General features: G+C 50.5%; 4 protein-coding genes across 10 annotated transcripts; all 4 read right to left on the minus strand.

The window, feature by feature from the left end:
• Window positions 1–1,322: 1,322 nt before the first annotated feature.
• Window positions 1,323–35,227, minus strand: BTBD2 (BTB domain containing 2). Of its 4 annotated transcripts, none has more exons than XR_009934021.1 (11): window positions 35,196–35,227; window positions 25,948–28,126; window positions 19,285–19,404; window positions 15,684–15,840; window positions 11,916–12,021; window positions 10,912–11,109; window positions 7,155–7,347; window positions 5,555–5,642; window positions 4,456–4,602; window positions 3,134–3,976; window positions 1,323–2,982 (listed from the first exon to the last, which is right to left on the minus strand). XR_009934021.1 is itself a non-coding variant. In XM_062509875.1 (11 exons), the coding sequence occupies exons 3-11, from the start codon at window positions 26,985–26,987 to the stop codon at window positions 3,815–3,817; spliced, it is 2,211 nt and encodes a 736-aa protein (XP_062365859.1). In that variant the 5' UTR covers window positions 26,988–27,885; window positions 28,031–28,126; window positions 35,196–35,227; the 3' UTR covers window positions 1,323–3,814. The 4 variants fall into 4 exon arrangements, 3 of the variants coding, with proteins under 3 accessions (XP_062365859.1, XP_062365858.1, XP_062365860.1); XM_062509875.1 differs by having other exon boundaries at window positions 1,323–3,976; window positions 25,948–27,885; window positions 28,031–28,126; XM_062509874.1 differs by having other exon boundaries at window positions 1,323–3,976.
• MKNK2 (MAPK interacting serine/threonine kinase 2) lies at window positions 32,681–43,937 on the minus strand. Its single transcript, XM_062509878.1, has 14 exons — window positions 43,883–43,937; window positions 43,584–43,778; window positions 41,539–41,620; window positions 41,277–41,378; window positions 41,059–41,156; window positions 40,046–40,125; window positions 39,502–39,575; window positions 39,318–39,422; window positions 38,929–38,984; window positions 38,559–38,654; window positions 37,000–37,194; window positions 36,740–36,904; window positions 36,595–36,638; window positions 32,681–36,338 (listed from the first exon to the last, which is right to left on the minus strand). The coding sequence occupies exons 2-14, from the start codon at window positions 43,629–43,631 to the stop codon at window positions 36,071–36,073; spliced, it is 1,413 nt and encodes a 470-aa protein (XP_062365862.1). The 5' UTR covers window positions 43,632–43,778; window positions 43,883–43,937; the 3' UTR covers window positions 32,681–36,070.
• Window positions 43,938–53,845: 9,908 nt separating this feature from the next.
• Window positions 53,846–68,790, minus strand: MOB3A (MOB kinase activator 3A). Of its 2 annotated transcripts, XR_009934028.1 has the most exons (5): window positions 67,604–68,790; window positions 56,753–57,295; window positions 56,611–56,668; window positions 54,902–55,104; window positions 53,846–54,049 (listed from the first exon to the last, which is right to left on the minus strand). XR_009934028.1 is itself a non-coding variant. In XM_062510001.1 (4 exons), exons 2-4 carry the CDS (start codon window positions 57,168–57,170, stop codon window positions 54,020–54,022), a joined length of 651 nt encoding a protein of 216 aa, XP_062365985.1. In that variant the 5' UTR covers window positions 57,171–57,295; window positions 67,604–68,790; the 3' UTR covers window positions 53,846–54,019. The 2 variants fall into 2 exon arrangements, 1 of the variants encoding a protein (XP_062365985.1); XM_062510001.1 differs by lacking the exon at window positions 56,611–56,668.
• A 1,482-nt stretch (window positions 68,791–70,272) lies between these two features.
• AP3D1 (adaptor related protein complex 3 subunit delta 1) lies at window positions 70,273–112,978 on the minus strand. 3 transcript variants are annotated; one of them, XM_062510201.1, is made up of 32 exons: window positions 112,682–112,978; window positions 99,224–99,319; window positions 98,341–98,421; window positions 97,687–97,767; window positions 95,761–95,868; window positions 95,272–95,401; window positions 93,810–93,949; window positions 93,477–93,550; window positions 91,738–91,787; window positions 90,292–90,341; window positions 89,848–89,896; window positions 88,934–89,079; window positions 88,062–88,210; window positions 87,744–87,974; window positions 86,217–86,448; window positions 85,687–85,832; window positions 85,423–85,564; window positions 84,611–84,682; window positions 83,793–83,868; window positions 82,809–83,008; window positions 82,077–82,150; window positions 79,651–79,861; window positions 78,374–78,436; window positions 77,649–77,747; window positions 76,864–77,013; window positions 76,700–76,747; window positions 76,167–76,356; window positions 75,054–75,142; window positions 74,001–74,086; window positions 73,513–73,634; window positions 72,704–72,783; window positions 70,273–72,545 (listed from the first exon to the last, which is right to left on the minus strand). In XM_062510201.1, exons 1-32 carry the CDS (start codon window positions 112,775–112,777, stop codon window positions 72,450–72,452), a joined length of 3,657 nt encoding a protein of 1,218 aa, XP_062366185.1. In that variant the 5' UTR covers window positions 112,778–112,978; the 3' UTR covers window positions 70,273–72,449. The 3 variants fall into 3 exon arrangements, with proteins under 3 accessions (XP_062366185.1, XP_062366183.1, XP_062366186.1); XM_062510199.1 differs by lacking the exons at window positions 77,649–77,747; window positions 78,374–78,436 and having other exon boundaries at window positions 79,684–79,861; window positions 112,682–112,873; XM_062510202.1 differs by lacking the exons at window positions 70,273–72,545; window positions 72,704–72,783; window positions 73,513–73,634; window positions 75,054–75,142 and having other exon boundaries at window positions 74,021–74,086; window positions 112,682–112,870.
• Between the last annotated feature and the right edge of the window lie 219 nt (window positions 112,979–113,197).

Below are 113,197 nucleotides of genomic sequence, written 5' to 3' on the forward strand. Positions count from 1 at the left end.
CCGGGACTCTCTGTCCTTCCAGCGAGGAGTCCAAATACTGCGATTGTACGTGAGAGCGTTTGTTCCATTGCGAGTTTAGTTACTGCTTTAAAACCAAGTGTACAGAAATGGCATTTCAATTTCTCTGATGCTTCCTGGAAGCCATAGAATTTAGGGGCTTTTTTTTTTAATAAAAACGAAAAAATAATAAAAAAAAAATCTTTAAAACCCAACACATTCTTCTGTGCTTCACTGTGTAGCTCCCAAAGGTGAGGACATTGACCAGACACGCTCTTGTTGTTGGAGGCTCCCTCAGCAGTGGGTGGAAGCAGCTCCAGCCCCTCGCAGGGGCTCCCTGGCCAGCAACCTTTCCTGGAGCAGCAGCAGGAAAATCTCGGGGGGGTAGGTGAAGGAGACCGCAGCAAAGCCGATGGCTCTGGGCAGCCCTCCCCAGGCTCCCGGCTGATGCTCCTGCAAAGCCCGTGAGTGAAGAAGGTGGTGGTGCAGGAGGGCAAGTCCCAGCTGAGCCAAGTGCTCCAGCAGGGGTTGGAATGAGGGTACAGACTGGAACCACAGCCCAAAGCCGGGTACAGGAGCTGGGGGAGTCCTTGGCATCATGGCTGAAGAGGAAAAAGGCCAGGACATTGTGCTGAGCCCAGCAGGATCCAGCCGAGGCCCCAGGACTGTGCACCTCGCTGAGCACAGTGCAGGCAGGGTGAGAGCCAGGCTGGGCTGCGCTGCCCCAGCTCCCGGCACTGCTGGGCCCCGAGGCTGAGCTCCAGCACGGGCTGGATGGAGCACAGGGAACCAGTCCCTGGCCCAGGGGCTCACGTTCACCGTGGCCCCACTGCTCCCTCTGGGCAAAGGGCAGGGCCCTGGTGGCCCCACGGTGCTGAGTGACAGTGGGAGCTGTGCTGGGCACAGCTGCTGGGCGGGGCAGAGCCCAGCCTGCAGTCCCTGCTCCAGCAGCCCCTGCTCTCTGTGCTGGGAATCACAAGCCGGAGGATCTGCCTTTCCCCCCCAAGGCCCCTGCAAAGGCTGAGGCAGCTTTTAGTCCATTTAGTTGTCAAAAATCTCCAATTTGGGTTCAAGAAGTTCAGTCATAAAATGATAGGACCCAGACCAGAGTGTGCCCACCCTGTGCCATCCTGCTGCCCTCCTATCACTACCTCATACCCTGAGCATCTGCACTCCCCAGCAGTGATTGCTGGGCTTCAGGATTTCCAAGGATCCAACTCATCCCACACCCCACAGATAGGGGAGGTGGGCCAGGAGCCAGCTTGGCCCACATTTCCTCTCCCCCACTCCAGTAGCCATCATTCTCCCATCACAAAGAAACTTCATAAAGACAACCTCCATGTCTTTATTGTTTTCCTATTTACAAATCACAAAGCTGGCCAAAAAGCAGAGTGTGAACACGGGACGAGAGCATCGGATACATTCATCAAATAGCACAGGAGCTGGGCTGAGCCCGCTCTGCTGGAAGGTGACGTGGTACAACAGAATGGCTCATACTTCTGGGAACAGGCATGTCCAACAAGGAATTACATTCATCTATCTACAAAAGCCAGAATTGCATCAAATTGCAGAAAAGCCATAAAGAACAGAAGTTGCTCAGGTGTAGTTCAGAGTTTGACTCCTCTCCCTTCATGACAGGACAAGCTGCCAGACCTGCCCCACACAGGCAAGGCAGAAAGGTCGGATTTGGGAAGAGAATTTGTGTAACAAAATAATAATAATGAGAACAGAAATTCCAGGGAATAGCCAGTGGGAGACTCCTACTGCAGCTGGGCAGGGCCAGCCCAAGCCCTGCTCTTCCCAGAGCCAAGTGCACAGCTCTGCTTCCCTCAAATTCCAACTATTCCACTATTTCCACCTGTACTCAGTGCCCCGAGCTGCAGAACCCACATCAGAGCCCCTGGGGAAGGTGCAGGCCCCAGCATGGGCCCTGGCTGCCAGCAGTGACCTTCCCACCACCTTTGGGAGAGGGGTGGTGACAGGAGCAGGCATAGTCATGGACACTCCAAGGGACACAGAGCATGGGCTGCAAATCCATCTCACAACACTGCTTGCATTGCACAGTCAGGTTCAGTCACCAGGTCATGGACCCAGGATTGGGGATTTTTCTATTTTTTTAGTACTGGCCGTATTCGAACCGTCCCACCTGGATGCAGGCTGACAATACAGAGCTCACACCATCTCCCTGGAGCACAGAACACACTCTGGGCATCTCTGACAGCTACTGGTGAGGAGGTGCAGGGTATTCCCCGGCTGCTGCTGCACAGCTGAGAAGACTCCAGCCAGCACAGTCCCAGGATCCCGGCTGGGGCAGCAGAAGGAAAAGCTGTGCTCCAGCCAAGGACAGCCAGATTTCAACTTCCAGCAGTGAAATCCAGTGGCAGCAGTTGCCCAGATAGTGGCAGTGGCTCCATGTGCTGGAGGAGGAGGTCAGAGAAAGGATCCTGAGGCAGCACCCACCCACACAGACTTTGGCAGCTCCGGTCTTTCTGCCAGGCTGAGCATAATTCCAGCTTCCTCTGCAGAGGAGGGGAGGAAGAGTCCCATGGTCTTCACTCGTGGGCAGTGAGGGTGGGGCTGGTCAGGCAGCCCACGAGCAGCCACCCTCTCTGTTACAACCACAGGGAAAAGCAGCTGGCCCTGAACAGGTACAAGGGGTATCTTCAAGGTCACCGAGCTCCACAGCTCAACAGGTGATGTTTGTGATGTCCCTCTTGTGCCTGGCCAACAGGCAGTGTGCAAACACACACCAGCAAGAATATTCCATGTTTTCCTGAACCATTTGGTAAATCCTTGTCCATCTGCTGCATTATAGGGAACAGGCAGGTGCACATCCAGCCTCTCTTCCTGCTTCCATCGGGGCAGCAGGGGCGGGGCAGCAATGCACACAGAGGGGAATGCATGGAAACATGCATGGAAACTGCAGGAATGCCTGTAACAGGTGAGGCAGGTGCCCTTCTGCTTCAACTGACAAACGCTGGCACTCTGCAAAGGACAACAACCAGTAACAGAGCTGGGGCTGCTCAGGGGTGAGCTGCGCATCACCCAGCTCCTGGGACATGCCAGGAGTTTGGAAGCAGCACCGCTGGGACTCAGAATGCAGGAGGGCCTGCCTGGCCAGGCTGCTGCCCCTTACCACTCTGCAGGGAGGTCACCTCGCTGCCACCAACTGCACGAGGTGGAGATTGTCACAGGTCGGTGAGAAGAGCAGGAAAATGCCATGGTCCCTCAGAGGAGCTCAGGTTTGAGTAGTGCTGGAACAGCAAAGCCTCAGGGAAAAGGCCACGTTCCATGACTTTTGAAGGTGGCTCTGTGTGCTGAGGCTGCTGGGAGGGAGGGAAGGTGCTGGACACAGGCTGGCCAAGCCCTGCAGTCTGGCCTGAACTGCTGAGCTGAAGCAGAGCAGAGGCCACCCAGCCCTGACTGAATCTGTCTGCAGGATCATCTCCTCATAGCAAGGGAAACCACAACCAGAGCCACTCGTTGCCTTGCTTCTGACCGGTGGAAAAGCATCTACATTCATTACAGTCCAAAAAACGCACGCTGTTAGATAGGGTTAATCAGGAGGTGAAAAACAACAAGCCACAGACAACCTACGAATGGTACTGGGACACCAGCTGGCCTGCACTGGGACACCAGCTCACCTGGCACCTGAGAGCAGCAGCAGCACTAGCACAAGGCAGAACATGAGCTTTGAAATGATTTCACTGAGACCTTTGGCTAGTGTGGCTCCAATTGGTGTGGTCGAACTCAGCCAGAGATTTAGTTTGGGAGGTGATGGGGAAGAGTCAAGTCCAGGGCAGGCTGGGCTGTGCCACTATGTGTAGAAGATGATCTCTGGGATTTGTCCATCCTCCACGGAGGTGCCATTGTTGTTCCCAGCTGCGTAACAGAACGTAAAGCAGGTTTTGGCTCCCGTTGTTGGTGATTCATGGATCACTTTGCGCAGTCCTTTGGTTCCATAGTGGGAATCTGGACCCTGCAGGGGTCACAGAAGACAAGAACAGGTCAGGACCCTGCTGCTGCTCAGGCTCTCTGGTGGGTTTGGAGCTGTGGAGATCTCAGTTCCTCACTTTTCCTCCTGAATTTGCACCTCACGTACTCTGAGCTTAATCTCATCTCTATCAGAACTTAACACCAATTTAACCAGGTCTCAACAGCTAAATATGAACTTTTTGAGACCACTGCAGGAGACTCTAGCTTACACACCTGCAGGACCCACAGCTCAACTGTATACACCAAAAACATCACCCCATCCCCTCCTCAGTGAAATACCTGTTCAGTGCTGTGAGACAAGTCAAAAACCAGCTCTAAATACTCATGGCAGCAGCAGGTTCCACAGAGACCTTGTAGATTGTACCACTGGCCTCCAAGGACACAGAGCAAGGCCCAGGTCACATTGAAGACTTACAGCAGGTGCCCTCACCTGCCTGCACCTCACCCCACCCATTGTGGTACCTTTAGAGTAGCACAGGCTGTGTAGTTGACGTTGGGTAAGATCTCCACAGGCTCCTTGAACATGACCCTGAAGGTGTTGGATGATCCATCACAGCTGAAGCCGGTGTCGTTCTGCCCCAGGACCGTGTTGCTGTCCGTGTGGATGATCTGCAACACAGGGTCAGCCTTTCATCTGCAGGGTTGGACACTGCCAGCCCTGCCCACGTGAGTGTCCCTGAGCTGGGCTGAGCTCCAGGCACTCCCAGATTGACCAGTCCTGTGATGACTGAATTGTCCATTACTCTTGTCCCTCATCAATGCTATGATCACAGAACCACAGAATGCCACAACTGGGTTGGAAGGGACCTTAAGGATCTCCAACCCCCCGCTCCTGCCAGGGGCAGGGATGCCACCCACTATCCCAGGTTGCTCCAAGCCACATCCTGGACCTGAACTATCAGGGATGGGGCAGTCACAGCTGCTCTGGGCCCCTCTGAGCTCACCACAGAGCTGTGGGCTCAGGTCCCAGATAGCCCAGGACACCCCTTCCTCCTCAACCCCAGGCTAGCAGAGCAATGATGTGCTTAGACCCTTCTCCTTCAAGACCTCAGGGCAGCAGGATGAGCCCTGACAATCAAGGAAGAAATGCTGACAGCCTGTGTTCATCACACCCGCCCTGTGCGCTGGAGTAACTCTCATAGGGACAGTCCTTCTCCAGTGACCCACACTGGGGTGGCACATGTGCACCCAGAACAGGCACACAGCATCCACGGGATCCACCTGGTCTTTGGACAAGATCATGATGGACTTGAGACAACTGAGCCTCCCTCCAGCCTGCTCAGGGTGGGAAATCATGCACAGCTGCTTCCCAAACTGCCTCCCAACTGCCCCAAAGCTGGGAGCAGACCTGGGGAGATGCTGCAGTGACGTATGCAATAGCATCAAGAGCAATAATCCTCCCAATCCCCAGTGCCCCATCTGGCCCTTGCTACATGTGCCAGCCCCACTCCCCAGGGACATACACAGTCCCTCTGAACCTCAGGTTTTGTTAGAGATTCACTAAAATGTGCTTGCCAGCTCGTAGAACAGCCAGGATTTTTAAGGTAGCAGAGAGAATTACCTGTATATTTACTTGATAATCCGTTGGCCCGTGTATGGATCCGTATAATCCAAACCCAACTACAAATATCCTTTTGTTTACTGAGAACCTGCAGGAACAGAGCAGGAATGTCAGCCCAAACTTGCTACTCCTGTATTGCTATTGCTCCAGTACAAAGCCAATGCACAAATGTCTCCATTTGTGCTGATTTTACATCTATGATTTAATCAAACCTACACAGATTTAAGTGCAGCCCTTACTAAGGGGTGAAACTCTGCAAAGAAACCATCAGCTGCACACTCACACCATTGATTGGCCCAGTGGGCTTGTGTGAAACACAAAGCTGCACAATGTCATCACCAAATTTCAGGGCCCAGGGTCAGGAGGTGTTTCCAAGTTATGGCAAAACATCAGCACCCTTAAACACTCACCAGGCCCAGGCAGGGCAGCCTGGAAGTGTGGAACAGTGCCCACCTCACAGTGCTCTGTCCAGAAAACACCACTGGATATTTCACTGCTGAGCCTTGGGGAATTGTTCATGTGCTGCTGGGTATTTGCTGGATTCCAAATTTACCAAGAGCAGACATAAGGATTCAGTCACTCCTGAGTGTAGGAATCCCTGGAAGGAATCTCCAAGGAAGAAGGGGAAGGGTATTTACCCTACTACAGCTCCAGTGCCTGCCAAGCTGACAACAGTATTTCTTCATTTATTCACCTACTCTTTTAGCCCTGTTGTATTTCCAGAACAAACACCTGGGGCAGGCTGGAAACCTCTGCTCTGCAGCCAGCATGGAACATTCAGTGTTGGAACTGCCCCAGATGCTGCAGAAGCTGAACCTGAAGCCAAGCCCAAGCTCCAAAAGGTCTGTGAGTGTTAGATGTGGGAGCAGGAAGTGTTTGGAGGTGGCAGCAGCTCCCAGTGCTGAATGGACCAGAGGATCTCACCAACAGCTCCAGGGTAACAGAACCACCTTAAAAATTGTGAAGAGCTTCACTGCTCTGAGTCCCCCTCCACCCAACATAAACACAAATCATGAAAGAACCAAGGTTTCCCGATTCTCTCCTGTCTTGCTCTCACTCCCTGGCCACACAAGCCTTGCAAAGCACCATTTTCCAGCCACACCTGTCAGTCTCTGTCATTGTAACTGGGTTCTCCCTAAGATCGGGTCTGAGCAAATTGGGTGTCAGCAGAACTTAATCCCAACCCCTCCCTCCAACAGGAGAGGTTAAGAGGCTTCAACAAGACACACTGCCACCTGGAGCAGGGAATCAACCTGATGGAGCACTGGTTACCCCATGAAGCATGGCAAGGGGACAACTGGTGACAAGTTATTTATATGTCCCTAAGCTGCAGGAAGCCTTTGGGGGGTTATTTCACTCCCTTTCCAGGGGCCTATGCTGGGAGCTGTGTTTCCTGGAAATCTTTGCCAACAGAGATGCAAAGTGGCAGCAACATGCATGTGAGTGCATCAGGGGATGGTTCTGCCCAGCAAACACCTTCCCTTTTGGATTCACACGGTGGGAAGTCGGGGTGTAGCACAGAACCTCGAGTGTTTAGAGGTAAAGCAGTGGAAAGCTCAGGAACACGAGCCCAGGGGTGGGAATGGGCACGAGAGCTGACCTGATCCTGTCACTCGTCCCACTGTACCCCCAGCGGCTCTCCACCTGCTGGAAGCGGCTGATGCTGCACTCCTTGCCCCGCAGGCAGCACCGGGGCCGGTCGATAAACTCCACCCGCGGCTTCGGGTTCACCGTGAAGTGCAGGAACAGGCTCACCACCTCCCGGTCCGTCAGGATCCCCGACTGGGCAGGCCCTGCAGAGGGGAGGGAAGTGGCAATGCCGTCAGCCTGATGGAACCACAGAGTCCTGGGATATCCTAGGGCAGGAGGGACCCACAAGGATCACCCAGCCCAGCCCCTGTCCCTGCCCAGACACCCCAACAATCCCACCCTGAGCATCCCTGAGAGCGGTGTCCAAACGCTCCTGGAGCTCTGGCAGCCTTGGGGCCGGGACCATTTCCTGGGGAGCCTGGGCAGTGCCCAGCACCCTCGGGGGAAAGAAGAACCTTTCCCTGAGCTCCAGCCCAAGCCCTGACACAGCTCCAGCCCTTGCTGGGCTCCTGTCCCTGTCCCAGAGCAGAGCTCAGCCCCAGCCCCTCTGCCTCCCCTCGGGAGGAGCTGCAGCCCCCGAGGAGTCTCCCCTCAGTCTCCTCTGCTCCAGCTGAACGAGCCAAGTGCCCTCAGCTGCTCCTCAGACCCTTCCCCAGCTCCGTGTCCCTCCTTCGGACACTCTCCAGTAGCTCTGGCTCCTTCTGATCTTGTGGGCCCCAGAACTGCATAAGCAGAAATAATCCCTCTGGGATTTTCATGGGGAAGCAAGCCTGACTTGCAGCTGGGAGCAGGCTAAACCCCCATTGCAGATGGGATCCCAGTGGTGCATCAGGATATTAAATCCCAGACAAAGGTGCTGTCCATTACCCACAGGGCAGTCATGGGCTCCAGAGCCTTCATGGAATATGGAACTGTGATCAAGTGCCCAGCTTTGTGGGGCCCAAATGCACTGGGCTACCAAAAAAACCCAAAAGCATACAGCTGATCCTTGACCCAATCCTTCTGGAAATGATAACATTGGTAAGGGACAGGGATTTCCATACAGCCACACCAGCAGTTCAGACATGATGGAAGACCGTGACAAGGAGGGAGAGAAACTGCCATGCAGTTACCATCAACTCAAAACTTTGAAGAGTATTTTTACTCAAGACTAAGGTGGTTCAGCTCATTCCTTCAGGCATTAAATCCACATTGTGAATTTTAATACCTTTATTGTAGAACCTTGGGAAAAATGCTAATGATTTTAGCAAAAGCTGGAGCATGTTCTCATCTCTTCTCCAGTAACAAGACATTTTTCCAGAGTGATCACAGAATCACAGAGCAGTCTGGGTTGGAAGGGACCTTAAAGCTCATCCAATTCCACACCCTGCCCTGGGCAGGGACACCTTGCACTGTCCCAGGGTGCTCCAAGCCCTGTCCAACCTGGCCTGGGACACTTTCAGGAACGCAGGGGCAGCCACAGCTGCTCTGGGCAACCAACTCACGATGCTAAACTCAATCTTTGCAAACTACTTCAAATACTTTCAAAAGTGAAACTGGATAAAAATTAGTCTGTCAGCCTAACACTCAAAAGCCTCTCTACAGCTGTTTGCACAAGGCTTTGGACAGAAACAAGACCCCTGAGTACTGGGGAAACAACAGCAGTTAAATGCTCTTCAGTGGTGAGCAAATGCCCAGCTACTTGTAGGTCCAAAACTACTTGCAACTGGTTAAATTCAGCACGTTACCCAGACATAAACTGGTCCAATTATGCAATTGGGAGAGACTCAAGAATTCAAGGAAGTCGACACCTCAAAGGTAAATGAGCTTTTGGATACTTTGTTCAGGAAAAATCAGCCGCACTGATCGTGTCTGAACTTATCCCACCTTGCGGCATCTCACTCCTGCAGTGTTTCAAATTACCTGCTCTAAGGGGAGGGAGGGACACGTTTGCCAGTTAAAACATCTTCATGCAAAACCCCACGTTTGATAGCAGATTATACAATAAACTGATGAAACCACTGCTGTAAAATTCCCTCTTTATTTGGCTTTTGGGAGAGAGGGATGTGGAGGGGAAAGGCTTCCCTCTCCTGTGTCTACTGTGATCACCACAGAAATCAGTCACTCAGAAACCCAGAAAAAGGACAAAGCTGAAAGAATTCCAAGTTAATTCCTTGTTTAAGGCACAGCTGACCATTGCAGTCCCCCAGGTTTGGGTCTTTGTTCATCTTTTAGGTTAAAGTGGATGGAGAAAACTTGAGACTTTCTCTTAAAGCACGAAGGTCCAAGTGGGACAGGCAGTTTGTGACAGCATGGGGAGGGGCACTGGCACTCCCAGCTCAAAGCCTTCAATCCAAACATGCCAAAAATCAACACTTTCCTTCCAGTGACAGAATGATGCAAGGTGGCAAGGAAGGGTTGAAATGGGATCTGCAGAAAAAATGCAAAGGCTTCTGCTTCACTAAGCAAGCTCCTTCTGAAGAAATCCACATCCCTAGGGCCACATCACAGCTGTGACAGGCCAAGCAGAGAGTGGGGACCAAGTCTGAAGCACAGATTTTTCTCCTTACTAACAGCCCGCCTGACATGGGAACAGGGACATGAAGGAGTGATCAGCTGACACCAGCACTGCCCTGAGAAGTGACCTGCAAAGGAAGGGGGTCAGTGCCCCTGCTCCCTTCTGTGTACACAGCACTGCAGCCTGAAACAAGTTACAGTCTGGAAAATGGCTCCACTGCGTCTTTTTAACATGAAAACTACTTAAGCCATTTGCCAGCTTCCAATCCCTGAGGAATCACCAGAAGATGAAGTGAAAGAGAACAAGAAATGGAAACAAAACAAGGCAATCTATAGTCCAAGCTGTGAAATGAGTTAGACATCTCTGTGGATCAAGAGCTTAACATAAACTTGAAAAATGCCTTGAGACACAGACTAAACAACATCAAGCCTTCAGCTCAAAGAACATTTTCAAAGTTTTTTGGATACGGGGCTCTGCTCTGAACAGGACTGGCAAGACAGGGCCAACACCACCACAAGCACAGGATGGAGAGAAACATCCCCATTTCTCTTTGGGAGCAAGCTATGATCAACATCATTTTTGTTATTTGCAACTCCATTAGCTTTGTGTAGTTTAAATGCTCAGGATGGCTGGAAAGTGGAGCAGGTGAAGCCCAGTTTGGATCTTTGCTCTCAGCTGAATGGGACAGTAACCATCCAACCATGCTCTGAAAGCAAACACAGCTGTCATCTCCCTGCTCCTCCCAGGGCAGTGCCACAGGCTTTAAAATGAGTGAATGGGCATGGATGAAAATGGCATTCAGACAGTAGATCCTGCAATCACAGAATCACAGAAGAGTGTTGGAAGGGACCTTAAAGCTCATCAAATTCCACCCCTTGCCATAGGCAGGGACACTTTCCACTATCCAAGAGTACTCCAAGTCCCGTCCAGCCTGGCCATGGACACTTCCATGGATGGGGCAGCCACAGTTTCTCTGGGCACCCTGTACCTTACACTACAGACTTTCCTTCTGATAACCTGCCGTCCTTCAGGCCATTTCCCCTTTTGCTACCACTTTAGGCCCTTATGAAATGTCCCTTTCCAGCCTTCTAGTAAATCCTTTTTAGGTTGAGAATGGGATAGAATGAGGGAAAATGGGGAGGAACAGGGGGTAATCTCAAATCACTACAAGATACACAGAGAAAACCCTATTTCATTTGACTGATTTGACTCTCTGTAGCTGAGGAAAAGCAAAGACCAGGATTGCCCAGAAACACCTTTGTTGAGTTACCTGCTGCAAACTCCTCAATAGTCATCAGTGGGAAGCGGATAAGGGAGAGAGCTTTGCCCAGAACCTTCCGCTTGTTCTCTGGAATCACCTGGAGCTGCTGCCGCTGACACTCTGCCTCCGACCAGCGCACCACGGCATTGAACAGGCGAACCTCCCGGATCCCCAGGGTGTCCCTCTCCAGCACTGCCACCAGGGTATCTGCAGGGCAGGACAACAGGTACAGCTTCAGGCTCTAACCCCAAATCAGCCCCTTTCACCTCACCAGGAGTACACCATGCACAGCCAAGGTAAAAGAGGAAGCGGCTGAACCAACAGCATCTCCCAAAAGTGCTGCCTGCAGCCTCTGAGGAAGATTTATCTGCATAGTCCATCAGCAAGGAACTCACTGGAGCAGCAAACAGAGCCCTTTTAATTGGCATGTTAAAGCAAGTGCAGGAGGATGAATTGCAACTTGCTTGACGTCAAATTTGGATCAAACAAGCAGCATGAAAGCCAGAAGGTGACCCGTGCCTTACCTCCACAGCCCATCTCATTAGACCAAGGTTAAAGCCTGAATTTTAACGTTCATTAACTGTGCCCAGCAAGTTTGGAAACTTCACACAGTAATTAAAATAGCCAGTCCTTGCTTCCAAAAACACAACACCTTTTTAACTCCAAAACCCGACTAAGACTTGGGGAACAAAGCCAACTCCACAAAAAAAGGCAAGTTTACACCCACCCAAAACCTGCCAACATCAACACAGGAAGCGGGCTTTGTGTCATGCCCAGAAAACTCAAGTTGCACCAAAGTAAGCAGACTACTAAAAACAGGGTATTTCTGCAGGCAAGGCAGCAAACTCTTTGGCAAATTCCCTGTCTCCAGCCACTTCGTGCCAGAGACTGTTCAACTGATTGCTCCAGAACAGCCAAGCCACAAGTGCCAAGCGTTATTAACCTGTAACAACTTTGGAGACAAGCTGGTTATGAAAGCAGGGAGAGAGAGGGAGGGGTGGAAAAGAGCTTACCCAGGTCAATGTCTGTAAACCCCTCTGCATTGATAGCATCTGAGGTGTTCTTGTCTATGTTCTCCAGGCACAGGCTGGCCAGCTGGGGCTCATCAAACAGCCGGGCCTAGGCAGGAAAGAGCATCATTAACAGAAAAGGTATTTTAAAGTTTACACTAAGAACCCCCCTTCCCCTGCCACAGCCCATCTTCATTAGCAATACCATGCCTGACTGCATCAGGAATCCACTGGGCCTTTCATAAGCAGTTAAGCATGACAAGGCAAACACTAGAAAATTCTGTGTTTGGCAGCAGCCCTGGTTCAGCTGTGCATGTCTTCAGGCACGTCTTTGTTCTAACACAGCCTGGGTGCAGGCACTGATCGTGCTTTCCAGCACCACACTGACCCTGTCAGCTGAGCACAGGCAATTTTTACATCATTCTTCTATTTACAAGAAAGGTTTGCCCACTGACTCCAGTCCTGCTGGCTCTAGGAATAATGCAGAGGCAGCTTATTCTGTAAGAACAGCCACACTGACCTCATGTATTAGCAAGAAAAAGCTGTAGCAGCAGTGCCTGTGTGTCCTGGGGAGCCCTACAGGGTACACAGCCTGCTTAGTGCATTTCCATGTTTTCCACAGAAACAGCTACTCTAATCCAGTTACCTTAAAGAATTTGTCCCAAAATAGGTTACTATTCCAAGCAAAGCCTGTACACAGCCTGGAGAGCTGCTCAGAATTTTTCCGCCCAGCTTAAGTGAAGTCCTGTAAGAATTTTGCCTCGCCACTTCAGATCACCCTGGATTGCCACGTGTTACCAGCCCTGCGCCCAGCATAAGAAGAAACGGATGGAACACACAAAAAACACTAAATGACCTCTTACTTCAGTGCTTTGGTTTTATTGTTTAAGAAGGAACTGCCTTGACATCACACCTAACAAGAACACACCAAGACTTGAACTCCTGCCACAAGTAAGGTTTAAAACTCATGTTTTGGGCTGGGAATTCCATCATTCAGGAGGCACCTTCAAGCATCTTCTGCTTCTCCCCTGTTTGTGGCATGCAGAGCTCAGCAAGACCAACCTTTGTGCTGAGACCTCAAGTGCAGGAAGCTGAAACAACGATTTCTCAGGGCACGGGGAAACTTTAGCAGTTGTCACCTGCTCCAGGAGCTGGAGGGCTGCCAGTGCCGTTACACTCTTGCAATCAAGAGCTGTGACTGACTCAGATTTTACTACTCCAGTGGCCCTTTGGACACGTGAAGACTTTGATTATGCTTGCAGAGCTCCCCCCACAGCAGCTCCAGGCAAGCTGCATCTCCTTGCTGTTCAAAGTGACATTTGGATATACATGTGGCATGAGAGAGGATCACGGTTCACTATGAGGCACAACCAATCAGGAAAGCTGTTTGCCTCTGATATTTCTGCCAGTGATCAGCAGTTGCTTGAGACAGTGACAGAACTGCTGGACCAGCAGATTGGGCAGACACACAGAAAGAGGTTTGGGGCTCTACCTGGGATCTCAGGTCCATGATCTTAAGACTACTGGGCAACGCCTTGTACAAGATATATCTTAGGTCTGTAATTTACTGAAGAGGTTGATGGTTCAGTGCAGTGGAAGCAGAAAACAGGCAGGTTTTCACACTACAGGATCAGAAACAAGACTGTTATGAAAAGAGATCCTTTCAGTGAGGTGCAGCCAGTCATCCAGATCAGGCATGTTTCTCAAGCAAGACCTGCCTCAAACATCTCAGACTTGATACAGAGAAATAGTGAACATAAAACTAGATGGGAATCACCACTGATGATTATACAGAATGAATAAGCCACAAACAAAAGGAATCAGGAAAGCCTATCCCCATCTGGCATTTCACGTGCTTCTGTGCCACAGAGAATGCCACGCAGTATTTTTGTTTTGGTACCTGAAACACAAAGATACTTTTCTCCTTTGCCAAAGAAGGACCTCTGTGACCTGTAAGAAAATCACCATACACCTAAATATTGCCTTGCCAAAGCTACAAACTCAAGTGCAGAGACACAGGGAGCCACAAAAAACATCTCTGCATAAGGAATACCAGCGAAAGCCAACATCTCTAACCCACCATGAGGCAACAGCTAACTTAAGATGCCTTCCCAAAACTTCAGCCTACACAAAAGATCTGTTGCTAGCTCCTGACTAACACCTTCAGATCTTTCAGATTTGCAGCTGCTGAACCCAAAGGAGTTGCAGAACCCAAGAGAGCTGCAGCCAAGGATCTGCAATTGTCCCACCATGAACCAGATGGGAGCACAGATTTGGCTGCCATCGCCCAATCAAGAGCCTTCAAGTCCTGAATCTGCCTCTGGGAAGGGCAGTGTGGATCCCCCTCAGTCTCAGGGGCTGCCTCATGTGCTCATGGCATGTGGAAAAGGGCTAGGTTAAAGAGGATGTTTAAAGAAGGCCATAGAGTGTTGCAGCAGTAGCTGAACCCAAGCAGCGACAAGTGTCTGCAACAGCAGTGTGACATGGAACTACTCTGAGAACTGATCCAAATATTTAAACTCAAAAAAATAAATCCCAGCCTAATCCCAAGCAAAGAGCTCAGCGGTGACTGCTTCAGGCCAGCACTGCTTCAGTATCTGCAGAACTGCTGGTGCAGCCACTGCCACCCACATGGTACCTACAGCCATAGCCTGAGAGACACCCATACTCTTGACAAGGGGGAGAAATCCAGCAGACAGGGTGCTGGGCAAGACAGGCAATCCCTCAGAGCCAGACCACCTTAGTGTGCTGGTTCACAACTTAGTGCAGTTGGGAAACTCCTCTGCAAGCTCTATTTAACATCAGACACGACAGCAACTTTCCTGAGCTGGCTGATGAGAAATATCCCTCCAGAGCCATTCCAGTCTGCCCATTCCCTAAAGGAAAGAAACTCACACACAACGCCTGTGTGTTTCTTATTCCTCTACAGCTCCTAGAACAGGGTGTCCCTGGCAGTGCCAGACTCCACCATACAGCTGACAGCACTGTGGATGTCACCAATATGGCATCAGCTGTCAGAGAGAGTGAAAGGGAGCAGAGAGAATATAGGGCTGGGAACGGGGACGATGGTGATGCTCATTTAATCAAGCTGGATGCAAAGTCTGATCTTTTCCAAACTAAGCAGAAGCTTTAAACACTGTCTCCTACTTTGCTGCTTCAAGAGTCAAATGGAAGGTGGAGGAGCCCAACCCTCAGAGACTGGAGTGGACCCAGGGCCAAGGAACAGCTGCTCTGACACCCTGGGTCTGTGAGCCTTCAGTGCAGGAGGCTGGGCTGGAACAGGCTGAGGAAAAGAACACCTTGCCCCTCTCCCAGGAAAATAAAGCAAAGCACTCATGAAAAAGTCTTTTCACCCCCACTTCAGGGAACATATTGCAGAGAAGTCCTTCAAGGAATGGTTCAGCAGCCAGACACAGCACTGAGAGAAAGCTCAGCATTACCAGTCCTGATTCTGTACCACACAGAAATCCTCTCATTCCACTTTTCTTCTTGGCAGATGAAATCTTTCCACCCTGTTAACTCCATCCCCAGCTCACACTCTGGAAGGAACCACCTGCCACAGTGAAACAGAAAGATCTGAAACAACAGCAACATTTGCTGTATTTTACTGTTCTTTGTAAGAACTTGCTCAGCAGTGCTGGACTCCTGGGAGGAAGAATTCAAAACAACCCAGAACTGCTCCACTTTGGATGATCAATTCTGCAACACCCAGAAAAATCACATTTTCTGCCTGTGCTCGACCTTGCTGAAGGCAGATGATCACAAACTCACCTGAGTTAACAGCATGAATGCATTGTCTGCTCGGAGGTTTTTTTTAAGAAACTCCACACAATGAGCTTCAAGGGCTGGAACTGCGTATTTCTTAGCTGTGTAAAGTGTTGTCATAACAGTCTCTGGTCCAATCTGAACTTCATCTGAGTAAAGAAATCTGAAAACATGAAAACAAACACTGCTGTGGTGAATTAAGATAACAGGGTAAACCCCCTGCAATTCACAGAAAACATGTTTGTGCCTCTGCCCGTCATCCTAGTCCATTTCCTCTACTGGAGAGACAGAAGGGTTTTCACATCCTTTCCACTGACTTGGTTTACCTTTTTTTTTTTTTTTTTTTTTTTTGTAACAGACATTTTCGACTAACTTTTAGCAGCTGGGATTTCCACTGAAGCAGCTCAAACTGCCTTGTACCCCACCACCAGTGAGCTCTTAGCTTGCCAGTTATACCAGACTAAAAGAGTCTCTGACCAAGTGCACCCCTTAAAATTAATCTTTGTGGCTGTTCAATTAGAATAAACAAGGACAAAGATTCAACCTTGTCGGCCTCCCCCAGAAGAAAAATTCCATTTTACACCAGTAATTCAGAAGTGCTGAGAAGCACTCAGACATATCCATCCATTGCACACAAAGTGCTTTACCCACACCCCCCTTTCTTATCACTTCACTTTATAGATTGAACTGTTTCATTTCATGACACAGATGTTTAAGTACAGCTCCTAATATAACTTCAACATAAAGCAAGAGGTAATTGCAGTGAAAAACAAGGACTGCCATGTTGCAGCAAAGCACCAGCCTTCACTGTTAGGCCAAAACAAGGAAGCACATTCATGATCTGAAAAACAAAGGAAACCTGACTGAACCCCCTCATACCTGAACTCACTGACCAGAGACAGCAGTAACTGAGAGGCTGAGCTCAGTAAAACCAGTGACACACTGGTATTAGTCCTTATCACAGAATCCCAGAATGGTTTGGCTTGGTAGGGACCTTAAAGTCTGTCTTGTTCCAGCCCCTGCCATGGGCAGGGACACCTTCCACAGGTTACTCCAAACTCCACCCAACCTGGCCTTGGACACTGCCAGGGATCCAGGGGCAGCCACAGCTGCTCTGGGCACCCTGTGCCAGGGCCTCACTACCCTCCCAGGGAACAATTCCTTCCCAATATCCCATCCAGCCCTGCCCTCCGCAGTGGCAGCCATTCCCTGTGTCCTGTCCCTCCATTCCTTGTCCCCAGTCCCTCTCCAGCTCTCTTGGAGTCCCTTTAGGCCCTGGAAAGGGCTTTAGGCTCTTCCCAGAGCCTTCTCTTCTCCAGGATGAACAGCCCATGCAGAGTTTTAGTTTGGTTTTTTTCTACTGTATTTCCTTTAACCAATAGAGCATTTGGCAGTCAGGATCTCAAAGGCACAAAGCACAGAATATTGTGTTAACTGTGCTTGGCATTCTTATTCCACAGGGTATTTTGGAAACTCCAGCAATTTCTTGCTCTGCATTCCTCTGAAGGGGACACAGCAGCAGGTTGTGTGGCTGTTACTCCTGGAAGCTTCATGCAGCAGCAGGACTTTTCCAGGGGGATGCAAGTTAGCATTCCCATCTGCAACAGAAGAGCTCCTGCTCCTCCAGCTAGAGGACCAGGATGCCATTCAGGGAAGCATCAACAGTGTGATCCACAGGCAGAGAAGCAAGCACTCTCAGTGCTGAAAGCAGGCCTTTGTGCTGCTCCAGGGCATTTGTCAATAGAAGCCTCAAGCCACAGGTTCATCAATGTATTTGCACACATCCCTTCCCAGCCCCATCTGCACTGAGCAATCCTTTCTACTGCAAGATTAAAAGAACACAGTGGCTCTAAAACCAATTATTTGTTTACTTCAGTGACCGTGTCAATGTTGCTGTTTACCACAGTCCAGTGTGTGCTAAGAGGAGCAAGAGAGGCTCAAACTGTAAAAAAGCCCAGTATCAATTTAAAAGAACAGTTAGACTGTAACCCCAGACAATCAGACACATTCTCATATTTGGGTTAAAGTGAAAATAATAATAATAATAATAATAATAATAATGAAAAATCATTTCTTACGCAACTACAGCAGACCTATTAAAGGTGACTTGCCCAAACTCCATCACAATCCAGCATCCAGACTGGACCTTCTGCTGAACATTCAGGATGGGCACTTTGTCCCTGGGTAAGCTCCTGATCCTACAGCATTAGATCATGGCTTGGACCAAGTCCAGAGACATATGTAAGGATCAGCTGCCATTCCACATCAGTGTTTGGAGGGACTGGTTTTACTCCAGGAACTCATACCACATACTTGGTCAGCTTCCTCCTGGAAGCAGCATCCGAACTTCCTCTGGCACATTTAAGCTCTGAGCATTTTAAAAGCTATTTAAAAACTCATTTCTACATTGAAGCACCCAAGATGTCACTGGACCATGGGCACAGCTCAGAGGGCGCTGAGATAATCCAACAACTTCTTCCATATAAAAATGTAAATATTTCTGTGAAAATCCATCTAAACTCACCACTTTGTCTTTTGAGATTATGGGTTTCTTCTGAAATGTCTCTGTTTAATCAAGTGTTGAACTCTCAGGACTGGCAGGGAAACAACAGGACTTTTGCCTATAATTCACTGGCTATTTGGGCCTCACTAAGATTTAAAGATAGTTACAAGCTCTGCACTCTGGAGAGATCCACATGGCTGACAGGCACACACCAATTAGAGGGATTCCCTATGTTCTGTTGTCTGCTTTAAAGGGGAAGGGGCTCGGGGCTCCCGATTATTTCTGACCTTTCATTCCAGACCAGATCAATTTTAAAATATTCCAAGATAGCACAGGCAAAACCAAAGCACTTTCAGAAGGTAAAGCAAAAAGTGTGCCAGAGCTATATATAGTGACTGCTCCCAGTAGGAAGTGAGTGGGGAACATGTCAAGAGCACAGGACTGGAAACCCCTGGAAGTAGGTTACAGAAATCCTATAGAAACAGGACAATGACTTTCCAGCATCCATTCAGGACTGCTGCTGGATGCTGTACAGCACCAGCCAAGCTTAAAGGAATTAGTGAATAGGGTGTTACAGCCCCTTCCTCCTCCTCCTCCAGCACACAAAACTTCCAACACTCACTGGAAATGTAAATTCAAGCCCAGCTCTCCAAAAGAGGAATAAAACCCACACAAAGGGTGATACAACATGGAATGGCTGACATTTATTACACACCCCTGCTTACCTGTTACAACTTGCTCATGACCTAAACAAGCTCTAATTTGTAACTTACAGAGCTTTCAAAAGATCACTTTTCCCCTCTTCTCTCAAAGCGCACTTGGATTAAACCAAACCAATTAATGAACAAGAAGCTATAACACAATGGCCAATATTATATATATTTTTACATAAATAATATCTATTTTTTAAATGCAGTAGCTACAGTAGACTTTTACCCAAGAAAACAGGGATTCAAATACCACTGAACAGATCAAAGAGGCATTTCATTTGTGAAGTTAACAATCTCCACTCTACAAATACTTCCCTGCTTTCATTAAAAACATTTTTTTTTTCTACACTAAATCTGTGCATCCCAGTTATCCTGTACTTCAGAAGCAGCTTACTTGAGCAGAGCTAGGAAGGCAGCAGGCTCCACGTCAGGCAGCTCAATCTCTGTAGAGGTTGTGGCCATCCCACCATTAAACATTGCATCGAAGACAGCGCTGCCCACGGCCAGCACGAACCTAATATGGAAAAAACAAAGATGCAAATAAAACCTTATGTTAAACCATATTTATATTCCAAAAGAATCCTAGGCTGGTTGCTAATCCCCAAAGCCACCCTCAGGGAAAGCAAATTGTTTGTGGAGTTAAAGCAAAAGTGTTTTGCAAGAGCAGGGAAGGTCAGGCCTGCTGCTCCTTAACTGCAAAGCACCAGAGCTGCAAGAACTTCCTTCTGAGCCCTGTCCTGGCATACTGCACAGTAATGGTTCCCCAAAGGTCAGATTTTGGGAATTATGGAATAGAATACATAAGGCTCCTTTGTAAAGTCCCTGTAGGAGCCTACATATCATCCCAAGGTTGAGAAGCAAAGAAAAAGCAAAGTTAAGGAGTTCAAGTGTTTCCAGTAAACAGAACCCAAGTCTTGCTGCAATTGCCCACAGTCACCTACTGGAAACACTTATGGAGAATTTGTCACTGCACACTATCCATCCTCTTCTGCAGGCCCAGGCACTTGTCTTTCGTGATGGCAGAGCAAGCTCCCAAAACACAAAATTACAGCAGCACCAGGAACTGCAGATCCCAAGCCCTGGCACAGGAGCTGCCCTCCCCAGGCATGTTGCCGAGTCCTTCCATGGATAACTGCTCTGGGCTCAGCCCAGAGGGAAGAACAAATCTCCCTCAGAGCAAGTCAGCACAGTGAGGTGCACACAAACCCTTCAGCACTGCTTGGAGCTTAGGTGGGAATTACTTGCATGGAGAAGGACATTACAGGCTCTAAAGAGACTGGAAGCAGGAACTTGCACAAAACAGGTTTGAGACCAAAAATTATGTCCCAGCACTCCCATGCAAACAAGATGATTCCCCCCTGACAGACAACATCTCCTGTTTTTCAAGGAGGCCCAGGCCTGGGCTGCTGAGGGCCCTGTGTACATTTAAGCTGCTGTACCTGCCTCAGGACTCAGAAAGCCATTTTGAGAACTTTCTTGCTCAAAAAAGCAGAGATGAGCTTTTTGCCATGAAGGATTCCTGTGTCTGCCACCTTGCAGCTCCCTGAAGTTAAACTGAAGGACACAGCTCAGCAGTGTGGGGAAGCAGAGCAGGCCAGGCTGCAGGAGATGACCACAACCACCTCTCTAATAACTAGGAAAAGGGAAAAGCTGGAATAAGCCAGGCTCTTGCTGCAGTGGTTTGATGCACACTTCCAGAGAAGCAGCAAGAAACGTAGGCAGAAATCCATACAAGACAGCAGGCATGGGGCAGAAGCCTCCAGCCCAAGGAAAATCCGGCACTAAAGGGGAATTTCAGTCAGATTTAATAGGAAATAGCCTTTCAAAATTAGGAAATTTCCATTTAAACAATGTTTTCATTTTCTCACTTTTCACTCCCATCGAGAGGAGACTTCCCAGGGATGCAGTGGAGTGAAGCTCCATGGATATGCCAGGCTCATTTGCTGTGACAGAGTTTGGCTGAACGAGCCAGTTTATTGTTCCTGATGGGCTCAGGGAGCTCGGGACAAACCACAGTGGTTACAAAAAAGTACACACATGCATATTTCTGTCAAACCATGCTCAAGAAAAATGTCAAGAACAAATAAAAACCTTCCTCACAATACCAGAATTGCCAGATGAAACAAAAATCCTTGTTCCTCCAAAAGCAGCGATGGTGGCAAAACAATAGCTGGCTTTGTCGGATACTAAAAATTAACATATATTAATTGCACTCTCAAATTTTCATTCTCACAGCCAGCCCAGTATAGGTCCTCAATGAGCAAGAGCTTTCAGAAGCTATTTGAAAAGGGCATTAATTTAAAAAAAACTCTCAAATGTTTGCTTCCATTTCAGACAGGGACAAATCAATCAGATTTTGCAAACTGCTGAGCCCTAATAGGACCCCAGGAGGTCCCATAGAAACACAGGACTCTATATTTAAAGTTCTCTTAAAACACTGAGAGAACATAATTAACATAAGAAAATCCCTCTCTCTCCAGTGTTTTCTTACTCTTCCTAAAATGAACATTTAAAGCTGCTCTAAAGACACTCCAGGAAAAGCAGGGATGCAACAAAGCCGCTTCAGGAAAAGCAGGGATGCACACCATTCCTCTTACATGATCTGCCAGCTTCCCCCAACCATGTAGGTCTGCAAGAGGAAGACATGGAGTTTGTTTCAGATGGGAAAATCCAACAGAGGGTTATTTTTAAACACTTTCATGGCCAAAACAGAATGGACTACCAAAAGGAGGCAGAGAAATAAGCAGAAGCAGAAGTAAAGAATTAAGAAAGCAACACCTGATTTCTCTTCATTCTCTTTGCACCAGGAAGAGCCAAAGTAAACTGACTGTCAGCAATAAGAGTCACAGGAACTTCCTAGACGTTCATTTGATTTGTCTTCAAAAGGATCCAAAGCTGACTCTACAGGCTATTGAAGGCCTACAAGAAAATCTTTCCTTCTGCTATTTTGCTTCCTACCACAACTTTCACTGCTTCACATTCACCTTGGCACCTCCACTTGTCACCTGTTTCATCTGCACACCCACCAGTGGTGGCTCCCTTTCTAGGCACTACAGCAACACCAATAAAAGAGACCACTCAAAACCCACAACTACCCCCCTGCTGCTGCATAGCTCCCTCCTCCATCTGCACCACTGCAGAGAAACCTTAAAATATCTATTCCAGAAGAGCTGGCATGGGAACAGAGCAACACATGACGTGCTGGAGCTCAGTGACACTGTAGGTGATGAGAAGCTGCTGCTGGTGTGCTGGCTGCAGAGGATGCAGACCCCAGGTGAAAGGAGCAGGAGGCAGGAGCAGCCCTGCATGGGAGCAGGAGCCTTGGGACACCTCAGCACATGATGCTGCAGGAACTATGAGTGAATACATGCCTGAGAAAAGACAGGATGGGCTCAGAAGAGACTCCTGGAAACAACAGCCAAAATCTTACTCAGGCTGTCCCCAAGCTATAGATCTCCCAGGCTGGAGCACGCAAAGGGTTGCATCCCCACATGCTTGCCCTGCTCACTCTTGGGCCCTGTTTTCTGGCCAATTAAGGAGTTTAATTATGACACCCATACAGCTCCTGGCTGATGAGGTTTAGACATTTCTAATCCCATTGATACTGTGCTCAGTGAAGCAGATCTAGAAAAAGACAGAAAACCCTTCCCTCTTACTGCTGAGTCTAATCAATGTGGTGACCTGGCCATGCTGACGCCATGAGGCTTCGAGGCAGCTGCTTGGCCCAGCTTGACATCGAAAAAAAATTAAGGCCATCTCTTCTTCTTCATGGCTGATTCAGCTGCAAGAGGGAAGGAGCTGAAGTCTCAGAGACAGAGCCTGCTCCAAGGCAGGCAAGGAACTTCCACAAGGTCTGGAGGCTCCCCCGGGTGTGAAACACCTCATCTTCTCAGGGCGGCAGATACTTGGACAGGTGACCCTTCAGTCAAACCCATTTACACCTTTTATCTACAAACTGGACTCTCACACAAAAATGAACATTGTGAAGTTTCTTTCGTCTGTCTCTGTGGCTTGATATGAATTGCTGAGCCACAGAATCACAGAGCAGTTTGGGTGAGAAAGAACCTAAAGCCCATCCAGTGCCACCCCTGCCATGGCAGGGACACCTTCCACTGTCCCAAGCTGCTCCAAGCCCCAATGTCCAGCCTGGCCTGGGACACTTTCAGGGATCCAGGGGCAGCCACAGCTGCTCTGGGCATCCTGTGTCAGGGCCTGCCCACCCTCCCAGGGAACAATTCCTTCCTGATAGCAAATCTAAATCTCCCCCTCCTTCAGATTAAGACCATTAACTGAATTTGCCAGGTACACTCAGAAACACACCTGAACCTACAGCTCAGTCAGAAACCTCTTCTTGGCACCAGCACCTGGGCACACCCCACTTCATTACCTCCACATTCCCTCAGCTCCATCCAGGAGAAGACTGACTGGGCATCACCATCACTTCCAGCTCCCACAGGACTGCATCTCTTGGATTATTTGTGCTTCCCAGTCTGCTGCCAAAGCCATTCCCAGCACACCATGAAGTTGTATCAAGGATGACAGACAGGATGCTGCAGACCACTCCTCAAGGCACCACAAGGAGCTGTCCAAGAGCCCTATTTAGGAGTTGTTCCTCCTGCAGCCATGCTCGGTACCTGACCTCGTCTGAAAATTTACACAATTTAACCAGACTGCTGAAGTATTTACCTGTGAGCTGTGCACTGTTGTGCCAGGGGACACTTAGATTGGATATTAGGGAAAATCTCTTAACAGAAAAAGTTGTAAAGCATTGGAATAGGCTGCCCAGAGCAGTGGTGGAGTTACCATCCCTGGAAGAGTTTAAAAAAACAGTGGATGTGGCACTTGGGGATATGGTCTGGAGGTGAATGCAATGGTGCTGGGCTGATGATTGGATTGATGATCTTAAAGGAGTTTTCCAACCTTAATGACTCTGTGAGTTTATGATTTCAGACATCTGACAAAACACCAACACCTGCCCTGGCTGCTGAAGCAAAACAGCACCTCTCCAACTGAACCCATGCTGCTTTGCAACTCAATTCCAACACAAAATATCTTCTGCTGTTGAGCTGCTGTGGGAGAACTGAGCACAGAAGGGGTCCTGGGTGGTTTTATTTTAGGCCCTCTTATTTCTGAAATAACCACAGTGCAAATCATGAATCACCAGGATATCCCAACTGTAACATGACACAGCCAAGTTTTACTAAAACCTCTAGAATCCTTAGGTGGGATGTCACACCATGACACACTCCATTCTATCTTTACCACCCAGAGCACGAGAAGAATTTCAGAGCAATTAAGCAGCATCTCTCTTTTGGGAGATTTTTTTTCCCAAAGCTTCATTTATTTTCCATTTATTTCTGGGCTGAACATCAACTGTCCCCACCCAACAAGCCTAGTTCTCAGGACAGGAGCAAGCTTACCCAAATACTAATTACATTTCAAATTATAAGAGAGCAAAGCTGACACCCTAAACACTCAAACCAGCCTAGAACAAGTGTGGTTTGTTCTAAAAGTGAGAGAAAAGGGGGGAAATCTGAAGGGGAAACTTCCAGGAATATGACCACTTAGGAGAAAAGCAATAGTCTGAAACTGCTTGGAGCAATACTCCCTTTGCCAAGCACCACTTCCAGGTACACCTCACCCAATTAAAGTTGGTTCCATCTCTGAGCTCTTCCTTGGGAGGCCCTTCCTGGGGTAGAGCAAAGAGGGTGGCACACATGGATTCACTGGAGCTCCCCTGAGGAACCAGCTGAATGTCAATCAGCCACATCACATCTGCATCATCCAGGTGGAGGCGACTCCCAGCTCCTCTGAGCTGCAAATTCTTAAATGGCAGCTCAGCCTTAAGCATTAACCTCCACGGGTTACTCAGGCCTAGGTGTCATTCTCAACACAGCTCTTCCAGCTCTTTATGGCACTGGATTAACCCCCAAAAGCACAAGGTTTTGGAAAAGATTCAATAAAAGTAATTTTAAAATTAAAATGTCATACCTGAAACTTGGGCTCTCAAATCGTTCTTTCATTTCCATCCCCAGTGCTCTCACTGATTTTGGTGATCCCTGTCAGCAGGGACCAGGCAGCCTGGGGGACTATTCCGCCTCTCCTCTGCTTCCCACCAAACCAAGCCTACTTCCAAGTGAGACCCACAGATTTGGGGTTTTCCCCAATGTGCCTGCCCCATTCATGCCATCCATCTAGGAAAAACACCCTTACCCAAATCCTGGACCCATCCTGGGCTGGTGATCATGAGGAGAGGCATGACACTGACCCAAGGGCTGGGAGAGACCTGGGGCAACACTGAGTGACCACAGTGGGGGTCCTGTGCTCAGGATCTGTCCCTGAGCAGGGGATGAAATGTGGGGTGCAGTTATGTGACCCCCTTTTTTCTCTTCACAGGGGAGGTGCAGCAGCCCAAACCCTGAACCTCTGTAGCCCACTCGATGGCACATCACCACCCGAGGCTGCAGGAGAGCCCAAAGCACTCCCAGAGCCATCTCTGAGGGGCAGTCTTGGGGATGAGGGGCAATACCTAATGGAGAGTAAAGGGATCATCCCTAAGGAACTGTTCTGAGAATAAGGAGACATTCCCTGAGGGGCCGTTTTGGGGGATAGGGGGCAATGCCCTGAGGAGAAACATGAGGGAACAAAGGGAGTAATCACCGAGAAACAGTTTTAGGGGATAAGGGTGTGATTTCCTGAGGACCAACAGAGAGGGGTGAAGAAAGCGGTATCTCATGGGAAGTGAGAAGGGTAAGGAGGCAATTCCCTCAGGGAATAACGTGAGGGACAAGACGAGCAATCCTCAAAGGGCAATTTGGGGGACGAGGGGGTGATGCCTGCCAGGAGAAGGAGCGACGCCTGAGGGGCAGTTCTGTCAAATGAATGGGCCATTCCCTTTATCAGTGTGGGGGGCGTGAGGGGACGCCCCCAGGGCCCTCCCGTAGGCCTGGCACCCGCGGCCAACCCGCAGAGCCATGGGGCTGGGTCCCCCCACACCCCTCATCCCTCCCGCACTCCCGGCTCCCCACGCGTGGGATCCCCGCGCCCCCCGCCCCACCTGTGCGCCGGGATGCGCTGGGAGCCGCGGCCCTTCCCCACCAGGAAGTGCACGTCGCTGAGCACCTCGTTGTTGAAGAGGAACGCGAACCGCTCCTGCACCGTCGGCTTCGTCGCCTGCCAGTTGTACACCGGCTCCCGCTGCAGCGCCCCGCCGGGACCGCCCGCCCCGCCGGCCGCCCCCGCCGCTCCCGCCGCCGCCGGGCCCCCCGCGCCTCCGCTGGCCGCCGGCGGGTTGGCGGCGCCGCTCTGGTTGTAGGTGAGGCCGGGCGGCGAGGCGGGCGCGCCGTTGGTGCAGGCGGCGGCCGCGGCCCCGTTGCCCGGCGGGGGCGGCGGCGGCTGCGGGCAGGAGGAGGAGAGGCCGCCGGGGCCGCCGCTCCCTCCGGCCGCCATCTTGTGCGGCGGGGCCGCGGGGGCGGGCGGCGTGGGGCGGCGCTGCAGCAGCACCAGCACCAGCAGCGGCGGGCGGGACACGGCGGCGGGCGGGCCGGGGACGGGGCCGAGGGCGGCGGAGATGTCGGCGGTGGCGTCGATGGCGGTGGCGTCGAAGGCGGTGCGGATGCAGAGCGCCGGGCAGCAGCGGCGCATGGGGCGGGCGCCGCCGCCGGCCGGGCACGGGGGGAGCGGCGGAGGCGGTGGCGGGGCGGGGAGAGGGCGTGGGGCGGCGGGCGGGGCCGGCACGGAGAGGGAGGATTGAGGGGGAATGCGAGGGGGAATGAGGGAGTGATCCCTAACGGGTGATTCCTGAGGGGGCGATCCTTGAGGAGGATGAGGGTCCATCCCTGAGGAGCACATTTGGAGATGAGGGGGCGATCCCTGAGGGGCTCTTCTGAGGGTAAGAGGGCATTTCCCTGACGAGAAACATAGGGAGCAATCCCTGAAGGGCACTTCTGGGGCAAGAGGGGATGAGACCCTGAGGAACCAATGTGGAGGACTGAGAGAGGCAATTTTGGTGGGCGATCCGTGGGGACAGTTTGGGGGATGAGGGGACGATCCCTTAGGGAGAGTAAGGGAATGATCCCTGAAAAGGATGGGGACCATCCCTGAGGGACAGTGTGGGGGACAAAGGGGACACCCTTGAGGAGGAGAGGGTCAGTCCCTGAGGAATGGTTTTGGGAATGAGGGGGTGATCCCTGAGGAGAATGAGAGCACATCCCTGGGGTGAAAGTGGCCATCTCTGGGGAGCAAGGAAAAGAGAGTGATTCCCCAAGGAGCAATGGGGGGGACAGGGGGTGAGGGAAGCAATCCCTGACAGGCAGTTTTGAGGGATAAGGTTCCCTGAGGAACAGTGTGGTGGAGTGACAGAAGCAATCCCTGAGAACCAGTTCAGGAGGTAATGGCGATTCCCCAAGGAGGACAAAGGGGAGCAATCCCTGAGGGGAAATTTTGAGGGATAAGGGGAGCGTCCTGTGAAAGGGGTTATTCTGAGGATGATGAGGGATGAGGGAGCCCAGAGAGCAGTTTATGAAAAAATGGGAAATGGGGTTGCAATCCACAGAGAAGAGGTTGGGAGTTAAAGGGCTGAAGAGGGTCAGTGCTGAGGGTGACGAGTCAGGGAGGTTTGGGCCTGTGGAGGTGAAGGGGGGTTTTCCCTTCATGATCGAACACACCAGCCATTCCTCTGCAGCAGACACAGGCCTCCAGCATCCCCAGACCCCTGCTTCATGCCCAGCAATTCCTCCCAATAATAAGCTCAGAGTTACTGGCTGCTGCTGCTGACACAGGCCTGGAGTACCACAGGACACCACATTACCAGACCTACCACAGGTGTTACCCCGCACAAACCCAGGAGCCACAGCACCCTGATCCCTCACCTGGTCATGCTCTGCTACTCCCACTGGACCTGCCCAGCCAGAAACCACTGGCCAGTGTTGTCCCCATCGATAGCATCTCCTTGCTAGGCAGCACGAGGTGGAGATGGCATGCGAGCAGGAGCCGGCTGCAAAGCAGAAGATTAATTAAGAGGCTGTGCCACTGCCTCGCTGTGATCTCAGTAACTGAACCGTTAAAGTGATTTATTCTTCACAGGGTAATTACATTCCCCCTCTCTCTGTTATCCATCCCCCAATCTGTGCTGCACTCACCCAGTCAGGAGCAGGCGTGTGGTCCATGAGTCGATGTGTCAGAGGGGAGATGGCTTGGCTGCCCCTTCTGCTTCCTGTGCCTTGGCATTACAGCTTCTGGAGCACATAGAGTCATGCTGTTTGTGTGGACTGTGTGCTGTTTGTATGGATTGTGTGCTGTTTGTGTGGATTCAATGCTTCCAGTCCCTTGCACAGCTCTGGGATCTCCCCATGAACCAATATGGCTGGACACAGCAGTGCTGCTACACCATTGATTTTGACTGAGGGCTTCTGACCTGGCTTTGTATTGTGTTATCAGTACCCATTTCTGCTGCATTATGTGCTGTCAGGTTTCTTGCTGCATTTTTAAAGCTGCATTTCACATGGACAAGTTTGGGAAACTCCTGTGCACAGCTCTTGTCCTAACAGTCCCAGTGCAGACAGGAATGAGTAGGAGCCTTGAGAATCAGAGAACCTCAGAACCATAGAATCATTAATACTGGAGGACGTTTTTAAGATCAAGTCCAAACTGTTACCCATCACCACCACCATGTTCACCCCTAAACCATGTCACCACACGTTTCTTGAGCACTTCCAGGGTTGGAAGCACTTACAGCATTTTAGAGTATCTATTTAGAGTATTAGAAATAGTATTTTTCAGAGGAACAGTCGTTTTTCCTGTGAAATCTTTACATTTTTAATAATAACCAGTCACTCCATACAGTCGTATTCTCTCTTAAAACGCAGCATCTTTTACTCTTTAACATCATTTGTTCGGCACATCACTCCCCCCTTCCTGGCCACGCATTTCAGCGTCACTCTTCTCCGGGGCCGTGCAGCCTGGCTGGCTGCCCGCTCCCTGCTCAGGCCTGTCCTGCTTGCGGATGCTCCTTTCGGGCCAGAAACGTTAGAGGGAGCTGGAGACTCGCTGTGCCCGGCTGGATGGTTGGACGTGTCCGATGGCTGGCAGGAATGGGCTGCAGGTGCGTCCCAAGTGGGGGGGGGGGGGGGGGGGGGGGCACTGGCTGTGTTGTGATCGCGCACTTCTCCAGCTCCAGGAGTGCTGCAGGGGTGCCCCTGAGGGCTTCCTGCCCTGCCTGGGAGGTGCAGGATCATCCAGCCCAGCCCATGCTGCTGCTGGAGGATGAAGCTTCTTCACCATAGCATTCCCTGCTCCAAAATCCCAGCAAATTCATCCTCAACAAATTGTGGTGCTTCAGGAGGGTAGGTGTGCCTGCCAGGGAGGACGGGAGCTTCTCGCTGGAGAGGGGAATCCGCACCCGTTCTATCCTGATCTTCCCAGCACCACCAGCCTGCTCTGTGCTGTGCTCACTGTGCCAGCCCTGCTGCCCTGCATCAGACTGGTCCTGGTTATTCAGCCCATGGTGAGCTAAATCAGGGTGATTTGTGTTGTGGCAGGAGCCAGAGGCTTAACTCGTGACCAGTGTAGGGAAATGCAGCCATGGATATAAGGGATAATGGCCCAGAGATTTCTGTGGGACACTCCCCAGGGTGCTGTGGGATGGGGTGAGGGTTTGCTGCAGCAACCGACACCACGGTGATCAGGAGTGTGTTAGACAAGACAAATAAAAAGATGAGTGTCATACAGAAGACTTAACAATCCCAAAATTAAACCTGGGAGCAAAGGCTCCCATAAAAGGCCCGGCATAATTATTTCTGGGTCTGGTAGCAGCCAGATTCCTTCAGAGATCAGGCACTGGGCAAAGGCAGTGCTGTTTTAGCTGTCTTTCACAGGGTGAACAAAAGCTCCACTCCAGCAGTAGTGCTGGGAAGGGAAATTGCTGGGGTTTATCTGGTGGGATGAAGGCTGACTCCATCCAGGGCTGGATGAAGGGTCTCACAAGGCTACAAACAGCTGGAATGAAACTAGTGGGACCGGAATGCTCAGAGCTGGATAGCAGATAACACGGGGCCTTTCTTCACCTTGTGGACACAGAAAAAAAACCATTTAGAATGTGTACTCCAAGCAAAATCTGGAAATGTGTGTTCCAAGCAAAAACCAGGCAGAGGCAGCTCTCCCCTGGTTGAGCAACTCACCTCAAAGGAGGCCTTTTAGGATGCAAGGAAGCTCCAAGGAAGACTGTGTGGCAAAGACAGGGACATCCTAGTGTGAGCCAGAGGAAGGCAAAGCGGCATCTGCCAAACTCTGTGCCTTAATACCAAGCCTTGATCTAAACCTTCAGCCAGGTGAGAAGGTGACTCACAAGGCCCAGGGCTGTTCCAGCCATGGGCACAGCTCTCTCAGGTTTTGGGAAAACCTGACCCTGCTCTGCTTCTGCTGACCACAGCACCCATTGCACATGCAATTCCACCCAGAGCTGGAATCCTGTGGGAAAGCCACACCTGCACCCCACAGCTCTCTAAAATTCACACTTCACCATCCAAAACCGCAAACAAGGCTGACCAAGCCCTTTTCCAGACTGTGGAGGAAACACAGGTGCCATGCTGTGCCAGTGCCACTGAGGCTCCTTGTGCAGAGGGAGCAGCCACAGGAAACACAGGCAGGGCCAGACCTGTGTGCTGGGCTCTGCTTGGGTGCACATCACTCACTCCCTGAGATAACTTCAGAGGGAGAACCAGCACACACCAATCAAAATCACACCAAAATGGCACATCCTCCCAAAAAAACACCCCAGACTGCTTTGTTTGGGTTGCCTGGATAGGATACATGATTCTCTGCAAAATGCACAGGAGTGCATCTCTGCCCCATCCTAGAAAACATTTTAAAAGTGCAAAAAGGAATTTTTTTTTTTTAATCCAAAACCGCTGTTTTGCATCAAAACACACTTCACATCTTCCACTCTGCATTGCCCATTGTGAGCTTGGGCTTCACTGATGGTTCAGGAGAGTGGTCTGGTCTGAGGGAATGCATGTTACTCACTCCAGTGTGCTTTTATGGGCAGCTGTTGAATCAAAATGTTGGCTAATGATGATCACCCAGATCATCTGTCACTAGCAGAGCTGGGTTCAGGCCCAAAGTACTGAGGACACTTCATCTTTTCTCCTGCCCAGCTGCCTCAGTGCCCTGGGCTGAAGCCAGATGTGACCCCACTGGCCACCCCAGCACTTCAACCACTCAGATCCAACCATGACCCGATGGCTCCTTTAAATCCCGAAGACAGGCAGACTGGCACAAGCCACCACATCACCCAAAGCCTGGGTGACCCCCTATGTCAGCCAGGCTGCCCCAGTGGCTCTGCAGTGCCCCCTTCCCTCTGGGCCAGCATGGGCAGCACCGGCGCTGCTCCTGCCACGGGGCTTTTCTCCCATGAAAATCCACACCAGGGTATTTATAGCACCCTTGCCCCAGTGAAGCCTATTTTGGGCTGATGCTCAGGCACCAGAGCAGCACAGCGTTATTTAGCAGCACAGGTTATTTTAACCCAGCGCCGGGTTATTTTCAGAGCTGCCCTTCTCTGCACGTGCTCAAGGATGGCTTCCAGTTACCAGGCACTTTCTGGGGTTGGGGAAACTGGGGAAGGGGGAGAAGAGGGACCATGCAAAGGAATTTCAGAGATTTAAAGTTAAACCAGCATCTGCTGCAAAGCTGCCTTTGACACACCTGTCTGGGGTCTACCTGAAATCTTGGAAGGAGGATTATCTGCAGGATAGCCCTTGAGCAAAAGGCAGGAGGGGAAAGACTTCTGGAGCACACAGCTGAGGGCCCAATGATGGTGAAACAAAATGCAAAAGAGGAAGAAAAACCAAGAACTGGATGCTCCTAAAATGTCCAGGATCACCAGCTGGTGGCCCCAGGCCAGAGCAATGGCTTTGTTCAACAGAGGCACGAACAGCACCATGGGATGGGAAATGCTCCTCATCCTCTGCATGCAGGGAATCCCAGCTCTGTTCTCACCACATGCCATCCTGGAACAGCCAGGGGAGACTTCCAGAGCCAACCTGTCCTGACCCAGATGCTGCAAGAAGCAGCTGCAGCATTTACCAAGCAGTGATCCAGGATTCTCAGCAGGGTTCTCTCAGCTCAGAGCTGGGTCCATGGCAAAGCCCACAGCCATTCCCCAAACCAGGAACCCCATGGATAGGGTTCTGCTAGAGCAGCAGCACCGTGGCAATAGCACCCACAGGGATCCAGCTCCATCCCCCAACACAGCAGCAGGGATGGAGAAGTTAGGATTTTTAATTTAATTCTACAAGGTCTTGTTTTGTCCATGTAAAAAAGCTCAGCAGGGCCTCTACACCCCTTTTCCCACACCCTGATCCCCAGCCTCCAATCCCTACTACCTTCCCTATCCCACCACTTTCCTCTTGCCTCAGTGTCCCACTGTGCCCCGTGCGCCATAGAGAGGTAGGGGGGATGTGCCAGGGCAGTCCCAAGGCCACTGGGTGCAGCTGGCATGGAGCACAGCCCTGCCCCTTGGCCTCCAGCTCCCATTGGGATGGAGAGGATCACACCATGCTGCTGGGAAAAGTGAGTCAGGGCCTGAGCCACTGCCAGCCCCTATTCCTGGCATCCCACCCCAGCTGCACTCCCAGCCCCCATGGGCCAGCAGCAGCCTGGGAAGGAACAAGTGAAGGTTGGGAGGGATTATTGGGGGAGGAGCCCCTGGATGAAGTGCCACCCACCTCCCCAAATTGCCCAATTCCCCCCCCGCAATTTACCCCACCTGCCACAGCCACCTGCCCACCATGTAGGTCTCAATGCATTTTTATTAAATTCTTACAAAACAGAATACAAAATTCTGGCATCAACAATTGTTATAAAGGAAAACTTCAATTCAGCTGTATCAGGTCACCTGGTACATACAGTAAAGTGCTTATTTTTGTGTGTTTTTTTTCTTTTTTTTTGTTTTTGTTTGGGTTTTTTTGTCTTTTTTTTTTTAATATTTTTTCATTTTTGTTTCCCAGCCAGCCCCCGAGTAGAGGCTGCTGTTGCACAAACCAACAGTGCGTTAACGTGACTCTTGTTGAACCAGCTTTGGCAGTCTTCATCAATTGTAAAGTGGAGAAAGTTTCTCCTGGTTTGATAAAAGAGTTAGCTTCACAGTAAACGTTTCTAACCAGTTCTAAGTCAAGTTAGTTGGCTGGAGGAAGGGTGGGGGGGAAGGAGAGGAAGTGAAAACACTTAACATTTCCAGCTTAAAAAAAAAAATAATTTTGAAGTTGTTTTCCAAGATAGATGCTCTATGGGGGGAAAAGCTTGGAAAGAGGAGGAAGAAGGGTGAGAAGGTAGGCAAGAGGGGGTCGCTGGTGCTGGACCATGGGAGCATCTGTCTGGAAATCTCCCCGGGAGAGGTGCTGGCAGCAGGGAGGGGATGTCTGGCCCTGGCACAAGGGTGTCCCAGCCATCCCTGCCCTGTGGGGCACCTGTGGCTGCCCAGTGCTGCCACAAGCCAGGCTGGAGGTTTTCCAGTCGATCCCCAGCTCTGGAGGCATTTAAAGATTCTCTATCAATGCACAGACCTAGCCATGGGTCACCGCCAAGTACCACACCAGGAGCGCCGGGTCCAAGCCGAACCCCACCCAAAATGCAAAGCCCAGCCTGGGCCGAGCTCAGATGCTCCCAGCACATCCTCCAACTCCCACAAACTCCCACAGCATCCTCTGGCTGCACATCCCTGGCCAAGGACACCCACAGGACACAGGCAGGGTCACCCAGGCCTTCCCCAGATTGTGTGATGTACTTATAATACACAGATATAAAAGAGATCGTTCTTATTTGTGGGGGAAAAGGGGAAACTCAGTTTGCCAACAAAAGCAGTACGGGGGACAGATAAATTTTAGAGACATCCCCCTGCCATCCCCTTCCCATGATTTTTTTGTGTTTTCAAAAAAGGCTGCGGCGTGCAGCATCAATGATAGCTTCACAATACCAGCTCAAGGCATCGCGTACTGTACATCATTCAAGTATTTCTTAATATAAGACAACAAGGAATTATCTACAACTGATAAAACAAAATAAGCTATAAAAAGTAACAATGTACAATCAAGATGGATTTTTTTTTCTTTCTGTTAAAGGAGGCCTCTCCAGGGTGTCCTGGTGCCTGCAGGGGACACTCCCCTCACCACTGCCTTGCTCCTCCCCGCCCGGCACGGTGGGACCGGGGACACACAGGGGAGAGGGAGATCGCAAGTGCGAGGCAGTTTTGGGGGGTGGGATGGAGTCATCCTCCTCAACCCCCCTGGGTCAGCAGAAAGGCTGGGAAGGGCAACAGAAGATGGCCCCTGCCCTAAAAACTCCATCAACACCCAAGATCATAATCTCCCAAGGTAACTCATGCACACCTCCCTGAAACAAAAAATAGCATATATTGCATAGTATTGCTGTCAGCAGTCTTAAAATAAAAAGTTCTTTTTTTTTTTTTTCCAGAGACAGCGACTGTCTTCAGCTGAAGACCCAGGGAAGTCTGTTCCCCAGCTCAGAGCTCCCAAACCCTCACCTGTGCACATGGTGGGCCAGGCTGCTTTTGCAAAATATAAAGCTCAAAGCATCGAGTCTGAAAGGACAGGACGTGACTATGAAGGGAGCATTGCCCTCCCAGCAGGATGGGGGCTGGCAGCAGGCACAGCTTGGTGCCAAAGCAGTGCCTGGGGCAGGGAACAGGTGGGATCAGGAGAATCTGGAGGCATCGGGGCAACTGGAGGCCAGTGCAGCCCCGAGCATTGGCATCGCTCTCCTGGGCAGACCCAGAAAACAGTCAAGGGCCTTACCCCAACTCAGCATCCCGAGTCCTTTCCACTCCGAAGCAAATTCCAAGGACAATGCCATGCACACCTGAACACACGTGAGCTGGGATGCAGAGGCACACCCACGCACACCAGCGCTGACTGTTGAAGACCCTGCTGCCCTGGCCCCAAACCTTCCAGCCCCACATCCCAAGCAGTCTCCAGGCTTTTCCCCCCGTACCCTGGCCTTTGTGAGCTGCCACCAGCCTAGCTGCTCACCCACTGGTGCCCCTGGGCATTGGGCACTCTGTGCCACCCTGAACCTCCTGCCACAGCAGCCTCAGGGCCAGCCCAAAGCCATGGCAGGTCTCACTGTCCTGCAGCAGGTTCCGATGCTCTTTAAGGGGGTCCTTGCTTTTCACAGAGCACGCAGTTCCCAGAGAGTGTTTCTGGCTGCTCTGGCCACCCTGCACACCTCATCCCCCCCTTGCACCTCCCCAAGGGCACCAGCCCTTCCAAAACCCAGGGTGCAACACCTGACCTGGCACAAGAGCACAGCCCTGGATGCCCATGCATTCCCTGGGGAGCCGCCAGCCAGAGCGTGGGAGGAAAGGAAGACATTTCTCCGTGCCCTGTGGAGAAGCACAGCTGGCAGTTTAAAACCAACAGTAATTAAAAAAGAGGAAAAAAAAAAAAAGAAAAAAAAAAAAAGAAGACAGGTGAATAGCTTATTCTGGAAGCAAGATGCTGAGGAGAGAGGATGGGTTGGGTACTGCTCCCTTACTGGCACCGTCTCTCCCCAGCCCGAGCAGTTCCCTACACAACACCCACTGCGACCCCCTGGAGCAGAGCTGGTGACACCCCCGAGCACAGGACAGGGGCTCCCCACACCCAGGAGATGCCTCCCAGTCCCCCAGTAAGGGGCTTCTGTGGGATCTACCCCAACATCAGAGAGAAACCTGCAGCTCCGAGGGGAGGGACGAGGTTAAAACACAACTCCCGTTGTTGGAAAACACGACCGAGGGTCTTTTGTTCACAGTATGAAATGAACTGAAATCGTCAAAGCAGCCGCGGATACAAGGAGTCCTTTGGTGTCAGGGAGGGGGAAAAATGTCAGAGGAGAAACCAAGAGCCAGGAAACAAAAGTCTGTGTGTCTGTCAGATGTCCTTGAGTGTGCCCTGGGTGAAGCAACCTCAACACTTGATTGAATACCTTAAGAAAAAAAAAAAAAAAAAAGGTTTTTAACAAGCCCTCCCATCCACAGACCTACAAGATCAGCAAAACCTTGGAAACCAGCCACAGGGACGAGTCCTGATCTTGTCACTAGCCAGAAACGGTGGGATCAGGGGGAAAGGGGAAGAAAAGAAAGGAGGAGAAGGTGGGACAGGGGGTACAGCAGGTGCGAGGGGCACCGCTCAGGCTTGGTCGGCCACCAGGACCAGCGGGGCCACCAGGTGCTGCCCAGAGGCCACTGCCTTGGCCAGGCTGCTCTTCTGCCGCCGCTTGGCCAGCTTGGACTCAGAGGGGGGGGAGAGCTGCATGGCCCGTGAGGTAGCTTTGATGATGATGGGTCGTGCTTCCTCCTCCGCCTCTTCCTCCTCGTCCTCGTCATGCCGTGTCAGCTGGCGGTTGACAGCAATGGCCTCAGCAGCAAAGGAGGTGAGCTCTTTGGCACTGCTGTTCCTGCAGGGGAAGGCACAGGCTCAGGGGGGTGTGGGGGACTGGAGGGAGGTCAGGGTCAAATATCTGTGTGTCCCTCCTCACATGCTGGTCATGGCCAGACTGCTCAGACACAAAAATATGGCCCAAACCCATAGCTGCAGGGCTGCCCAGACACAGAGTCGTGGCAGAGCCCCCAAAAAGCAGGAAGGGACAGTAGTGCAGAGTGGAGTCAGGTTTCAAGGGGCCTGGGGGGAGTCCCAGAGCAAGCTACACTCACCTCTGCAGGATGATGGGTGTTGGCAGGGTGTTATCCGGGGCACACTGCAACAAAATGGAACCAATCAGAGCCAGGATTGTACAGACAGGTACTCCCCACCCTGTTTTTTGGGAGCAGAGAGTGGAGAGGGGACATCAACACTCACCCCCTGCACCCAGGGGTGCTCCAGGACCTGGGCTGCGCTAAGCCGCTTCTTGGCATCTCTCACCAGCAGCTTGGAAATGAGGTCTTTGGCTCCAAAGGAGATGTGCGCCCAGTCCTTGTCAGGAAACTCATACTTCCCCTCCTGGATACTCTCAAAGAGCATGTTCTGAACAGGGGGAGAAACAACAGGGAGGGGCTCAGCCAGGAGTGCTGCAGCCAAACTGGGGGTGAGTTTGGGCTCTCCTGGGGTCTCCCACACACCTGACAGGTGTGGCACGCCTCGCCCCGGTCCCAGCCACAGTCGGAGCCGCAGTGGCCCACGAAGGGGGGGTACCCGCTCAGCATGATGTACAGGATGACACCCAGGCTCCACAGGTCACAGCGTTTGTCATAGATGGAGGCCTCCTCGTTGAAGGCTTCCACCACCTCCGGGGCCATGTATTCGGCTGAGCCACACTGTGGAGACAGGTGGGATGAGCCCTGAAGGGTGGGGGGAGCTCACCGATGGAGCAGGGGGACCTGGGAGGGTCCTGCCAGATCTCCGGGGCTGCACCTCTGAAGGGAAGGTGTAGACACGGCTGCGCCCCAGGTTTGCTCCCGCCACATCACCCTGCTGGGTTTCCCACCAGAGAGGATGCCACAGACACATGTCTCTGGGGTCACCCAACAGCAGCTGCCACGCCGAAGGAAAATAAAAAAGAAAGCCTAAAGAGTGCAACCCCCCACAGCACAGGACAGCCAGACCCACGGGACTCACAGCAACCCAACCTGCTCAGCAGGGCAGCCCCAGCAGGCACAGGACACAGTTGAGACGAGCCTGCTGTGCCTGTTCCCCCATCCTGACCGTGCCCGCTCCCCGACCCGGCACAGACGGAGCTGCCGCGCAGGATCCGGGGCGGGAGGAGTTAACCCCGGTGCAGGGAGCAGCAGAGCCAGCGGCCCCATTCCCCAATCGTTCCAGGGACTCTGGGGCTTTCCAGCACATGACCCGCAGCCCACACAGGCCCCGTGACCAGGGCAGAAAAAAGCTGCAGCCAGCAGATAATCGCCCCGTAACGAGAGAGGCCTCCTGACGAGGGGCCTCTGCAGCCCCAGCAGCTGATGGCACCGCAGGAAAACAAAACCTCCTAGCCCCGATCCCGGGGGAATGGAGCGCCCGTCCCCCGCGGGCTGAGAACGGGGAAACTCGGGACGCCTCAGAACTGCGATCCCGCCCCGGAAGAGGGCGGACGTGCAGCAAGGAGGGGGCCGGGGAGTGCTGGCCCCCGCCGCTGCTGCTGCGCATCCCACACGGGCTGGGCTCCGCCCTCCCCGGCGCGTTCGCACCCCCAAAAGAACCGGGGTGCGGGACGATACCCTGCACGGCGGGGCACCTGCGGCTGGCGATAAGAGGAGCGGGGCTTTCTGCAGGAGATGGGATCTGTGCGACACGGGGACAGCCGAGATCCTCTGGGGGTGCCCAGCCTGCACCGCAGTCCCACAGCCCGGAGGGCGGTCCCCTCTGCCTCGCCCCCCAGCCCGGTGCTGACCCAGTTCTCCCCGGCAGGCTCGGCGCAGCCGCTCGGGGAGCGGAGCGGAGCAGAGCCCGGGCTGTTGCTAAGGCTCACGGCAGCCCGGGCGCCGCGCCAGCCCCCCCGGCCCCCCCGCGTTATGTAACCGCATCTCACCCGCCACAGCGGGGGCGGGGGGGGACCGGGGACTCGCGGCATCAGCGACAGCAGCGACGAGCAGAGGGTTTCCATGCACAGCCCTGATCCTGCAGGGCAGCTGGGGGGGGTCCCCGGGGACAGACGTTCCATGTGGGGGGCTCACACACTTACCGGGGTGAGCAGCTCTGGAGTGGAGATGGGGGAGCAATCGCCATTCAGTTTGATGCCACTTCCCAGGTCAAAGTCACAGATCTTCACTGGGGAGACCTGGGGAGAGGGGGAAGGAGTGGTCGGTGACCCCCCTGGCATCCTTCAGGAACCACAGCTGGCAGCCCCCCCGGGGACCACAGTCCTGTTCCCAAGCCACAGCTGCTCAATGCCAGGTTGTGTCATGCTTCACACCACGCTGTGCTGTGGCATAGGGAGGGTGTGTGTGTTCCTGGCAGGATCCTCCTACACTCCCCACCTCAGGAATCACCCCACTGTGCCAGCCCTCCCCAGGCAGCACACCCTGCACCCACCCCGGCTGCTCCCCGCTCACCTGGTCCAGGCTCTCACACAGGATATTTTCTGGTTTCAGATCCCTGTGTGCAATCCCTGGGGGCAAAAGAGCCAATGAGGGTAAAAATCCCCTTCCTACAAGACTTATAGTGCAAAGTCTGGGGGTGGCACAGGGACCCCTCCCTCCCCACCTCAAATCACTGTCTGCACCCTAGCAAAAGGGAAAATTTGCTGCTGGCCCCAAATCCCAACCAAACTGGAGGAACAGGATCTGCACCACAAAGTCTTGTGATGTAGCTGCGCCTGACCCTGTGTGCTGGGATGGGCACTGTCCCCTGGGGAGGAGGATGGGGGGAGGCAGTGACATCCCCCAGAGGGCCCAGCACACCCCAGGGTGTCCTCAGTGGCACCTGGGGCATTCCAGCTCACCTTTGTTGTGCAGAAAGTGCAGGGCACTGGCGATATCCTGCACCACCACGCTGGCCTCCAGCTCATTGAAGTGGCGTCTCCGGTGGATGTGGGTCAGGATGGAGCCTGTGGCCAGGTGAGAGCAGAGCTGGGGCTCGTTGGGGTCCTGCCGCCCCAGCTCCCCCTGCCCCAGGGCCGCACTCACCTCCCCTCATCTTCTCAAACACCAGGTAAAACCTGTCCTCCTCCTCAAAGAACTCAATCAGCTCCAGGACATTTCTGCAGGAACCACGGCATCAGCACAGCATCCCTCCAAAACACCTCCTGGGGTCCCCCCCCACACCCCCATCCAGCACAGGACCCCAGCAGGGATGTGGGATGGGAAAACTGGGCCTGCAGTGATTGAAACCACACGGCCAGGGCCCCCCTGGCCCCATTCCAGCAGGGAGAGGGGCTTGCAGCGCCTGGCTCTGCTCCTCCCTAATTGCTCACAGCCCCTCCTGGCTCGCCCCACACACAGCCCCACACACAGCCCCACTCAGCTCGGCCACTGAGGTCCTGTTGTCATGGCAAACCACTGAACATCCCCTCTGGATGCTCCACTGCAGCCAGTGGGGCCAAGGGGAGGGAGTCTGGAGCAGAGGGTGACCCATGGGTGTCACAAAGCATCAGCCACCAGGCTGACACCGGGATGTCTCAACCCACTCCTCGTGCCCACAGCGGGGGATGCAGCAGCTGCCCTGCCCTACCTGTGTCCCTGGCACTGATAGAGCATCTCCACCTCCCGGAAAACCCTGCTCCGGATGTGTCCCAGGCGCTTCTCTATGATCTGGAAGGCAGAGGTGGGGGGTGCTGAGGGAGAGGCAGCTCTGCCAGGGCGAGGCCGGGGCACCCCTGCCCCCCCAGCTCGGGGACCCGCGGGGCCGGGCGGGGAGCGGAGCCCGGCGGGGTTAAGGCAGCAGAACAGGCTGTTCCCGGCGCCGGTGCCAAGCGGCAGCAGCGGTGCCAAGCCGCTCCCTCCGGGGCCGGGGCCAGCACAGCTCCACGTGATGCTGGAGCACCGGCGCTGCAAAGGGCCCTGTGCCCCGCTGAGCGCTGGCACAGCAGGGCTTGCCGGCCGTGCCAAGGGTGGACAGGGGGACACCCCAAACGGGAGGGGCAGATGGGTTCTCTCGTTGTGCCCCTTCGGGGCACACAGAACACCCCACCACCACAGCCCTCCCTGCTGCCTCAGTTTCCCCTCTGGGGTGCCCAAGGGTCCTCACAGAGCGATGGGGGAGGCAAAGTTCCCCTGGCACTTGACTGCATTTTGACACAGGGCCCATCCCAGAATCCCCGTGCCATGGCTCAGAGTCTGAGGGGTGCAATGCCACGGGACCACCATCCCTGACCCCAAAAGCAGCTGGCCCACACCAACTCCCTCCAGCACCCGCATGAGAGAGATATCCCTGGAGTGAGCAGGAGGTGACCACCCTGCCATCACCACATGCCCCTGCCTGCCCCAAGTCCCCGGACACATCCCAAGTGTTAATTCAGTCTCCAGCATGCCCTCATTGGCAGAGAGAGAAGCGTGGCTAACGGGGGTCACCGGGGACCCTGAGCTGGGTGGTGGCAGAGGTTGGTGTGCCACCATCACAGCTCAGTCCTGGGCCAGCATCAGATGGTTCTGCAAGCTGGGAGAGCCCCAGATGTGGAGGGCAGAAATGGAAACTGAGGCAGGGGTGGGAGGGGGACAGGTGTGCAGACAGCAGTGCAGCTTTACCTTCACGGCATACTCCTTGTTGGTGATGAGGTTCACGCAGGACTGGACTCTGGCATGGGCCCCTTCTCCCAGCACCTCCTCCTGCAGCTGGTAAACATCTGGCAGGGGAGAGGTCACCTGAGCTGCCAGTCTCACTGCATAGTCTGGGGACACCAGGAAGGCCCAGCCCTGCCCTGGGCCAGGGGGAACCCCTGAGGTCCCTGAGCAGCCCCGCTCACCTTCGAACCTGCCAGAGAAGCTGTCGGTGGCTCTGCAGCGCTTCTTCTTCTTGTTCCTTTTCTTGGCGTCAGGGATGTCGATGGGTTGACTTGAAGGCATGTCTGGGCCATTGCAAAGCCACCGGGGTCAGCCATCCCTGTCCACCCACAGCTCCCCCAGCACCGCCAGGGCTGCCCCCAAAGCCTTCAGGGCCAAAATCCCAGAGGGCAGAATGGGAGGAGCCCCGCTGGGATGGAGCCCCGTGAGGAGGCCGAGACTCACCGGGACGGGGCGGGCACTCGAAGTTGAAGACTGGCTCCAGGTGGTTGGACTGGTCGAACTCCAGGTCGAAAGGGTTTTGCCCCTGTGGGAGTCAAGAGTAGGAGTGAGGTGGCAGCTGCTGGATCAGCCATCACCGGCTGCCACCCTGTGCCCAGCACAGACACGCAGCCCAGCATGCTCCGGCTCCTGGGACACATCCTGCTCATTGCCCCATGGTGCAGGACACCAGCTCACGGTGGGACACAGCAGAGCTCCAGGGAGAGCCAGAGGATGAGGAGGAAGGCTTTGACCACATCTCCTGATGGGGACGGTGCTGCAGGGTCGCTTCCCCAGCCAGCCCCAGGCCAGCACACTGGGGATGATGAGAGGGACCGAAGCCGCCCACACCAACCCAACCCCAAATCTCCACCCAAACCTGAACCACGGTGAGGAAGGAGGGGGAGGAAGAGAAGCCACAGGGCAAGTCCAGAGCCACCCCTGCGTGTCCTCCCAGCTCCCTGCAAAGTCACAGTGGCTGGAGCCTGCTCTGCCCTAGTGGACATCATGTCCACCAGGCTGCAGGACACCCCATACCCAGCAGGATCAGGCCTCACGTCAAACCCTCCTGCACCCCAGGATGCATGGAGGGCATGGGATCCACTCCTTCCCCCGTGCTGAACCCCAGTGGCGCCCGATGGGACACGGGGACCCTCTGCTTCCTGCTCCCCTGAGCCACCCATGGGACGGGGCAGTGCTAGGGGCCAAAGGGCCCCATCCTCCCCAGGATTATGAAATCTGTTTGGGTGGAGGTGGCAGCTCCAGCGGCGTTCCCAAACCCGCCCGGTGCCCGGGCCGGCTGCCAGCCCCAGCACGGCCAACCCCGGCCACCGCCAGAAACACCCAGAACGTGCCTGTTTACTGCAGCCCTGGGGGAAACGGGGGTCCCCAGCCGGAACAGGGGGAAAGCTTCACTCCAGGAGCATCCCCCCACCAAGCACCACTTTGGATCTCCGGAGTCAAAACTCTCCTGTGCCGCATTTTGCCGGCTTTCCTACCCCTCACAACCTGGATGTGGGGAGCGCAGCATCGCCCCGCAGCTGCTGCCCCTCGGGACGAGCCCTGGCATGATGGGGGAGACGAGGCCTCCGGGAGAGGTACGGGGTGCACGGGGGGCAGGGGAAGTAGGGGAGGCACTGGGGGGGCAATAGGGGGACAGGGGGCCCTGCCAGCTGCCGCAGCACTGCCACACAAAGGTCTGGGGGATGGGAGATTGCGCACCAGCTCCATCAGCGCAGCCGAGGTGTCCCCCCCGCCTCCATCCCCAGACACCGCGGGGGACACAAACCCCGGCCAGAGTCCACCCGAGCACAAGCGGGGGTCACTGCAATGAGGGGGCGGGTAGGGGCAACCCCCCCCCCCCCGCACCTCGGAGCTGGAGCGAAACCGAACAAAGGACCCCCAAACCCACAGCCAGGAAACGGCTCGGGAGGGGGGGAACCAAAAGCAGCGGGAGCACAGAGACACCCCCCCCCCCCCCCCGCACACCCCGAGGTGACAGTGGCGGGGGGGGGGGGGGCCGGGCTGGGGGTGCACAAGACATCCAGGGGTTGGCGGTGCTGCGGGATCGACACTCGCACGGTGCCCCCGGGCCGGGCCTGGGGAGCCCCGAGACCACCCCCACATCGGCCGGACCAGGCCGAAGGGGCGCAACTGGGCGGGGGGAAAGTGAAGCCACCCCACCCACGGGGGATCCCCGTGGGAGCTGCAGCATCCCAGCGCCCACCCGAGGGAGGATAGGAAAGACACTGACCCAACCCCCGGGAGCACCGCGACCTCCGGGACGGGGAACAGGGGGGGTCCCCCTGCTCGGTTTGGGTGGCAGCGCTCCGGAGCTCCTCAGTTTGGGGGGGTGTCGGTGTCGGGGTGGGGGGTGCGGGAAGCGGCCGGGCCCCCTCCGTTCCCGGGCGGGTGATGCGGGTGCACCCCGGCCCTACCCGCACCCCGACCCCGGAGCCCCCCCGAGCCCCCCCCGAGCACCCCCGTGAGGGCGAGGAACACCCGCCTACCTTGAAGGAGCGGTGGAATCCCGGGATCTCTGATTTCTTCTGCACCATCTTGCTGCGGGGGGAGGCGGGGGGCGGCGTTGCTGGTAGAAATGAGGGGGGAGGGGGGGCGGCAAAATTTAAAAAAAAAAGGGGGATGGGGGGACGGAGGCGGAGGGACGGGCAGAGCCGGAGGGGAGTCCGGGGGGTGGCCGAGACCTGCGGGGAGAGGAGGGGGCGGGGGGTGAGGGGGTCAGGCGACTGCAGCCTCCCCCCCGGACCCTGCCCGGTTCCGCCCCCGAGCCCCCCGGGCCGGCGCTCACCGGCGCGGCCCCGCAGAGCCGCCGCCGCTGCTGGTGGTACCGCAGCCCGCACCGCCGCCCGCTCCGCTCCGCGCCGCTCCGCCGCCGCCGGGGGGGGGACGCGCCGCCCCCGCCCCCGCCGCCTTTATAGGGACGGCACCGGCCCCGCCCCCGCCCCGCCCCCGGCCCCGCGGACACCCCCCCGCCGCGCCCCGGGACGGGGACACCCCGCCGGGGACACAGGCGGCCACCCCGGGCACACGAACAGCCCCGCCCAGGGTCACAAACACCCCCCCGCACACCCACCGGGGACACGGCCCCCCCTAACCCGGAGACACAAGCGCTCCCCACCGGGAGCACCCCTCGAGGACGCAGGGCCTCCCCCCGCCATCCCCAGTAACGCAAACAACCCCCCCGGACATCCCAGAGCTCCGGGCACACACCGGGGACAGGAACACCTCTCCCGGTACCACCCCCCCCCCCCCCCCCCCCGCCCCCCGGGCACAAACCCCGCCCGTGCAGCACCGGGGGCACAAACAGCCCCCCCGGACATCCCAATTCCTCCTGGAAACACAAAGACACCCGCCCCCCGGGCACTCACTGGGGAAACAGACTTCTAGGGGGAAACCCCAAACTCCCCTCGGGGACACCCAACCCCCGAATACCGTCTGGGGACACCGTACCCCCCTCGGGTACCCCCCTTGCTGCACCGGGGCACCTTCTGTGCTGCTCCGGGGGCCGGGACCCCCCCGGCACCCTCCTGTGGTGTGGGATAGGCTGGGGACACTCCTCGAAAGGGTCCCTGCACCCCCACAGCCGGCACCCCCCTGTGCTGCACCTCTTTGCCATCCCCCCCGCTGCACCCAGGGACAAGGACCCCCCTGACACTCCCCTGTGCTGCACCCATGGACAGGGACATCCCCGGTCCCCCCAAATTGCACCCACCAAGGAGGGCACCCTCCCGCATCCCTCAGACCCCCCTGCACTAATTTAGGGGACAATGGCAACCCCCACGCACCCCGATTCCCCCCTTCAGACACACTTGGGCACAGGGATGGGGACAGCCCTGGACACCCAAAGACAGGGGCACCTCTTGGGGACCCCCCTGCCCCGGGACCAGGGCACTCCGGCTCTGTGTTCAGGACGCTGACGGCAGGGGAGCGGGGGCCCCCTGAGCCCCCAGGGCTCCCCAGCCCGCACAGGTCACGAGTGGGGCAGAGCTCAGCCCTGCACCGAGGGGGGGGGGCGGGCAGAGCAGGGGGGTCACGTCCCTCCGTCCCCGCGGGCCACCACTGGCTGTGGGGAGCGGGGTCGGCAGCAGGACCCCCCTCCCGGCGCGGTGACCCCGTGGGAGCCCCTGACCACGCGTGTGTGCGACCGTCCCCCCCCCCGCCCCGTGTGACGCCAGCGAGGACTCGGAACAGACGCGCTCGTTGCGCGCAGCGGCTGCGCCGGGGCCGATGGCTGCGGCACCGCGGTGACTTCACCGCCCGCCCCGCGTATTGGCTGCGCCCGTCACCGCCACGGCACCCCCGAACCCCCCCCCCGTCACCGCCACGGCACCCCCGAACCCCCCCCCGTCACCGCCACGGCACCCCCGAACCCCCCCCGTCACCGCCACGGCACCCCCGAACCCCCCCCGTCACCGCCACGGCACCCCCGAACCCCCCCCCCGTCACCGCCACGGCACCCCCGAACCCCCCCCGTCACCGCCACGGCACCCCCGAACCACCCCGGTACCGCCACGGCACCCCCGGACCCCCCTGTCACCGGCACTCCCGGAGCGCCCCCCAGCATTATGGGCACCCCTCGACCTCCTTGTTATGGGCACTCCCACGACCCCTGGAACCCCCCCATTATTGCCTTCGGCACCTCCAGACCCCCCTCGTCACCGTCATTGGCACCCCCCCCCCCCCCTCACTGCCTCGGCAACCCCAGACCCTCTCCCCCCCGTCACCACCAGCACCCCCAGATCCCCCCTCACTGCTGTCAACACCCCTGGACCCTTCCCCATCTCCATCAGCACCCCCAGACCCCCCCTCACTGCCATTAGCACCTCCCCATGTCCCCCCCCCCCCCCCCCCGGCTCCCCGCAGCCCCTGGCCCTGCTCTGCCCCGCTGGTGGGGGGTGTTTGGGGGGGATCTGCATTGCCCCAGAGCCCGGTGCCAGCCTGGCATGGGGTCACTAGGGTGAGGTCCTGGCCATTCCCTCCCAAAATCTGCTGAAATTCCTGCTTTTCCAGGCCCTAATGGCTTCTGCATCCTGGGCCAGGGCAAACCCTGGCCTTTGTTTGTTAGTGGTGCTAATGAGGGCTCCCAGTTAATCCGGACTGGGGGGGAGGGGGGTGTGAGTGGGGGTGCCCCCACTACTGGGGGGTCTGCAGGGAGACAGGGACGGTCCCTTCCCCTCCTGGGGCTCCTGAGGAGCCACGCATTCTGAGATTGCACCCGTCACCATGTGGGTCACTGAGCCGGGAATGACAGGGCAGACCCACAGCCCCGGGGCCACCCAGAGGTGCTTGGTGTGCTGGGGGCTCGCCCTATCCACGGGGGTCCCTGTCACCGTGTGGGAAGCTGGGGCAGGGGCGGTGTGTTCATTGTGTGCCACATGTGTGCCACACGTGTGCCGTGTGTGCTGCATGCTGGCTGTGTGTCGTGTCACCTGAGTGTCCCCTGCGCGGTCCCCACGTCACTGTGCCCTCTGCGTGCCCACCCCCTGTTCCCCGTGTGGCCCTGGTGTGACCTTGGCGAGTTTGCCCCCCGTGGTTGTCACACTTGCTGTGCACACTCAGTACACGCTCAAGGGGAGGTTTCCAGCCGGGTGTGGCAACATCCCTGGGACTCAGCTGCGGGGCACCGGGACAGTGGGACAGGCTCCTTCCTCTTCCCTGGGCTTCCCTTCCCAGTGCTTGTCCCTGTGCAACTGCTGCCAGGGAATGGCAGAAACCACACTCGTGTGTGCAAGGCCAGAGCGTCGGCCTAGGGGGTGTTTGCACAAACACACACACGTGTGATCATGTGTTGTTTTTTGCCTGCAAACTTGTTCATCCCAGTGTACCACCCACGTTTCCCGCACAGGACCAGGGCTTTCCCTTTCCCCCTCACCTGCTGCCTGCAGGGTCCTGCCACAATATCCCCCTGGGACATCCCAGGTCTGGGGCCACAGCAGGTCCCTGCACTGGTGGCTCCTGCTCTGGGGACACACATGCCTGTGGACAGTGGAAAGGGCCAGGCAGCGCTGGCAGCTCACAGGCAACAGCTCAGGGCTTCCTAATGTTTTTTCCAGGGAAACACGATTTTTGATGCATTTGAGCTCCCCAGCCCCCTTCCCCCTCCTGATCACATCCAGCGTCCCAGGGGTGCAAACATGGGGCTGGTTAGCAGCAAATTCCTCATGTCCCAGTTCTCTCCAGGATCCACTAATGGTGAGCCTCCTGCTGTGTCCCCAAGGTGTCACCTGTCCCCACACCTCTGTGTTCCATCAGGATCCACAATCTTGTGGGGTCTCCAAGAGCTGCTGGAGCCCCACACTCCAAGACTGGCTGAGGGAAAACAGGAAAGCGAGCAGGGCCGTGCCGGAAGGCAGCTATTGTTGGCCAGGGAGCAGAGGGAGCATGAGGGGCCAGAGGCATCGTGGCCACCCTGTCACCCCTCTGTGCCCTGAACCACTCGTGGCTGCCCACTCCCCTTGGATGTGCCCCAGTGTGGGCAGGCAGCTGCTCGGGGCTGTCCAGGGCTTCCCCTCCCACCCCACTGCTCTGCTTTGGAAGGGAAAATAAACAAACCTCTTTTTTCCGCGTGTTAGTTCCCTGGCCCAAGGAGGGCCCAGCTTCCCGCCCCTGGAAGCTGGAGGATTTGGAACCCTGGCTCTGTTTCAAATGAAAAAACCCTGCAAAAAACCTGGAATTTCCTGCTGGGCAGAAACCCGGAGGTTTGACACTCCTGGTGCTGGGGTGGGACAGGAGGGGTGGGAGGGACGGGGAGCACGAGGGACACAGGGGACACAGAGGACACACAGGCAGACACACAGACACACACACACACCCCCCTCCTCACACCCAAGTCACACACAGGCTCATGGCTGAGCTGGTTCCTGTGCTGGTGGATCACTGTTGTTTCTCCTTACCTTGAAGCCACTGGGAGAGTTTTGGCAGCTCCTGCCAGGTCTCCAGTGCACCCCAAGTCCCCACCCTGGCAGCGTGGGGACACGGCCCTGGTTCCTCACCCCCCATCTGCTGCAAGGAAGGGGCTGGGCTGAACCCTGCTTGGCTTTCCCAGCTCCTGCTTTACCCCCACATTTCAGGGCTGCCCCCTTGCCCAGGAACCCCCAGCAGAGCTGCCCAGTCTCAGGACAGCTGGGGGACAGGCAGAGGGATGAGGGGTCACATGGAAGGGGATGGTGGTGTCATGCCTCAGCTTCCCTAGCTGGAAGAGGTGCCATAAAGTGAGAGAGTAGCTGGAACCCAAAATTGAAGCTGCAGGGAAGTGTGTCCTGAGGGAGGGTCCAAACACACCTGGGGTGCTCTCACCCAAGAAAAGCCCTTCAAGGGAGGTGCCAGTTCAATGGGGAGCATCCTCCCACCCCCATCACCCAGTCCTGGCTCTGACACCCCACACAGCCAAAACCCAGGGGACAAGGACATGGAGATGGTGGGATTGCAATGGGGCTTTGCCCAGGGATCTACTGGAAAGATGAACCAAGTTCCTCCAGGAGGGAAATCCCTGCAGTCCCTAAAACAAGGGCAGGGGCTGCAGGAGATGTGGTTTTGGGGTGTCTGGGAGAAGGCTCATGCTGTGCCACAGTGGGAGTCCTGTCTTAGCAGATAGCAGCAAATGGGAAAAGCATTTCCAGGAGGACTTTAAACACCCCAGGCTCTTTTCCCCCTCCTCCATCCTCCCAGTTCCCTGGGAAGGGGGAAATCTGCAAGAGCAGCCCTGACCCACTGCAACTGGGTCACTCTGGGGAAGTCCTGAAAGTGCAGGGCTGTGGCAGGAAGAAGTTCAGGCTGGCACGTTGCACATTTTCTTAGAAAGAGCAGAAAAGCTCCCAGACCACCAAAAAATTCCCCCTGCTCCCTTGGAAAGGGCACTGAAACCACAGCAGGGCCTGTACACCCCGTGCTGGAGGACGTGGGTGCCAGTGGCCATGTCTCAGCAGCCTCTGGGATTAGCAAGTATTTGTTCACCAGGACCAAAAATGATCCTGGGGCCCCTTCTCCTGGTAAAGCAGAGGGTGAGGAGGGACCTGCTGTCCCCATGGGGCTGGAGCAGCAGGTATCAGTGTCACCTGTGGGGATGGGACATGTCCTGCCCACTCCAGCATTTTTCCAGAAGCATTCCAGGTCCTGCCCATGTTCCTGGAGCTGCTGGCCCCTGGCCTGGCCCGTGCCATACAAGGGAGAGGGGGCACGTGCCATGCTGGTGACTGTTCCCTTGTGCCAGGGCTGTCACCACCTCCATGGAGCCCAAAACTGGAACAGAGCAAACCCAGGGCCCTGCCTGGGAGGAGGGGGGTGTGGGTCAGGGCTGGGGGGATGCCAGAGCGAGTCCCTGGGGAATCTGGCCCCAGAGGCATCAGCTGTCCAGGGAACACAGAACAAACAAAAAGCACATTTCAGAGCTTGGAAAGTGTCCACTGCCCATGCAGGGATGAGGGATAGAGGCACTCCCAGGGTCTGGGGGCTGAGTGTGACAGCAGAGCTGTGCAGGGACATGTCCTGTGCCACCTGTGCTCCTCAACTTAAAAGGTGCATGGAATGAAGCAGCACCTCCTGGGGATGGGAACACAGCCCATGGGCCCATGGGCCCCATGGCCCCTCTGGAGGGGTTCCCCACTGTCTCTGGGATGGTGCCCAGGGCTGGAGGGGCAAGGCATCATAAGGACATCCTTGTGTCACAGCACTGCCCCAGCAATGCTCTGAGCAGGATCCGCTGCCCAGGGAGGTGGTGGCAGATGGGAACATCCCTGTCCTCACCCAGCAGGACATGGCTCTGGCACAGATCCCACAGACACACAGCCACAGGTGCCACAGGAAGTTCCCAGCCCCTGCTCCTCCTTGGCTGATTTCCAAGGGTCCGTGCAAAGGCTGCCCCCACTTCCCAGCTTCCCACTTAAGCAAACCCTAATGGGACTCATGATGGATGTGCTCGACCCTTCCACCAAATCAGTGATAGTGTGGTCTGGGATCCAGAGGAGGAAAAGGCCAGAGCCTGGCCAAGAAGTCCAGGAAACCCATGAAGGAGCAGAGTGACCCAGAGAGCATCAATGCTTGTGAGCTCAGAACTGATAGTGGGATTAACACATGGAGAGCAGGTGACTTTTCCAAGAATTATTTATCAAGGAACAATGAATGAACAATGAAAGCTGTGGGTACAAGGAGCCCCCTGCACTTCTCCCTGGGAGCCATTTCCTTCATCCCATCACCCTGCCACCAAGGCACCAGTGGGTGCCTGGAGCTCTCCCTGCCTGGCAGTGTGACTGTGCCGTGGTGTCCTTGAGCAGGGACACCTCCTGAGCCTGTGACTTAAGGAACGGAGACCTTTCCACTAGCAACAGATCTTTGGATGAGTCCAATTTGAGTTCCCCATAATCTGCAGCTGGGCTGCACATCTATGATCTCCTCTGGAGGTGGGACACATCTTGGAGTTTGGGATGAGACTGAGAGATCCTTCACCCAAGGTGGAGAGACCCTTACTTGCAACAGCTCCTGACAACACCCTGAATTAACACTAATGAAATCCATGTATTCAACTCCTTCATATGTGAACCATTGTCCAAATCTGAGACTAAGACTGGACCTAAGGTCCACCAGGAGTTTAGGAAGCAGGGGGGTCTTGAACCTTGTACCTAACAGAAAGGTCTCTCTTACCCTTTTGCATCTCCAGTCTCAGTGTAAATCATTCCAGCTCAATTCTAACTTGATTTTCTTTAGTCTTTTACATCCATGTAGGAAGTACCAGAGGGAACCTCATCATTGTACTCTGTTAAATCAACTTTCATAAATTCATATTAAAATAACTTTTGGTAACAGTGTTGATGGTGACTCTTTGAGTAACCCTAAATCACTCATCTGTGACAACATCACAAATTGATGTTGTCAGGATCTTAAAGCCAAATTCATGGCAGAACTGAGGCCCTGAAGTTCCTGAGCTCCTCAGGGTTTAGGGGATGGAGAAGCCCAGTAGGGGAGGATCAGAGCGAGCCACAGCTTCCTGGGAGCAGCAGGGGACCCTGCTCTGAGCCACAGGGAAGGAGCATTTCCCTCGGAACATACGGCAGCCACAGCCCCGTCCTTGCTGCCAGCCCGTGCCTGCTCCAGCTCCGGGGCAGATGCCATCTGTGCTTTTTGGGAAGGGATCAGCCCCGCAGAGGGGAGGCTGCTGGAGCCCTGGGCACAGTACCTGCTCAGCCGAGGCCCTGCAGTGCAGACTTGCAAAGCTATTCTCTGGGTTTTCAGCACAGCCTTTGTGATGCCTCTGCACCCAACCAGTGCCGGGGGAAACAAGCAATGAAAGCACCGAGAAGTCCTGGTCAAGGCCAAACCCCCTCGCCAGGCTGGGCTCAACTCATGGGGCCCAGTTTGTGTGGGCTCAGCACTTGGGGCTCAGCTTGGGGTGCCCAGTACTGGGGGCTCAGTTTGGGGTGCTCAGCCCCAGGGGCTCACAGCTGCCTGCTCCCTGCAGCACTCACAGCTGCAGCTCAGGAGCAAGCAAACATGAGATGAAAGCTCAGGGAGATGAAAGTGGAGCTGGGGCAGAGGCAGAGCAAGGCTGAGCTGTGGCTCCACAGACCTGTCTGGGCAACATCCTGCACTACCGGGCGTGGGGGCCGGGCTCAGCCATCTCCAGCCCTGCCACATCTTCTCCCACAAAGGTGCTTCTCCTCCTCCCCCCTCGGTCTTGCATGGGAAGGTCTTTCCCCCCAAAGGGGGGGCCGAGGAAGGCAGGTCCCTGCAGCCCTAGGGGTCACAGCTGGCTGGGTGCCACACGTCCCCAGACTCAGCACCCACAGCATTCCAGGTGGGTGTGAAAAGGGAAGCTGAGGAACAGTAGCAGGAGCTGCCCTGGCTCTGAGGGCTGACCCAGCACCGCTCACCACCCACCTGCAGCCCCACCACAGCTCAGCACTTGGGGCCTTGCAGGTATCCTGATTTTAGCTGGGACAGAGCCAGTTCTCTCCCCAGTAGCCACTACAGGGCTGTGTTTGGGATCTGGGATGAGAATAATGCTGATAACACACCGATGTTTTGGTGTTGCTGAGCAGTGCTTACCCTGAGCCAAGGACTGTGTGTGTCCCATGCTCTGCCAGCAAAGGAGGGGCACGACAACTGGGGGGAGCAGGGCTGGGACAGCTGACCCAGGCTGGCCAAACACACCAAGGAACAGCATGTTCTCCAGCTGAGCTTCACCCACAAAACACTGGGAGAGGGGCTGGAGGGTAGTCCCAGTACCTGCACTGGGCAGGGGAACAGGCAAGAGCCAGTGCTGCAGCCAGGGAACAGAAGAGCTACAGCTGGGGAGCCCCTTGCTCCCCTTCTGCCAGGAAAAGTGTGCATCCTCCAAATGCAGTCTTTCTCCCAGTTTAGTCCACCAGCCTCAAAGACTGCACATCTGGCTCCTTCCAATGGCAGAGGAACCTCTTGGCAAGTTGGTGAGCTGGAATTCCCCTCCCCTGCCACTTCCACCTGCGTTTCAGAGCTGGGAAAACAGCTCAACCCTTGGGTACAGAGACACTGCAGACACAAGTCAGGACAACTCTGGGCTGTTGGTCAGGCCCTGTGGCCTTGGAACCCAGCACAGGGCTCAGAGCAGCCTGGACCTGGTACCTGGAGAGGAGGAGGAACCCAACCAACCTCCCAGGAGCTGTGCCAGGAGCACACACCCACGAGCTCCCAGCTCTCCAGCACAATTCCCAAGGAGCCTGAACACCCTGTGTTTGTTTTGCTGATGGGAAGGTCTGACGAATGTGCAGTCACGAGACGCTTGGCGGCGGTGTGCTGTGTAAATACAACATAATTTATTGGTTCCATTTCAGAGCACGAGTGGTATTTGTACGAGTGCCCTAACGGCAGGATGAGAAATGAGAGTCACGTATGTACAGAGATTCCAGGGCACGGGAATGCTTTGTAAGGAAGAAGTGGTTAGTGGTGCAGTTTGGTCACTTATTGGTCCCCAAGTCCTAGGTAGACCCACTACCTACCTGGGGGCACTGCCAAGCTCTCCTTGTGCAGCAGTAGGCGAGGCCGGGGGGGCTCTGGCTGCACACCAGAGATTTTGGTCCCAGATGTGCGCAGCTGTGTGGGGTGGTGATGCTGGGGAACAGGGAGAAGGCTCTGTACCCCAATGGGAAGTGGGATGTGGTCCTGGCAGGGTCAGTGTACCACAAAGAACAAGGAGGGAGGGGATGGAGGAGAATTCCTGGTGCCTGTCCCAGCACTTTCCCTCTGGTGGCTCCCAAGAGGAGCTGCCAGCACAGATCAGTGTCCCCGTGGGGATAGTGATGAGCCACAGCCAGGCTGTGTGTGCAGGGCCAACTCAGGACTAGGCTGACACACGAGGGCAGATTTCCACTCCAACTGCAGCAGCCACGGGATGAAGCCCAGTCCCAGCTCACTCAGAGGGAACACAGGAGAGCCAGGCCTTGGGGACAGGTGGGCACACAGCAGCTCTGCCCCAAACCTGGACTCACAGCCAGTGGAAGGGGTGCTGGGGGAACCACACCTGGGGGATCCATGTACACCAGTCCTGTACCCTGCCTTCAGGGGTGGGAAATGTGTAGCCCAAGGGAGATCCTGCTTCCATGGCAGCACCAGCCCCACAACACAGCTCTGTCTGAAGTGTCTGGCTCAGCTCACTTGGGGCACACAGAGGAGGCAGCTCAGGCAGCTCTTCCCCACTCCGAGAGCCAACATTCCCATCAAGTGGCCCACAAAATACTTTCTTTCTTTTTTATAGAAATTACTATAAAAAATTAGTTAATCTAGAGCATCTTTAAAAAAATATTCCTGCAGTATCACAGTTTTACATTGAAACTCATTAAAAATATATAATTTCTTAAACGAAACATCTCTGTTCTCCCCTTGAATCACGTCTCCAATATGGGATTGGGGCTCGGAGTCCTCGGAAGATGTGCCGAGGTGGAAGCAGCAAAGTCTGAGCTCAGTGGCACATCCGGGAGGTCATTTCCTTCTGTCAAAGGGACAAAGATAAGGGACTGTGAAGGAGGATCCAGGTTCCAAGGTGAGGGTGTTTAGCTGTCAATACCATTCTTAGGCATGGGGTGACACTGCTGCCCACAGCTCCAGTTTGGGCATGGCCGTGTTCCCCCCATCATTCCCATTCCCAGCATATCCCAGTTACATCCTGACTCTTGGGTTCCTGACAGTTACACTGCAAGGCCAACTGGTCCTGAATTTGGGCAACCAGCTTTAGAAGAGAATCATGGAATCCTTAAGGGTTGGAAGGACTCCCAAGATCATCAAATACAACTAATACCCCACCACTGCTGTGTCACCCCTAAACTATGTCCCCAGGTGTCACATCCACATGTTTTTTGAGCACTTCCAGGGATGGTGCCTCCAACACTGTCCTGGGCAGACCTTTCCAACGCCTGTCCCACCCCTTCAGTGAAGAAATTTTCCCTTAAATCCAATCTAAACTTCCATTGTCACAGCTTGAGACTATTCCCTCCTGTCCTGTCACTTGTTACCTGGGACAAGACTGAGCCCCCCCGGCTGTCCCCTCCTGTCAGGGAGTTGTGCAGAGCCACAAGGTCCCCCGCGAGCCTCCTTTTCTCCAGGCAGAGCCCCCAGCTCCTTCACCTGCTCCTGATCCTCCAGACCCTTCTCCAGCTCTGCTCCCATCTCTGGACATGCTCCAGACCTTTAATGTCTTTGTTGGAGTGAGGGGTCCAAAACTGACCCCAGGACTTGAAGTGGGGCCTTCTGAGAAGGTTCCAGAGCCCTCTGTGACTCCCCCAGCCCTGTGTTGGCCATGGACCCTGAGAGCCCCACCTGTACCTGAGCCCACCCAGACACTCACCAGAGGCTCCAGCTCCTTGGTGTCTATGAGATTGAACTCTTTCACAAAGTAGTAAAAGTGCTTGTAGCAGGTGTTCACGTGGGCCTCTGAGCCCATCTGGGTGATCCTGTCAAAGTGGTGGATGTAGACATGGACGAACACCCGGAAGAGCCTGGAGAGAATCTTCTTCACCACCGGGAGGAAGTTCTTGGGGAAGGGAGTACCTGGGAGGGAAGAGTGGCCACGAAAAACCTTGGGTCAAGTTAAAGTAGCTTGCTTACAGCTAAAATTAAGTGGTAAAATGGACAGATTGAGGCAAAAGTGCTTCTGTCCCTGGTAATTTCCAGCTCCCCTCTCCTTTTTCCTTTCCTTTGGATCACATTTTTCAAAGCACGGAGTTTTTAAGTGACAGAGTGATGCACTGCTGTGACTGAAAGCAGAGCCCACATTCCCAGCAGTTGTTTCAGTCAGACAAGAGTTTTCTTCTACTCCTGTTTGATGTATTTATATAAACAGTGCTAAACACCAGATACAACCAAGCAACTTCCCAAACGAAAGAGCTGTTAACTCCCCACAGTTATCCCTTGTTTTGGTACATCTTTAGCTCTTTGGTTAAGAATTAAAGCTGTAAAGGTCCTCTTTGAAGGCTCCAGGACTGTGTTTGGCTGGGCCCCTGCAGCAGAGCAGTCTGGCCATGCAGCCACCTCCACGGGGTATCAGGGTGTAAAGTTCACACTGTTTCTGGAGGAACAAGGACAAGTTAAACCCTTTCCTTGCTCTGCCAAAGCTGCAGCATTTCAGTCAGCATTAAAGGATCTGGTAGAAGCTGAGCTGAAGACAATAACAACTAAAAAAACCCCCAAACCACAACCCTCGTGCTGCCGGAAGCTCATCCTGAAGCCCAGAAGAGAACCAACACCCCCAGTGTGGTCCCCAGAGAGCTGCAGCAGAGCCTGTGCAGTGTGAGAAGGATGGCTGGGGGGGTTTGGGGCTTCAGCTGCCTCAAAACTGAGCACTGTTCATGGCTCCCCTTCCCTCTCTGCTCAGTCCACACCAGGTTTAAGCAGAATTTTGGCTTAGAGTGGAGGATCACTGTGGATGCTCAAGTGGCAGATGTGCCCCAAATAGAGACCAACTGCATCCCATCGGAGCTCCAAAGGGATGAACACCGGAGCAGGAAGGAGGGAGATCTGCTGCACCTCATCTCCTCCATCCCAGGAGATGGAAACTGTGCATAGGCTCAGTTGTATTTACCTGATCACTTACAGACTAAATTCTTCCATCTTCATCACAAAATAAAACCCCATCTCCGTCCCAAAGCTGCATTTGGATATGGAGATTGAGGTATCCTAGGCCAAACTCCTGTTTCCATAGTCCTGGCAGTAGATGAAACAAGGTCGTTCCCTCCAGGCCTTTGCCAGCATCCTACCCCTCAGGAGGGGCGGAGGCAGCCAATGTGGCCTCTAATAACAGATGGGGTGATTATGGCATGTGGCACCATCACCAGGTGAGTCAGAGCTCTGCCTCAGACCTGGGCTGGCCATCAGCTCCCAGGGATCCATCCTGTACCCAGCATGAACCACCCCAGAGCCACCCCAGAGACTGACTGCTCCAAGGGCAGCCTTCTGTTTCACTGCCTCGAGGTATCCATGACTCCCAGTGCGATCTGGTACAGCTCTGGGTATTTCAGCACTGCAGAAGAGCTGTGAAGAGCTCACTGCACCGCCCACCTGAGAAGCACAGAGGGAAACAGCTCTGCTACAGGGGTCAGCTGTGTTGCAGTATCTCCTGAAACAGCAACAGGGGCTCCATGAGAAGGCTCCACACCCACCTCCCTCCCCCCCTCCAGTCCCAGCTGGGACCCAAACTCACCGACGTTGGTGGGGAAGATGTCCTCGTTGTTGATCTGCACCTCGATCCAGTCCATGAGCAGGTTCATGTACTGGGGTGCAGACAGGGCCGTGGGTTTGCGGTACTTGTGCTCGTCCTGCCACCGGTACTCGTACTTGGGGCCCCCCGACATGACGGGGCAGGACTGCTCCGTGCAATAGTCACTGATGGTGCCGTAGATGAGGTTGATGCGGTTGAAGAAGTCCACGACGTGCACGGCCACCCAGTCGTTCTGCTCCTCGCCCGGCGGCAGCTGCACGGCCACCTTCAAGTCCAGGCCGGCATTGAGCGAGGCCTGGGCCTTCTTGTGCAGCTCAAACCGCTGAGTGCCCGGCTCGAACTTGCGCTTGGGCCGGAAGGTTTTGTCTTTATTGAACACTTGCTTCAAAGCGTGGGACATTTTCCTTCTCTCGTGTCTCTTCCAGGCCCACAGCGGTGACAGCTGGAGGCGTGGCCGCTTCCCAGGGCAGGGCTGGGGCGACTCTGATCTTCACAGAAACCTCCCTCTGCTCATCTGGTCCTGATCTGCAACACAGCACAGAAGGGGCAGCGATTAGGAGCAGCTCTCTCAACAGGAAACCTCATCTAAATCCCATAGGAAGAGATCTGGGATGCCATCTGGGCCCTTGCCCCACATCTGAGACGGGGGGGAGCCCACGGCAGCTTTCTTTCCTCTCCCTTCCCTTCCCTTCCCTTCCCTTCCCTTCCCTTCCCTTCCCTTCCCTTCCCTTCCCTTCCCTTCCCTTCCCTTCCCTTCCCTTCCCTTCCCTTCCCTTCCCTTCCCTTCCCTTCCCTTCCCTTCCCTTCCCTTCCCTTCCCTTCCCTTCCCTTCCCTGGCTGGAGCAGAGGGAAGGAGAGGCTGGAGGGGTCACCTGGGCTGAACAGAGTCACCTTTTGACCTGTTCCATGTGGGCATGAGGGAACAGGCCCACAGCCACGGGAGGGGGCTGCCAAACACCCTGACACTGCCACACCACGAGACCCTAACCCTGCAAAAATGCCACCACCTGCTTGGCTCACACACACTGCCAAAGAAGGATAAAACCAGCTGGGTTTCACCTAGATCCCATTTTCACCTCTGCATCCCCCCTTTGGGAACAAGGCCAGGCCAGGTCACGCCGGCCCACAGCACAGCTCAGAGCTGCCGCCAGACAGCCCCCACCAAGCCAGCCACTGAAAGTGAGAGACAGGAACCAAGGGGTGGAGGGCAATGAGAAAAAGAAGTCACAGCTCAGACACCCGGAAAGGAAATATCCTGAAATAACACCAGCCCTGAGAGCAGCCACAGCCTCTTCTGCAGGTGCACACAGACCATAAACATACTTCCCATTTCAGTTTAGCTCCAGTTACAAGCTGAAAACTGGAAGATTAAGGAAAGCTCATCTTCCTCTTCCAGACTGCAGAAAAGAATCAGTTCCAAGGGCGAGACACAAGTTGAGATCTGAAGGGATGCTGACGAGAAACACAGCTCTGTTTATCTGTAGCTAATTATACCTCCTTTGTTCCCACATCCAGCCCCTCACAGAATTTGTGACAGGCTGCTCTTTGATGAAAGCTTAAGGCAGAAAGCTTTGTGTACCAAAAATATTATTTTACATGTGCTGGACAGAGAAATGAATAAAGTAACAGAAATTAAGCTGATACCTTAAATAGCATAAATAAGTTCCCATAATTTCATAAGCAAGCAAGCAAAAAAACCCCACCCTTCCCCAAGCAGAATCTACTGAGATTTACATGAGGCCACAGTGTTGTTCCAATAGGTAAATAGTGTCCTCAAACGCTGGCAAACACATCCCAAACTCAAGGTCATGACTACCACGGCTGCAATTGAACCCGTCTCTAACAGATGCTGCAGTGCTAATCAGTTCTTCTCTGGAGAAAGATTAAAAAGCTTTAAAGCAAAGGCCTCTTGTTTCCTTATTTAATTACAGTGAGGAAGAAACCCCAAACCACTCCAGTTCACCCCACTAAGAACAGGCTCAACATTTCCTGTGGGAATGGGCTCAGTAACCTCTTCCATGCAGGAGCTGAGAGATCCAAACCCCAACATGGGCTACAATGTGTTGGGGAAAAGCCTAAAAGCATTTTAATGTGGTGCAGTGAGATTCCCCATGGGCTGAGAGGTGAATCCAGAGCGGACATGTCATGGAACAGTTTGGGTTTGGGATGGAAGGGACCTTAAAGACCATCCAGTTGCAACTCCCTGCCATGGGCAGGGACACTTCTGTGACACCTTTGGTGTGCAGGCCACCTTCCAATAGACCAGGCTGCTCCAAGCCTCATCCAAACTGGTCTTCCTGCTGCCAAAACAGCTCCTGTGACCCCATGAACTACCTCAGGGGAGGCACACCCAGCACAAACCCCAGGCAGATGTGCCCTTTGGAGTGTGATCCTGCCCCAGACATGACAGAGGAAGAAGTGAAGGGTGTGGAGAGACAGCTGAGCAGTGCTGGTTACTAGGAGCTGTGTCACAGCTTGGCCACATCCTGTGGCAGAGGAGGAAGCTTCAGGGACTGCGCCCACCCCAGAACCAAGGCACGGCCCCCATGGAACCGGCAATGTGGGCAGCAGGTGCTGAGGCTGCTGCTACTTCCAGCAGAAAGTCCAGGGAAACACTTGTGATGAGTTCCCTGCACTGGAGATGGAGGAAAACACATCCTCTCACACAAGAAACCACAAAGCAGCAGCAGCACCGCCCTCCACGCAGCTCCCCGGAGCACCCGCAGCATCCCTGGTGGAGGGTGACTCCACCCCTGCTTCTTTTCTGGAGGATCTGCACTGCACGGCCTGGCATGGATGTGGACGGAGTAAAGCCCAAGAGTAAAACCAAACATCCCCTGGCTTTGTCCCCACAGATCAAGAAACAAACACCAACCATTCTTCCAATCTGAGCAGGATAGAGAGACTTTTCATAGTATCTCAGAATATCCTGAGCTGGATCCCTCAGGGATCATCAGTGCAGCCCCTGTCCCTGCCCAGACACCCCAACAATCCCACCCTGAGCATCCCTGAGAGCGGTGTCCAAACGCTCCTGGAGCTCTGGCAGCCTTGGGGCCGGGACCATTCCCTGGGGAGCCTGGGCAGTGCCCAGCACCCTCGGGGGAAAGAAGAACCTTTCCCTGAGCTCCAGCCCAAGCCCTGACACAGCTCCAGCCCTTGCTGGGCTCCTGTCCCAGAGCAGAGCTCAGCCCCTGCCCCTCTGCCTCCCCTCGGGAGGAGCTGCAGCCCCCGAGGAGTCTCCCCTCAGTCTCCTCTGCTCCAGCTGAACGAGCCAAGTGCCCTCAGCTGCTCCTCAGACCCTTCCCCAGCTCCGTGTTCCTCCTTTGGACACTCTCCAGCAGCTTTGGCTGCTTCTGATCTTGTGGCGCCCAAGGTGCCCCCAGCACTGGAGGTGAGGCTGCCCCAGTGCAGAGCAGAGTGGGACAATCCCTCCCTGGCCCTGGTGCCCCCCAGAACACGGTGGCCCTTAGGGCTGCCAGCGGTGACTCAGATCCAACTTGCCACTGACCAGGACCCCCAGGTCCCTTCCCACGGTGCTGCTCTCCAGCCTCTCATTCCCAGCTTGTCCCTGCATCCAGGGCTGCCCCATCCCAGGGCAGGATCTGACACTTGCCCTTGTCACATGTGACATGGTTGGGGATTGCCCAGCCCTCACATTTGTCAGGGTCTCTGTGCAGGGCAGAGTTTACTTGGTATTGAGGCAGTACTCATCCTGCGAACAAATTCCTGATCCTATGGAGACATCATCCCTGAGAACTGGGGCGCTCAACACAGCAGCAATTGTCTCTCAGACGATTCAGCATCTGTGTGAAGCATTAGCAAAATGAGTAGCTGAGACATCAAGCAGATGCAGCCTATTTAATTACGGTCTCTGACTGCAATGAGCTAAAAGAAACATTTAGCTCTAGGAAAAAAAAAATAAAAATAAAGAGGCACAGAGACCAAAGCATCCCTGACATTGCTCGGAGATGATATCATCTGTACAACACCTACTTCCACAGGCAGGAGTCACAGCTGACACCACCCCCGCACACAAGGGAAAGGAAAGGTTAAAGACAATTGGGAAATGGGACATGCAAAGCACCTGGATGGCATCTGCAGGCTTTAAAGGTGAGGGAAAAGAACACTCCCCCCCAAACAAACCTCAGTACATTTTGTTGCCTCCTTTCAGCCAGCCAACATCACAGCAGATGTCACCAGTGCTCTGAGAGGACCTTGGCCATTGCTCGGTAGCACAGAGCCCATGACCCCTGTGGGCTGTCCAGAACATTAACACACCTCCAGCTTATCCCAAGGACAAGGGAGGAGCAGCTCCCTACTATGCTAGATTGCCTGCCCAGGGGTCTCAAGGCCTGGCCCTCCCTTCCCCTCCCATCCAAAAAGCTCCTTTTCTCTGACTCCCTGCTTGTGCAGCTCCAGTCCTGTGCTGGTTTTGCTGCCAGGGCTGTTGGCATTGTCCTGCCATTCATCTTCCCTTGCCAGGAATGGTGGATCATGAGGAGCTGCCTTGCTCCAACACCAGGCTCTGGGCAGAGGAAGCCCAGGCAGCTGCTTCCCAACTCTTGGTCACTTGTAAAGGCAACTCAGAGTCTGGAAAAGGGAACAGTCACCTCCTCCAAAACACCAGTAAATCCCTTGTGCCCTGCTGCAGGCATCCCGAGGCTTTCCAGGAGCCAGCAGAGTTCCCAACAGATCCTGCCCTCCCTACAGAGGGAGAATGGCTCAAAAAGGACTCCAGGAGTCCCATGACTGCTCCATCAGTGCCAGCCCCAGCAGCACTCCGCGCTCCCCTCTGCTACCAACCCTGCACAGGGGTTTTTTAACAACAGCCAGGGAAAAACCGGCAAGGAAGGGGAAAACCAGCGAGGCAGCAGTCAGCAAGCTCCTACCTGTGCTCCTGGCCTCGGCAGGTCACTCCTGCAGCAGGCTCTGCCCTGCCCTGCTCTGCACCCTCTGTCAGCGCTGGCAGGCGCCGAGGCCGAGCTTCCTTTTTCAAAAGAGGGGAAAAAACCTCCCTGTTTGTTTCATAGGCGGCCGCAAGCCCGAGGCTCCGCAGCTGGGGAGGGGTCAGACACGAGGCCACCTCCCTCCTCTGTGACCCCAGTGCAGGGCCCTCCACATCCTGCTGCCTCTGGTAAAACAGCCCTTCAACACAGCCCAGGGAGCAACGCAGCTCTTCAAATCAAGGATTTGTCCATTTTCTTGTCAGGGAAGCCAGACTGCTTGGTGTCCTTGAATCCCACCGAGTCTAGCTGCTTGTAACCCTCGGGTGGGGAGCCTGTGACAGCCACTGTGTCCCCAGAGCTCTCCAGGAGAGAGGAGCCACGATCCTGCTTCCCCCTGAGCCATTCCCAGGGCCCTTAATGCCAGGCACAGTTTCCAGCATAGGACACAAAACCTTCCTGACTTATAAAGCAGCCCTGATAAAGGTATTTTGGATGCACTGAGCATTTCAAGCAAATTTAAAGAGTGAGGAAGAGAAGAAAAGCAGCTTCAAACAGGCAACTTGCACAAAACAGCCAAGACAGATGCACACGCACATTTTTTCCATAATTCCACCCCCCTCCTTTCACACATCCCTTCCCATGACCACTCTGCCCTAGCCCAGGGTCTCAGGACAGGACAATCCTGGTTTTCTCTGATCAAAGGAGAGATTTTACTACAGAGAGCAGGGACAAGAACAATCCTGGCAGCCACACTGCACTAATGGCAGCCAGTTTCTGCGCCTCCAGAGCCAGTCTGGCAACAAACAAGCGCTTGTCTTCCCAGGGCCAGACTTCCAGCTGCTCTTTTGAATGGGTTTGTGATATGAGGAGCGAAGGTCTGCCCCGTGCTTACCTCGGGAAGGGCAGGGCAGGGCGAGGAGGGCTCAGTGTGGCTGGAAGGCAACTCTGGCCATTCATAACCCCGGCCAGCCGGCACTTCCACGTCAGCCGCTTCCTGTCTGGCACTAACTCCAGCCTCCCGGCCCAGGGAGCTGCCAATGTTTTCCCAAAAGCTAATCCTTCCCCTCTGCAAGCTCTGTCTGCTTCTGCAGGATCCCTCCGTGTTGCCATGGCCCGTTCCCTTCGGCGCTGCCTTCCCCGTCCATCCCCCGTGCTCAGTCCCAGCAGGCTGAAGCTGCTCAGAAGTTTCTGGAGAAGGAGCAGCTCCAGCTCCAGCCCCAGCCCGGGCACACACCAGCCCCACTTCATTCTGCTGCTCTGCGGGACAACATCCTCATTTTTCTTTTAGAAAGTGCTTTAGCAGCAGCCTCCGCAACCAAAACAGGGGCACACTGGAAATGCTGAATTCCCAAGGTCTGGGCAAACAAAAAGTCTTTTGTCTTTCACCAGAGTCAGCTTTAAGACGGTCCTGCCTGTTGCCAGCCACCCCCAGGCCCTGCTATTCCAATCTGCTGCATAATTTGGAAATTCCCAAGTAAGAAACGGCATAGTTCCCTTGGGACTTCCCACATCTCCTGGGACTTCCCACCTCTCTAGGCCCTTCCTGGAAAGAGGGTGGCTTAGGAGAAGGGAAGAGGTTGGGTTAGGAGCAGGGAAGGTTCTTTACACATCTCCAAGTCATGGAGAAGCAGAGCCCATCTGCAAGGCCAAATGCACGAGGAAAGGAAAATACACTATAAAAGACCAGAAATAGTTATCCTGGGCTTTAAGTGACATCTCTTTTACCTCTGCAAGGCCGAGCATTCCAGACAATCCTAAAGTCAAGTTAGTTTATGGAATAAAGGGAAAAGCCCTGTTAAATTAAGCCATATCTGGGATAGTAGAAGACCCACCAGAGGTGAGGGGAGCTCTGGCAGAGCCCAAGAGCTGCAGGTGGGAATGCTGCTGCTTGGAGCAGACAGCCCAGGGCAGCCAGCAGTGAGACACCAGCATCCATCCCGGTCAGATGGATGAACAGAGAATTTATTGCTAGGCTTCAACCTCAGGATTTACATTCAGATCACGGGCAGTGACAGGAGGGACGTTATAGGAGACACTGCTCACGCTGTGTAGGGATGCTCAGGGAGGGCAGGTGAGACAGCGAGTGCTGGGGAGGCTGGAAAACCCAGTCTGGCAAGGGAGAGGAAAGGCAAGAAACCCAAATTTCCAGTATGGTTTGTCCCTTTGGCCTTCCTCCCCACAGCCACAGAGGGAGAAAAGCCACACGAGAAAGTAAGTTCTGTAGAAGGTCCCCTCCTGCTTCCCTCCCCAGAGGGGAAGGTCAGGCAGCAGATGCTGCAACTTCCAACTGTTCCCGTGGAACAGCAGTGACTGCAGGGAGCCCCACGGAGCCCCGGGCGTTACTGACTCAGGGCCAGCCCTGCTGCCTCTTACGTGACATCTGCATCCATTGCAATGTCAGAGCCCTGCTGGAAGGTTTCCATGGATCCAGCCGGGATGGGGCTGCGTGTGGAGGCAGAGCTAATCTGCTGCAGGCTTTGCAGGGCTGTGCTAAGCTGACAAGCTGGGTCATGACTCCAGCACACAGGTTAACTGCACACACAAGTATTTCCAGGGCAGAGCATGGCCAGTGATGGCATGGTAGGAGCAGCTCCCTCTTTTCTAAGTCCCAGAGCAGCCTGGTCCTTTGGGAAGGCCTCTCGCTGTCCCCACTACAGGGCTGGAAAGGCAGGGTGGTGTTTATTAAGTCCCAGCTGAGCTGCTCATCTCTCCCTGCTTATGCAGGCTCTGTACTGTCCTCAATGGACAGGGATATTTCTAGACCCACAGCAGTTCCATTTCCTCTAACTTTGGGATCTGCCCCCACCCAAGTCAAAGCTAACATCAGTTTGGAGCATGACATTTGCATTAGGATGATAAAGTGACTATGGCACCATTCTAACAGTGGGCTGGGATCCCAGGAAGTGTGGGATCACACCCCAGGGCTGAGCTGGAGCACGAGCTGGCCACACGGCCAGCCTTTCCCAGAGCATGGATAATCCCAGGGACAAACAACCCTTTTCCCCATGTTAATGTCACACGTTGGGATGAATGGCAGGATTGTTTCTTGCTGACAGCAGAGGCCCACGAGGCCTCTCCTGCCCTGGCAGGAGAAACAGGAGGAACTCAAAACCCTTAGCACAGCTCCAGGCACAGAACGAGCCCATGGATGTGGAGATGGAGACCACCTCAACACCAACCACATCACACAGTGAGAGGAAAGAGAGAGGGAAGCAAAGGCAGCCAGACAACAGCTCCAAGAGAGGCCTGCAGGGCCTTTCAGTGCAGCCACAGGGCCAGCTCAGCTCCTGTTGCAACCTCAGCTATAGCCTGGGTGGCTCCAGCTCACTTTCTGTCCCACAAGTTCCCTGGAATCAGCACAGGGTCACACATGGGAGTGTCCAGCAGCATCACCACGGTGGCCTTGTCTCACTCACACTGACCCAACACCAGCACCAGCCCTTTGGGACTTCAGCCAGGTTTTCTGGAGGAAGTCAAAGCTGTCAGAGTGTGATAGATTGTTTTGCTCTGGATTTGCCCACTTGCAGAAATTGTTGTTTCGCTAGGGCTTTTTTTCTGGCCTTTGCTGACTCCATCCCTTTCTCTGCCCTCCCTTCTGCTTCATGTATCCAGAGCAACAACCCACCCAGTTTCACCAGGAGCAGAGCAGCACCTCTACCACACCACCAGCTCCAGAGGGAAGCAGGCAGCAGAGCAAACCAGGCCTCAGGGATAACTCTGCCTCCCAGGGGCATCTGGAAAAAGGATAAAGGTACAGCCTAAGGTGCACTCTTTATTGACAGCATTAGCTGGGTATTACATATTCCTAAAGATAAGCTGATAAACCTCCAGTAAAGCTGGTTCTGGATCCACTTACAGCAGCATTTACGGCTCAAGAACCAGAAAACACTTCCCTGTCGTACTAGAAATTAAAACTCAGAAATCGAAAGCAATTCCCTTCCCAGACTGTGGACAAGATTGGAAAGGTTTGGCAATCTCTGTGCTCTGACCCCAGACAGTTTCACTACTCACATGGGACATTTTATCTTTCATTAGTGTGGCCATGGAGATCCCTGGCCCTCACAGAGGAGCAGGAGTAACCAAGCAATGCACAGATCTGGACAGTCCAACCTCCAAAATGGGACAACATCACCCCATTCCAGTGTGGGGGTACTTCTCACCCCATCAGTAGAACGGGGTCACATCATCACGTTAGATGTGCACAGGAAGCAGCTGGCAAACAGCTCCAGAGGCAGCTGAAGTGAAGCAGGACAACTTTGCTCAGGATACTGAGTCTACTCCAAGCTCCCCAAGCCTTGGCCAAACACATGGGATGCAACCATTTCCATGTCTGGTGAAGGCTCAGGTGACAGTGCAACCCCAAGTGTCAACAGAGCATCCCAGGAGCTACAAGGTGAGCCAAGCACAGGGAACCAGCTCCCTGCTCAGCACCTGCACTCAGCTCCTCGCTGCAAACCGACAGCTCCAGGTTTTGCCACCACTGGCAAGAATTCCCAATGCTCCTCTCCCTGTTTCTGGGGATTTTGAAAGTCACAAGCTGACCCCAGGTTCACCTCACAGTAAGTGACTAAGACAGAAAGTGAATCTGAAACATGGGATCCATAGTCCAGGGAACAGTGACAGACACCCAGAGGGAGCTGGATGTGAGCCTAAAGTTGGGAAAGGAAGCAGAGTGCAAGGACAAAGCCCTGGGGACTGTGATAAACAGGTGGCTGGGGAAGCTTCACATCTCCCAGCAAAATCCCTCCCTGCCCTGCAACTTAGAAAAATATTTCCAGACTGGAAAGGGGCTTTTAACAAAGGCATGGAAATCCAGAAACTGTGGCCACTGCAGCTCCAAGCTCTAGGAAGAGGGAATGTTGCCTTTCACTAGCACCAACAGAAACGCTTTTCCCAAACATCTGTGCTGGACACTGGACAACTTCAGATCCCCTGTCCTTTCCTTCCAGAGGACTTCCTGCCCTTTCCTTTTGCCTGTCCTTCTCACACAGCTTTCTTTGAAGGAGCTGAGCTCACTGTGCCACAGATTAGAGCAGAGGCAGCTCTGTAAGATCAGGATTCCTGAGCCCGCAGCAAGAGACAGAAGCAGAGCAAGAGTTTGCTTTCAAGTTCTCCTGACAAGTTCTCCCTCCTGACAGCTGAGCCGTGGCTCCCCATGACCTGAAAAAAAAAATGGAAAATTCCCCATTCCCCGATCACTTTAGAGACTGAAAGGTTTGAACATCAGGGCTATGCCTCTTCCTATGGCAGCTGGGCTGGAGAAAGTCGGGAGGGAGAGGTGGGATAAAACAGGGAAGTTGCAACTTCACAGTTGTGCCACCAACCCCCTTACTCTCTGCGATGTTTGTTTTTTTTCCCCTTATCATGAATTTTTCGGTTGCTCATAAATCCTGCAGCAGGTCCGTCCCCTTCCAGAGCCCTCTGAAGGGAGGGGGCTGTGCCCAGCAGCCGGAGCTCTGCTCGGGGATGTCCCAACCAAGGGCTTTCTCCTCCGGGCCGGGCCAGCACGGGCAGATCCATGCCCCGATCCACGGCCTGATCCCCGCCCTGCCCGCCCCGGGGGGGCTCCGGGCTCTCCTGAGGGGGTCCGGCGGGGCCGCGGCCGCCATCGCCCCCCGCCCAGGCAAACGCGAACCATTAACGCCCAGAGCGGGGATGCGGTGGCCGCGACTCAACAGGTCCCGTCAAGGCCCGGGAGGGCCCGGCCCGGCCCGGCCCCGCCGGGGGAACGCGGCCACCGGAGCTGGGGGGACACGTGGGCAGGGCCGGGCACACGCGGCCCCCTCCAGGCCCCTTTTCCCCGGAGGCCCCTCCTAGCCCGTCCCGCAGGACTCTCCTCCCTCGCAGACTCTCCCGTGTCCCCTCACCGCCCCCCGAGTCCCCGCACCTGCCGGGCCGCGCTCCCTCGGCGGCGGACGCGCACGGCTGCCGGGGCCGCAGCACTCCCTCAGCGCGGGCCGCACCACGCCCCGCGCTCCCGCCGCTCCCGCTCGCGGCCGGCGCTACTTCCTCTTAAAGGGGCCGGCCCCGCCCACGGGAGGGACGGCTCAGGGGAGGGGGAAGGTACGGCAGATGCTGGTGGGGGAAGGGCGGTTCGTGTTTTATCGTATTTTTTAAATTTGAATATAGTTTATTTTACTCTATGTTCTTCTATTTCAATATTTTGTTCCACTTATCTGGATTCCTTTTATTCTGCTTTATTTTCTTTTATTCAATTTTCTTTTCATTTTCTATTTTATTTTCTACTTTACTTTGTTTGCTATTTTATCTGAATTTGATTTTTCATCTTCTGTTTTCTCTTTTATTTTCTATTCTGTTTTAATTTTCTATTTGCTTGTTTTCAATTTTCTTTCATTTTTATGTTTTCTTCTGTTTTATTATTTTACTTTAATTCTATTTATTTATTTTCATAATTGTATTTATTATTTCCTTTTATTCCACTTCACCTATTTCCCTCTCTTGTATTTAATTTTTTCTAGTCTATTTATTTTCTCCTTTTAAATTGATTTTCCCATTTTGTTCTGTTGTGTTTGTTTCCTTTTATTCCTCTTTGCTCAGTGTTTGTGTTTTTGGGAGCAGGGACAAGGCAGGGATGCTCAGGTGCAGCATTTATTATTGTGTTGTTATTAAGGCTAAACGAAGATTTCTGGGGGTGCACAACTTTATGTAGCCGACATTTAAATCTGCTAGGCATTGGAGTGCACTACACCTACCATTGTTTCCTGTCCTATTTTATGTCTTTACTTTGTTCTTTATCTAGAGAAGAATTAATAACTTATTCAGGACCAGAGTTTCTGGTGTGGCTTCAAAAAACCTGGAGGGACCTGCCCAGACCTCAGCTTTAAGGTCACCAAAAGGAGAAGGGGCCGAACCAGCTCAAAGGGAACTGCTCCCAGACGTGGGGATGCAGAAAGTTAAAACTGGGAAATCCCTGGGAAGCCCCAAAGCTGAACCAGAACCTGCAGAGCTCCTGCCCCACCAGGGCTCTTCCAGCACTCCTGGCCAGAGCCTGGAGCTCTCTATTCCGGGTGCCCCACAACCTTTGCTGACCCCAGTTCAGTCTCTCAGGTGTTCGCAGCCCCCAGCCCAGACCCCACTTTCCTCCCCGGTGTTCACAGCCCCTCTCCAGCCCAGCTGAGCAGCAGAACCCGGGGGGAAGTTTCAGCTCCTCGGGGGTCTCTGGCTGCTCGAGCTGGCCCCGGCTCATGGCAGCAGCTGCTGCTGCTCCTGGCTCCCGGGAACAGCCGGGGCCCTGCTCCAGCAGCCGCGGGGCCGCTGTGCCTGCATTCCTCCATGGAGCAGGTGATGCTCTGCGCCAGGCTCGTGGGCAGCTCCTGGTCACAGAACCATGGAATGGACGGTGGGAGGCACCCCTGGAGCTCACCTGGCTCAGCAGAGGCTCCTGAGCACACCAGGATTGTGTCCAGATGGCTTTTGAGGATCTCCAGGGAAGGTGACTCTACCAGCGCTCTGGGCAGCCTGTGCCAGTGCTCAGCCACGTGAAGGGCAAAGTTCTACCCCTGCTCAGGTGGAATTTCCTGTATTCCAGTTTCTTCCCATTACCTCTAGTCCTGTTGCTTGGCCCCAACCTGATAGCACCAGGCATTTTATAAAGTATGGACCCATAGAGCTATGGATACACAGATAAAATACACAGACAGAGATATATCTATATCCATCTCTGCTCTTCCCCCTGCCCCAGCTCCCACAGCCTTTCCTCACAGGAGATTCTCCATCCTCTCATCAAACTCGGAGCCCTGCAAAGGCCCCATGGCAGGAGCTCCAGGGCTGAGGAAGGAGCAGGATCAGCTCCTGGCCTCTCCAGTGGCTCATTTAACATTTGAGGTTTGCTCCAGGCACTTCTGGGGTTGGGGCTTGCTTTTGTTTCCATCCTATTCCATCAGATTTATGCAGTTCCAGCCCATGGCAGGTCCTGTGGAAGTGCAGTACTGAGAACAGAGAACCTGGATCCTTCCTGAGCACCATCTGCCAGCAACAGGCCAGGAAGTTACTGGGCAAGTCTCAGTGCAGAACTGGTGGCTCCTGACTCAGCCACAGGGATTTTCTGTCCCAAGATGACTCTCACAGGTTTTGGTGTGACTGGAAACCACTGGGGCATCAGCCAAGCCAAGGCCTCATTCCTGCTGTGGCAGGACAGAGCCTTAATCTTCATCTCAATGTTTGTCACAGATTTCACTGAAGGCCAAAAGGAAGTAGCAGCAGGGGCTGATTCCGGCCTCATTCAGACCAGAGCTCCCCTTTTTCCAAGTGCTGGATTTTAGCTGCAATCATGATCCAAACAAAATAAAAATCAACAGAGATTTAACTGAGATAGTAAATTACTTTTCCTGTAATTTCAGTGTTAGTGACAGATGCTGTTGTAGAGCTGCCTTTCAAAGGGGTGGCATTAGGAATTCCCTACGTACTTGGGGAAGGGAGATAACATTCAGATCCACTCAAGATATATTGTTCAACCCTGGGGTAAATCCATGCCTTGGTTTTGGCTCCATCCAAACTGGAACAGTTTTATGAAAGGAGCACTTACAAAGCCAAAAATTTAACTTTGTTTTGAAAGTTTATTGGATCATCTTGACACAAAAATCATTACAGCAGCTTGTGGTATGTTGTTTTCTTTTTTTTTTCCCAGGGAATGTTGATAGCAAATAAATTTGTGAATGTAACACATCATACAGTTTCAAAATTCTAGAATCACTGCACAGGATTCTGTAAGAGACTCTACATGCTAAAGTGACAGTTTTCATCCATGAATTAAAAAACCCAAACACTAGTTGAGGAACATTATCCTTTAAGACAATTTTAATATGTTCAGTTTCTAATACACAACTGGCTAACCAAGGGAGGCTGACCAAAACCAAACCCTCCACATCCTGGCAGCACGGTCAGACACAGAGCTGGGCCTGGCAAGGAACCCAGAGCACCAGAGCAGAGCCTTTGCCAAAATACCTCCTGTGGAAAGAGTGTAAAGAGCACAAGACGCGCATAAAGTAAAGGACATCACCCAAGGGATAAGATCAACACTTCATCCTGCTCCCTGTGTAGGGGTTTGGTGTTTTAGGAGATGTGCAGACCCAGCCAGCTCCTCCCTGGGCACCTTTCTGGAGCAATCAACTGCTCCTGACCTGTGCCTTGAAGCAAAACCATTCCATGGAGTTTTGCTCACTGGGTGTGGAACAGCAAGGAAAAAAAAATGGAGCAGGGGGAATAAAGAACAAGTTGAAAACAAATGATGCTGGAGAAGGACATCAACTGAGCATCTCTGCAGGACACCATGACATCCCTTTCCTATCAGTGACTCCACAAGATTCCTAGAGTGCAGAACAGGACAAACTCTCGTTTGAAGTGCAGAACTTCACAAACTCTTGCTCCTTCCTTCTAAAGCTGTTACAGTCCCAAATCTGCAGCTCTTCAGCCCCCTCCCCATCCTGCAGCCTGGCAGGGAGAGCAGCTCCTCATGACCCCTGTCCTGTACCCTGGCAGGGAGAGGGGATCCTCATCCCTCCTCCTTCCTGCCTCTGGGACAGGAGCTCCCCACCCACTTCCCCTCCTGCCACCTGTCAGGAGAGGGGCTCCCAATCCATCCCCCTCTCCTGCACCCCGGCAGGGAGGGCTCTGCCACAGGGACCCAGGGACACCTGTGCTGCCACATCTGCTCTCACTGCTGCAAGGGCAGGGCCAAGGGACACTGACACAGACAGAATGACCCTGCTGGTTCCAGAGTCCAGAGGGAGGACATGGACCTGTACACAAGGGGCTGCACCCATGGCTGTTTCTCTAACCTGGCAATAGTCAACCTCAGCTGGTGAGCCAAAGGATAAAAAAAGCAAGAACAGAACCCTTTGGATTTCCAGTTTGTTGTTACAACTTAACTGTTCAGGAATGTGAAACTGAAGTGGACTCATAGAACACATCAGCAGAGACAGCTCAAAGGGGAGAGGCCTTACAGACTCAGTGTGTGGGGCAGTTGAGGGGAGCACAGACCCGAACAGTAACACACTCAGCCTATTTCACCCTTTCACACTCTTCCAGCTGTCACTAAAAGAAGGTTAAGGCTCAAGGCAACTACTATAAACAGAAACTCAAGCACCCCAGTTCTCACAGGGCTCCTTTGGATTAGCTCAAGGAGATGAAGGATGTTTATATGCTGATCACAACAGATCTCGAGATAATAATAAATCATATATATATATATATATAAAAAAAACCCAAAAAAACCAAAAAGAGGCCTTCTGGTCCAGCACCAGCCTCTGCTAGAAATATACATCAACTACAGCAGCCCTGAAGACATATTTCATGGCTAAGGATTAACTCAATCTTCCCTGGCATAAGCACAAGCAACAAACTGTGCTACTGTTGATAAAGTCCTGCTCAGCCCCCATCCCACACAGATGAAGGTCACGGGATCATCATGAGCTGCTGAATAAATAGTGCCCGGCCCTCCCTCCCCTCCCTCCCTCCTCCCCTCCCTCCTCCAGTCATGTCACCAGGATCTCTTTGGGCTAGAAAGGGTTAACACCACAGTTCATAAAAAGTTCTGAAAATTAAAAGGTAACATACAGCCTTAAAATGTCTAAACTGCAACCAATGGTGGAGTTAACTGAAAGCACGTGCCCCAGGGTAGTACATGCGTACGAGGGAGAAACTTAACACTTGGGTCTGCTCATCTTTACACGTTGGGTGTGTTTCTTGTCGTTGGAATATTTTATAATGAATATTCAGCACTTGGACAATGTCTCTTTCATCTCATCCAACAAGTTGCTAAGCAGGGTAGAATCATTACATTTCCCATCTATGGATACAGAGTTCTCTCCCTTGGAAAGGAAAAAAAAAAAAGAAAAAAATCCATTAGTTCCTCTTCCAAGTGGGGATAAATGTGTTCCCAGGCAAACAACTCAGGGACTGGAAAGAGGCAGAGGAAGGCAGGGAAGGCTCCAGGTTTAGCTCCTGTCAGGGGTCACAATGCTCTCACCTTTTTTACCAGTAGGCAGACATGATGGCCTTGGATAGAACGGCTGTACATGGATGCACACGAATCAACGCGTTCCACAACTGCAGAGAAACAGCAATTTCATTTCATTCCATTCCATTCAGTTTTAATTCAAGCCTTGCTTCCCCTGGAGAGCAACCATTGCTCTGCTTGGCCTCGAGGAACAGAGGCTTCTACAGGGGGGAGGAGGAAGTCAGGGTTAAGATGTGCCTGGCTCCTCCTGGCTCCTCTCTGGGACATTTCACAATAACGAGGTGAGTCATTTGTCTCCTAAGCCGCAAATGTACTGTGGCAATAACACTGCTCAGAATGTAGATTTCTTCCCCAGAAATACTTCCAGTGAGGCAATGTCTAATGCAAACACCAGAGCATGATGAAACAGCCAGCTGTTTTGCTTCAGCCAGTGGTTGTGTTTCAGTTAATAAACCCAAACCTGAATACCTGGGGCTCTCCCTCACTGAAATGAAGCACTGGGGAGGGAGTCTGAAACCCTGCAGATCAAAGCCACTCTCCAGAGAACAGTTACAGCCTGAACTCCACACCAGCTGCTCCCATGATACCTGCCTCACTGGGCTGCAGGAATTCCATAGGGATACAAGGAGAATCCATTTTGAAGAACACAGCATGCTTTGAGTGTTGCAAAACTGGAGAAAACTCTCCCAAATTTACTTAATCTGGACGTCACCTGCTCCTGTGATTGCTGAGCCCATGGAGTGCTGCGTTCACCAAGCACAGCAGAGATTTCAGAATACGGAATTCTTCAGAAGATCCTGCATAAGGGGAAGACTCACCTGAAAAATGATGATGAAAACAGATCTTTGCCAGCAGATGTTGGAAAGAAATGCTAATTCCATCTACTTTAATGGAACTCATGTGCAGATCTCCAGACTCTAGGAGCTTGGCAAAAGCATCACTGCAGAACAGGAAGGAAAGTAAATGTTTTATTAGAAAAGCAAGTGCAATCTGCCCATCAGATCCATGAAATCTGTCCCATCAGTCCCATGAAACATGTCAGGACACAGAAATTTAAGTGTTACCAAGCTCTAGGACAGTGGGTTATACAGAAAATACGGAAACCACACTCCAGAGTCCCCCTGGAGGAATTTGCGCCCTCTTGCTGCCAGAGCTGCCTCTGCCAGCCCGCAGGGCACAGAGCTCCCTCTGCAGAGCCATTTGAAACAGGTCACTGGACACATTTGAACAGTCAGCCCTTACAGACACTGCCCAAGCCCCCAGGAGAAGGCAGAGCTCAGCTTGCCAGGGCAGCACAGGCACTCACCTGTAGCAAGGCGTCGTGATCAAGTATGAAGCACAACTGAAGTGCAATTTGAAATCTAGTTTTTCGTGGGTTGAACCTTCATCATTCTGCAACAGGGCAAAGGAGAGCATATGAGTGGGAGCCCTGAGGCAGCAAGAGGAGGAGCCACCCCTACCCACCACACAGGTACCAAAGAGGAGTTAAGGGCTGAGTTCCCTCGGAAAGAGCCTGGCTGGGCCTGAAGGATCAGCCTAACAACATCCCACCACAACACCAGCCCACTCAAAGATTTGGCAGCTGGGTTGTTACATGCACCTACAACAGGTACGGGACGCAGCAGGCTGCAGTTCTGCCTGCACTCTGCTGAAATCAACTGAGCAGACTGAGTTTAAACTAACACTTGGAGATGTGGTTTTACAGTTCATTATTTCCTGAGCAAAATAATTAATAATTCCCAGATTCTTAGGTATTAAAATAGGAATAGCATGCTATTTTTAAGAAACCCTTAAAATAGAGATAATGGCTGAGTCAAGAGTAGCCACAACTGTCTCCATTCATTTCCTCTGAGCTGCTCATGCAGCTCTTCATTAATAACTGTACTGAAATAACATCAGAGACCCACACAGTCTCATCCAGCTCAATGCCTATTAAACAATGCCTTCCACTGACCTCGCTCTTGGTCTGCGTCTCCACTCCTAATAACTGCATCTAATTCTTATTTTTGTTTTTCAGCCTTGTACCAGGCTGCAATGTCCAACTGAGATCAGAAGGAGCAGACCCTGGTTCCCTCTCTCCCTTCCCCAGCAGATCAGTGTGATTTTGTAGCTGACAATGTGGCACATGTTCCAGGCTGCCTTGCTCACACGCTGCAGGAATGACAATCTAGGACATGCTGACGCAGGATTGGGAGCACTCTTTGCACAAGATGTCATGTGAAAATGTTCCTCACAGAATGGGCTGGTGCAGCAGAGATGAAGTGATGCCTAAAAAAGCTCGAGAGCAGAGCTTCCCACCCCAGTCTGGCTCCCTGATGCAGTTCCCAAGGAAGCAGAAGCAGTTGAGTGCTGCACTTACTTTGACTATAAAGGACAGTGTTCCTTTTAACTTCTGAGCCATAACAATACTCTGAAGTGTAAACACAAACTGGGCTTCATTAGAGATTCCTAGTGTGAAGAGAGGAGAGGGAAAAGTCAAGTCAGACCATGGTTTCTAGATCTAAGTCAGTTTATGCTAATCATTACTTATGTGCAGGCTATTTTTGAACCAAGAATTAAATTCTTTGGGTTGGAAGACTTCTACACACAACTGCTGTGGTGAGTCAACACTGTTACAGCACTTGGGTCTCTCAGAAGCAGCAGTGGAAGCTGGCATTTGGTGGGGGTTATTGAGAAAGTGCCTGGGCAAAGTGTCACATATTTAAATTACTTGCATAACTGGAATTATATTATAAACATTTCAGAGTAGCTTTCAGAGCTAATTTGAATTCTAATGTTTCTATGTTCTCCTTTTAATATACAAGTCTGTGTAAAGAACTGCCTTATATAGATTTAAAACCAAATCAAATACCCTGCTGCCTTCATGGGGGATTGAAAAGCACCGAGGCCACTCCAGCCCTCTGTGAGCTGTTGCAATTCAGGGAAGTTCACTGATTTGATTGTATTACTGTGCTCTGTACAAAACAGTTATCCTTCATTTCTGTGCTTAATACTTCTGGAGGACTCAGCTCCCCTTCTTGCACATCCTTATCACAAACCTTCACTGCAAAAGGCCTCTGCCACTCAAAGAGTGGGACAAGAACTCCAGAATAAATCCAGAGTGGATTCTAACGCTTCACAAAGCGTTATTACCTATTACCTTGTTTCATTTTAAATCTCGCAACAAACACATCATGAATTTTGGATTCCTGTGGTCAAAGATGTGCCAGCCTGCATGCACCTGGAAAAGGAACTCAAGACATTTGGACTCCCAGCCCTAGATTAAGGCTGTGCTCTTGCTGTGCAGAACCACCTGCACCACAGCCATACTGGGAGAAGGCTTATCCTCTCCAGGGAACTGTGGGAAAGCCAGCAACACCCAGGCAGATATGTTTTTCTGGAAAACAGCAAGCAGTTCAAGTAGCTCTTCCCACAGGAGGGCAGTGCAGGGCCAGCCACACACTCCAAGAGCTCTGTGCAAAGCTGTGCATACCAGGGGGGAGCTGGAAGGGCACAGGTATCCCATCGTGTACTGATGATCCTTCTGGTCGGAGCATTTTAGTGTTGAGAGAGTCCAGGACATTCAGTTCCATGCTCTTAAGGAAGCTAGTGCTTTTGTTCTCAAAGATAATAGACACAGTAACTTGGCTGTCATTCTGGAGGTTTCCTTGAATATCGTAGGTCTGCAAATGAAGGGAAAAATGTCACAGGAAAAGAGTCAAACTTCAATGAACAGAACATTCCATGGGGACAAAAACAGGTTCAAAAAGGAAGTAATCTGGTATAGCTAGAGAATTATGGAAACACACTGGTAATCAGCTGAGGATTGGGAAAATACTAATTTAAGAAATTAAAGTGGGATACTCAAAGGAAAGGAAATGGAGCTTGGTTGAAGTTCTACCTTCTGGAATTGAAACAGTTCTTCAGTTACGTGATGGTTACATAAAGTCACTCCACCACGCCCAGGGTAGCCCTCTCTCAGGGAACACAGAGGGACAACATTTGGAACTTAAGGCCCAAACTCACCATTTTAATGTACGGATTTTCAGCAAGAAGGCAGTAACTGGACATGGGCTGAAAAACAAGAGAGAAGGCACACTCACACCAGAACTAATGACTGTGAAAAGGACTTGGCCCTGTCCTCCCTCTCAACCTCTCCTTGTCGCCCAGGCCCAGGCACAGCTACTCACTGGTAGTGGTTCATCCTCTAGTGTTCCATTCTGCACCGACTCTGGGGGCTCCTCCTCGCTGTGATGACTCTTTTTTTTGGATTTCTTTTTATCTTTTGATTTCTCTTCTTTCTCTTTCTTGTGCTTTTTCTTCTTATGCTTGGAGGACTTCTAGTAAGAAGAAACAAGAAATTACATTTCTAGCCATGACCCCTCTAGCACACTTCCAACTCCAGTCTCTCGCTCTCTGCACTTCCTGGACTGAGCAAAGTTTCCCTTTACTGCAGAACCAAAAACAGAGGTTCCATTCCTTACATCCCAAAGATAATTCCATGGGGAGTCCCAGTAAACCTTGCTCCCTACCCAGCTGCCCACACCTTATCCCAAAGCAGCCTGGGAACAGCACAAGGCTGAATCTCTCCAACTGTTTGGAAGCTCAGCTTTAACTGGGACCTGTCCCTTGGCTCAGAAACAACTGAACCTCTGACCACGAGCTGTTCACAGCTCCTCAAAGATGCAGCATTTGCAGGTGGTCACCACACTGAACAGATGCTGTTGTTAAATCCTGTGTGCTGCTTTTCAAGGAATTTGAGACAGCAGGAGAATATGGCTGAACTTCACAGAACCAGAGAATTGTGAAGGTTGGAAAAGGAAAAAGAAAAACCACAAGAAAACCCACAAAACCAAAAACAAACAAAACAACAAAAAACCAAAACAAAACCCACCAAAACCCACTTTTCTAGTATCTCATCTAAGCCTCCCCTGGTGTAACTTGAGGCAATTTCCCCTTAACTTGAACCACTTACCCTTCCTTCATCCTCCTCTTCTTCATCTTGCTCTTCCCTTACTTCTTTTTTTACCTCTTGGGATTCAGCCACGACGGCAGTGTCCATCCCAGGCTCGCTCTGAGGAGATGAGCAAAAGGATTCTGACACTAATGGAAAGCAGCTGGAACAATCCAAACCCTCACCAAAAGAAACTTAACAGTGAAAACTCTTCACAAGTGTTATTTCAGAAATGACATTAGGCTAGCATGGTAGCAAGGCTTTCATTTTATGCCTCTGAAACCCAGCAAATACGATCACCTGAGGACACGACTCAAAAGATTTCCTCCAAGGAATCCATCCCCTTATATTCCTTGCCTCTTCCTCTAGAATTTCCCATCAAAATTCATGAGAATTTTTCTTTCACACTCTGTCTCTCATGTCTATTAATGTTGCTAGAGTCTACCTCATACTGGGAAATAAAACCATACAACTGTGTAACATTACACCCATCAATAACAAAATCAACCAAGCCTGGAGCTGCATCTGTATTTCTATTTCTATTCTTGATCTGCACAGAATGAGCCTGAAGTCTCCGATTACAGTTTCTCTGAACTGGGCTGACATAATTATCTCTGCTCCCCAGCAGGAAGCTGGAGATGAAGCTGATGTTCCCCCTCTGTGCTGCAGCATGACACAGCACTCCTGCACAGCTCACAGACAAGAAATAACCAGAGAAGTCTCCTCTGATGGGGAAAGATTCCTACCTGTGGCTGGGGTGTAGGAGCAGGTGCTGGAGCAGTGGAGAGCCAGAAATCCAAGTCTTCCCCCTGAATTTCAGGAGAAAAAAATAAAAACCAAAACATTGTTTTTACATTTTTCTTTAAAATCCAGTTAAAAACCCAACACCCCCCCCAACAACAACAAAAGAACACCAAAACAAAAAGATCATAGGGCTGGAACATCTGTCCTATGAGAAAGGGCTGGGAGAGCTGGGGGTGCTCACCTGGAGAAAAGAAAGCTCCAGGGAGATCTCAGAGTCCCTTGCAGGGCCTGAAGGGGCTCCAGGAGAGCTGGAGAGGGACTGGGGACAAGGGATGGAGGGACAGGACACAGGGAATGGCTTCCACTGCCAGAAGGCAGGGCTGGATGGGATATTGGGAAGGAATTGTTCCCTAGGAGGGTGGGCAGGCCCTGGCACAGGGTGCCCAGAGCAGCTGTGGCTGCCCCTGGATCCCTGGCAGTGTCCAAAGCGAGACAGGGCTTGGAGCAATCTGGATACTGGAAGGTGTCCCTGCCACGGCAGGGGGTGGGACTGGATGAGCTTTAAGGTTTTTTTGAACCCAAACCACTCTGGGTTTCTGTGACTCTACAACAATTAAATCAAAACCTTAAGTTCCCATGGAAATGCAGTGCTCCAGAGTGCTCCTCATGCACAGATCTGTGATACATTCAGGAGCAAACACACCAAGAAGCTTCACTTTAGTCTTTGAGCACTTCCAAGGCCAGGCTCAGCTGACAGCACCTGCCCAGCATCCCCACACCAGGGTACCCCCAACATTCCAAGGGTTGCAGTGCAGAGGGAAAGGACAGCTCTGCAGGGAGTTAACAGGAAGATATTTCAAATCCTGAGAGCAACTGACAGCTAATGGCAGGGTTTTAACTGAAAGGTTCTGGAGCACATGGGAGACAGGATGCAGAACAAATGCTACTCACAACATGAGCTGCAGATATTTTGCTAAGGAGTTCCCCACTTGGAGAACAGACAAAATATCAGCAAACCCAGTTTCCATGTGAGCTCTGGCAGATCTGCTGTGTAGGCTACTGTAAGCTGAATTCTGTTAACTTAGGAGGCTAAGTAAATGTTATTTTTATTAACAGAAATCTTTAAATACCTGCTGCTGCAGTTGTAAAAATTTAAGGAAATAGAGGTTGAATGCATTCAGTTGTTTGAACTGTCAGATGCAACTGTTCCTAAGCAACAAACCAAACTCAGCAACAAATAACAGCAGGAGCTAAAATAATGCAAATTGTGGAGAATTACCTTTTTTTCTTTTTCTTCCTCCTCCTCTACTACCTTTTTCTCTTTTTCTTTCTTCTTTCCTTTATCTCTCTCTTTATCTTTATGTTTCTTTTCCTTCTTTTTGGGTTTCTTGATCTTCTTCTCTACTAGGGGAGCTTCTGAGTCTGGTGACTTCAGGGTCTCGACATTTCTGTGTCTCTGTACTGGCAGCTTCTCACTGTCTGCTAAGGGTCTTGAAAAGAAAGAGCCCATTACCTGCTGCAACCAGCCTCCCTCAGCCAGACGACCTGTCCAAGACAAGGTGTGCTTTGTTTGTAGGGAGCTGGGCCCCCAAGCCTGAAATCTGCACATACTTCTAAACCTGGAGTTTATTTATGCAACTGCAGACACTGCCCTTGTGGGTTAGGAGTCAGAGGAAACGACTGGAAGGTGACTGAGAACCAAGGTGTTGCTGTTTAACCCTTAGAGTTGGCAGCCAGAGGCCTGCAGGCTGAGTAACACCCACAGAGGAACAGCTCCTTGGAGTGTTACACTGTGTTTCCATGGAATCCCTCTCCAAGGAAAATCAAAGATGTGGAACAGCATTTCCAACAGAGTGGAAATTTGAGCAGTGGAATGCCAGCATGGCTCCAGCAGCCCTTGAAGGGTGGGGGGGTTTTGTTGTTCTTGATCAGTCCAATCGGGAATTATTCTAAGTAATTTTTATTTTGGAAATTGCACTATGAATTTCTACTCTACTATCACATTTTATAAATTAAATGTAACCTTGGACATCTGCTTCCAAAAAGCACCAACAGTAGTTCATATCTACACTGTATTCCAAATCCACTACTTGGGGAAAAAAAAAAACCCAAAATTTTCTCTCATTCTTGTCAAACATTTCCAGAAATCAGCAAGAAGTTCATCAACTCCGTCCTTTTCCATCTCTTAGCTTTTATTTAATGTTAATTTTCACATTTGCACAGCAAACATCAGTTCAGGAAGATTTCTAATGGCCTCAGCTGCCTCAAATTTTTTGCTTATATTGAATTAAGAACCAAACCAATTAATTTTTCACTTTCAGACACTAAGGGAAGATTGAACAGCAAACAGGCCTCATCTTTTACTATTACAGATACAACTGTACAGGAACAGCATTGATGCTGAAAGCCAGTGACAAAACAGACTCACAAATGTGAGGGTCTCTGATTTAAGAGTTCCACCACCCTTCAAGGACTCGCATTGTCCAAAATCAACTAACCTGACAAAGGTCAACACTCAGGAGATATTCTTACCTGGAAGGCTTCCCTGAAACCAGACTGCATGTGAGCGTGACAGACAGAGCAGTGCAAGCACAGAAAGAAAGAGAGAGGACACAGACATGAGAAACCATGACAGGAGAGCACAGCACTCATGGCACAGGGGAGGGAATGGATGGAACAATCCAACAGCCCTGGATGCCTCCTGGAGCACAGCATGAGGACCTGCTCTGCTGGGAGTGCCCAGCACTGGTGAGAATCACCATGCAAATATAGGGGCTACAGTCAAAAATCTCCTTTTATACATTTGTCCCTGCAGACTTGGACTGGCTTTCCAAATAAGAAAGTTTCTCAGAAACTGTTTTATTGACTTTTTAAAAATGCCATGACACTTTTTCACAAGGTACTGAGGGGCCAAAGTCCTATAAATTTGGAACTGCAAAAGAAAGGCACAGACTCTCAAGTATCAGAGGAAGAGAGAGATCCTACACACACCCACATGCACCTGCACAATCTTCCAAATTTTACAGGAGGCATCCCTGGACCATAAATCAGCAATTAGTTTTAGCCATGGTGATTTTGTAAAACGGCAAGTAAAAAATAATTCAATCCAATCTCCATGTGCAATACTGAACAGCCTCAGCCCAGTGCTCATGGGCATGTGGGTGCAGGGGCTGGAGCCTGGCACAGCCCCAGCAGCTGGGTGGGACCAGCCCGGTCACAGGTGCGACATGCAGCTCAGTCACATCACAACAACACAACACTGGGACCACACTGAAGGGCGCAGGGCAGTGGGGTGGGACAGCCTGGGTGTTACTGGTCAGCCATCCAATACAGGCTTGCCATGGACAAACAGCTTCTGAGGGGACAGACGGCCACAGGTCACAGCAGACAGACAGTGGGACACCCGGACCTCAGAGTAACCCACACCTGATCCAGTGACCCTGTCTGTGCTTCCAGGCTCCTCCAGTCACACTCATAGTATGTTTAGTGACTCCCTGCCCCTCCCAAACCTCTCATACTCAGGAGTTTTATCATCCAAGCTGCCGTGGAAGCCAAAGCTGGATGGGCACCTGAGGTTTCCTCAAAGCCATGGGGAGACACTCCAGCCTTTTCCCCTCTGGCCTATAGTGCCTTTGCCTGCTCAGCCCCCGCCCTGCCCTCAGGCATTCCCTTAGCAGTGAACTCACACACAAAACTGCCACTTACTTATCCAGATCTATGTCGAGTGCCTTATAGGGATCGTTGGGATCTTTGTCATCTTCATCACTGGGCAAAGCATTCTGCAGGAGGGATAAAGAGACATCCACTGAGGCAGCAAAGCACTGGCAATTTTCAAACTCAAGCTTAATACCATCCAAATTAAATTTTTTTTCAGCCTGTGAACCCTGCATCAGGCCAGCTGCAGTCAGGCACAGTAAGTTATAGGAACAATGCATTTCAATGCAGCATCCAGTTTCAAGATTAATTTAGAACAGAAACCCCTTCTTCATAAACAGCGGGATTTGAATTGCTGCTGTTCGGTTTCGATTAAAAGAAATTTTAGAAACAAATACAGATGATATCATCAGCATCTGCAATTAATTGTCATCAGCTGCAAAGCTGCTGACTAGACAGCAAGTTACTGTCAAAGTGAAGGAGGAGAGGATAATAAATGCTATTTGGACAGTGTTACTTTTAGAGCAGGGAATGAACATTGTTTTGTTGGTTTTGATTTTTTTAATAGCTTCAGTGGCAATTTTTGTCTTTTTGTGAAAAAAGGACAGTAATTTCTTCCCCTGCAAAGAACAGCCTGGGATCATTTCAGTCATTTCTGAAACAGCTCTGCAAGACAGCACAGCTCTGGAACTGCCATATCAGAGACTGGCTGCAGTTGTAGGGGCAACAATCTCTCAAGAGCTGCACACTGATAAATCCCAGACCTCAACCACAGGAACCAACCTCGGGCATCTCCTCTGTGATGATGTCAACGTGGTGAGCTGGGGCAATGTCCTCTTCACTCTCTGTGTGCAGGGAGTTGTGGCGATGGTGTTTCCCTCTCTTCTCCTTTTTCTGTTTTTTCTTTTTCTTGTCCTTCTCCAGTTTCTGTTTATGCCTTCGCTCTTCTTCCAGTTTCACGTACTGGTCTGACATGGGCATTCCTGGGGAAAAGCCAAGCTGCTTTCAGGTACAGAGCACAAGGACTGAGCACTGAAACACCATGTCAGGAATGTGCTCTACTCCTGCTTCCAGTTTCACAGAGCCAGCTGAATCCAAACCTCCCTGTGTTTCCACATCACCTCACACAGCACCCTAAGCACCAGCTTTGCTGTCCATTCCATCTCTCCAGAAACAGGACAGAGCTCAATCCCACTCCCTGATTCTTGGCTGCATTACTGCATTACAAGGAGCATCCAAACATTGAGATTTTAAGAAGAACTGGTAACACTGCTGCTGTACTGACAACTTTTGGAAAAAACCTTATATATTTGCACTTAGAACTCACCCCTTGCAATACAAGGTACTTTACCAACAGCTTTTCAGTGCTGTATCCAACCACTCCTTAGATACACAACTACTTTTGATAATTGAAACAAGATATTCCAACAGTATCTCTACCATTAGATTTGATTCCATGTCCCCTGATCACCCCCATGAGACTTCTAAGGTATTTTCAAGGTAACTGCTCCCACACAGAACAGTGGTTCCTCTACATGTTACAGATATGGCTGCACAATATTCCTAATCACAGAATTATTTCGAATATTATCTTGAAAGGAACTCAGACTGCAAAGTACTATTTTCAAATTAAGGAGATATACTTAAGACTCTAATGAAAGTGTGTTCCTTGCCCATCAAAACCTCAGGTGGAAGTCCAAAGAGGGAATTATGACTTTTGCTAAATGGAATTCCTTTAATTAAATTCTAAAGATTAGCTGTGCTTACCTGGAACTTTTAATGGGACAGAAAGGTCGATCTGGACCACAGGAATATGTTCCACCCCTGGAGTGTCTTGGTATCGCTGGGAAAAGAAAGATTTCTTATGTTCTGAGCACTGCCAGCACAAATCTCTGTAAACATATATGTGACAGAGCATCAAACAGTTCAATCCCTTAAATGAACTTTTTAAAGGATAGGAATGGAACAGCTGGTTAATAATCCTGGTGTGGTAGAAGAGTGTTTTAAAGCCAGTTGATTATTATAAAGGACCCTACTCTTAGCTACATTTTTTTTAACCCTGCTACTGCCCTGAAGAATTACTGCAGCTCTTTGAAGAATTTTTGATTTGTATTTTATTGCTAATAACTTGCCACTTCAGAAGATAAATTTGGAGATTGGAGTTGAGGAACATGGGGCAGTCCTTTGGATATAGAGGGAAAAAAGGAAGTTCTTTCCCTTGAAAAAGCATTCAGACGCCACAACAGCTTTCTGATCCACAAAGCCCAGTGTGTGTTCCAGAGTCACCCTCTGCAGGGCTCTGAGTGAGGTGCTTGGGGAATATTGTGCAGTTTGTCCCAGCCCTGGGTGATGACAGACTCTCACAGGCTGCTCTGGGGGTACCAGATCACTCAGGAGATTCTCAGCACAAACAGGACTTATAAAAATAAACAGTTGTAGGTAGCCACTGCAGCCCACGCATTATAAAGTGGTCAGAACTGCAGGGGAAATACCAGAATGTCCAGGGGGAGGCTGCAGCTCTGACATTCAGGGAGCCTTTACACAGTGACAGCAGAGACTAGGGAGATACTGAAATTCAGACTCACCTTCTGAGGGGAAGGAGAGCTTTTAATATAAAATGGGTTGTTTGCCTGTTCTTGTTTCCGGGCTTCTCGACGCTAAAATCAAAAGAGGATTTGCAGTTACAGTGTTTGTTTGTAAGCAATGATATGAAAGACACCAAAGTCCAAAACAGAAGTTCCCTGCATTTTTGTAACACATAACTACTGTGAAAAGACTAGAGCAGAGCAGCCTGTGTGTGATAAAGCAGTTCTCTGAGATACCAGGCATACTAGGATAGAACTGCAGGTACCATTGCTAATTCCCATCCCTGGAGGAGCTCAAGGCCAGGTTGGAAAGGGCTTGAAGCAACCTGGGAGGTTGGAAGGTGACCCTGCTAATGGCAGGGGGTGGAATGAGATAAGCTTTAAGGTTCCTTCCAATCCAAGCCATTGCATGATACTGTAACTAATTTTCCTTAGAACACCCTTCTTTGCTTTTTAATTATAGACTAGAGAAAATAACTTCCCAGACATCACTTTTTGATGGCAATTGGAATGTTCCTGTTTTCACTTCCACAAGGAGAGGAAGAAGTGAAGATTTGCATAATAACAAGTTCTCTCTGTGAAACCACAGAGGCAGGAAAGGTGGGATCACTGCTGAGCACGATCATGTTGCAGTCACTCACAGAAGCTGCTGAAGCCCATAAGCATCAGCTCACATCAGTGATTAGCTTTCCTGAGCTATGGAGAACAGAAGGGTTCCCTGGCTACGTGGAGAATCCACAACAGCCCCCACTGCTCCAGCACTTAGATTACAACTGAATTATGCAGGGAAATGCATTTTAACATTCACTCACTCTGGCCAGTTCCTCTTCATCTATTTCTGGCTGTCTGTGTCTGGAATGCCTTTGTTCCTCCTCATGAAATATTGTTTTGGGCTTTTCATCTTCAGACTCACTGTCTGATGGAGGCTCATTGATCCAGGCATCGAGGTCCAGGCTGGAAAGAATTGCAGCAAACAGCTTGACTCAGAACCCCTGAGTATTTCAGTGTCTCATCATATACTTTGCTTTATTATCTTTAATTTAAATAAGGGTTTGGGGGGAGAGAAGGAACTTTACCCCTCTGGAACAGGCACTTTCTTCTGTGCTTTAGGAGCCACAGGGTTTAGCTCACCAGCAAACAGGGCTATGACTTCCTCAGCTACAGGAACTTCTTTTATTTGTAGCTTCTGAATGTATTTTATTAGCTGCAAGATGCAAGAAGCCTAAAAACAAATGTAGAAGTGGTTTCAGAGTAATATTTAACAAGCTGAACCAAACAAATGGACTGAAGTCAATAGACGGTATTTTATTCCATTAAGAGAATTAAGAGAAACAGCATAAACTGCAGGTTTGGAGCAAATGTAAAAAGTCCATATGAAGCTTCTCTTTTAGCTGGGTCCTATTTGTGCCCTTGTGTCTGAGTAACTTTAAAATTAAATTGTTTTGAGTGAAGATCTTGCTGGCAGCCTTCAGAGATGGCATCAAATAGCAATAAGATCTGAGCTTTTTCACTGATAACAGCTTATAGAAAATGTGCATGACCACAGAACCACAGACCTGCTCCAAGGCTTCCCATGATAAATCCCACAGTAATTTCCTTCTCTTACCCTCTCTTGAACCTCCAGATCTGCACTCTGCACAAACTGAGGCAGGCGCTCGATCATCAGCTGTGTAATTTCCTGAGCTGCTTCCTTTTCCCCAGCCTGCTCCTTCTGCTGCAGGATGGATGCATAGAGCTTCACCATGTTCTGCACATAAACAGCCTGGATGTGGCCTGGCAGGGTTGTCACTTTGGGCCTCAACATGGCTTCCAGGGTTTGGTTTGCTTCCTCGAGGTGTCTGTAAGGACAGTACACAGATGAAAGGCAAGCCGTAATAAAGCCCAGCAGGCAGTTCTTAATACATAAAGAAATATAGATGAGAGCACTTTAACAGACCTCATGCTCTTACTCAAAATTATCTGCTCACAACTAAATGGAAGATGCACGAAAATGTTACTGGACTATTACAACCAGAAAGTAAAAGCTATTTCTAAGTAAAAATGAGATCACACTGGAAAGAGTATATTCTCTTATTTTGTCATCTGCGATTTTCTTTGTACAACTTTTTTTTTAAGAAAATGAAGATCTGAGCAGTACCAGAATTCCCCCAATATCACACCTACAGTGTGAATTTAAACTGGAGCCAGTGTTCAGACTGCCAATTAGAAGGAGACACCAAACCAGCAGGTAAGAGGACACTACAGTACCACACCTGTCCAATCTACCAGAATAAAAGCTAGGTAACATCTGTATCCACACATGCAAGAGACAAAAGCATCTGTTGAAGGTTAAAAACTGTATTGGTACAAGAACACTGCAAATTGTGCTACTGTGGGCACTGAAAAGTTTTGAGCAAAAACATGACAACTCTTAATTTCCAGGAAGATGGGGCTCCGCAAAAACCGTTCAACAAGGGCAAAACAGGGAGGAGAGAAAGAACTAATTCAAACATGGTGATTTAACATGTTCCCTACAATATAAATGGGTGTAGACCTTAATGATTAAGGAGTTCCTTCAATGTCTTAATATCTAGCAGGTTACACCTACAAATCAAAGCTGCTGGAGAGTGTCCCAATCTGTCCACTGGGAGAGGAGCCCAGGAAGGGCTGGAGCTGTGTCAGGGCTTGGGCTGGAGCTCAGGGAAAGGTTCTTCTTTCCCCCGAGGGTGCTGGGCACTGCCCAGGCTCCCCAGGGAATGGTCCCAGCCCCAAGGCTGCCAGAGCTCCAGGAGCGTTTGGACACCGCTCTCAGGGATGCTCAGGGTGGGATTGTTGGGGTGTCTGAGCAGGGACAGGGGTTAAACTCAGTGGTTCCTGAGAGTCCCTTCTGACTCAGAATATTCTGGGATTCACTACTGTGACTTCCTGCATGAGTGGGCAGGAAAAATGACCAGATAATGAAAATTGTCTTGGCTAGAAAGAGCAGAGTCATTGACAGCATGAGGGAACAAGAGAAAAACAATCCCTTCGGTGGCATTAAGCTACATACTCTGAAGCACCCATCTCTCAAAACCTGAACCACCCATCTCTCAAAACCACATTTCGCTGAGCGAAAGCCGCCCCTGACAGCACAGCAGGCCGTGCGTGCACTCACTCGGAGAACTCTCCGCAGATCCAGGCAGCGGCGTAGAGCACCTCACAGATGCCGTTCCTCTGGGCGTTGCTGGCGATGAGGTGGGCGTTGTCCAGCAGCGTGGCCATCTGGGACACCGCAAACCTGCGGATGGCTTTCACCCTGATGGCCACGTCCAACATCTGCGCTGCGATCAGGTGCCCGTGCCTCGTGCCCTCCAGCCGGGTCAGCTCCACCAGGATGCTTATGTACCTATGGAAAGGGCAAGGGATGGGGGGCATCAGAGCACAGCCCTGCATCAGCTGTGTGATGAGCTCCAGGGCAGCTGACAGCACTGACCATTCAAAGTTTGTGATGTACTGGTAATTGGACTGGCTGCAGATGTCTATGATTTTAGTCAGCAGCTCATCTCGGTACGTTGTCCCTTCAGCTTTATCCACGTGAATCATCAGTTTCTTCACAATCTCCATCAAGTTCTTCTTGGAGACCTGTTAAAGAGGTGGTGAAGGGTTCAACCACTTTCCTACACAGCCAAGCCCTTTCAGTTCCAGGAAAGCGGCTGCTGGCTCTTTGCTGGACCTATATCATGTTAACAAGAAACCAGAACCACCTCTGTGGGCCCCATTCCAAAAATGAACCTGGTTAATACTGCTCAATGCTGTTGTTAAAAAAGAGCCAGCACAAGTATCAAGGTGCTTAAGACATGACTGGATGTGGCACTTAGTGCCATGGCCTGGCTGTCAAGTGGTGTTACGTCAGAAGTTGGATTTTATGATCTCCAAGGCTTTTTCCAACGCAGCTGATTCTGTGATTCTTGCTGTGGGAGAGTTGAGGATCAGAATTACTGTCAGCAATACAGAAATCTAAGAGAAAATCAATCTTCCACTGTCAGATTAGAAAGTTTAAGAGTCTAAAACCTGTTTGCTTATAAAGGAAACAAATTTGGGAGTCATCAACATCCAATGGAATGGATTTCAAAATAGGTGATTTCCAACAGGGCCTGAACTGAGAAACTTCATCCAGTCTGAATCAGACTTTTTTAAGCCTTCATGCTGAGCCAGATATTTTACTTCCCCTAATTGCCACAAGAGATATGGGAGTTGTTACCAAAAGTCTGCTGTGGAGTGGGCAGAGAAAGTTGCATGTTTTCCTTAAACATCACCTTCCTAAGGGGTTGGGGGGCTGCAGAGGAAATAAATGTAGGAACATACCATGCCATAGAGGAGATCTAACGCTCTGAGTCGGATGGACTCATCTTTATCATCCAAACATTGGAGAATGAGATCCTTGTGAGACTGAACTGACTTGGGGTGCGTTTTCAGGATTTTGGACATAGCTAATAGTCCCAGGTACTTCACTGTGAAAGACAAAATAAAACTTCTTTCCAAATATAGAAACACTGTTTTGTGCTAAGTATGAAAACTTAAAGCTGACTTCAGCAGAAGCACTTGGTATTGAAACCCTTGAATAAAAATCTGTGATGAAGAAAAGCATTTTTGAGAATGATGAATCACAGACTACCATCTTTAATTTCAAAATCCCACAGACAGATAAGTAATTAGACATATAACCCTCATCAGGGTCTTCCTGTACCTCAAATTTTATCATTGATTCAAAAATATGTATTTAATAAATAAAAATGCTGTTTGAGAACAGGTATCCTGAGGTGAACACAACTTTAAAAGCACTGAAGGTTGGTGTGTAACAGTCTTGTTCTCAAGGGGAAAATTTCAGATGGCAGGAAAAAGAGCTGCACAAAAGAAAAATTTCCCAGTGTTCTTTGCAGTCACTAAAGCAAGTCAACACTCTTGCATTTTACTATTATGCTCACTCTGCTGAAAATAGCTGTCACTGCTTTCCAAGCAGCCAGTCTATAAAAAAAGAAATCCCAGAGCACGGAAAGAACTGCTTTAGATTTACAAGACCACAAACAGCAGTAATAATTGCTGTCATTTGTTTCTTAAAAATATTATTATAAAGAAGTGCTCACCATCAAAAATGATTACCATATAAAACCCCCCAGCAACTATTTACACCAGGCACTACAAAACCCCTCTGAGGATGCTGCAGCATCTCCCCAGTGCTTAGGGACCAACAGTTCCATGAAGACAAGCACCATACTTACAGTTCTGGTCAGAATCTTCTATCAATATCCTCAACTTCTGTACACAAAGCTGGAAAAAATCCACACCATTTATTACAGGTCTAAATTAAAATAAGTCTTCATGAAGTTTACCCAATACACAAGGAAGTATCTGACCAAGACCTGAGGTATCTAGGTGAGAGGGTTTTATTGCATTGACAGACTTCCAAACAAAAGGAACCTCTGTGTGAGTGTGCTGATAGCAGGAGAAGAATGGAGTTGGGAAAACCTTCAAACTCTGCATTTGACAGCAAATTAAGTAGGAGAACTTATATAGGAAATGCTTCAGTCTGCAGGATTGCACAGTGAGAGCACTTCAGGGAGCTACTGCTGTAAATCCTGGCAGAGGAACACAACCCCATTGTCCCCAGCCCTTGGGATCCCACAGCAGAGCAGAACAAACACCCCCCAAATGCAGGGTCCCACCTGGATGCTGGCACTGTGGTTGGGCATCCCCGAGGACAGAGAGATCAGAACTGAAACAGAAGCACAAATTCCAGTCAGTATTTCTGTGCTGGGAGTGACTGCAACAACACCACCCAACAGTCCCACACCTAACCCAGCTCTCAGAGAAAGGTGCTGGATTATTGTTTGTTTGTTTGCCTGGACTCTTGGGGGTCTGGAGAGAGGAGAGAAGGTTGTGACATGAATTTATAGTTTTATATACCATAACAGTAATAATAAGAGGGCAGGAAAAAGGTGTGAAGGTGGAAACAGCTGCAACAGCCAGGTCAAAGCTACTCTTCTTTGCTCTCACTAAGGTTTATTTCACTGACATCATGTAGCAGTCAAGGCTGCTAATATGTCAGCAGCTACTGCACAGCTGATTTTTTAATTGTGTACTTTCCTAATGTAATGGGATGCAGTAAGGGATCCTGGAGTTTTACGTGATTAGACTGGAGCTTTAATCAAGCCAGCCATTGTTGACTATATGGGACACTTGAAAGCTCTGGCAGCACACAGCCCCAGTGCAGAAAACGTGGGCTCACCCTGGTAAACTGCAGCTGGCACAGCACAGCCAAGCCAAGCCAAGCCCAGCTGTGTCTGAGCAGGTGCCATGTGCTGGACACTGTCACCTCCAGAGCTGTCAGGTGCCAGGTGCTCCTTTGGGGTTTCAGGGCTCCTTTGCTGGCTCTGAGTGAATTACTCTGTGTTATTTTCCCTCCCATCATGACACCTCACCTCCCTGAAGGAATGAAGGAGCACACATTGAATGACAGATCTCTCTTCCCTCTCTGAACTGACCCAGCACAGCAAGTTCTGCACCATTATCCAAAGTATCCACAGGAGACAGACAGACCAACTGTGAGGGTCAATAACTCTCTGCTCCACACTCTGATAGGAACAATGCCAAGCATGAGCTGCAATATAGTGTTATCCCTTTTTGCCTTTGTTTTCTCTCACCCTCCCAGTTATCGAGTTCATATCCTTTCCCCAGAAACTGAAACTGCCAATCAGTAACTCCAATTGCCTCCTCTAAGGAATTACACCCCATTTTTAAATGGCAAAGCTGCAAAATTTAAAAAAAAAAAAGTCTGATCCATCATCACATTAGAAAACTTGGCAAAGAGACATCACTCTTGTTTTAATTCTATTGCTGCTGGTATCTTTTGTAGTTGTAGCAACATTTAGGATTTGGCATATAAATAATCTCATTGTCTGTACTTGGTTTCAGCCTTCAGCAAACACAGCACAGCTGTAGTAACTGTGCCTCACCCACTGACAACATAAGATTTCAGCCCCACAGTAACAAAGTTTGCAGGAGACTTATTGCATTATAAAATAAGTTAAAGAAAAAAATGTTTAGAGCTGGTGTTAGCTGATGACAAAGTTCATCACTTTTTTTTCTAGGTTCCAAGTTTCAGTTCTCACCTGCTATTACTGTGTTCACACATTCATATAACAGAGACATGGCTGAGGTGCTGAAACAGAAATCAAGTATATTAAATAAGGAATAAACCAGCACATTTTGAAGAGCTGTCAGCACTATCTTGGAGCTAGTTAGCACCTTGAACTTCACAAGACATTGTCAATATTCTGCTCCATATCCCTTCAAACAGATGAAATAATTCTCACTTGAAAACTGTTGGGAAGACGAATTTTTAAATAAATGTTTAAAAACCCAAAAATCTTTTTGGAGAAGCAGCAACTAAGAGCACTGTGACACACAGAATACAGAAGGAAGTGGTTACTCAAACTCCAGCACCAGTCAGAAAATGCTGAAGCAATCTTGTCCAAGAATCAAATTAAATGCTCTGCCCAAGGTCAAAAATTCATGACAAGGCAGATGGAGAATCTCAGGTCTCTCCAAGCGAGTGAGTCACGCCTCAGTAGCAGAGGCTTGGGATGTGGGAACACACTTCCCATCCCTGGAAGTCAGCAACCCATTTCCAGGGTCTGATTTTCCCCAAAACTCAAATTCAAGGCTGCTTGCGCCAGCTGAACACACAGACAGAGCAGTTCTGAGCACTGCAGAGGTCCTTACAAAGCCTGGTCTGTACAAGAAGGAAACAGGAACCTCCTAAGACCCAAGGAGCAGGCTCCACGTGCAGGGTACCCAGGGGAAGAGCACAGCTCCAGAGGAACATGCCCTGAGGGTCAGCCTGGGATGCTGAGAACAAAGACCAACAGTTCTGCTCCCTGCACACTGGGTGGGACAGCTCAGGGTGCTGGGACTCAACATGAGAGCCCTGACTGAATGGAGACCAAGCCAAAGAGGATTCAGACCTCACAACTCAGAATTACTAATGTGGGAGTTGGGGAGAAGAGGTAGGACTGTCCATCTTCCCCCCCTTTTTCTGGTGGATTGTAACTTTGTTACTGCTGATAGCTGTCTGGAAGTACCTGGATGCTGGTCTGCTCTGAGCATGCCTTAAAGGAATTAGGATGGACCGAAATCACCTGGCTAGAGCTGCTCCCAAGGCTACACAGATATCTGCTTAAAACCCTGCCCTGTCACATGAAACAAAAACTTTTTCACTCAACTCCTGCATAAGATCACACTTCATAACTGGGAGAATTCATCTATTCCCTCCAAGGCATTATTTTCTGATTTCAGAATTAGAACCACTACACCACCACCACCAGCATTAACATTCAACTTCATTTAATCTACATTTAGAACATATACATTATAAGAAACCTCTTTCAAAACACATCTGAGCTGCTAAATGCATGAGAATGGGCTTTAATATATTCCTTGTCATACTGCTTTGGTGGGTAAGGAACTCCCAAAAGTCAGGAACCAAACGTGTGAGGTAAACAGGAGAGACAAATACACAGCTGAGCCTTTTTTAAGCCAGAGTTTTTATGCATCCTCCACAGTCATCTCTGGCTTGAAATGCAGTGAAAGGAAAGCAAATTGCTCCAATTTTCATGCATCCTTTGGAGGAATTCATGCTGACAGACACCCAGAGACTTTCCTTTAAGGTATTTTACCTCACTCAGGTTTTTCAGAAACAGCCCTGATCTAAGATTATCTTTCGATACTTGAAGCCAATACATCAAAAGTCAAGAAAAAGTTATAAAATGCATCCTCAGCCCAGCTACTGCCCCACCCAGCAGGTCCTTCCCCAGTCCTGACTGAACAAGGCAGGATCTGCCACACGTACCTGTGGATGAGGTTGGTCAGGGGCTCAATCAGTTTCTTTCCCAGTCTTGGTTCTAATGGAGTAAGAGCACCAAACTATTCAAAGAGAAGAAAAGTGAGTTAATAGCTGCTTTTCAACAGCTTCAAAACATTCTGTAAATTACAGCTCACTGTATTTAAACCAAGCTATATTAACATATTTTTCTCTTTGGTTACATTCACAAACATGAGGATATATTGCTGGTTTCCTATTCAGAATGAATGGTAACTATGCCACCCAGCAAGAAATCCATTTTCACACCCAAGGTAATTTAACAAGAACCCTAATCCTGTAAGCAAAAAACAGAATACTTGCCAGTTTTATAATTTTAATGAGAACCCAATTATTGGTTGACGACGTCATCAACTTGAAGAAGAGCGGAGCAAGGGAAAGGTAATTTTTGGGATTGCGTCGAGCCAGCTCACAAATAACATTTACTGCAGCAGACTGCACACCTGGGGAAATCAAGTGGGAAAAGCACAAATCCCATTAATGCCTTCATTGTAATTGAAGTTTCTGGTGCAGAACCCCCACAGCAAAAGCAGCTGAAACTTCAGACCTGTGTGTCCAATGGTTTGGCCCCATTCCCAACCCTGAGGCAGGAAAGTAAATACAGAGATGCAAAAGCAAACTGAGAAAGGGTTTTATTTAATTCTGGCCATTTTCTAATATAGCAGCAAGCCAGGTATCTGCTTTGGGTCCAGCATGACAAAAAACAGCACACTGCCACATCCCTGCCCTGGACTGTGGAGAGCTGGTTGTGGGACACAGAAAACATAATCAGTAATCATCCACCAGAAAGTTTCTAATCACTCTTGACTTCTCTGATATGCATTATTTAAAAATGTTTAAACACAGCACAAAAATAACAACTCCTTAAATAATCTGACTGGACATGTTCACTCCCTTCTTATTGCTCAGCCTCTTACATGGGTGGTTGTCAGTTTGGAATGTTTTAGTCCAGACAGGCTGGGTGTCCTAGAAAGAGCAATCCTCTCCACAAAGCATAACAAGCAATTTCTGCCTCTGTCTGCATGTGAGGGATTTTAATTCGTTAATAACAGTGTCCCTGGAAGATGAATATTCCATGCCCATAACAGAATAGTCCAGGAAATGCAATTACATTTCTCCCTGTATTTGCAGATACAAATCAAGTGGAGATCAGATACACACCACACACAAAATTCCTAAAACAAGTGTTTTGGCGCAGTGAGGGAATACCAGCACCTCCTGAAGACTGAGCAAAAATGTGAATATGATACAGAGCAATTGCAGATTTCCTGTGCTGCTTCTGACCTGCACTGACACAGTACTGAGGGGCCCAAAGAGCAGTCTGGACTCAAATAAATAAAAAATACACTAAGAGATATTAAATCATGTTAAGTGTCTCCAGTGCAAGTCAATAGCTGCAGCTTGCTAAAAAAGCACAGGAAGTAATAAAAACAGAACCCCAAACCCTGAAATCAACTGAAATATTTTCAACAGCCAAGTTCACTAAGCAACAAATCAGGAAACTTTAAGCTGCTTTGTCCATTAAGGTTTATCCCACTGATACATTTTCAGTAACTTTGGGTTTGAAGTGATAGACATTTGAAGAATATATTTTTAATATGGCAACACCTGTCAAAACTCTCATATGCTCACCTACCCTGGAACAGGTGAGTCAGTGCCCAAAAGATGATCATAGCATTTTTCACGTATCCTTGTCTCCACAAGCTCTACAAGCACATGGACCTCCACGTGCAGGAGCAAAAGGAATTCACTAAAATCCACTCACCCGGATCTGGGTCTTCAAGTTTCTCTTTAAGGCGAGGAAATGCAGGACGGAGGGACTCCGGGTACTTCAAAAAAACTTTGTACATGATTAACACTGCCTTCTTCCTGATGTAAGGCTTTGTGTGAGACATCTGTTAATGAAACAACGGCAGTCAGGCTCTGAGCACATCTGTTCTAGAGCTCCTGTGCTTACACTCCTATCAACAAAGCTCTTCCTGAGAGACTCAACAGCTTTTAGAAAACTCAGCTTTGAGGCAAGAGCAAAATACTTTTGTTATGTCATAACTTTTGTTATGACCAGAACTAATGCATATATTTCAAAGTGATCCTCTTGATCTAACTAAGGTCTGTAAAAGCTTCCCAGAACCCCCACAAGAATGAAGCAGCAGTTTTCACATGTAGCAGTTCTAAATTTAAGATATTTACCAGATCTGAATAACTTAGTATTCTATAAGTACAGAGTAAAGTTATTTCAACCTTATCAACTCACCAATGTCATGATGTCATTTGCCAAGTCCCTGGCAAGATCTGGAGTAACAAAACAGGACAAGCCAGTCAGTGCAACTCCAGTATCATACTGGTTAGGGCTACTCAGATCCTAAAAAAAGAAAAACACGCTCAAAAATTTAAGATCACACAGGACTGTCAAGAAACAATTTCCTCAGACTAATTTTATTCATTCAACATAAATGAAGCAGAGCTTCTACTTCATGGGAATATTTATCAACTGCTAACATCTGCTAAAGTACAGCCAGCCTGGGGTTTAATAATGGGCACGAGGAACCATAATTAAACAAGAGATGCATGATTGTAGCATAAAGGCAATCAGAGATCTCACCTTGGTGGTGCTTTAGAAATGGAAACAGTTCTTAAACTCTCATTACAGGACCACAAACCTATTTGAAGTCCTAAAACAATGATATTATACACTAATCCTGCTAAATCCAATTCCAAATGCCATCAACTTCACTGGGAACAAGCACTATTGATAAGTGGCGTCCCACATTAATCTAGTAGAGAAATGAGATTATTTTTCTCCTGAGATGCTGGCAGCACCTCAACTTCCAGTCCACAAAGACAGGACACAAATGATGTGTGTGGAACATATTTATTGGTCAAGTTTCCTTGGAACTATTTTTAGTCAGTATCCTACCCAGCCCTCCATAGTCTTTCAGGTCTTTCTAAACTTAAATCACTTAACCATAGTAAAGTTAATCTCTGAGACTATAAATTGAGTATCAGGAAACACAATCATGAAGCAGCTGCACAGAGCATTCCCACATGGACTGCTGAATTCAGAGTCCAGATTCAGATGGACACTGAGGCTGCTTCAGGGGAGCTAAACGTAGTCAGGCCTTTGGGGTTCTGTGCCATTTGCATCTCATTTAAAAACCTGCTGCAGGTAGTGGGAAATGAGAGTCTATATAAGAATAAAGCAATCTACTTCTTAAGGAGTAAAAAAATGCAATTCATCCTGGCTTTAATGTATTTTGAGAACTGATAAATCCTTCAAATCTCAAGTTGTTGGATCAATGAAACATGAAAGGGCATAAAGAAAGATGCTTTTAAAGTAAAAACTTGGGCACAAAGTGGAAGTAGCCAGTAAGTGACTGAAATTCAGTAAAATAAAGTGTCCATAATGAAGACAACAGATAATCACATTCAGCACAGTAGTTCAAAAGATAATGGGAAAAACACTAATTATTTGGGGAAGATACTAGATAACATCCTACTGCTCCTTTTTAAGCAAGGAAAACACATTTTGGTTCCTCAGATGGTAAAAATGCAGGGACATACTGCACTGGATCAGTCAAGTTTTAAAGCAGTGATACTTAAAAAATGAAAGTTAAGAGCTTTAAAAAAAAATCTGCAACTTCAAGAATGGGAAAACTATGGTGCAAACCAGTAACTCGATGTGATCAAGCTCTATGAAAATGAACACACACATGGGTACATGAATACAGAATAAAACTTTCCATATATTCTTCACCATCTTTACACCCAATTCTACCAGAGATGTCAAAGTTTGATCTGGAATAACAGACAAAAAGAACTCTCACGAATAGAAATATTGTGGAGCCATGTCACTCCCGAGCCACTGCTCATTTTACTTCAGGAATGGGGACATTTTCCCTGCCTGCTACATTCTTATAAGCACTGCCTAGACACCAGCAAAGTAATTTCTGTCACCATTCTCTGTGCTGAACAAACACAGAGCTGGTATGAGACAGCATAGGGAGGGCTGTGCACAGGTCCTGAGTGTTTCATTAATCCCTCAGTTTGTGGAATGACAGGAGACTTCATATCAAGAATTCTACTTGAAGACCTCTATATTCCTAATGAGACATACTTGGTACAGATGTGAAATTATAAGTAGGGAGACAGTGCAAGAAAACATTAAGAACTGAACATTTACCTTTCGGATCTGATTAGTTGTCAGCATAATGACATCAGTCCCTTCATGAAAGCACTGGGAAGCAGCCAGGTACCCAATGCGCTGGGAAAAGGCAAGCAGGAAAACAAGGTTTGTTGTTCAAGTCAATTTAGACACTGTTTAGGTGAAAAACAACTTTTTGCAAGTAGCTATTACAAGCAATATTAAAAAGATGAACAAGTAGGTTTATATAACAGAAGAGGTATGAGAGGGTTCTCTAGAAAAGGGGGTTTATATCAAGAAAGGATAAATTCAGACAAGTAATGTTCTACTGATAATTTATTTAGGTATAATAAAACTACCTTCACCTTCTCTGTTTGTTACTACACAGTTCAGTGACTATGAAGCAGCAGAAATAAGGTAGGATTGTCTCCTACTTTAATTTTGTCTCCTGCGTTTCAGGTATAAAGCCCCATTTGGAAATCATTCCTTAGGAAGTAACATTCCACCCTGTTATGTGAAAAAGGTTTGCAACAGAACATGAAACCAATCTTTCAAGAAAAATTATAAAACTACTACAAAATGAAAGATGCTTGGTACCAGGAATCTCAGATGTCTTCGCATAAAAATACCCTGGCTTTTCACAAAAGGTTTCTGACAACTTGGTCAGGATAGCTGTATTTACAGAGAACTCACCTTGAACGTAAACTTGGAAGCACTCATAACTTCAATAATGTTGAAAGCAGCCCAACTGATGTCATAGCCCAGCATCTGTAACTGTGAGCAGAAAAGCCAAGATAAACTTCTGAAATAAAAGACTCAAGAAAATAGGTTAAGGCACATCCCAAAATTGAAGATGCAACAGGAGTCTAAAAATTATACTGGAAGACATCACAGGTTTATGAACAAAGTTTCACTTACTGTGAGTGGTGCAGTGTAAGACATCACAAGTTTTAAATAGTTTGCATTAGTTCCAGGGTACCCAGAGCAGCTGTGGCTGCCCCTGGATCCCTGGAAGTGTCCAAGGTCAGGCTGGACAGGGCTTGGAGCACCATGGGATAGTCAAAGGAGTCCCTGACCACAGCAAGGGGGGCACTGCATGAGCTTTAAGACCCCCTCAAATCCAAATAATTCTGTGATTCTATGATATGCAGTTAGATAAGCATTAGTGTGAAGGGCTGTCTTCCTGATTTTTTAAAAATAAAAAGCGTAACAGAACCATGACAAGAATTCTTCACCAATATTTCTGTCTTTTCCTTGTCAACAAAGGACTGAGCAAAGAGAAAGAAACCCAGTTTCAAGTGTTCATGTCACTATGTCATAAGAACCAATTCAATTGAAAACAGTTTCTTTTAACTTGTTTGTTTTAAATGAGATTCACTTCCTGACCCATCACAATAAAATCCAATTGTACCAAACAGAGCAGGAACATGCAGCTTCTGACGTCAGAGCTGGAGGAGCGCTGTCCCCACAGCACTTAGAGCAGCCTAGGGAGAGCAGGCACCCAAGGTTGGCTTCAAATCAGCAGGAAAGACCAAATTCCAGCTGCAACTCCATGGGATCTCAGCAAGGCACTTACGTAGGTCAGTTTGCAGACTGCATTTGCCTTCACTGCGATGTTGTCCTGCTTCAGCTCCTGCTTGATCTCATCAATGCACTGCGAGATGTATTTTGCCTGAGGAAAGCAAACAATTGGAGCTCCTTTACCAGTTTCTCAAGTTTCCAGCATGTTGGTGGGGAGAAGCAGCAGGACTCAGCATTTGCAAGCACCAATCTCACAAACACTATCTAGAAAGCATTAAATTAAAAACTACTTATTAAAAAACCACCACAATTCCGTTACAAAACCAAAAGTATGAGATGTTCCTTTGGTGGTTGTCCCTTCTGCCTCTCCCTCACAGTTACACCACTCACTCCAAAGCTCTAGGTTCAAAAATCTGCAAACACGAAGCTGTTCAATGGAGACTGAGTAGGCAGAGGTCTAACAAAACCAGAGTTCACCATTGCTAGAAAGCTCCCTGCCCCCAGAGGGACGTCAGAGAACACCCACCCGTGACATGACAAGAAGAAAGTATCAAACACTGGCAGCAGCCCACAAATGAAAGTGACTGATGAAAACACACTGAGCTACCCCACTTGTGGACGTGCTGCCAATGATGGCACTGTGGGTGTGCACCCACAACACTCACCATGCCTGAAGGGACACAGCTCAAGGCGTGGATGGGACACAAGCTTCCTAGATCCCCCCAGTCATGGAAAGTTGTGAATCCCCTCTCTGGTTCTCAACTTACATGAGCCCTTTTGCCATTTCCACATTTTGATATATAACAGTTATTAGCATGAATTTCTCAGCAATTCAAAGAGCCAAATGTCACAATGTTTATATTTAAATATTGGTGCTTCACATCTTTCCAAGCAATCACATCTGTGCTTGTGGGAAGGATGTGGCAAACATGTGATTTAAAATTTTCTGTACAGATTTTAATTTATAAGCAGAATTTGCTCAGCCAAAGATTCTTCCAGTTCACAATTAATTATTATTTAAGTACTGAAGGCATCTGCTACAGGAATCATGAAAATTTAAATGCTAAGAAATAATCTCTCTTTTTCAAAGCCATGCATGCAGCAGGGTATTTCACATTCCTAAATGCCAGAGGATCCCAATTATCTGCCAGGTCAGAATCCAATTATCTAATCCCTATCTGAATACCACCACTTTCCTCTAAAATGTTTTTTCAGCACAGAATTCTACTAGTCTGACTTTAAAAAAATATTTTTCCCCCTTTACACTAATTTTTTGTGTATTAATGCAACAATTTTTTAGTCTTTTTACAAATGTCCTGGAGTGACATTCACTATTCAAGTCACAAAAGTCTGCTGCTACAAACAGTGGGTGGAGAATGGATGGAGATCAGCCCTGGGGGAAGGATTTGGGGTGTTGGTGGGGGAGAGGCTCAACCTGCCCCAGCCATGGGCACTGACCCCAGAACCCCCCTGTGCTGGGCTGAGCCCCCAGTGTGAGCATCAGGGGAGGGGGAGATTCTGCCCCTCTGCCCTGCTCAGGTGAGACCCCACCTGCAGAGCTGCCCCCTGCCCTGGGGAACAGCATCAGGAGGGCATGGAGCTGCTGGAGCCAGTCCAGAGGAGGCCACAGAGATGCTCCAAGGGCTGGAGCCCCTCTGCTCTGGGGACAGGCTGGGAGAGCTGGGGGTGTTTAGCAGACAAATGAGCTTTAAGGAATTTAAATATTCCTACATGCCTGTATTTGGGATAGAAATACTATCCTTACAGTGGGAATTCTCATGTTAAGGGAAGGCATTGCAAACACCAAATAACCTTTTCCTGTACACAGATCTCTTCTGTTCTGGATACAGGTGAGTGGATAGCACCTGTCAAAACTGGAGACAGCATCACCCCCGAACACTTAACAATGTAGTGACCAGGTGACTTTACCCACAAGCAGATTTGGGATTCTAAACCCTTCACCTGAGAGCGATTGAGGTCCTGACAACTCACATGGGAAGTTTAAACTCGTGAGTATAAACTAAAAAATCCTTCTGAGGGTAGAAAATAAACATTTCATCGAAGATGCTCAAAGAGTGACTTACACAACCTGCAATTGATCCACAAACATATTGTACTTGGACTTGAATATTTTATGCCCACAGAAGAGCACTCAGGAACAGTGTCACAGAATCTTTCATGTGTGTATCTTATTGCCACATCCTGGGCAGCCAGTGATGGTTCTCAAGGCAGAAGAACACTGACACACAGATTCTCAGTCTTTATATCCATAACCAAAAGCCTCACTTACTTCCCACTGCATCTATCCCCAAACTGTTCAAACATTAGCTTAAGCTTCCTGGCAACCTCTTCAGAGTTGAACACAACCCACTGTGGGAGCAGGAGAAGGGGGAAAAAAGAAGAGTACAGGGAAGTTCAGTAGTGCCCAGCACAGCTGAACACAGGCTCCAAAGTCACCAGCCCCAGCATCCCACAGGTAAATCCCTGCCTAACAGTTAGTCCAGCTTCTGGAAAAGCATATTACAGAACTCAGACTCAATCTGCAACTGAAAAAAAGGGATTAGAGAGAGCAGAAAGAAGCCCTTCCAAAACAGCTGTACTCCAAATCCCAAAACACTCCAAAGAATGACAGGCACTATATATAGAAAGCTTTACAGGATCAGCAGGTATTAACTTTTTGTTAATCCTGTGAAGCAACACTGCTGTGAATGAGCAATATGAGAAAAACTGATCTGTTCAGTCTCCCTCCTATAAATCTGAAAGCCAAGTACCCCAACCAGCTGGATCTGCTGCCACATTTCACACCCACAGAACTGGGAGGGAACCTGGAGGCAGGAGCCAATCCTTAGCCTCTGGCTTGGGAACGCTGACCTGGGCACAGGGCCTCCACCAAAGCACTTCCCACTGACCCATACCCACAGCAGCCCACAGGCTGCTCAGTAGGGTCACACCAGACAGCAAAAGGCAGAACAACCATTTCATGCAATAAAAAAAATTGTAATCACTCAGCAAGGCCTAAATATTTGGAAGAAAAAAAAAAACCCTTCACATTTACATACTTATACAGCAAAAAAATCTGGGTGTCTTGCCCAGCACTGATTATATTTTTGTATAAATCCTTCTAATGCAGGAATTTCCTAGGGTGGTAATTAAAACCAAATATTTCCCAGAATATAACCAGCTCCATTTCTCCTTAAATGCTTTTGAGGTCCCACGAATCACAGAATCATTAAGGTTGGAAAAGCCCTTGAGGATCAACAAGTTCAACAGTTGTTAATCCAGCACTGTCATGCTCATCACTAAAACATGTCCCCAGATGCCACATCCACACAGTTTTTTTAACACTTCCAGGAATAGTGACTCCACCACTGCCCTGGGCAGCCCCTTCCAATGCTTGACCACCCCCTTTCTAGGAAGCAACTTTTCCTAATATCCAATCTAAACTTCCCCTGGCACAGCTGGAGGCCATTCCCTCTCCTCCTGTCCCTGTTCCCTGGAGCACAGCCCGACCCTCCCCCCGGCTGTCCCCTCCTGTCAGGGAGTTGTGCAGAGCCACAAGGTCCCCCCTGAGCCTCCTTTTCTCCAGGCTGAACCCCCCAGCTCCCCCAGCCTCTCCTGGGGCTCCAGCCCTTTCAGCTGCTCATCACACTTGTGCTCTAGTCCCTGCCCTGGACACTCTCCTGCCCCTCAATATCCTTATCATGAGAGGCCCAAACCTCACCCGAAGATTCAAGATAGGGCCTCAGCAGCACCAAGAGTTCATTTATGCTCCCAGTATTCATTACAATATATTTCTTAACCATTAATTCCTTATTAATTCTGTGACAGTATAATTTGCAGTTTTGTGTTGATGGCTCACATTGTGGCCAGTTGATTAAGGAGCATTTCTAAGCCTCAACATTTACAGGCAGATGGCTCAGAGGGAGCCAGGCAATGCTCAGGCAGCCCCTCAGGCAGCAGGGTGAGGACAGGCAGAGCCATGAGGCACTGAGGAATGTGGAATTTCTCTCAGGAGGAAAGGTGGGAGCAGGGGCAGAACTGCCTGCCAGCAGCAGAGCTGGAGGCTCTGAAAGCAGCAGGCAAGGAGTGAGGCTCTCTCTTATTCCTGCTAGGCTGCCAAGCAGGGAAGGAGCCTTCCCCTGCCTCAGTGGAAAAGGCTCCTTAATGAAATGCTATAGCAAACACTCTGGTAATCGTTGTGTCTCCCAAGGAGCATTACAGAACACCCCGGAGCAGCCCAGCTAAAACCCAAGTGCAGCCTGCAGATGTGAGCAGTGAATACTCAACAAAGCTGCAGCAACAATCACAACTGCACTTCTCAAAGTATGTCACCAGCGAGATGCTGGAACATTTTATATCCATTAACAAAATACACAAGCTGTTTTTTAAAACAAGCCCAAATTCCTCAAGAATTCCAAGATCTCACCTAGAAAATATGTGCATTTAAATGAATGTGAGTGGCTAAAATAAGAAAGAAGGCATCATGAATCAAAGACACAGTCCCTTTGAAATGGAAGGTGGAAGGGGAGAGTGGGTCATGGTAATAAGCCAAAAACGTCATTTTATAAGATTTTTCATTTCCAGCCATATTTTCTGACTTAACTCTGAAAAACACTAAAGCTTTATTCCGAGCCAAGACAGACCTTGGGATTTGCTGACAATTTCAGAGATGCTCACAAAAGACTTACCTTTCTCAAGCAAGCTGTATGTGAGGATAAAAAACAAGCAAGCAAACAAAACCAAACCAAACAAACAAAAAAACCCCCACTCATCTGTACAGCAATCACATTCCTAAGAAATTAGATTCTCCATGCTATACTTTCTTTCATTACCTGACAGGAACACACTAGTGACTGGGATGGAGATCACTGCAGAACCTTTACATTAAATTTAATCATGTAAACTACTCATTTCCAGTAGTCTTTAGGAGGCTGCATTTTCATCTCAGCCATAAACCACCTTCTAAACCCAAGAGAAGACAAACTCACATTCCTGCCACTTTAGGTTGTAGCCCAGCAAACCAAATGCACTTGATTTGAGATTCAAACCTGTCACTGCAACATCCAAGTGCTTCCATCCAGATGAAAGACCAAAATAGCAGTGAACATTAGTTCCTATTTCTCTTGAACTTTCAGGGTTAAATCAGTGTTTTAAAGAAAGAATTATTAACAGTGAATGCCACAACAAGCAAAATATTTTCTGATATATCTGAAACTACACCATGGTAAAACAAAAATGTTTGGAATACTTAGAACATAAAAATAAGTAAGCACAAAATGTAACATTTCTGTTTTAAGCACTATTGGATTTTTCAGTTTTTGGCAGGACTTTGAGATGAACTCCACGAGATCACGCTGAGCACAAGCACATGATGGTCTCACATGAGACGAAGATACCCACTGCTGCAAGTTTGTAACATGACCAGGATGCTCAGCACTGAAGGCAGTCACACCCCAAGACACCTTGTGGAGGTGAAGAAACCTTCAGGTCTCTTTGTGCTTCAGGCAGCAGATCCCATTCCCAGCACAGCACAGATCAGCTGCCAGCTCCTGACTCCAAAAGAAGGCTGGGAAGAAATATTTATCACTTGCCAGGCTTCTTTCAAACCCCAAAAGCAGCACTTGTCAAACGCCACTGAACCAGAGAACACCTCTAGTGTTTGCAGGACCTGGGCACGTTCTACCATGACAGTATGGAACGAATCAGCTGAAGTAACAGACAAGGGCATTAAAGAGCAAACTGTGCTGCTTTCTACTGACTTAGACACAGCATTAGAGATGAACATATTACACATTAATATCCATAAAAATACTGTATTATTCAAATACTGTAGAAAAAGCTATTTGAGCTAAATAACAGGCTCTTTTGTTAAGGCTACTCCATGACTGGATAGAAAGAATTCCAAGGCACATGCTCCTCACAAGTAACTTCACCAAAACCATGGCAAAGCAGCTGAGCACAGAACAAAGGATCAGCAGTGAGTGGGAAGCTGCACAGTGTTCATCTTGATGGGTTTGTAGCAGCCTGAGTCCAGCAGAGCAGAGGGTACTCAGCTGCAACAAAGAGCTCAGGAAACTGAAAGGCATTTTCATAAAGCCAAGCTTCTCTTTCACTCAGCTGCTGATAAACAGCATTGCTGCACATGTTTTAACATGCCTTAGTTTTGTCCTTGCTCCCCAGCTTTCCAGGCATTTACTGGCTCGTCCTGAGGGAGGCTTAAGATCCCAGCCCAATGTGCTGTTCTAAGTGACAGCACCAGAGGCACGAAGTTCTGCTGGTTCATTTGCAGCAGTCTTCTATATTATTTATTAGAAACTCGATGCATTACCTACTGCCCCCTTGTCTGGTACAAGCATAGGGAGATCACAAGACTCCTTGGCCAAACAACACAGAGGAAGGAATGCAGAAAGTCCCTTTCCAGTTTTTTTCTTGTTAATGTTTGCTGACGTTACACCAACTGAAATCTGGCATGATGCATGCACACATCCATCCTAAAGAGATTCATAAGCCAATTAAAACCTTTGAACCTTATTCTAAAAATTCAGAAAAATGCTATCTATGGCCAGTACTGTGCATCAATTTCAGGGCAGATACCCAATCCCAGACTAACCACTACAGCTCCTTAAGGAACTGCAGAAAAACACACAGGGCCTTCTGAACAGGTTTGTAACACAAACATTAGGTTTCATGAAAGAAACAACTGTAGATTTGCAGCTGCTTGTCCAAAGTGACTCCAAGCACTGGGGTATTCTGGAGTCTCCCACGGACAGCTCCTCTTTGGTGGTTTACCCAAAGACAATTCAGGATTTCACACTGAAACGCTCACAGAAGGGCACTGATGCAGGCAGCCAGAGCTACACAAGCCTTCCTGGCTCCCTCCCAAGTGGGCAAGGCCAAGATCACTGCTGGCACGTTGGGAATCAGGGAAGTGGCAATCAGCGAGCCCCAAACACCAGTAAATCAGTAAGCAGGCAGCAGCAAGGGTCAAGAAATGTCCCTTGATTATCTTCAGTCTGATCAGCCCCTTAATATAAGCATGTCTCCAGTCTGATCACAGTATTTGTTAATTTAATTGCACAGCAATTAAACAATCCTCAGGGGTCTAAACCATATCTAAGCAGACAACTTTTAAGTCTGAAGAGATGTGTCAGATAAAAGTGCTCATCCTTGCAAATACAAGATGTACCCAAAGTTTTATTTTTACATTGCTATGCAAAAAGCTATGCAAGTGTTTTTACAGTAGATTCTTCAACTTGCTTGTTACAGACATTTCTGCAGTTTCAGGCTCTGATAAAGGCAGACTTCATTAAAGCACGTGCTTTGTTGGATGCATAGGAAACAGTCACTTCCTCCTAAGGAACTAAAGTAGCTATTGTTGCTGAGATTCAGATGACTGAAGTAGTTCAGGGAGAAACCAAAGAAAGATGCTTAACGACTTATTAATACCAAATAAAAATGTAACACTGAAAATACTACAGAGCTCTAACACCGATTCATGCACAGCTGTGAGTACTTTGCAATTACAGAAAGGTAAGGAGGACAATGAAGAAAAAGATGGTTCATGGCCATTCCTGACTTCTTAAATTCAGCACAAATATTTGTGTAATTAAAGTAAGTTTGTTCACCTCCTCCCTGCTGTACAATCACGCCACTCACACTAAATAAACATCCACTCTCAAAGTTGAAGCTGATTAACAGAGTGATCCACTTGGGGCAATGTGTCTTATACAGCTTTACCATAAAGAGTGGGCCAACCAGAAGAAAATTTCAACATTCCCACAGACTCCCTCCATTTATACACCTTTTAACATGGAATTTCTCAGCAGAAGTAGTCAGGTTTGTACATCTAGGTCATCATGGAAATAACAATATAAAAGAAACAGCTAATACAAAAACCAGCACCCAGCTATGAGGTTTTCAAACTGACTGATCAGCCACTGCTAGGCTGAGGGGGAGCTGGTAGGAACCAAACATCCCTAATACCCAAGAATACTGATACTCAGGATTCAACAGGACTCACTTATTTCAGCTACCTTGAACATTTGCTTCTTATTAAAAAAAAAAAAAAAAAAAAAAAAGTTCAACCACCTTTCTGAGCTACTAACACTACCACCATCAATGTTATTTTCTGCAATTTTTACTCGATTGAAATATTTTTCTGCTTCCTGACACCTGGATTTTAGCAGACTCCCCCTTAGATGATGAAGCATTTCAATGTCTCAGGGGGAATGATCAGCAGTTTTTAATAACCTAATGAACACAAATGCTTCCCTGTAACTGGTCCCATGACTTGGTTCTTCCTGGTGCCTGTCATGTAATGCTGCCCTTCACAGGGCACCAGGGACAGGACGTCCTCCCAGGAACACCTCCAAGGGAAAAACCTAAAGGTGCTGTCTGTACACAAATGTAATCACTAACCCACACTGCTGAGGAAGAGGTTTGCAGTCACTTTCATGGACATTGATGGCAAGAAACCACAAAAAAAAAAAACAAAAAAACCCCAACATTTTCTGCACTCAGCACCAGGACAAATATCTGCATCAAAAAGCACCAAATAAGCAACTCTCTGCAGCTGATCACAGTGCAGAAATGTAATTTGTATCCATATTTTACTTTGATTTTTCTGGCTGTTTTTCCCCTGGCCTCACTAAAAGTACAGTGGATAGTCGGTCACTCCATTTCTTAGGTACCAGACAGCTCTTCCTCTCCCCTGGACCTGCCTGGGCACAATATTTACTTCCACATGTGCCACTGAGGATCTGTCTGGAGTGTTTCAAACCCTCAGTAGAGACAGCTGTAAAATGATCAGGACTGGGAACAAAGCTATTATCCCCACTTATGCCACAGTCAATTAAGTAATATTTAATAAAGGAGAAAGCAAGAAGCTAATGAAAGGCAGCACTAATGCAAAGCCTCAGCTGCTCCTGCCTGTAATCATAGGAGAACAAGCCCACATCTTGGCTCGTGTTCCATGCTCCAAGCTCTTTGTGTCCATGACACAGCAGGTAAGGCAGCACAGTCACACTGGACCTTGCAAGCTGGTCCCAGACTGGTTTCTCACCAAGTGGTGTGAGGTCCTTATCCAACCCTCCTTGTGCATTGTTTCTATTTCTGACTATGTCTTTTCCGATGATTCACACGCGAAGAATTAACAATAGCAACTCTAGATCCACTTGGAAGTGGGTGGAATAATGAGCTGCCTTCAAAGATATCAACACGTACACGACACACAGTAACTGATCGAGCAGCAGAGCCTGAAAGAGCTGTCTGTCATCAATGAACTGCACTGCACAGCAGTTGGTCTCTTCTTTCAGGCACCAACAAGCTGTTTAGCATTCCTCAAAATTCCCTGATTATGTTCCATCCCACAGCTTTACCATCAAATACTAATCCTGCACCAGTGGCTGAGGCCAGGCTGTCAGAAGCCACAGCATGAGAAGGCCTTTGGCCTTGCTGAGAACAGGCTGAGCCCAGAAGAGTTTTGTGATGTGAAAAAGATTCCTCCAAACTCCCCATATCATCATTTTGTCTGAAAATGTGTCAGAGAAGAAGCTGGAAAATCAGCAGTGGAACACAGCAGCCCTGTAGTTAGGGGGAAAAAGCTTTTTTAACAATACAAGCACCCTGTCCTCATGTAACACTCAGTAAGCAACAAGAAGCCACTGTCAGGTTGGAAAGCCCAGGCTGACAGCAAAACACACATTTCACAGCTTGACACACAATGCTTCTCCCATTTAGCAAGATATTAGTAACTGAAGTTAATTTTTTTCCCCCCAACCAGCACCACTGATTTCTCCTTTCACTCTTCCAAAACAGTTTAAGTGTAAACCAGCAATGAGATACATATCACCTAACACCACAGAGAGGAAAATGTGAATTTTTCAGTATGATTTTTCCTGAAAGTATCAATTTCCAAAAAAATGAAGGGCTAATCCTGGCACACACAGCAGAGTCTCTGAGAAAAAGAGGGGACAATTTTTTCACATTAGAAGTGCACAGATATTTTGTACAGGACTTTTTTAATCCCTTCTCTCTCCTTAAGTGTCCCACAGTAAATCAAAGACAACTGAAACAGAGGGCTACTGTTTGAATGAGTCTAAGCACACTCATTAATATCTATTTCTGTTACTTTATAATTTCAGTTTTTAAAGGAACATCTCACATCAGCATCTGACAGGAGCTTCCTTGTTGGGAAAAACAAACTTAACTGTGAATGCAAAACACTGTGCAACGGCCAAACAGCATCAAAGAATTATCCTGTCCCTTATAACACATTTAGGAGAACAGATATAATTTACCAGTTTGGACTATCTTGGCAAATATCCAGTATACTTGAACAGCCTGTGGTACAAGGCACTCCTGTCCTTAGCATGCTGTGAAGCAGATCCTGAAGCAGCAGGCACAGAGTGGGAGAAGTTACTCCATGGCATACAATAACCACCTAATAACTGCTGAAAACCACCACTTTCATTAGCAAAAACACTCCTTTTCCAAAGGAAAGAGAGAGAATGAGGTATTGGAAGTGAAAAGTTAGGAAAACACAGTAGGATCAAGTTTGGCTTTGAATTGGCACTGGGGAACAGCACGGGGACTAAAGCACCTGTTGGAAAGTAAACACAGCATGTCAGACCTGGGAAGGAGCAAATGCTGCTGTGCCACCTCATTCCTTGCACACAGCGCGTGCCCTGTGGAAGGACAATGCAGCTCCAGCACTCCCTAGAACACTGGAAATGGACAGTAAGCCTGCACAGAGCAGTGGTTGTGTTAGCCACCTCCTCTCTCCTACCTCACATCCCACCCCTTCGGTTTCAGTGCTTGAAATTCAAAATAAATGGGTCACACAATGGAAATGCCACTGAGAGCCGTCTGCAGACAGGCTGTGAGATTGAGGGCCACGAGCTGAGGAGCACACAAAACTCGTCAATAAAGGGATGTGGCCTCCTCTGACTTCAGGAACACCGTGGGGTGTGAGATTTAGGGTCACAGGAAGAACACAAACCCACCAAGCAAGAACACAGCGTGGCTGTCAAAGAACTGCATTGAGAAACCCACTCTAAACTGGAGTGCCAAGCACTGGTACAGCCTCGATGGGCTGTGAAATACCAGACATGCTCATGTGGTACCTGCCTAAGAAGTGGAAAGGAATAAACCTTTCCATCTCAGCTCTACCAGGAGAGACTGCCCAGAGAGATGAGGGAATAAGTGATGGCAGATTTTTCCAGGTGATTAAATTCCAAAACACAAAACCCAACACATGCAAATAAACTAAACTCCTGCAAAAAGCACACGTAAATCAGAAGTCAAAACAACAACCTTGCCTTCATTTCTCTTCATATCATTGCTATTTAACAACCACAGTAGCTCCTTTGCAGAGACAACTCTTCCTGGAGAAACTCCTGTTGAGCCAAGACAAATAGCTAATATCCTCCCCACTAAAGCACACTGGTTTTTTTAAAACAAATTCCCTTTTCTGAACAGGATAGAATGTCTGTCTTCGGCTTAGACACTTATCTTGAGACACACAAATGTTGAACTACAGCAGTGGAACAATGCTTAACAGATACAATGGACAATGGAAGCACTCCGGGAAAAAGAGGAAGATTTTCTGCAGCTACTTCCTCTAAAACAGCATTCTGATTTTGTAACAGCACCTGAAAATTAGCCAATGTCCCTGGCCTCTGCCTGGGAAGCACTGAATCCACACCCAAAAGCTCAACAGCAGGTTTACAGCTCTCTCCAGCTGAGCCAGGAAAAGGCACAGTCCTGCACTGTTTGCAGCCACTCTCTGGAATTAAGAAAAATGTTTGAAGGATTCCCAAACACACAGGTTTTACCAGTGCAATATCTTAATCAGCTGAACACATCCTGGTTTGGGTTTTAATTTTTGCTGTGCTCGTGAGGACATAAAAGGGAATTATCCCTACAGTTATCTATTGCAAAATCTCACCATTTATACTCCGAGAAGTTTAAAATCCCATCATGCTGCAGCCCAGTTGCTGTGTATCGCTTTAACCTCACTGAATCACAGAGTGTGCACATACCTGAGTAACAGCTTCCTACAAGTACACAGAGCCCTACAAAATTATCCAAGAAGTGTTTTTTCCTAACTCCAAAGGGCATAAAAGCCAACACATTTTAACTATTTCTTGTCACAGGCTGAGAACAAGTTGAGTGTGGCTTGCAATTCTCTTTATGAAGCTGATTGCCACAAAATTATTTTGGAAAATCTTCTCAAAGAGCTGGTGCCACAAAGGCCTGGACCTTCACCAGAAGATCCTCAGAGGTTCCACAGCTGATGAAAACACTTTCTGTCCTATGCACAAAGGAATAAAAGCACATTTGCTGAAAGCAACACAACACATTGGGGGGAAGGCAGGGCTCCATAAGAATACTGCTCACCTGCTCCAGCAGAACATATTAGGCTCATAAATTCCATACAAATTTGCTGTTGCCACTTCATGCTGTTCCCCACAATTTTCAGGATACTGCACAGCACCCATACCTTCCTCTGCCACCAAACCAATCCCAGAGATTTCATATATGCTGAAATAAATTGGATTCAATGACCCTGATGGGCTCCTTCCAACTCAGCATATTCTCTCATTCTGTGAAAAACAGAATTTCCCAGGTATGCTCACTACCAAATAACCCTGTGCCCTGTGCACAAGGGACTTCACAGAGATTTTGGAAGTTGTATTTTGTGTTTCAGTTCAACAGCAGCAGCAAGGAAGAACAGTTTTCCTAGTAAAGGTCTTCACTTAGTTACATGTTTACAAGTTTTCCAGATGCTTTTGACAGCTGATACTGATTCCACAGCAACCCTCCAACACACCAGCAAAGCCCAGCTGTTAGACCAAAAAAGTTTCTCAGGCTTCATGAGTTACTCGAAGATGAACATAAATGACATTGGGGCCCGTTACTTCTCAATTACCGTGTGACACTTCGCTGTAGAGTCTCACATAACACGTTCTTGATGACTAATTATTTCACCTATACTAATTTCCTGGTCACATGCTTCTAACACAAGAGCGGATAACAGGCCAACACAGAGAACTGATTGCTGCCTAGAAAAGCTCTGAGAGAAGGACATTTTAGTCAGGAGATACTCAGCATGAATGATCTGAAAGCTGAATGAGGAGCTTAGATCGCCTGCATAACAGCTTCAGGGTGAACAATAAATAGGTAACTACAACACGTGATTGTAGGGCTGGAGAGGGAATTCCTCTACATTATCCTCTATAATAGTAATTTATACATTTTTATATATATCCGTATGTTTATCCGGGATCTCAACACCACAACACACGGAATAGAAAGGTGAACACCAAGCACGACCGTCCCGTAGTAACTCACGTGCTCAGCCAGCCTGTCCCTCCTGCCCCACACCCCACCCTCACCTTCCCCGTTCTGACTCCCGCTTCCCCCTTCCCAAACCAACATTCCCTTCTCAGACACGGCCCCAGCGGACAGCGGTGACATCCCCGGGCCGCACCGCGGGGAAGGGTCCCCTCACCTCATCCTCCTTGTGATTGCGGATACCGCGCACCAGGTCCTGCAGGTTCTTGTCAAACATACGGTCGATGCTGCCCTTCACCATCTTCAGCGCCATGGCGGCGACGGGGCCTGCGCCGGGCTGAGGGGCCGGGCCCGGCCGTGGGGGGCCGCCGCGGTGCTGCTGCCGCTCGAGCCGGGTGAGAGCAGCGGTGCCGGGGCGTTCACATGCCGAGAGGAGCGGGAGGGCACGGACGGAGCTGCCCTGACGAACAAGCAGGCACGGACGACCACAGGCACAGCTCCGGGCAGCGCTGAAGATCCGGCACCGACAAAATGGCGGCCGGTCAGCTGAGGGCTCGGCCACGCCCCCGGAGTGGCCACGCCCCGACCGACCGGCCCCACCCCCTAGCCAACACCGTCCGCTGTGCTGCTCTCCAGCCCCGCCCACTCCGTCCAGGCCCCGCCTCCTTCTGGCCACGTCCCCGGAACGGCCCCGGCGCTCCCGCCCGCCTCGCCCCCACTACCTTGGACACGC

This window comes from Cinclus cinclus, chromosome 28 (genome assembly GCF_963662255.1).
Source record: "Cinclus cinclus chromosome 28, bCinCin1.1, whole genome shotgun sequence".
NCBI lineage: Eukaryota > Metazoa > Chordata > Aves > Passeriformes > Cinclidae > Cinclus > Cinclus cinclus.

Coding starts and splice junctions, on each gene's coding strand:
- BTBD2 (XM_062509875.1), bottom strand. CDS start 26,987: ATGGTCCCCATCCTTTTCAGGGATCATTCCCTTACTCTCCCTAAGGGA. Junction 19,405..25,947: donor CAGCGCATCCCGGCGCACAG/GTGGGGCGGGGG, acceptor TTTCCATATTAG/GTTCGTGCTGGCCGTGGGCA. Junction 3,977..4,455: donor CAGCCTGTGCTACTCTAAAG/GTACCACAATGG, acceptor TGACCCCTGCAG/GGTCCAGATTCCCACTATGG.
- AP3D1 (XM_062510201.1), bottom strand. CDS start 112,777: ATGGCGCTGAAGATGGTGAAGGGCAGCATCGACCGTATGTTTGACAAG. Junction 85,833..86,216: donor ATCTGGAGGTTCAAGAGAGG/GTAAGAGAAGGA, acceptor ATTTGTTTTTAG/GCTTCTTGCATCTTGCAGCT. Junction 77,014..77,648: donor AAGAGGAGGATGAAGGAAGG/GTAAGTGGTTCA, acceptor TCTTCTTACTAG/AAGTCCTCCAAGCATAAGAA.
- MOB3A (XM_062510001.1), bottom strand. CDS start 57,170: ATGTCCCACGCTTTGAAGCAAGTGTTCAATAAAGACAAAACCTTCCGG. Junction 55,105..56,752: donor CATCTTCCCCACCAACGTCG/GTGAGTTTGGGT, acceptor CTTCCCTCCCAG/GTACTCCCTTCCCCAAGAAC. Junction 54,050..54,901: donor CCAAGGAGCTGGAGCCTCTG/GTGAGTGTCTGG, acceptor TCCCTTTGACAG/AAGGAAATGACCTCCCGGAT.
- MKNK2 (XM_062509878.1), bottom strand. CDS start 43,631: ATGGTGCAGAAGAAATCAGAGATCCCGGGATTCCACCGCTCCTTCAAG. Junction 41,379..41,538: donor CGAGTGCCCGCCCCGTCCCG/GTGAGTCTCGGC, acceptor GCAATGGCCCAG/ACATGCCTTCAAGTCAACCC. Junction 41,157..41,276: donor CTTCTCTGGCAGGTTCGAAG/GTGAGCGGGGCT, acceptor CTCCCCTGCCAG/ATGTTTACCAGCTGCAGGAG.